Source organism: Pteronotus mesoamericanus, unplaced genomic scaffold (assembly GCF_021234165.1).
Source record: "Pteronotus mesoamericanus isolate MK-2021 breed Mesoamerican mustached bat unplaced genomic scaffold, CSHL_Meso_final contig_25, whole genome shotgun sequence".
NCBI classification, from domain to species: Eukaryota; Metazoa; Chordata; class Mammalia; order Chiroptera; family Mormoopidae; genus Pteronotus; species Pteronotus mesoamericanus.
Genome location: NW_026555105.1, coordinates 18,646,954 through 18,791,132, shown reverse-complemented (window position 1 = coordinate 18,791,132; position 144,179 = coordinate 18,646,954). Strand labels below are relative to the sequence as shown.

Here is a 144,179-nt window from a genome sequence, read left to right as displayed (position 1 = left end):
TATCATAAGGGCACTTTCTTAACAAACTGCTTGCATGGGAATCCTTGTTTTTAGATCTGTTTCTAAGACAGCCCAATATCCCCTAGCAAATTCCCTCATGCAGTCCCCTTGCAGTCAGACCCTCTCCTTATCCCAGATCCCTGGAAATCCCTGATATGTTCTTTTTTATACATACATAAATTTTATTTTTATTTTTGATTATAGAGAGAGGGGAAAGGAGGGAGAAGGAAAGGGAGAGAAACATCAATGTGAGAGTAAAACAGCATACACGCACTGACTGGGGACCGAACCCGTAACCCAGGCATGTCCCCTGACCAGGATACAAACCGGTGATCTTGCACTTTGCAGGACGATCCCCAACCAACGGAGCCACGCCAGTCAGAGCATAATTAGCATATTTTCATAAAAGGCAGAGAGTTGGGAATTCTGTATATGTTTTCCAGATCTTAAGAAATCTGATACCTTATCAGAGGGAGGGAAACATTGATGTGAGAGAGAAACATTGATTGATCGCCTCTCACACACAACCTGACTAGGGGCCAAACCAACAACCTAGGCCTGTGCCATGACTGGGAATTGAACCAGCAAGGTTTCACTTTGTGGGATGATGCCCAACAAGCCGAGCCACACCGGCATTCTTCATCACCATAGTTTTGCCTTTTTCAGGATGTCTTATAAATGGAATGACACAATAGGGAACTTTTTGCATCTGGCTTATTTTACTTAACACAGTGCATTTGAGATTCATCCAAATTGTTGCAGGTATCAATTGCTTGTTCCTTCTTAATGCTGAGTAGTACAGTAGCCCCCCATTATCTGCAGGGGATCATTCTAAGACCTCCCCCAGTGGAGGAGGTCTTAGAAACCGTGCCTGAAACCTTGCCTGAACCCATGATAGTACCAAACCCTATATATACTGTTTTTTCCTATACATACATACCTATGATAAAGTTTAATCGATATTAGGCACAGTAAGAAATTAATAACTAATAATAAAATAGAACAAATTATAATAAACTATAATAAAAGTTATGTGAGTATTGTCTCAATGAATTTTTACATATGTATATAAATATGTATATGTGTATAACCACTTACCATAATAGGACACAGGATATTTCCAACACTCCAGAAAGCTCCCTCTGCTCCTCCCCCTTAAAGGTAATCACTATTCTAATTTCATCGTAGAATAATTTTGCCTGCTTTTGAACATTGTATAAATGGAATGATATGGTGTACACTCTTGTCCAAATTCTTTTATTCATCACCGTCTGTGATGAGATTCATCCATGTTTTTGCATGTGAATGCATGCAACAGTAGTTTGTTCTTCATGGCTATGTAGTATTCCATTATTTAAATACACCACAGTTTATTTATCCATTCTTCTGATGATGGACATGATGGCTGTTCCTGATTGAAGCTAGTAAATGATGCTGCTATGAACATTTTAAAAAATCCTCACCCATGTTTCTTGATTTTAGAGAAAGGTTGCCTCCCACACGCACCCTGACTGGGGATTGAACCCACAACCTTTTGTTGTACAGGATAATGCTCCAACCAACTGAGGTACCTGGCCAGGCTGCTATGAACATTTCAATGTATGTCTTTTGGAAGATATGCACTCATTTCTCTTTGGTAGATGCCTGAGAGTAGAAATGCTTGATGATAAAGTATGCGTGTGTTTATGAGCTATTTATTCTTTTGTTTACATTATTTTTCTCTCATTAGACTCTAAGTTCCAAAAAGATAGGAAATGAGCCTGTTCTATTCACCACTATATCTCCAGCACATACACATTGCCTAGTACATAGTCAGCATTCAATAAATATTTGTTGAATAAATGAAAGAAAAAACTTAAGCTATTATCAACTCAAAGTGAGTTATGATGGGGCCAAGACTGTATCCAAATCCTTCTGACTTCCACCCTCTGCAAGCTGAGAGTCAGAAGCCCAGCTGACTTAGAAGGAGACAGAGCTGCAGGTGCTGGGCTGGTTTCAGCATCCCGTTAGTCTTTGAAGAAAACGCAGCTCCCTCTCCTTCTCTTGGCCTGCATTGTCATGGCTTGAAATATTCTTTTGATTAGAAGAACATTTCCCATTAAGTGTATGTCCCCAGATTCCACCCCCCAATATTTATGAGCTAATAACTCCAGGATCTGTCACAATCAGTGTTGCAAAAGCATATCTGTATGTAATGAAATAATTCGAAGAGAAACGTGGTAAGGAGACAGTTGGAATTTTCTCTTGCCTTACAAACCGTCCCTAAGGGATGAGTGTATATAAATCAGCACCTCCCTTAATTAAGTAAAACATTTTAAGGAAAAAAAACAAATTAATTACCACTTCATAGCACCACCCCAGCTGATTATCCAAACGGTTCACGTTCCATAAACCTCGCCTGAATTTAGAACTAATTATCGCTTTTTTGGCTTGTTTATTCTCCTGATACAGCAAAGATCTGTATTAAAAGTGGGTGGCGTGGGATGATTCTTCCTCTACTTTCAGGATGATGTAAGTTGTCATAAAAATCAAGAAATCTTTTTTTTTAAGCTGATAACACAGGGAATGTAAAATGTGGAGCATGCAGAAGGGGAAATAGAAATGATTGTGGGGTATTTTAGGGTGATAGGGAGAAGCATATTGGGTACAGAATGGGTGGGATTTTTGTTACCAGAAAGGGACCAGGCCTGGAACAGGTGTGCCCCAGGCTGGCTGGTAGTGTGTGGGTTCTTGACTTGATGCAGGAAAGACTTCACAAGACAAGCTTAGGTGATTTTGAGAGTATGTTTATTAAATCTGTGGACAATGGAAAATAGGAAGGGCTTAGGGTAGAAGAAGCAACAGGAGAGAGACCAGGTGGTGTTCCGCTTTGGCTCTCTAAAAATGTTATAAGGAAGAAATAAGCCATGGTGGGGCTGCTGTGAGCTTACTGAAAAGTCAGAGAAAAGGGGTCTTGGAGACAGGTTCAGGGGGTTAGCCTGGGATGAGCTACCGCTGCCTGTTGCTCCCATGGTTGCAAGTCTCGTGAGGACTCCTACAGTTTAGGAGAGAAAATTAAAGATGCATGCCTGAAAGGGAAGAAAGGTGTGGGCTCCAGAGAAAGCCAGTGCTGGGTCTTTGTCCTGAGGGTTCTTATCTGGTTTCTAAACAACGGGGAGTTTAAGGGAAGTCTTAGGGGAGGATTGCAATAGAATATTCATCAGCTTTATGCTGATGTGCCAAAATGAGATTTATTCCCCTGACTTCATCTGTCCTTGAGTGTGGTTGGCACAAATGGCACTTATTAGATTTCTATTATCTATTTTCCTGAGTAGGGTCATTTAGGCTATTTACACTCTGGTTGAGGAGGAGAAGTGTAAACCACTTACTCTTAAGTGTCCTAGGTTGAGGAAGACAGGATTTTGCCATTTACAAGATGGCTGTGAACTGCTTGGTTGTTTAACTATCTGTCTCAGTTTCCCTATTCCATTTGTCCTGGTTTACTAACCTGTCTCAGTCTTGGTCCTGATTAGTCCCTGACCTGCTGTGTAACCTTGTGCAGGAACTGGATGTCTCCGGTCTCTGTTTGGGCTGGTTAAACATCTTTCATTCAGCCCCCGCCCCGCCCCCTCCTGTGAGCCCTCACCCCCTGGCATCTGGTCCCAATAAGAGGTAAGAATCCTATTATCTCTGAGCTACTGTCCAATCTGACCTGATATCATTCCTAACTTTCCTTCCTGCTGGCTCTGGCTTCACCCTTGCCATGGGGACCTTGCCCATTTTATTTTTGATCCAGACAGGTTCCCGTGGCCAGGGCATCTACTAACTTATGTTTCACCTATTGCCAACCTGAAGCGATCCTGCCCATCCTGGCCTCTCGACTCTTGCTGCCTTCTGATTTGTCCAGTGGCCTGATGGAGCAGGCTGCCCAGGCTTGGCCATTGCTCTTTTGGGGCGCATGTGGGAGCAGGGGTCTTATTGGCATCAAGCACAACTGGCCCTGGGTAGCTGTGAGCCTTGTTTTAAGTCCAGAGCCATGTGCCAGTTCCTTGTGGGTAGACAGCTAATCTTCCTTTGCTTCGGCCACTTGCCTAGCATGAGTAGCTGTGTACACTGTAGGCACTTAATCAGTGCTGAGTATTCATCTAAATTTTAATGAAAGACATGGATAATCAAAAAGAAACAATAATCTCACTCTCCCGAACATTTTTATTAAGGCATGAGTTGTACACAGTGAAGTGCATGCAGTATAAGCAGACAACCCAGGGAATCTTTACATTGTGTTCACCCATGTCATCCCCACCGAGGTCAAGACACGGGATTTTTCCAGACCCCCAGGAGGTTCCCTCCTAGTGAATAACAATTATCCTGATTTCTATCACCATAGATTAATTTTGTCTGCTTTTGAATTTCATACAAATGCAGTTACCTGGTATCTAGTTTTCTGTGTCTGGCTTCTTTTGCTCATCTGCTGTGTCTAAGAGATTCATTCTCGGTGCATACAGAAGTTCTTGAATTCTTTTTCTGATTAAGATTTTTTTAAAGCGATTAGTGATTACTCATTATTGGTATCTACTTTGACAGTATGATGTTCTTTTAAAAATAACCAAATGCCAAGATATTTGTGGATCTAATACTGTCATGATAGTATGCACAGTCTGCCACCAATTTAAAAAAAAAAGAATAATTTAGCTCTTGAGAGTACTCAAGTGCATTCAGGTTCCAAATGAAGAAGAGGTGAGTTTGATTAGGAAGGTGTCTGACCACATTCTTCCCCTCTTGAGAACCTTCCAAAGCATCTTCCTGTTGCTTTAATTCCCATTTCCTGAGTTACTGGAGAGGCTGAGTATCTTTTTTTTAGATTCACTTGTCATCTGTGTTTCCTTACATCCTTCAGGGGCCCTCTCTGGACGACCAGGGGAATTGGGTGGGAATGACCCAGACATCTCTTTGGATTGTCCCCAAAAGGGCCACTCACCCTCAAACCCAAGGAAAATCAGTGCTCAGGGAAGGGGGGAGAGTTAGTATCTACTCTCTCTCAGGCCAGATTCAGGCATTGTCTGTCCTGATGGAACCCTCACTGTCAGCCCCCACCTTTAGCCTTAAGAGGATCTTAACAGTTGAGGCCAAGGGCCAAACTAGAGGCTCAGATTCAGCAGGTCCAGGGTGAGTCTGGGAATCTGATATTTTAAAGCTCCCTAGGTGATTCCAGGGAATGGTATAGAGCTGAACTGCTTAAATTTGAAACTTTTTAAAATATTGATTTTAGAGGGAGAGGTAGGGCAACACACACACACACACACACACACACACACACACACACACGGAGAGAAACATCAATTTGTTATTCCACTTATGGATGCACCCATTAGTTGATTATTGTATGTGCTCTGACCGGGGATCAAACCTGCAGCCTTGGCACAAGGGGACAACACTCTAACCAACTGAGCTACCAGGGCCAGACTGCCTGAATGTGAATTCCAGTTCTGGCCTCAGGCAAGGGACTTGCTTTGATTTCCTCATGTGTGCCATGGGAATAATAATAGTGTTGGGACAATAAAATGCATTCATGCACTAACGCCTGCAAAACACTTAGAAGAATGTCTGCAGAAAAAAAGTGGGCCACCGACACCACCACCGCCCTCATCATTTGCAGCAGCGCCAAACTGAGGACCAGGCAGGGGCACGGGCTTATTCAAGGTCACACAATGAGTCACAGATAGTGCAGGAACCAGAGGCCTGTGCTCTCTCTCCTCGGGCTGTGTTTCCTTTCCCACCATGTGGCCAGCTCACCATCTTGCCCAACGCCCCAGTCACACACTTGGGGGAGCAGGGTGGTGGCGGCTGTAGCCTGCAGCGTGGGAACTTCCTGAAGGCTTGCGGAAGTGGGAGCCTTCCTCTCACCACAGTTTTCCTCTGTCTCCCTCTTCACCCTCAAAGAGGACCAGCCGGGCTCTCTTTTCCTCCTCTTTTCGGAGGTTGGGGTGGCTGGAAAGACCTAAGTCGCCTTTGGATTTCTAAAGTCAGGACAAATATCTTGTCATTATCAAATCTTGCCAATTTCATTTCTAGAATATCTCTGGAATCCAAGCCCTCTGCCACACCTGGCCATCTTGCCTGGACACTGCACCCTCTCTGGTTTCCCTGCTGCCACTTTGTCCCCTCCACATCATCCTAGAACCACACTGCCACCCCCACAGCCTCAGCAATTGTTGTAAACACAGACCAAATGGGGTCATACCCTTGCTTAAAACTTTTCTAGGTATGAATGGATGAAGAAAATGTATAGATATAGATATAGATACAGATGTGTATATATATATAAAATATATATATATTATACACACACACACGTATATATAAAATGGAATATCATTCAGCCTTAAAAAGAAGAAAGGAGGAAATCCTGTCACATGCTACAGTATGGATGGAGCTTGAGGACATTATGCAAGTGAAATAAGCCAGTCTTCAATGGACAAATCCTGTATGATTGTGAGGCAGCATAGGGATGGGGGACTGAGACCCCAGGGAGACCAGATGGCCAGAAGGAACACTGGAACACCAAAATGTCACCACCTCTGCACTCCTTATTCACAGACACAGGTAGCTGATTTTAGCTCCCTTCTAACTGCCTGCCTCATCTACCGATCTGCATTTTCAGTTGGTCACCTACCAGACCCAATAAGCAGAGACAGGGATTGAATCTTTGTGGGCACTTTATTCAGATGGTTGAGGATTGACATGTTTGTACACTAACAGACCATCTTAAATTCCATTTTAAACTGACCTTTTTCATAAGGAGAATAAAACTGTAGGTAAGGGGTTTGGAATTCAGGGAAAAAATTAATCAGATAAAACGCTGCAACATTCTTTCATCTGTGCCCTGGGCGTGGGTGTCTTACAGGGAGGACAATGGCTCAGATACCGTCTTGATGGCTTGCAGTTCTCCCGAGCATAAGGGTGGAACTGCTTCTGGTCTCCTGGGGTCAAGGTGGGCCATACTTTCAGTTCCTGAAACAATAGCTTTTTACATACACTGATTACTAAGCTTATTAGCTATTACCTGAAACTAAAATTTTTCCAAAAATCGAGTCCTCCATCAAAAGGTTAACTGCTCTGTGACCTTCCTGGGGTGGCAGGAGGAGTAGTCCACCGTCTTGTCCCTATAACGCCAGACACAGAAGCTGGAAAAGAAAGTCACCCGACCCTGAAATGGAAAATACCGCGAATCTGCCTTTTTCAAAAAGCCCGCCCACTTTGTCCCCCGTTTACAAGAGAAGCAAAGCAGAGCCAGACCTGTGCCAGTTCAGAGGACCTTCCTTTTTTTCTCTGCTGCCTCCCTTGTGCTGGAGCATAAGCTTAATAAAATCTGTCTGGAAATTTCTCTGGGGTTTCCTCTCGATTTCTATCTTGAGGAACCCAGGAACCCCAACACTGATGATAATTCCACTTACATGATGTATCTAGAGTAGTCAAACTCAGAAACACTGGAATGGGGGTTGCCCTGGCCAGGGGTTGTGGGGAGGAAAAAATGGGGAGTAGTTATTCAATGGGTATAGAGTTTCAGTTTTGCAAGACGAAAAAGTTTTAGATGTCTTTTGCACAACAATGTAAATATAGTTAACACTACTGAACTAAACACTTAAAATGGTTACCATTATAAATGTTATATTACGTATATTTTTGCCACAATTAAAAAAAAAAACCTTTCAAGGCTCCCCATAGCCTTTAGGGTGAAACTGGACCCCTTCGCTAGGCCTCCGAGGCCTCTGCATCTGCACCGCCTGAGCCCTTCTGCATAGCCACCTCCCATTGGTCCCCTCCAGCTACAGACTCTCCAGCTCTACCGAGCTCTTCATTTTCCCCAAACAGCTCACACTCACTCACCAACTGGCTTTCCCCTGGCTATTTTCTCTGCCTGGAGCGTCTTCCCTGAAGCTCGTCAGCCTTTTGAAATTCTAATCATTCTTCAAGAATCAGCTTAAACGTGTCCTGTCTCTGAGAGCTTCTCTTAACCCATCTCCTCTAGGAAGAATTAGTACCCAGAGTGTGTGCCCCTGACAGTTTTTTCATCCCTATTATCCCCACCTTAATTACCAGTTAATGAGGGCTTACTATATGCTGAACGCTGTGCTAAGCAAGACATATGCATTAGTATGTTGTTTACTCTTCATGATAACCCTGTATCATCCCTATTTTACAGATGAGGAAACTGAGGCTCAGAAAGGGCCTTATTAATAGAAAGTCCAAGATCACTCAGCTAGGAAGTTGTGGCACTGAGATTTAAACCTTTCTAATTCCAGAGAAAAGCTTTTAACTGCTCAACTCTGTACCCCATACAAAGTATTGCGTTGTCCACATAGTGCTTATTTTTCTGCCTCCACAATTAGGGGAGGGTTGTGCCTTTGTCATCTCGCCTCCTGTGTATCAAGTCTGACCCAGGGCCTGGCACAGAGGGGGTGCCCATTTCTTGGGAATTTTATTGCACACTCTTGGGTAAGTCAGTATCAGTGCCAGCTACCCTAATTCCACCACTTCCCACTCCCCCCCAGGAATTGTCAGATTGGCGATTGCAAAAGAAAGATCTCCCGTCAATCAATAAATAATAATGTTGGAGAATTTAAAATAAGAATCTGGGTTATTAAAGTTACAAATCTTTGGTCTTTATACCTTTAATAAAACATGCATCTATTAATAATGGATACAGATTCTGGCCTGATTATGCTGAAATGGAGAAAAAAATGACCAGCTGAAAGATGCTAATATTTTTTCTCCTTACCTAGTTTGCCTGCCAACTGCTTCCCTGAAAAATTGCCTATCATTGAAAAATGTTTAAAATTTTTAACATCATGAAAGGCAAATTGAAGGTGGGCTGTTCAGTCTTGTAGGCCCTCTGGGAGAGATTTTTCCTTCTGGAGACATCTCTCTTCTGGGTGGACCCACCTCTGTTGGCTCCTTTCCTAGTCCTGTAGCTGCACCTTCTCAAGCTCAATTTATTTTATCAAACTCTTTCCTGGGCTCCTCCCCTCCTCCCCTCCCCTCCCCTTCCCTTCTCTTCTCTTCTCTTCTCACCTAACTCATTTACCTTGAGTGACTTCACCACCTCCCATGACTATTAGCCATCGTTGTCTGAAGGGAAGTCACTCACTAGTAGAGGAGGTTGGAAAGGTAATGAGGGGACAGACCATATGGGGCCTTGTAGGCCATGTAAGTACTTTTATTCCAAGCATAATGGGACCACTGGAGGAGCAGAGGAAGGCACAATATGATTTATGGCTTGAAAGACATATCTTTGGAAGCTTTATGATTAAAGTAAACTGGAAGATGAAACAGACAGAAGCAGGAAAACTATTTAGGAGAATATTGTCATAATCCAAGCAAGATATGATGGTAGGTTGAAACAGTAAAAGTAGTGAGAGAGTGACAAGTCGTGGGGTGCCGGATGTATTTTAAAGGTAGAGGTAAACATAAATAAATAAATAAAGTAAAGGTGGAGGCAGCAGGATTTGCTGTTAGATTGGAGGTGGGTGTGGAAAAAAAAGAGAAAGAAGTTAAGGCTGTCTCCAAGGCTCGGGCCCTGAGCAATTAAAAGGTGGGAGTTTTCATTTTCTGAGGTGAGGAAGGTTATGCATAGAGTAAAGTTGGGGATAAGGAATTTAGTCTTACATGTGTTTATTTTGAGATGACTATTGGATATAATGTTATGAATTAAACTTTTCCCTCTTAAAAAAATCTGTATGTTGAAGTCCTAATCGCTAATGTGGACAGTACTGGAGTTAGAATCTTTAAGCAGATAATTAGGATTAAATAAAGTCAAAATGATAGGGCCCTAGTCCAATAGACTGGTGTCCTTACAAGAAGAGACACTCAGAGATCTCTCCATCTCCATATACAAAGGAAAGGGCATGTGAGGATATAGTGAGACAGTGATTGTTTACAAGTCAAATCTCGCTGGAAACCAACCCTGTTGGCACCTTGATTTTGGACTTCAAGCCTCCAGAACTGAAAAAAAATAAATGCCTGTTGTTTAAGCCACTCAGTCCATGACATCTCATTATGGTAGCCTGAGCTGACTAACACAGATGTCTAAGAAGAAATGTCAAATTGGCAGTTGGACATATGGGTCCAAATTTCAGGAGAAAGGTCCAGGCTAGAGCTATTAATTCAGGTATCATCATCATCAGAGAAGCGGTATTTAAAGCCCCGAGGCTGGGTGAGGTTGCCGGTGGAGGTAGCGTGACAGACATGAGAACATGACAAACGACCAGCCCCTATGACCTTCCTGTGTCGAGAGGTTAGGGAGATGAGGAGGAATCAACAAAGAAGACTGAGAAGTGGCCAATGAGATGGGACGAAGACCAAGGGAGCAAAAGGTCCTGGAAGCCAGATGACAAAGGGTTTTAAGGAGACAGTGGTCCTCTATGTCCAGTGCTGCTGCTGATGGGATAAATAAGGTGAGAACTGAGGACTGACCATTGGATTTAACAACATGACAGTCACTGGTAACCTTGACCGAAGCATTTCATTTCATCCTGGGTCCCCTGGTAGTGAAAGAAAAAGGAAACCAAATGGATTCCATAACTATCATTCTCCACTAAGAAATCTACCAATTAATTAACTTACCACAACTTTTTCAGGAATTTATCATGTGAGTTTTTACAAGGGGGCACTGGGTATTGTTGCGTTGGCCAAAACGGCCATTACATTTTTTCCTTACCATGGCTCTAGTATTGCTTAGCTGTCTTTAACTTCATTTGAAACAATTTTGTTAGATTGTGACAACTGTCATATCAGCGTGTATTTAAAAAAATATCAAAATTGGTGAATTTTTGTGCAGTCATATTAATATTGAAGATGGAAGAAAGTACGCAACATTTTCAGCATATTATGCTTCATTATTTCAAGAAAGGTAAAAACACAACTGAAATGCAAAAAAGACTTGTGCAGTACATGGAAAAGATGCTATGACTGATTGAATGTGTCAAAAGTGGTTGTGAAGTTTCTTGGTACTATTGATATTTTGGCCAGATAATTCTTTGCTGGGGGGCTGTCCTATGCATTGGAAGACGTTTAGCAGCACCCCTGGCCTCTGCCCACTGGAAGCCAATAGCGGGAGACAGCCGACATACTCAAAATATCCAAATCAATAACGTTATTGGTGAAAGTGAAAATGTGTCTTTTATTTTATGGAAAAACATAACAGACTTTTTTGCCAACCCAATATAATGAGTATTGTAAACAACAGTTGGAGGTTTTTTCCCCTCTCCCTTCTGACAATTTGACACAGATACAAGTGGCTGCCCTGTGTATCCGTCCTAGTCCAGCCTAGTCCAGCTGTGGAGGGTCCTGGAGGCAAAAGTATATGGAGAAACTTCACATGTCAACCTATTACAGGGGGCCGTAGTGGTGAACTCTGCCTTGGGAGCTGAGAAAGAGGAGATACCATTGAGATGGGCTCCAAGAAGATAAACAGGAATTTTCAAAGGGAAAAAGAAGGCAAAGGACATTTTATGCACAGGAAACAGCAGATTCTAGCATGTACTTTCACTGAAAATTTCTTTTTTCTCATTGTCTTTTTATGACTTTGTTTTTCTCCTTTTTTCTCTCTCACAACACTGTTTTCACAAACATGCCATATAACTATTAGAACGCTTGTTTCCAACGGACAGAGAGCTCACCTGAGAATAGCTTAAATAAAAGGGATTTTTTGGTTCATGTAATTGAGAAGTCCAACGGTAAATTTAAGAAGTGGCTAAACACAGGGACTCAAACAATGGTACTATAGATAACCTATCCTCTCTCCATCACCTGGTTTAGCGTTGCTCCACTCTGGATTAACGTCACACTCCACATGGCGCCAAGATGGCCACCAACAAGCCCGAGTTCAAATCATCCCAGTGGAATGAAACAGAGACAGCTGTCTCTCCATTGTGTCTCATTAGCTCTGATTGAGTCCGGTGACCATCCCTGAACAAATCACTGTGGTCAGGGAATTGAGATGCTCTGATTGCTACAGCTGAGACACAAGCCCAACCCTGGCACCAAGGGTGGAATCAACTCTGTCTGAAGCACAGGGACTGAGAACGAGAAGGCAGAGTTTCCCCAAAGGAGATCAAAGGCAACCTTCTTGTTGGCAAAGAAGACTGAATGGACCTCTGGCCACAAAAGCTTTGTATGTCCACTTCCACGGAGTGGGATGCTGATGGTCTCTCTGCAATATTAGAATCCTATTTATTGTGAGAACGCTCAGGCCTTGATGATCACATAGCCCTCAGAGCAGTGGAGGCTGCAGGACTGGGCTCTGAGGCACAAGAAACGGAGACGCAGAGAAACGTGGCAGATCCCAGGCTTAGAGGTCATCCAGCCTTCTTATTGGGAAGATAAGGGTATGAGACCAGAGAGGGTGAGGAACTGGTCTGAGGCCACGGCAAGTTCAAGCAGAGCTTGAACCCAATTCTTGTGAAGGCCAGAACCAGGCTCTGACTGTGTGTCTGGCAGCTGTTCCATTCAATACTCCCTGACAGCTCCTTGTTTCCTTGTATATTTTTACAAGGTTGTTAATAACCAGCCATAAAGCTTGGCAAACATTTTGATAGGCTTTAAAAGCTCATGAAAACAACATTACATTTTAAAGCATGGTTTCCTAATTAATCTAATTAACTGTCAGCCTCATTTCCTGCTGGTTCTCTGACAAGGCGAGCTGCGCTTCTCAGCTTCTGATTCAGCCTCAGTGGACAGGGTTTGGGGCTTTCGTGGTCACAATTTCCAAGCTAGGAAACTAGCCAACATGTGGCCTGAGCTGTGAGTTGCTGAAGCAGTATTTACATGCTCAGCATTGTGCTGACTTATTTCTCTGGATGCGGTATCTCTATGACAAAGACACAGTGGTTTGGAGATGCCCCAGGTTAAAGCAAACACTGGATAACTGGCCACCTTGCTTAGGACCATCCAAGAAGGCCAAGGTACAGACAGATTTTGGGTTCCTTTCCCAGTGATGCTCCCTTTCCAGAGACCTGTCCTCGTCCACAATCTTGGCCGTGTGGCCCTGCTCCCCTCTCCCCAACAGCTGATTTGACTGAGATGGACACCTGACTTAAAGATGGTTTAGTCACTTCTGACCTGTGGCCTGGTTCGAAAAGATGAATTGAGCTAACCAGACGCAACTCTGGGGATGGAGAAATGGAACCAGGGAAGGGTGAACTAGTTTGCTAGGACTACCATAACAAAGTATCACAAAATGGGTGGCTTAAACAACAGGACTTGCTTTCTCACATTTCTGGAGGCTAGACATCCAAGATCAAGGTTCTGACAGGGTTGGTTTCTCCTAGTATCCCTCTCCTTGGCTTGCATACGGCTGCCTTCTCTCTGTGTCCTCATATGTTCTTTTCTCTGTGTGTGAGCAACCCAGAAATTTGTGTGCTCAAATTTCCTTTTCTTGTAAGGCCACTAGTCAGATTGGATTAGAGCCCATACTAACGATCTCATTTTAACTTCCTCACCTCTTTGTAGACCCTTTCTCCAATACGGTCACTTTCTGGGGTACTGGGGGTTAGGACTTCAAAGTTAGAATTTTGGGAGGACATAATTCAGCTCATAGCAAAGAGCAAGCACTAGTGATGAAAATTGACATAGCACTTGGGCTGGGGCGAGGCAGCAGTAGTGGCCGGTGCATCACCCATAACTGCAAGGCCTCCTGCTCTGAACACCTGGGACTTGCCATCTCCTGCCTGAGGGCTTCTATCTGGCTGCCTTCTGTTGAGGGCACTTAACCTGTATACAGGGAAAGCCAAAGTGCCAGAGGGTTAATTCCCAGGGAGCAGTCTTCCACTAATGAGTGATGGCAGTCGGAGATAAATAAGCCTGCTCCCTGTGGCTGGGGTGACTGCCCCTTGGCTGGGGTGACTCTGACCCATGTTTTGCATCTTCTCCAGAGCCCCCCGGCAGCATGGAGCTCCCACTGCACAGTGGTAACTGGATGATAATGCATCTTTCCTTTCCCTGTTTCATTTCCCTGCTTCCCAATCAGCATTTTCTGGGGGTGCCTCCCAAATAAACTGCATGCACTTGAATCTTTATCTTAAAGTCTGCTTCTGGGGGAACCCAAAGAAATTTAGGTGGCATGTGCACATGATGTGTCAACAGGGGCAGAAGAAGCTAGCCAGAGGGAAGCAGAGAGAAAAAGATTGGACTCCAAGAGGAAGAAAGGGCTTTTGTGTTCCTGCATTTTTCCCCTTGGCTCTCCAGGTAGTAATAATGTGAGATGTGAGGTGTTTTGGAACATAAAATAATTTAGCCACTTCCCTGGCTGGGTGCTGTAGCTTCTCTTGGACTTTTCTAGAAACTTCCCCTTGAAATATGCAATTATAAGGCGAGTTGGTACATCTTCTTGCTCTGGGAGAAAGGTGTGCCACAAAGGACATTCTGTGGCTTCATAAATAAGCCCCTCAAAGTAAACCCTTGGTTTGCAGAGTTGAAGCTAGGGAGGAGTTGGGCAAATTTGCAAATAGGACAAGAGCTACCTTGGAGGTCAGGAATCTATGTCCTGTTCCCTCTTTGAGATAAAACAGGATCACACCTCTTCTGGTTGATTAGGATGGGTCTAACCAAGGCCCCTGAAAGAAAGGACACAAAGACCCACAGGGAAAAATGACTATCGTTGAAGATGAAGTCTGTACTCGTACCCAGTGTTTAACACCAGCTATTGCATCTTATAGGTTTTGTTCAGCAGCTTGTGCAACTGATGCTAGAAAGGTTGATGTGGATTCCTTGAATAAAGGAATCTAGTCTCGTTAATTAAAACTTCCCATATTTTTTTCTCTTCTACCCATGAACTTGATAGGACATGTTATTTTGCCATCACCAGCAGAGCTAAATGTTAAGCTGAAATAAGGCCTGGGAGTCTAAAGTATTTCAGAAAAATGAGAGTATGATTACTACTACATTTCTAAAATCCAAACAGCCAGCTAATTAACATTTTCTATAGAAATTTCTTAGGCTTTCTAGCCTTCAAACAGCATTTGATGGGCATGGGTACATATCTTATGCCCAGCAGGGAGGAGGGGGAGGAACAGAACCAACAGGGGGAGGGTCGGGGAGAAGGAGTGGGGAAGTTGGCTTCTGGGATTGAGGCGTTCTCATTACAGGGTGCCACAGTCACAGATGAGGTATGTCCCAAGTGATGGGAAAAATCTCAAAAGCATGGTCCATCCCTTGGGGCAGGGGTAGCATACCTACAATGATAATGATGGTGAACAGGATAATAGTCACATCTCCTGTTTTCAGATGAGAAAAATTCACCCTCTCAGCAGGGCTGAGGGTCAGGTCTGAGCAGCAAAATCAGACCTTAAAAATGTGATTCAGTGGTCACAGGGTAAGATAATAGTGAACAAGTTGAGAAACAAAGTCCTATTTGGGTCAGGATGAGCTGTTGGGGACCAAGGCTGTGAACGCTTTGAAGGTGTCCAAAGCCAGCTTTGAGGTGAGACTGGCTCTCAGTAAGGGCTAGTTCTGGTGGCCTGAGGACCCACAGAACTGAATAAGATTGTCCTTCCAGTGGCTTCCATCCTCCATCATCTAGCATTCCCTGATCCCCACCCTGCTTGACACTTCCCTGATGGATTTAAATTGCTACTCTCAAAACTGCAAAACTAAGCCTGGTTCTCCATCTCTTCTGTCCTCTTACCTCCAAGAATTTAATGAGCTGGTCTAGGTTAAAATGTTTTATTCAAGCTCAATCCCAGTGGTACCACCGAGGAAGTAAATCCTCAACTAATAGAAGTTGAGGGTAATGTAAAAGAGCAATTAATCTCTGTTGCAGAGAGTAAGAAAAATTAACAAACCGCTGCTCAAATATTTATTAGCAGGAAGGACTAGAAAAATATACTTATTCTGTGACTAGGGGCATTTGAAACTAAAGGAATTGTCTGGTCCTAAATGGGAGAATGGGGCTCCGAAGTCATTCCAGGGAGTGAGAGGAGCAGAGCCATCCCTGACAGGCGGGGAGCAGGGACGCTGGTGGTCTCCTAGGCAGGTTAGAATAGGGGGCAAGGTCTCCAGATGCTTCTCCCTTTTCCCCACTGAAATCAGATCATGGATGTTTATCCTGATATGACTGTCACTGGCTCACCTCTGTGAGACATTTGGGGGGCCTATGGCCCCTCCCCCAGCCAGGGGCTCAGTCCCGAACCTCAGCATTGGCATTCCTTCCATTTCCTTGCCTCTGTGTTCCCTTCATCCACCACCTCGTTTTGAAAGCCTTGGCAGTTCTTGACTATTTTGGACCTCTCCCTACAAGTGCTGGAACTCTGCAATAAGCATCACCAACTACCTGTCTCGTCCCTTCAGTCTCCCACCTAAGAGCTAGATAAAGGTAACTGTGAAGCCTGGCACCTGGAAGAAAAGAGCCCAGACTTTCTTTCCTATGGGAGATTGCCTCCAAAAATGATCACCAGCAATGCCTCTCAACCCTGGATATGCATGCTGCTCTTCCTGTCAAGAGGTGGTGCCATTTCTCTGCCCTGGAATCTGGCCTGGCCTTGTAACTTGGCTTTGACCTGCTGCTGTGCCAATTCCAGGCCTTGTCCTTAAGAGACCTGGAAGTTTCTGCTTGTTTGAAGCCCTGAACCAGTGAGAATGAAGTCCAACTAACTTGCTGAAGAGTGAGGCTCAACCAGCCACCCCAACTGAATGTTCCAGCCCCAGGTGAGCCCTCGGCTGAATGTTTAAGTGACCCCTGCAAATACCTCATGGAAAACCTACCCAGCCCTGGCTGGTGTGGCTCAGTGGATTGAGTGCCTGCCTGCGAACTGAAAGGTCGCCAGTTTGATTCCCAGTCAGGCACATGCCTGGCTTGCAGGCCATGTCCCCAGTTGGGGCCACGTGAGAGGCAACCGATCGATGTCTCTCTTGCACATCTATGTTTCTCTCCCTCTCTTCCTCCCTCCCTTCCCCTCTCTCTAAAAATAAATAAATAAAATCTAAAAAAAAAAAAGAAAAGAAAAACTGCCCAGTGATCATTTTTTTGGAATTGTAAGAAATAGTCATTGTTAAATAATTGCCCCTAAGAATTAGAACAGCTTGTGATATAGCAATAGGTAATTGAGATGCCAACCCTTCTAGGCCTGGAGTCTGGCATCCCCCTGCCACTTTGGGTGTTGCAAACTATACTTTGCCAACTTCAGGACCCCTGGTTGATACATGTCTCGGACCTCCTAATGCTGGCCACCTGCCAGAGCTACTCTGTTGCCTATCAAACTTCAAGCCCAAGTGCATTAGTTATCAACAAACAGTGATGTGTACCTACTAATTGAACTAAGTTCTGTTTGGCCACTAAGGAGTCAGAGACATACTTTCATCCTGCAAAGAGTTCACAGGCCAAAGGAGAGACAGGCAGGAAGATAAATGCTAAAATTCAGTGTGCGGAACACTGAAATAGCAGTAGGACATAGTACCATAAGTACCATGAAAGATGGAAGGGAGCGGTTATGCCCAGGTAGACTTTATGGGGAGGTGTTTTTGAGTGATCAGTGGAGAGTTCTGTAGGCAGTTCATTTCCAAGTCATCATAATTCTGTGCTGTCCCCTGTGACACTTTCTCAATGCTGCCGCCTTCCCCAGCAACCCTGGGCCTCCCACGCCTCACCTGCAGGCTCTGCCCCCACCAGGACTGGGCTCTAGGATGGATTGGGAGGAACCAGAGACCTGGCAAGAGACAGGAGTTCAGTGACGAGGCAGGTGGAATGATTAAGGTGATAGAATCGTGGCAGAAGGGGGCAGAGACTGCCTAGGATGGAGAGCCTAGGATCCAGAGCGGGTAGGCAACCAGCTCAAAGTCTATTGACTCCCAATCCAGTGCTCATTCTACTGCAGAGCGAATGAAGTGTAATTCTGAAGATGAAAAATACACAGCACTATGTGGAGGTAGGTAGAAGCATGTTCTTGGCTGCTTTGTGATGTTAAGAAGTTGGAAAGAATTTAAATGTCTACCAATAGGAAACATTGTACATAACTTATCTTTACAATGGAGTATTATAGAGGAGTTAAAAGGAATGAACTCAGCTTTATATAACAACATGGATAAGTCTTGAAAACATGTTGTATTTAAAAAGTTTCATATTGATATAAGTAAAAAAACACACTTATTCACTAAAACTACATAAAACAATATTACATATTTTCTATGGTCTCTATAAAGTATGTAAGTGTATTTTTAAAATACACTTACCAAATACCTGCCAAACTGAATATTAGAAAAGATGATGTAGACCAGAAGGTGGGCAAAGACTTGTGCTTTATTTTTAATGTCCTATTTTTTAAAAAGCAGTGGCTTGATTAGGACCGATGTAAGTAAATACTAATTAAAAATAGAAAATAATGAATTAAAGATTTGATTCATGGGTACTGTTACTCTGCCAAAATAATTAGCTCAAACCTCTACTCTCTAAGCCCTCATGGGAGCTGAGGTTTTGCTAGTGGGTGCCCCTTTCTTTAGTGTCAGTCTCTGCGTGGTGGGAGAGTCCCTGAAGAAAGGAGGGGTGATGTATGGGACCCCCACTGTCCAGCATGCCCTGTGAGAGCACATTGCTGATCTTGTGTCATTGAATCATCACAGCTATCCTGCAGGGTGGGTATGAGGCCTCCTATGTACAGATGAGGCATGAGAAACTCAGAAAAAGTCAAATAAGCAGCTCAGGTTCCCACAGCAATCAAGTGGAAGTGTTTGAACTCAATTTTGTCTTATTCCAAAAGCCACATTCTCTCCTTTGTACCTAGGAGCAAGATGAAGACAGGTATGGAGTCACAGGTGCCCAGACTCCCACCTGCAGAGATACCCATGTAATTGGTGAGGGGTGGGGCCTGCTTTTTTTTTTTTTAAGAGGTGATTCTGTGCTCTGCTGGACTTGAGGACACTGTGCAAGCTTATTTATTCTCTCATTCCCAGCTCATTCCCCTGGACCAGCCATCAAAGGGTGACCCTTTAACTGTGCCCTGAGTTATTAGAGTGCTGACCTTTTGGACAATGACTGTGGGAAGTAAATGTTTATTAAACTCTGGAATGCCTTTTTTAAAAAAGGTGGTTCACAAAGCCAGTGTCAACATTTGATTTTCTCATCGTCTTTTTTTAAATCCTCACCTAAGAACATTTTTTTCATTCCTTTTAGAAAGGGAGGAAGGGAGGAAAGGAGGAAAAGGGAAAAACATCGAAGCAAGAGAGAAGCATTGATTGGCTGCCTCTGAAATGCACCCGGACTGGGGATCACATGCACCTGGACCAGGGACTGAACCCGCAACCTAGGTAGGTGCCCTGACCAGGAATTGAACTCATATTTCAGTTATGGGATGACCTTCCAACCAACTAAGCCACACCATGCAGAGCTCTCATTGTCTTTCATTAGAAATGTGAGACATGTTCTTCAGGGGAAAAAAGTGTTCCCACCTTGCTTCCTCTTTCAGCTGGACAAAAGTGCCAGTATTATCTGGCTAATAATGATCTCTGACTCCTCAGGGAAGACCTCGGGAGTCTCATTTTTTGAATAGTTTTCTCCTTCTTATAACCAGTGGAGTCTTTGCCAAGGCATGAGGTATGAAAGGAACCAGAGTGGAAGATGGCTAGAAAGAGAATTCTTTATTTATTTATTATTTTATTTTTTCATCACCATTTATCCCTTCTATACCCTTTTCCACCTCCATCCCCTCCCATTGCAGTCATCACAGTTTTCCATGTCCCCGAGTTTTCTTTTTTTTCATTTGCTCATTCCCCACCCCCAGGCCTCCCCCACACCAGAGCTGTCAAGAGTTGTCTTCACTGACAACCCCAGTCCTGGGTTGGGCTCCTCATGAAGCAGTTCTTTGGGCTTCTCACCATTTCCACACTCCCCACTCTTCACCCAAGAGCTCTGTCTAGAAACTAATGAGGTATAAACAAATGCCTGGGATTCACGGAATAAACCTCGATGTTTTCTGTTATTTAATATTTATCGGAATGGAATGAAATAGTGGATGCAGTGAGGTGTTAACAGGTCCCTGGATGAATGGGGCTGCTCTCCATGTCAGGCATTTTGAAATCTATTGGAAAGGAGCGGGGCAATGCCATGCAGCCAGAGGGTAATTGCTGTGGCAGCACCTCAATCTGCAAGGCACTGTGGCCTCATGAATTTCTAATTTGTCCTTGCCCAGTGCCTGGCACTTAGCAGATGCTCAGTAAATGTGTCAAGCTGAACTGTGAATCTGGCTTCCACACATAACTATCTCCTACTTAATACTTCCTGGAGACCCAGGTACGTGGTGTCCCCAGGCTCATGCTTCAGGGGTCCCACAGAGTAAGTGCCTTCCTCAAAGGAAGTCCCCTTCTGGTGTCTGGAACAGATGGGGCTGGCGGTGATATTCAAGCCTGGTGCCCTAAGCCCAGAACTGGTCCTGTGTTGATTCCTAGTTGCCAGAAACACCTACCTTAAAATTTTCCAAGAGCTCCTCTGGGGGCTAGGAATGGCTAGGGCTGGCAGTGTCATCTGGGTGTGGCCCCCTGAGCCTAGGGGATAATTTGGGTTTAGGGTATCAGTAAAGTTCCAGTGCCACTTACAGAAAGAACTACAAAGTCTGATCAGTCCACTATAGCCACTGCTTCTCACTGCCACGTGCGGTTTCCATTGAAGGCTGGTTCTGTGCGGTCCCATGGATGCTGGTCCTTTGCTGATGATGTCCTTGCTTCGTGATGTGAATATCTCCCATTCCTTTGACCTTGGGCAAGGAATGTCACCTCCTTGACCCTGGGTTTTTACATCTGTTCTTGGGGACAGTGCCAGCCAGAGAGTAGCAATGAAAGGTCAGTGAGATATGGTACACTCCAACGTTTTAGCTGAGCCTGCCAACCCTTTGAGATTGGCCCAGGATGGGTTCAAATCTTCCACTTGTCCTTCTATGCAAGTTAACGCTTGTTAAGGGCTTAGAACTGTACCTTTGGAAGTGCTAGAGAAAGTCCTATGGATTTTATGCACCCATTTGTATACCTCTGACTCCACACTTCCAGTATGTCTATTTGGGAGGTGATGGGGTTCAGTGGTTAAGGGTGTTGACTAGGGCACAGACTTCCTGGGTTTGAATTCAGCTGTGTGATTTTGGGCAATTTCATTTCTGTGGGCCTCAGTCTTCTCATCTGTAAAACAGACATGATAATAATACCTACCTCTTAAGGTTATTATAAAGGTGGAGTCAGTCACTGTATTTAAAGCACCCAGAACAGAAAGGGTTAGCTATTGTGATTCTGCCCTATATAGATCCAGACGTGAAATCTTATCCCTTCCTTAATTACCACACATGAGTTTCCAATCAAAATTTTTGTGAATATAGCACAGCTTACTATAAACATTTGGGCGCAGTGGTTAGAGGAGGGGTTCACTGCTTCTTACACAAATGGCTGCAGGTTTACCTTTAGACACAGCCCTTTCTTAGCCTCAGCCATACCTCCCATGACAGCTCCTCACCATGTCTCCCCATATGGTCTTCATCTTCTCACCTTCTCTCTGGCTCCTTGCTTCTCCCTGCCCGTTCACTCCATGTCTTCTCCTTAGCCTCCCACCTTGGCTCGCCCCCATCACCCCTCTCCAGGTTCTTCTCTCTCTAGTGTGTAGAATGTCTGCTCTCCCCAGCACTTACTCCCTGCACAAGCACATCCAAAAACCCCCTTCAAGGTGCTCAGTCAGCCTTTCAGTTAATCGGCCCCTTCCTTGGAAGGCAATTTGAGTCATAAAAATTGCTAAATCTTATGGTAGGCATGTAAAAACTATGTCAGGTACAATAGAAATTACGTATGTTCAATTTTTAGGTAAATGCGTATTATTTTAGATTTACCCTATTACTCCCCTCGTTTCCTTTCTCACTAGACCTGGGCTCTCACTGCACCAGGGAAAATGAGTCACCACTGAATGGGAAGAGAAACCAAAGAAGTTAATTTCCAAAGATCCAAGTCCTGGTGATTAAAAGACAATTTATGCAGAATTTTCCATGGCAATTTTGACAATAAGTAATTTTCCCCTTACAGTGTTGAAGTTAGGACATAACCCCCATGTATGATGGATACCTACAGCCAAATACGTGTTTATGGCCTTTCCTTAGAAGAAAGAGAATCAGGCTTTTAGTAGGCAAGAGAATGAGAGTGAACATGAAATCTTTACACATTTATTGAAAGAGAGAACTGATTTTGGTAATGTGGTCTACCAGGTTCATGCAGACCGTTGTTACAGCTACATGCATAGAGACGTGCTGGATAAAAGTCTTAAAACACATCTTTAAAATACGTAGCTGAGTTTAAAAGGAGAAAAGGGAAATCCTTAAGTACCTGAAAATCAGAGTGATCTTAAAGCAAGAAGAGTAAACCCTCAGCTGATGTTGTAGCAGCCCCCAGGGTACATCCCTGGACTTAAGGGACAAGAGACAGAGGTTCTAATATCCAGGCAGGTCAGGAGATGTGGCCTTGGGGTCCTGTGAAACAGTGATCTGGAACTAAGACCCATTCAAATCAAAGCTGGAACCTGGAAGGGCTGTCTTCCCTGTGAAAAGGAGATCGAAAGACTTCCAGCCCAGAGCCAGACTAAACAGACCTGAGGACAAGGCAAGTGACTAGGACAGGAATCCAGACACATCGGGCAGGGCACAACCCCATTTGTCGGTGCATGAGCTTAGATTAGGGAAAAATTGATGCTGTGTCTCAGAGTATGAGATTGAATCATAATAACCAGAATAGCCATTTATTGTGCACCTACTATGTCCCACACCCTGAGCTAATAAGCACTTTACATTTAATTCTCTCAACAATCTGATTGAGGTATGTACTACTGATGTTGCCACCCAGGGCTGAGCTGGCAGATTTGGACAATATCAGAGTGAGAGATAGTTGCCTACTGGCTCCACCCTGGGGAAAGCTTTTGTGGGATAGTTGAGAGGGGCATTCTGGCTATAATTTCTCAACTCAGTGGTTTTTAAATTGTGCCTAGTGGAAGTTCAGGGGCTGAATTAGGTAGCAAGGGGAAGGTTCACTCTGTGAGGCTTTGCCTCTCTCACCCATCTTCCTTCAACTATAGCAGCTCCACTGATACCTCTTTTGCATATCATGCTTCTCCCTCATGAAACCCGTTTTGCTGAAAGCCTTCTGTAGCAAAATATAATAAAAAAATAAACTGCAATAAAGGGAAAAATAAATAAAACGAGAGTGCAAAAAGTGACAATTAAGAGTCTTGCTATCACACAGCTGTCCCTTCCCCTCACAACGTCCCATGATGCTAATTACGTTGTTAGCCCTTGTCTTGTCGCAGCTGGACCGTACATAGCTTGCAGGGCACTTGCTCTCCATGGTTTCTCCGGCATCTGGCCCAGAGGAGATCCTCCACAAATGTGGAAGAAGGAATCATACCAGGATTTCTACTCCCCTGGCCAACCCAGGGTGCTGCCTGGTAGATACTTGGAAGAGGGCCTCTGTCTGCAAGGTGTGGGCTGCTTGTGACCCCTGAGTGCTCCTCCCATAGCAAAAAAGAGTAAGTGTCCGTTTCCTGTTCATTTTATTTACCTAAAAGGGAAAACAGCCTCTGCCTCTGAAAAACTCTTAATTGCAGCTTTATAAAGAGGCTCCACATGCAGAAAAGGGGGGAAATTAATTGGTCTTCCAGGGAGCAGCTGAATGATGGCTGGTAATTGAATTTCACAATGGATGCCTCCCTCTGGGTGGCCTGCCTGTGACCTGGAATGGATATTTGAAGTTTCCTTGTATAAATGCTTTGGGCTCCTCAAGGTTTACATTTTTGGGTGTGCATTACTCATTTACACTTTCATCTTGGACCAGATGAAGGGAAATTTACGTCATCTTACAAATTCTAAAATGATAGAAGGGAAAGCAAAAGGGATGGGGGAGCCGGTCTTCATCGTGAGATGCATTTGGCAAATCCTTTGCAAAGGTTAGAAGAGCCAGTTCTGAGAATAAATTATTACTCAAATGCCGGCTGCCTCAGAGTGAAGCTGCAGACCCAGCTGGTAGGTACCAGAGCTTAGGGGCTTTGTTCCAAAATAAATGATGAAGGTGAGATCAGGGGAGGCAAGGAACACACAGGTCATGATAACTTGGGTTTGTATATATATCAGTGGTGCCCCACTGATGATTTCGCTAGCACAGTGACCTGGTGAGGTCTTAATTTGTGTGTTTTCGTTCTCAACAAAGCAGTTACCAGCCAATCACCTTGTCCTTTGGAAGGGCATGCAAAGTAACCCCCAACCACTGCCACCACCAGGGAAGGTAGGAGACCTTTCAGGTTTCTAAAGTCTAGCTCAGCAATAGAAATAAAGAATATATTTATAGAAATATATATAATAAGTAGAAATATAATATGTAATTAAAAATTTAGCTTCATAACAATACAGATAACAGTAATTTCATAATATACAGGGTCCAACACAAATAATGCCCCTTTTTTATTACAAAATCATAAGCATGTGATTCTGTAACATAACAGTGTCACACTCAAGCACACCATATGACATTTTAGGTGAACTGTTCAAATAGTGCCGTGCATCTTGTGCGAGACATTCATGTACCTTACCAACCACACGCAAGCAGGTATTACTTCTGCCAGACCCTGTATTTTTATTTAACCCCATATATCAAAAATACCATTTCAATATGTTATCAGTATAAACATTATTAATGGGAAGTGACTGCAAATGGGTACAGGGTTTCTTCTGGGCATGATGAAAATGTTTTGGAATTAGATAGTAGTGATAGTTGCACAATTTCCTAAATATACTAAAGCCCATTAAATCATACACCTTAAAATGGTAAATTTTATGCTATGTGGATTATAGCTCAATAAATAAATACAGCATTGAAAGAAATTCATAAGACTTAGAACAGAGCAAAATTGTAATTATAAAATAACTGTAAAAAATGTAAAAATAATGATATAAATAAAAATTAGGGGCAAAAAGAGAAGAGGTAAGAGTGCTAATGTCATCATTTTTCAAAGTGGGGAGGCAGACAAAACTGAAACATATAATCTAAAAAGAAACACAGTGACCACAACTTTAATGTTTTTGTAATCTTGTCTTTATAAATTTAGAGAACTATTTTAAGAAATTATCTCTTGAAGTAAAGAAACTTCACTTGACTTTCAACAATTCTTTTAGTTTCTCTTTCTTCTAGTAAATTATAATAAAGATAATATTTGTAAATTAAAAATTGAACCTACAATATAATCTCATTTAATAAAATATTTCTATCGCATTCATTTTATATCGGCATAGAAAGATGTTTCACATAATGCTCATCTCTTGCAATTTCTAGATCACAGAATTTGGTGTGATTATTTTTCTACTTTCACTTTAAGCCTTTCTGCTTTATTTGAATTCTTTAAATAGGGCTCTATCATTTTCCCAAAACAGTAAAGTTAATTTTCTAAATGACTGGAAGAAAATACGCTAAGATAGCCTATGGCAAAATATGAATTATTGCTATTTTTCTTTACATTTTTTTATATCTTTAAAACCCCACCAGAGAAAACAGACCCAACCTGTAAACTGGAACGAAATTGTGGTTTTTATAAGGGAAAGATGTCTAACTAACTTTGGGACAAAGCCTTCTGGGCATCTGTACTCCAGAGGAAATGGCTGTTTGGGCACAAGAGCTGTGACTTGGTACCTGGTGTCAAAGTGGCCCCACACCAGTGGAGGAACATCTTCCAAGGACCACAATGGTCTATACTGGGAGATGGGAGGAGGGAGATGTGGCTGCAACCTGGAGGAACAGCACTCAAGAAAAACGGGGCCATAATGTGATAGTGCCTTCTCTTGGAAGAGGGGGAGCAACAGCAACAGTAGGATCCTAGACTAATGCCAATATTGTAGGGTGGTGGCTCTGCCATTTTGGATTTAATTTAGTTTGCAGGCTGGCACTCAATCCATTGAGCCACACCAGCCAGGGCATTTTTGGATTTAATTTAAAGGAATATGTACCAGAGAATCTACAGCAGTTCCTCTCTGGAGTTGAGGAACCACTTACAGCTGTTTCAAATAGAGCCTTACAGGTTGCTAGTCCACTGTCACATCCATTATTTGACCTTTCAAAAACAGTTCTGTAGGGAAGGCAATGATTACAATCCATACTTTATGGGTGAGAAAACTTGAGGTTCAGCAGCATTCAATGATTTCAAGATTACACAGCTAGTATGTTGGATAATAGCTGACTGTCTATGAAACTATGGTGTTCAGGACAGAAATCAACAGGAGGCATGGCTCCATTTAGAGTTTTTAGAAAGAAAATTTAGCCAGAGGGACAGTAGGTAAGAATGAATTAGGCGCCCAAGAGTGTGTGGGTCCAGAGCACAGCTCCAGGGAGGTCAGTGAGCCCCCAGGAGCTCTCTTATTGTGAGTCTTCTCTTCACTCTTTAACTCATCACTGCATCCGTGGTGTGTTCTCGTTTGTTTTTTTTTTTTAGGTTTGTCTGTTTCATCAACAAATGCCTGCAATTCAGTCATTTCCGGAAACTTTCCTTTAAAAGTGTGTGAGATTATACACAGAGTTAGGGGAAACCATCCATATCTAGCCTGATCATAGACACTGGAAAATTAACAAAGTGAGAAGTTTTTTCACTGCTCATTTAATTTATGAGACCAGCTTGCCATTGGTGTCAATGTCCGTAACAATTATACATGTAATCCAGATGTACCCTTGAGTCTCTCACCATGGGTGATCTCAGTAAGATTGACTTGGATTCCAGGTCCATGGTCTATGGGTCCACAGAGCTCTCTCCAAGTGCCTAGAGACCCCAGGGGGCTCACATGCTCAGTAAAATTTGCCTCTGGGGGTCTGGTTCTGGCATGAATCTCTGTGACCCAGATGTGAAACTCAGCCATACACACAGACAAATAACCACTCATCACAAAAAGCATTCATGGGTATAATTAGATTTTTTCTCAGTTGGTAAAAATTTTAAATACAGAAAAGAACAGAACATAATCTAACTAACACCCATGCCCTCCAACTGTCAGAATTTAATCTTATAATTTTATAGTATTTGCTTCTGACTTTTTTCATCTAATAGGATTAAAAGTGAAATCTACGTACACCCCCTTCCCAAAGGAATCCATCATCGGGAATTTGGCGGTTGTCCTTCCAAATCTTGTGTTTATACTTTCACTGTATATATTGTATCCATAAATGCTTCTAACACTGTCTGTGTCATTTTAAAATGCTCAAAAATTATATCATACTTTATTTTCCATAACTTGCTTTTTTATGCAATGTGGTTTTGGGATCTTTGAATGTATACACACACACACACACACACACACACACACACACACACACACACATACATACAGGGATGGGCAAAGTATGTTTACAGTTGCGAGTACACAAAACACAGAGTTAATTCTTGCAATATTATCTATTAATTATTGTATTATTTTCTTCTTGTTTTGAGGACTAAATAAGATAATATATGTAAAGCCATCACCATGCTACTTAGCATATGGTAACCATCGATAATTGCTATTGTTATCTTCATCAGCAGCATTATTTTAAAAATTAATTAATTTTAGAGAAGGGGAAGGGAGGAAGAGACATAGGGAGAGAAACATCGTTGTGAGAGAGAAACATCGATCAGTTGCTTCTCACATGTGTTCTGACCAGGGACTAAACCCGCTACCTAGGCATGTACTCTGACCAGGAATCAAACCTGAGGCCTTTCACTTTGCAGGATGACACCCAACCAACTGAGCCACACTGGTTAGGGCAGCAGTATTATTTTCATCATCATGATTCAAGAGCCTAATGGAGAATAATTAGAGCAGACATCTTAAACTCAGGTGCCTACAGGAGCCAGGCAAGCAACAGGAATAAGTGGAAGTAGAGCCATGTGTAAGAAAGTACTTGAGCAGGGTGGAGGCTATGGAATATGGAAGAGTGTGTGCCTGTCTAGAGAGTATAGTCACATCTCAGCTGCAGTCCTTTATTGTCAAGCCTGATCACGTCAGACTTTCCACTATTTCAAGAGAAGACAGAAGTCCAGATTTTTATAGGAAGTCTGATGTTTTCTAATAATATCAATAATCTAAAAAAAAATTACTATACAGGCCAAATACCTCTCAGGGCCACAATAGGCTACAGTTGCCACTTCGTGTGTTCTGAACGCAAATCTCTGGGTCCAGCTGAAATTCTCAGGGAGAGAATCTAGCTGGGGTGCTTTATTCCACCGAATCAATCAGCTATGGCTAAGGTGCACTGCTCACCCAGCAGGGAATGTTGTGAAAACTCTCTAAGCAGCAGGTGTGGGCAAGAATGTGGTGATAGGCATAATTTAGAAAAGAGAGGCAAGGACTGAGGAGGTTCAACAAGAGTGGCTTCTCTGTGGATGCCAGGGGCACAGAAAGCAAAAGTATCAGGACTGCAGTAAGCCCCAATAACTACAAACTAAGATGGGTACTCATATTTCTTATACTTGTGTAACAGTATGTCTGGAGGTAGGCAGAACAAGGCTGGTATCAGAGCTCAGATATATCCACATGATTCCAGAATCCTTCCATCTTTTCACATCTCCATCTTAGCATGTTAGCTTTTGTTTACATGTTTGTCACCTCATGGTTGCAAGATGGCTGCAGCTGTGATCATCACGACTATCTTCCAGGAAAGGGGAAAAGTAATTGAGGAAGTAAGAGATGGTTCCAGAAATCCCCAACATATTTCTTCTTCCGTCTCATTGGCTAGAGTTTTTTCATGCACCCATACCTAGCCATAAGGAAATTGAGAAGGTATTTCTAGCTTGGTATTTACATTGCAGCCCCAAGCAATACCAGGATTTTCTTCATTGGAAACAAGAATAAACTGAAGGTAGGCAATAGGCAGCCTCTACCACCTCCTCTGAAAAGGTTCTATGTGTCATGGTGTCCCCAGTGCTTACCCTGGTTAAGCACTGGGGACACCAGGCTGAAAGCTACAGATTGCATAGCAGAAAGATACAGAAGTGGCTGTGAAACCCAGTGCAGCTGCCTTGGTTCCAAAGTGAGAAAATCAGCTCTGGCTCTTTACAGCTCTTCTAGGCCTTCCATCCTTCCTGATTCCTCCCGGCCTTCCTGCCATCTGTGCGGTCCCACCATGGCCCAGGCATATGGAAAGAATGCCCGGGAAGTGGGAAGAATGTGTGATTAACATGAATAACAGTTTCAGGAGGCACCCATGAGTTGTTCCAGAAAGAAATATGTAACCGGCACATCTGGTTTATAATGTATATTAATCCCTGACATGTAATTTGAGTAATATATGTAAAGCAAAAAGTCCAACTGCTGATTTAGGAGCCTTATTATTACCCTGTCAGCAGAATTCATGTTCTGTTTGCACAGCGCTCGGGGCCCAGCATCTCATCCAGGGCAGCAGGAAAGAGAAGGCTTTCTGACTGATGCCAGCTGACAGGGGAGGCCCTCCCTGCTGTGGATGGGGCATCGGTCAAGTGCTTCGAGCCCCTAGTAGGGTTGGCAGGAACTCATCTTGCCAAAGAAGACTGTGGAACTAGACCAAGTTCTAGTTTGATCTAGGGGCAGATCCACCCCCACCCCTCAAAGAAGTCTAGAACACTGTGGGCTTTGGGTTTCAAAGTCTGTTCGGGCACTTTCTCGCCATGTGACTTTGCGCAAGTTGCTTCAGGTCTCTCAGCCTCAATTTCCCCATCTATAAATAGGAACCGTAATAGCATCTACCTGATAGACCTGTTGTGTGGGTTAAACAAAAATAAAAAAGCAATAATAACAAACAACTAACTACTGAGCATTTAGTATGGGCCAGTAGTATTCCAAGTGTTTTACATATTTCATTGAATCCCCAGAGCAACCTCTTGAGGTAGATACTTATTATGAGCCCCAATTTACAGTTAAAGAAATTGAGGTACAGAGAAGTGAAGTAACTGAGATGCTTCAACAGACGGCTATATTTTATGGGAAGCATTCAGTAAAGGGTAATTCTCCAGGTGATCCATGTCCAGTGGAACTTTCTGTGATGATGGAGATTTTTTGTGATTCTGTGCTGTCCAGTACAGTAGCCAACCAGCCACAGATGGCTCTTGAGCATTTGAAATGTGGCTAGTTTAAGGATTTACATTTTAATTTAACCTAATTTATAGTCACTTGTGTCTTATGACTACTGTATTGGACATCCACTCTCACCCTTCCTGGAGGGGTTTAGTCCCTTTCTGTTTGTTGGGCTAGACCTTAGGGAGATCAGTGGCCTCTCCGGTAGGGCTCCAGTAATAGGGTCGTATGAGCTGAACAGGGAGGGTGACGGTTCATCCCTTTGTGTGGCCAGTTAGAACACATTCTAGCATTCAAGAACACTGTTCCTTTAACATGAGTGGGGCCTTGCCCTGCCTGGTGTGGCTCAGTGGATTGAGTGTGGGACTGTGAACTGAAAGGTCATTGGTTCTCTTCTCAATCAGGGCACATGCCTGGGTTGCGGGCCATGTCCCCAGTTGGGGGCATGCGAGAGACAAGCAATCTATGTATCTCTCACACATACATATTTCTCTCCTTCTAAAAATAAATAAAAAAAGTTACCAAAACACCCCACAAACATGAGTGGGGCCTTAAGATCCCAAGCTTTTGGCAGTGGGTTCCAGGATCCTAGACACTGTCTCAGTCAATGAAGATTATATGACAGACATGGTCCTTACCATCCTGGAACTGGCAATCTAGTAGGGGAGAAAGATATTAAACAAGTGGCCACTCAATTAATTAAAGTCACACCTGAGTATATGCCAATGTCACAAGTAATAAAATGGCAGTTAGAGAAAGTGCTTTGGAAGCCCTCAACAGAGAGCTATTAATTGTGAATAGGCCTTTAGGAGATGGCTTGGTCAGAAAAGCATCCAGAAAGGGAAACTTACTACTGTGGGCAAATGGAACCTAATCTCACCGAGGAACTCTATGAGGCAATTAAGAATACCCCTCAGAGTTATCCCATTTGAGGGGTGAGGACATTGGGGTCATCGTCAACTCTCCACTGGTCACTGGTTGAAGGATATTTCTGTGGGCATTACAGTGCCAGTATTTTGCCTTGTCCAGTCCATGAGCCAAGTGTGCTCCTGTGGCAAAGTCTTTTGAGTCACAGTTGCAGTTATCAGCCTTGGAGCATGGGACGAGTGCTGAGGAGTATCAACCTTAAACAAATAGACAGCCAGATATATTTCTAGCAAAATGGGTTTATTCGGGAATAACAAAGAACCACATTCTGGGCATGGGGTCTAATGGTGGAACTCAGCAAGACTCAGCGAAACAAAGGAAGAAAATGCTCTTTTATGGACCCTGGAGGAGCTGTTTAATAAGAGTCCATTGGAGGAAATTGAAGTTCAAAGTATAATGACTTTTCATTGGCTGAGTAATGGCAGTTGCCCATCGGCTAAGCTGTTACTGGGTGAGGAGGAATCTTTTCCTCTCTGCTGAGGTAGTAAAGTAGCACTTCCTGTCATAGATGCAAGGTATGTCTCTTCCTTTTGGAGTCAGTAGTGTATGTTGAGTGACACATGCATGAGAGTTCTTTCTTCTAGCCGCCCTACCCCATTTTAAATGATGTTTCTGTTATTTAATTTCATAGGAGATATGGTGGGGCTCTGGCCATTGGCTACAGATGGCTTTTCCTCAGGGGTGTCCAACCCATGGCCTGCGGGGTGCACATGGCCCAGGATGGCTATGAATGTGGCCCAACACAAAATTGTAAGTTTACCTAAAACCTTTTTTTTTTGCCCATCAGTTTTTGTTAGTGTTTGTATATTTAATGTGTGGCCTAAGACTCTTCTTCTTCCATGGTGGTCCAGAGACACCAAAAGGTTGGATGCCCCTGGATGGTATCTTAGGGTTTCCGCATATTATCATTGACTCCGTGGGGAGGGGAGAATGGTCCATATTTAAGTACACCTGCTGCCCCCAGCCTTGGTAGGTAGCAGAGGACAGCATTAGGATTTACATGTTGACTGGCTGACACCTGGAAATCATCTTGAGTAGAGGAAGGGGTGGGGGTGGCACAGAAAGATGAACCTTTTACTTAAAAGATGTTACAGGCATACCAATGAGATACTGTGGATTTGGTTCCAGATCACTTCAATAAAGCGAAGACTGCAATAAAGTGAGTCACATGAATTTTTTTTGTTTCTAGTACATATAAAAGTTATGTTTACACTATACTGTAGTCTATCAAGTATGCAACTGCATTATGTCTAAAAAAAGTACATACCTTAATTTACAAATACTCTATTGCTAAAAAACTCTAGACATCATCTGAGCCTTCAGTGAGTTGTAGTTTTTTTTTTTACTGGTAGAGGATCTTGCCTCATTGTTGATGAAAACACAATTATCTGTGAAGTGCAATAAAGTGAGGTATGCCTGTACTTATCTAAGTGAGACCATTTTAAACTGGAAGAGACTTAGTTACTGTTAATTAGTTATGTATTTTTCTCAATAATAGATAGGGAAGGCACAAGAAAAAGAATTGTAAATTATACCAAATAAAGAACCTATACTTTTTTTGTGCCTATGAGTTGTGGAGGATAGATAGTTTTCAATTCTATCACAGATATAATCTCCATGAAGACAGAGCCTTTACCTGTTTTGATCATTGCTATATTGTAGCTCATAGCGCTATGCTGGGCACAGAAAGAGATGCTGAATAAATATTTGTTAAATGAAGGTATGCTCTGTATTTTCCTACGAGTGATCATTTCCCTTCCCAGACCCAAACCATTTCATTTCAATTAGTTTATTGCAGCTTCACCCAAAGCTGATTGAATAACAGGAGTGCCGTTATTTTCTCTCAAACAGTTAAGTGTTTTAGTAGAGAGTCAGGGTGTGAGGGGCTGCTCTCTGTGCCCCTCACAAGCCCTGCTGGACTCCTAGAGAATGGTGAGGCTGTCAGAACACTGGCCGGTAACTAAAGGGCTACAAGTATCCCTTCAATTTAATGCCCTCTTAATTAGTATAATGGCTGGGTTTTCCCTCACTGCCACTTGACTCATAGCTGTCTCCAAGGCTCATTAAGATCAGGGATGAACAGCGCTCCTCTGACCTCTTATGTCCCCATAATGGAATAGAGCTGGATCCTAGGCCCAGCAATGCCCCTTTCTAGTTGGACAACCTTGGGCGAGTTGTGTTCTTTCTCTGAGCCTCAGATTCTTCATCTGGATGGTGCAGTGGCCTTGAGAATGGCTCTAGGTTTTTTTCTCCGCATGGTACAAACATAAGTGACTCTTCAACACTGCAGGACTCATACCTCTTTACCCACAAGGATACCCTTAATGACGTGGGTCAATGATGTGGGTCTAGAGTCAGCCAAACCTGTGTCCGAATCCTGGATTCAAATTCATCACTTCTTCCTGGCTGTGTGGCTTTAGACACGTCACTTAACAACCATAAGCTGCACTCTTTAAAAAAAAAAAAAATATACACATACGTCCCCAGATACCAGGCATTGTTCTAAGACTGCAGAGTTTGAATCCTGGATCTGCTGCTTGCTAACTGTATGACCTTGGGCAAATCACTTAACCACTCTGATGTTCAGTTTCCTCATCTGTTAAGTGGCAGTAATAATAGCATTTTTTCCAGGGTTGCTATAAAGAGTAAGTGACTAATAAATGTGAAACATTTAGAACTGTTTCAGGAACATGGCAAGTGCCAATAAATATTGGCTGTTCTTATGGGTACTGATCTCATTGAAACTTTACAGCCCACTCTGGGAAGAAGCCTGGCTTTCCCCATTTCTAAACTGACAGCATAGGGTAGTTAAGACTATGTCAAGTGACATAGGCAAAATAACAAAAGCCAGTATTTGTTGAGTACTACAATGAACCAGATATTATGCTTCATGAATCAGAAATCTGGTTGGCAGCAAGCAGCAAAAATTAAAAGTAACAGTGGCACAAATATATGGGGCTTTATCTCACATAAAAAGTCTGAAGGAATCTAGGCTCTTTCTGTCTTTCTGCTGTACCATTCTTATTAAGTCAATATTTGTTCTCAAGATTACAAGATGGCTGCTGTGCCTCTGTGCATCACATCTCTGTTCCAGGCAGAACGCAGGGGTAAGTGCAAAGGCTGACAAATTCCAGTTGAGCCTATGTCTTTAAAAAACTTTTTGGTTAAGTAACTAAACAACTTCCACTTGCATATCATTGGCCAGAACTCTGTGATCTGCTAGGGAGCCTAGGAAATCAAGCCAACTTTCATGGCAAGGGAGACTGTAAACAATTTTGGGGGTAGCCAAAATGCATAGACAAGTAAGTGGCAAGACTTAGAAATACCACGAAGGAAATGAACAAGAGGCCAAACTAGAGAACATCTTTAGGTGGGGTGTTTGGGGAAAGCCTCTTCCAGGAGGATATTTAGGCAGAGAGACCTGAGGCATAAGAAGGAAAAGAGGTGGGGGAAGAACGTTCCTGGATTTGGTGTCACGGTCTCTCTCTCTTTTTCTTTTCCTTTTGAAGACAGACATGGAGGTCATCAAACAACACAAGTGGAACTGTAACTGCTGTTATGGCAGGGCCAAGGTTCAGTGCAAGCTCTGCCCAGCTCTTGGGAATCCCGGCTCTTAGGCACCAGATTCTGGGGGAAGTGATGTGAAAAATACTATCACGGTATCACGTGTAGAAAACGCATGGAGAATTTGGACAATCCCCAGCCTTTGGGGAAGTCTACAGCTGAGGACTGAAACGCAACGGTCCTCGAGTGCTCTTGGAAGACCTCTGTCTGTGCCGTGGAGACTGCAACACTGATTTAGGTGAGGGTTTCCTACAGGAGCAATACTCAAGAGGGAGGAGGGCCCCACGCAGAACAAACTATAAAACATTTCCTGCACCCCAGAAAGGTAAATGTACTTGACTTAACCTTTTTCTTTTCTTAAGTGGGGATGGCACCTACCCCCAAACCCACCCTCAAGGCGGCCTCTCGGCCGAGTGCCCAGACTAGGTAGCGAGGAGCGATCCTCCCCCAGACTATGCATTTGGTTCCTTGAAAGTGAAAAAAACCTGCTGCTCCTTCCTACTAGGTCTCTTCCGCATCCCTCGGGCACCGCCCCCCGCGGATTTGTTTGGGCCCCATCTCTAAGGCCCCACCCACCCCAGCACCACCCCGGCAATCCTCCTTTGGGTTACACCTCCTTCCGGCTCCCCACCCCCGGCCCCAGAGAGGCTACCTTTGGGGCCCCTACTCCCTTCCGGGCTTCCCCTCCATCCCAACCTCGCCGGAGCTTTCCTCCACCTTTGACTCCTCCTCTGGGCACGGCCTCTGCTTAGCCCCACCCACAGCCCCCTCCTTTCACACCCCGACCTGGCCCCACCGCTGTCTTCCATACTTGCCTCGTGGTCCTCTCTTCTTCGGCATCTTCACCCTTTCAGTCCCCGCCCACCTCCGGTTCCATAACGGTGCAAGCGAGTCTCTCTTCCCGCCCTGAGCTCCGCCTCCGCAGGCTCCCACTTCATCCCTCTCCCCGTTGGGCCCCGCCCCGGCCCCTCCTTCCTCCTCTCCCCGCCGAAGCTCTGGACCTTTCCGAAACCAAGCTGAGGGGTTGGTGAGAGAACATGCGCCTGGGAAGCCGGGCTGTGTCAGGGCGGAGCTGCGGACTCCTGGAGTTTGTGTCACCTTGTCCTTCCCTGGAGACAGAGTCGGGGAAGAGGGAGAGCCCGGGGCCAGGGCCGGAGGAGCGGGTGGGGCCAAGTTGAGGGAAGCCGCTCCGGGCTCCCCCACCCCCGCGCGCCTCAGTGGTACCGGCCGAGGGAAGGACTCGCAGCTGCGGGGCTCGCGCCGCTGTCAGTGCGGCTGGGCGCGCGAGCAGCGCGGGCGCTGGGCGGGCTGATCTAAGAAAAGCCGAAGGGGCGGTAGCGACGGCGGGGGCGACTTCCCTCCCTCCCCCCCGGCGTGTGCTCACCTCCCTTCGCCGCGGCCGGGTCCGCCCTCTTCCTCCCTGCCGCCCCCGAGTGCGGCGGCACCGCCTTCTTCTGCGCCGCGCGGCTTCTTCTAGACCTCTTGGCGCGGGTGAGTGGGAGCCGCGGGTGTCTCCTTAGGGCTGTGTGTGTGGGGTGTTCCTTGTTCCTTTTCGGTCACCCACTTCTTAGTGCGGGCTGCTGCCTATTTTTAGAAACTCTTTCTTCGGCCATTCTGGGAGTCCCGCGAGCCAGAGTAACTCCCGGCGCCCTCCCCCCGAACCTACCCCAACCCGGGCCCGTCGCCCAGGGTCGCCGGCCGGGCCCAGCCGAGCTCGCTCCTGGCCGCCTTGGTGTCTCCTGTCTGCTTTCTCCCTACGGGCCGGGCCTCCGTCCGGAGTTGGCGGGGTGGGCCCGCGCCCGCTCGGAAGTTGGAGTCTTTTGTGCTCGCGCCCCGCCCCGCGAGGGGAGGAGTGGGGATTGGAGGCCGCGCGGGGGAGGCCTCGGGCGGGCCCGGCCCTGGCTCTGGTCCTGGCTACAGGCTTCTGTCGGCTTTCCCTCCCGGGCTGGGTCTGCGGGCTCCCGGAGGCGTGCAAAACTGGTCTTGCTTCGCTCCTCACGGGCCTGAGCGCCTCCTTGGCCCCCACTTATGCTGGGCTCGTTGCACACCTTGGGCTTGGAGAGGATCAACAACAGGCCCTCGACCTGGGGCCGTGTTCCGCACCTGATTGAGCCCCCTTTGCAGCCAAGTCTCAGTTTGCCCCTCCGTGAAATGGAGGAAAGAAAGTCGCTTCGAAGGATATTTGTAGATTCAGGGAGGGAAACTAATGTGTGGGAGAAGTGTTTAATACCAACAGGTAAAATTTAATGGACTTGACTGAGGAACTTCGTAAGTCTTATTTAATACCCACGGCGGCCTTCTGGGGTTATCAACGTTTACAGAAGCAGAAATCAAGGCGCAGGGAGGTTAAATAGTTTGCTTCAAATCAGTAGCCACAAAATGTAAAGCCATGGTGATAGTAGTACCTGTTGTTTATTAGTGTGAGTTTCTATAATCTCATTGTGTAGAGGAGATTTGACTTAACCCTTGGGTCCCCCGTTAAAGACATAACTCCGTTCTCCTTGACTCCAGCGTTAATGTCCACTATACTGTGGATGAAATCCCATTGGGGGCTTCTCGAGGTCCAAGGGAAAGGAGGTTACTAGGAATTTTTTTGCTAGTGTTGCCCATTAGAAGTTAATGGGTACAGGAGACTCCAGATCTCAAACACACTGAAGTTCGCTGGGTTTTCGCCTCAAAGAAAGAAGTCTTTATAAACAGTGAGGTCCATCCTTTATGTTGTTTGTGGAATGTTCCTCCACCGGAAACCTTGCAGGGTTTCTGCAGTGTTTAGATGTATAGCTCCTAGTTGGGGGGAGGGGGGACGCGGTGGTGGGAGGATGTAGAAGTGGCTTAAGTCAATTGCTTCAGCTCCCTCCCTGCAAATAGGGTTTTATTTCTACTATTTTCAGATGAGGCCCAGAGGGGTAAAAGTGAACTAAAATTAACTCTGGCAGGTGTTCTAATTTTTCAATGTGTTTGATCCCCCGTGTGGGGAGTATCTAAAATTCAAGCAGGGGAGTTTTCTAGGCCAGGTCTTGAGGAGTCTCCTGATATTTGCATTAGTTCTTTTGAGTTTGGAGGTCTGCTGTACTCACCATTTTACAAGATTCTGGATTTAGGAGTTGTGGTATGTAGAAGTTGGAAGGGGTCTTACAGATCATCCGGTACCATTTTTTAAATCTGCCCTCCTCCACTTACCTTTAAAAAAGATTTTATTTATTTTTAGAAAGAGGGGAAGGGAGGGAAAAAGAGAAACGTGTGTGCCAGAGATAACATCGATAGATTACCTGTTGCACGCCCCCATCTGGGGACCTAGCCCAAACCCCAGGCGTGTGCCCTGACTGGGAATCGAACCAGTCCCTTTGATTTGCAAGTGGGTATTCAGTCCCCTGAGCCACACTAGTATGGGCTCCCTTACCTTTTAACTGAACTTTGGAAAGGGGAAGTAAGTTTAGATCCACAGATTGCCTTAATAACTGAATCAGAACTAGAATTCCCAGTCTTCTTCTCAGTCCAGTAATATTTTTATTTCTACCATACCTTGCCACCTTTTGAAAGGGCACTAAATTACTTATGCAGGCCTTAAGACCAGGAATCCTGAGTAAATCGAAATCACAAGGACATTGCTTAGTTCCCACTGCTGTCCACGTTTCAGGTTTAGCATTAGGAGGAGGCCGGGTTTTTGTGCACAGATATGCTAGTTCTCAGAAGTCAGCAACTTAATTGTACAGTACTTTATAGTCTTTTGTAACCATTATCTGATTTCATCTCTAAACTAGTCCTGTGAGGGAGGGAGTTTTTACACTGTCGTTGAGAAATTGAGATCCACCAAGTTAATAAGTGGCAAGTACAGAACACCTCTTCTGGGCAGAGTATTTGGTGTAAAATAATGAACTAAGCCTCTCATTACGGCTGTCTGAGCCTCAATTTCCTCATCAGTGAATTCTCACAGGATTTTGTAGAGTCTATGAAAAATGGCTGTGAAAGTGCATTGTAGTTTTGAGTAGTGGGAATAGTAGCTAATATTTACTAAGTACTTGCCATGTGCCAGTCATTGGAGTAAGGACTTTATTTGGAGCATCTCATTAAATCCTTAGAGGAACTGTGTGAATTAGGTACTATTATCCCTGTTCGCAGAAGAAGAAACAGGCTTAGAGAGGTTACATGACTTTCTCACTGTCATGTAGTTGGTAAGTGCAGACACTAAGACTTTAAAGTTGGTGTGCTATATTTTGTGAAAATATACATAAGACAAAATTTACTATTTTAACCATTTTAAAATGTACTGTTCTGTGGCATTAGGTACATTCTCATTGTAGTGCAACCATCACCACCATACACCTAGAATCTTTTTTTTTAAATCATGTTTATTCTATTACAGTTGTGTCAGTGTTTCCCCTTTGCCTTCCTCCACCCAGAGAATTTTTTGTCTTCCTCAACTGAACTGGTATCCATTAAACACTAACTCCCTATACCCCTCGCCCCGCAGCCCCTGGCAACCACCATTCTGTTTTCTGTCTTTATGAATTTAATTGCTTTAGGTACCTCATGTAAGTAGAATCGTACCATATTTGTCCTTTTGTGATTGGCAGAGCTGGTGCTCTTAGTGCTTCCCTTAACCTCAGGGTGCAGTGTAAATGTAAAATGATTATTAGTCCGAACCTGCAGTAGGGTGTGGCATGCAGCTCTAGAGCAAGAACCCAGGCCTAGTGGTACATCTGGTTAAGCTTTCTCCATCTTTTCTCCCCACTCTGGATTGAAATTCCTTATTATTGAACCCTTTTTTGAGTTCTTTACTCACCCTTTCTGTATTTTCCAAAGACGCTTCCTACCCTTGAAATAGAACCGAGGATTTTCTGCCCGTGCTTTGTTTGCACCTTCCTTTCTGACTATCCAAGTTTTGGGGACATGGGGCTGCAGTGATCATGAATAGCGTGCTATGACAGCAGCTTGGATCAGAACTACTCAGAGGACGATTAAGTGGATTACCTTTATGAAATGCTCCCTTTTTGTGCTCTCCTTTCTTTCCATAAAGGCACACAAGAGGGATTAGCTTTTGGGTTCCTAGAGAGTGTTTATGGATCCTCATTGTTCGCAGCTGGTTAAGATGGGGTTAAATGCTGTATTTAGCTTCTCAAAATTCCCTCTGTCCATGTCTGTGTATTCGGGGTGGGATGTGGTCAAGGGTATGCTTGTGAAGGTTAGTTGGGATTTTGCCCTGATACCACCAGGGATGGGTGGGAGATACTCTAGAGATGGTTAATAGGGCAGCAAACAGATCTGAGCTTGTTGCGCTTTCCTTAAAAAATCTGATGGCTTGACATTTCCTACGTATTAAAGTCCAAACCACTGAGTATGGTAATGAGGTCAAGAGTGTGCTGAATTGTTTGTTGGATAGAATAGTGCAGTTGAGGGGTTATAAAGTCGTGTAGACCAGCCAGCCACCTGGCCAACATTTGAATTGGTTACCTATTGGGATTCTCTTTCATTAGGCATTGTATTATTGGAAAGTTTTCCATTTACTGAACAATTACTAAGCATGTCACACATGATACTAAGCTTTGGGTATTTGGGTGTATACAGCCTGGTGGGGAAGACAGGCAAGGAAACAGACAGTGTGTGAAGTGACAAAACAGCATGAAAGCGTGGAGGAATGGTAACTAAGTCAGCCTTGGAGGGTCAGGGAAACCTTTCCCAGAGAAGTTGGCTCAGGAAAAGAAGAGATTGGGATTCAACGAGGAGACATAAGAATATTCTAGGCACAAGGAATAGCAAATCTAGAGATGGTGGTGGTAATAGGTGAGACTTTTAGCCCTTTTACTGTATCTACCAGGTACTATTCTAAGCATTCAACATGTGTTTAACTTATTTCTCCCCATACCTTCAGAGATATCTATTATTACTATTCCCATTCTGTAGGTGAAGAAACAGACCTTGGGGTTAAATAAGTTTCTCAAGATTCCTTGGTGAAACATAAAGCATGAAGTGGGTGAATGTGGCAAGAGAGGAGACTGGCAAGATAGGCAGAGTAGAGGCCAAGTCATGAAAGGGCCTTGATGCCTGGGTTGAGGAGTTTGGATTTCAAGGTGGAGGGACTGATCCTCTGCATTTTAGAAAGAGAACTCCAGCTACTTATTTGGGGAGTGTATTTGAGGGCTAGAGCACCATAGGCAAAGAGACCAGTTAGGAGGCTGGTGCAGTAATGGCAGGCAAGAGGTGATGGTGTTTCAGATGGAGTGGGGGGAGGGAGGGAAGGAGGGAGGGTGAGTGTGTATAGGGAGCGGGAGGTATAGGAAGAAAATGGAATTGAGCAGGGAGAATCAAAGATTGTTGGTATGGAGAGTAAGGAAGAAATCAAGGATGACGTCTGGATTTCTACTTGATGCAGTCATATAGACGGGGATGCCATTTATGGAGGTGAGGACGCAGGAGAAGGAGCATGTAAGAAAGGCGGGAGGTTTCTCATACAGGGCCTTCTGATCCTAGTTCTTTGTGGGGAGGATGGGGGAAGCAGGAGTGAAGGAAGAGTATAGCATGGCAGATCTGGCAACTACCCCTAGGTAAACTATGTCTGGATAAACTGGATGATGTAAACACTAGTTCTGGAAGAGAGAAAATATTACATTCTAGACATCCAGGCCCTGCACAGCTCTGAAGACTGCTGATGTTAAGCCAAGGAAACCTTACATTTTCTCCAGACAGTTTCCTTCGGCACTGCTCTCCATATACTAGCACGTTCCCCTCTCAGTGAACTCTGCTTGCTCTCTGCTAGGCACTGGAAAAACAACAATGAACAAAACATAGCTTGAGGAGCTCACATCCAGAAGGGCAGCAGACCTCAGTAGCTTAGATACGGTGGTGGTGGGAGAGAGTGAGGTGGGCAGGTCCGGGTGGGCGGAATGAGAAGGGACCAGGAGGGATTGTTATTAGGGCAGGAGTCAGGAGATCAGCTCTGTGCTCCAGTCTTTTTGTCAGATGGCAAAGGTCCAGGCTTATTCATCTGAATAATGATAGAAAATAATGATGCCATGACTCCAAGTGTCCCTTCTAGCAATAACATTTGATGATTCTAGGTGATAATTTAGACAAAATATCTCTGGGAGTGGTATCTTTCCCTCTCTCTTACTCTCCCCTTCTCTCCTCTATTTCTCTCCCTTATTTTTTTTTTCTGAGGCAGTGGTGGAGGGGTAGGGTTAGCGATTGGAGGATTTTCACATGAGTGTCTATAAAAACCTAGTTTTATTCCATTTTAGATTCATGTATAAAATGTACGGCTGGAGGGGAAACGATGACAGCAGTCATGTTATCCTGCTGTCCTACAGCCGCCCCTGGGTATTTTAAGGAAGGCTTCCGATTTGTGATGGGATGTAAGAGGGGCAGTGAGATAAATTGTGAGCCTACTCATGATCCTGAGGTCGTTTGGTCTGGTCCATGCTACTAATTCAGTGTGTGGGCTTGACAAAGCCCCTTTTCTTCTTTGGCTTGTTTCCTTATAAAATGACCTGGGAGGTGTCTGAAATTCTGTAACAGCCTGCGGTGGGGGGTGGGGGACTGGGGACAGAAGAGGATTGGAGATTTCTCTCTAGTCACTTTAACTCCTCACTTAAGTGAAGAACTAGAATCATGCAGCTTCCAAGTGTCATCGTTAGTTATCTTTTTTGACTGTTTCTGTTGCCCTTCGTTTTGCCTCTGAGTTTTAGTGCCTTTCTGTCACTTCGTAATGGCCTTCATGTGAAGAAATGGCTGTACCTCCTGGGAGGAGGGGAGGAGGAGAGGAAGGATGGGATATTATCCCTAGGTTCTAGCCTATCTCCCCAAAGAGCTATTTAGACTGCCCACTGCCTTATGTTCTCTATGCTGGGGTAGGGGTTGTAGTTGAATACTCAGGTTTTCTGAGGCTCAGGCACACCTATTTGGAGTGCTTCACTGACTAAGGTGCAAATCTGGCCTTCCTCCCAACATGCCCAGTGCAGTTCCACTGGGGGAAATAGCATTAAGTGGGCTTTTGATGCTTGCCAAACTCACATTAATTGTAATTACCTAATACTCTCTGGGGTCTCAGTCTTCCTGTCTGTAAAACAAAGGGGTTGGGCTAGATAAGCTTGAATGATATTTTTACCTCTTAACAGTCTAAATTTCTGGTTTTGTGCAAGTGGCCTAAGAGTTCATCTTTGGAAAGAGAAAAGGCTTTGCTAGAGCATTGAAAATCTCTCAGAGGGTTAAATTCTGGGTTCACAGATACCTTTTAGTATATTAACACATGGATATTGCTTTTGAGAATGGGTAGGTTGCTGAAAAATTGCTTGTAAAATGAATTTATCAAATTATCTGCTGAATTCATTGTAAACTTGGAGCTGCTGTCCCATGGGACAAAATTGGAATCCAAGACTGTAAAAAAATTACATTTACATATGTAACAAACTATTTAAAATCATAGGATATTGCCCTGGCTGGTGTGGCTCAGTGGACTGAGTGCTGGCCTGCTAACCAAAAGGTTGCTGCTTCGATTCCCAGCCAGGGCACATGCCTGGGTTGCGGACCAGGTCCCCAGTTGTGGTCATGTGAGAGGGAATGTTTTGAGGCAATGGATCGATGTATCTCTTACACATTAATGTTCCCCTCTCGCACTCTTTCCCTCCAGTTCTCTCGAAAAGTAAATAAATAAAATTTAAAAAAATCTTATGATAAAGGGATAATTTAAAAAAAAAGTACAAGATTTCCAAACAGTACTAGAACTGGAAAAATGCTAGACCAGAAATTTGCATTTCCTTAGAGTTTTAGCTTTATGAGGTAGATACCTCTACTGAGGTTACCTAACCCTTGAGGTGCCATCTGTAGAGACTGAATACTAGTTCCCTTTGTCATGGTAAGAACTGTTGCTTTATTACAAGTAAGTATCTCTTTTAAAAGGCCAGGTTTAGAAACTTAATGTCATTGGCTAGGTTTTCTTCATTCCAGAGGCTTTTATCAGGTATTTAGCTGTCTCCTGTTTATTTGATTTAGTAAGGATTTCACTAAGCCTAGGTAAAGGTACTGTTTGCATGGTGTCTGTTGATCTGTTTGTCTAGTTTCCTTTGTAATTCTTTGTGCTAGTGAGAAAGCAAGCTCAGCAGTAGATTTAAAAGAATAATTTTCATAACTCATTTTTTCTCTAGGTCTGGGTTTTCTTTCTGGAAGGTATGATTATGCTGCACTGAGAAGTCATATGTTGTTCCCTGCTTATATAGACCATGTTAAAGCTTTGGGACTTTGTTCTTGCAGATAGCTATAAGCTGGCACTGAGGAACGGTGCTGTCAATATAATAATGATAGCTGTGCCTGAATCAGTTGAACACAGACTATCTTTTGTTCAGACCTTAAGTACTCACCCTAAATTGATTTTCACATCAATTAAAATCAATTCTAGCTGAAATTAGGGTTTTAGGTAGAGTTACCATGCTAAGTAGGTTGCCTAGCTGTTGTAACATGATTATGCTTGGAAATCAAACTGCTTTCCATTCCCAAGCTCAACTATTCATACCAGGCATTTGGAGTACCTACTGTGTGTTCTCTTTATGGAGAATATAAAAAGTAAGCAAGATGTGATTCCTGCCCAGAAACTGTTTTCAGGCTTTTTTTTTTTTTTTTAAAGATTTTATGTATGTATGTATGTATGTATGTATGTATTTTTATAGAGGGGGAAAGGGAAGGAGAAAGGAAGAGAAATATCGTCGTGTGGTTGCCTCTCATGCGCTCCCCACTGCGGACCTGACCTGCAACCCAGGCATTTGTGCTGACTGGGAATTGAACTGGTGACTCTTTGGTTCACAGACTGGCACTCAGTCCACTGAGCCATGCCAGCTGGGGCTCTAGTTCCTTTAAGTATAAAGTTAGATTGTTTATTTGAACTTTTTTGAGATAGGCCTGTAATGCTATGCATTTCCTTCTTAGGATTGCTTTCCCAGTGTTCCACAGATTTTGGATTGTTATGTTCTCATTTTCATTTGTTTCAAGGCGTCTTCTGAATGCTTCCTTGATCTCATTGTTGACCTCATTGTTTAATAACATGTTACTTAGCTTCCATGTCTTTGTGTGTTTTACAGTGTTCTTCTTGTGATTGATTTCTGGTTTTATAGCACTGTGTTCAGAGATGATGCTTGATATGATTTCAGTCTTCTTAAAAATATTGAGACTTACTTTGTGTCCTAACATGTGCTCTATCCTAGAAAACGTTCCATGTGCACTTGAAAAGTATGTATATTCTGCTGCTTTGGGGTGAACTACTGTGAAGATATCAATTAACTCCATTTGATCTAGCATGTCATTTAATGCCACTGTCTTTGTTGTTGATTTTCTGCCTGTAAGATCTATCCATTGAAGTCAGTGGAGTGTTAAAATCCCTGACTATGACTGTATTTCTGTTGATTTCTCCTTTTATGTCTATCAAGGTATGCTTTACACATTTAGGTGCTCATATGTTGGGTGTGTAAATGTTTACTAGAGTTATAGCCTCTTGTTGGATGGTTCCATTTATCATTATGTAGTGTCCTCCTTTGTCTCTTACTATAGCCTTCGTTTTATAGTCTATGTTGTTGGCTATAACTGCTGCCTTTTTTTCTTTTCTATTTGCATGAAATATCTTTTTCCAACCCTTTACTTTTAGTCTGTATGTATCTTTTGATCTGAGATGGGTTTCCTGGAGGCAACATGTATATGGGTCTTTTCTTATCCATTCAGCTACCCTATGTCTTTTGGTCAGAACATTTAAGCCATTTACTTTTAAGGTGATTATTGATAGATGCCTATGTAGTGCCATTTTATTGTTAGACTGTTTTCTTCCCCCCCACCCCCCCGCCATTCCTTTGTTCTTAAAACAAGCCCTTTAACATTTGTTGCAGTACTGGTTTGGTGTTAATAAAACTCCTTTAGCTTTTTCTTGTCTGGGAAGCTCCGTATTTCTCCTTCAATTTTAAATGATAGCTATGCTGGGTAAAGTAGCCTTGGTTGTAGGTCCTTGATTTTCATCACCTTAAATATTTAATGCCACTCCCTTATGGTCTGAAATGTTTCTGTTGAGTAGTCAGATGTCAGTCTAATTCGTGCTCCCCTGTAGGTGACTACCTGCTTTTCTCTTGCACCTTTTCTCCTTGTCTTCAAGCTGTGTCATTTTAATTATGATGTGTCTTTGGTGTAGGCTTCTTTGGGTCCAGCTTGTTTTGACTGTCTGAGCTTCCTGGACTTGAGTGACTTTTCCCTCACAAGATTAGGGAAGTTTTCAGTCATTATTTCTTCAGATAGGTTCTTGATCCGTTGCTCTCTGTCTTCGCCTTCTGGTACTCCCATGATGCGGATGTTGTTATGCTTCATGTTATCCAAAATGTTTCTTAAGCTCCCCTCTTTTTTAAAATTCTTTTTTCTTTTTGCTTCTCTGAGTGTTTTTTTCTGTCTGGTTTTCAAAAACACTGATTCTATCCTCTGCTTCATCTAGTCTCCTGTATTCCTCCCAGTGTATTATTTATCTCAGATATTGGATTCTTTATTTTTGACTGGTCCTTTTTTATGGTTTCTGTGTCTTTTTTCATGCTGTTGAGTATCCTTATAATCATTATTCTAAACTATCTCTCTGATAAATTGCGTGCCTCCAGTTCATCTAGTCCTCCTGGAGAATTCTCATACTTTTAGTTGGGGTCTGCCTGTTTCTTTGTCTTCCCATTTTGGCTACTTTGTATTTTCCACCTTAGATGTTCAAGTAATCAGCCGCTAAAACCAATCAGTTGTTAATATCATCAATCTGTGATCTGCAGCTGGGCTTAAGCACCACAGGGCAGGGCTATTGCTTTCCCTTAGGCTGATGTACATGTAGGGGAGTGCTTTGCCTGAGAAAGATGGCTTCTGCAGTGTGGGAAATGACTCGGCATAGGGATCCTGGTAGCTGTTCCTTCAGGTCTCCCCCCAGAGACACCAGCCTCCGACTCTCCTCACATGTCTCTAGTCCACTCTTCCTCCCTCTTCCAGAGCCCAGGGTAAGTGGCTGCAATTTGTACGTTGGCCTTTAAGAGGCTCCTGAATATCCAACTGTCTTTCCATGGCAGACAGAAACCCTGCTGCTTTTCATAGCTGGATGTTATCTGGGTGCCTTTCCTGCTCTGGTGCTGTAGGCTGGGCAGCACAGCTTGTGGTTTAGACTCCACACTTATCAGGGGGAACTCCCCCAACTGCTGCAGTATCCCTCCAGGACTTAAGCTGCCTCCTGTGGGAGCCCAGCTAGCCCTCTTGCGCTTCCTCAGCACTGCCTACCGGTCATATTGTGGTGAAGTGGTTTCTTCTGTCTGTGCTTGGTTATAAAGTATCTCTCCAGCTAGTGTTCAGTTGGTTATTCTGGATGATTTCTCTACAATTGAGTTGTAATTTCAGATTGGTCCTGGGATGAGGTTAGTGTAGCTTCCACTTGATCTTCCATCATCATGGATCATGTCCCAGATGATGTAATTTATTTGTGAAGAATTGATGAGACATTTGTCAGAGGCGTTAGGTAAATTTCTGAGTTTTCCATTGAGGGAAGGATCTCTGGGTTGCAGTGATGGTGAAGAGTGTTTCTGAACCAGCCTCTAGGACTGTAAGAAAGAATGATGGCAGCGTTGGAGCAAGAGGCCGTAGGCAAACTGTTTAGGAAGAATAGTGAGTAGGTGTTCTACAACCTCATGCTCAAGTCATAGGGTAGGTGTATGTTCAGCTTTAATAGTTATTCCCAAATAGTTTTCAAAGGCATACCAGGTCATGCTGTCATCAGTTGCATATAAGAGAATTCCTGTTGCTCCATTTCCTTGTCAACATTTAGCATTGTCTTTTTCATTTTAAGCTATCTGGTTCGTGTGTAGTTATAGAAGTGATTTTAAGAATCGTAACATGAATTCTCAGGTAGCAGTGCCATAAAAGGGTAAAGTGATTGGAAAGTTCAGAGGTAGGAGAGATTGCATCATTTGTTGGGATGTGGTGGCCAGGGAATAGTTATGGAGGAATATTTGAGCTGGGCCTTGTAGGATAAGCATAGTGTCTATATATTAGCCAGGACCATCCCAATTTCTAATATTCTGCCCAGACTTGTGCTTATAAGTTACGAAACAACAGCCCTGGCTGGTTTGGCTCAATGGACTGAGTGCTGCTGGCCTGCAAGCCAAAGAATCGCTGGTTCGATTCCCAGTTAGGGCATATGGCTGGGTTGTGGGTCAGGTCCCCAGTGAGGGGCGCGTGAGAGGCAACCACACATTGATGTGTCTCTCCTTCTCTTTCTTCTTCCCTTCCCCTCTCTCTCTCTAAAAATAAATTAAAATCTTTGAAAGAAAAAAAGGAAACAACAATATTTCTTTGAACTGTATCTTCCAGATTACCAGAAGCAACACCCTGGTATCTTTTCTCAGTTGCTTTGCTTCTCTCTTTCCTCTCCTTTTTTCCAGAAAGTCATATTCACAGAGATTTAGACAGCAGAGATGGTGAGGGTACATTCTGTGCAATGGGAATAACTTGAGCAGAGACATAGTTGAGTGACTAGATGTCATATCCCTGCTTATGAGCAGAGGGGGAAGATGTGACCCATTCTTTGTGGGTGGTGATACGTTCTCATAGCCTCCTGGAGCAGGTGGAAAAGGTCATACTGTTCCCAAGCCAGTTTGTATTTAAACTGGATGGAATTTGAGAATGAGTTTGCCTATAATTACATCATTTCAAGGAAGAAATTAATCCAGCAAACAGTCATACTTGAAGTGTGTTGAAAGAGTTTGTCTTCTCTTAAAATGGAAGGGGAGGGAGGGGAATGTCAAAACCTAAAGAGCTTCGTCTATCAGAGCTCATCTATTACTTGTATATTTGCTCAAGGGAAAATTGCCATTTCTTTGTCAGCTTTTATCCTGCCGGGTGGACTCTAGCTGGGTGTTTATTTTCTGTAGTTTTACCAAATCACTTTGAAGGCTGGCATGAATATTGATCATGTCTTAGAGCCTTGCTTCTTTGTTCTGTCAGCAAATATTAGAAAATGTACCTTAAATTACCTGGTTGGGGGAAATAAGGTGGCCCTGCCTGCTCCCAGAGAACAGCACTTTCATGTTAAACATTAGGCAGCTCCTGATCTAGTGTCAGGTCCTGAGGTTTTTGCCAGGAGAGACTGGGGGTGTTAGAGCTGCCATTCACCAGAGGGCATCTAGGCCTTCACTGAGGACACTAGTTGAAGTACTTAATTAAAAACCTGACCTGGGTTCTAGTCCTAACTCTGCCTTCCATAGTAATAATAGCTACTGTGAATTTGGTGCCTACTGTGTTAAGATACCCACCATATTTAGTACCTTGTGTTCATACTAATAGAGCTCATATGTACCGAAGGTTACTTTGTATTAAGCCCTCTTTGTGGTGTATGTCTATAGAAATCTTGATAATATGTCAATTTATATATAAATATCATTATAATATTTATATGTAACATTCTGTTACATATAAATATGTATTTTATATTATATTAATATATTTCTATATTACATATAAATTTGTAAATTTTTAATATAAATTTTATCTATAAATTATAAAATTCAAGTTTATTTCTTTTATAAGTATATATATATAAAACTTTTATATATTATATTAACCTTTATATATAGTAAAAGATCATGTTTATTCTCACCCAGGAAATGGGTTCTAATGATCCTTACCATGTAGCTAGGAAACTGAGACATAAGGAGGTTAAGAGATACACCCATAGTCACACAGCTAGTAAATGGAGTTGCCAGGATTTGAACCTAACCAATTCTTCTTTATTTTTAATAGGGAAAATTTCAAAAATGTACAAAGTAGGCAGAGTAGGTTAACGAAGCATGATGTACCCATCATTCGGCTTTAACAGTTATAAGTTTACAGGCTTACTTCATTTATACCCCTATCTACTTCTCATTCTATGCTTTGAAGAAAATCTCAGCTATCATTTTATCCTTAAATGTTTTGCAATGTATTTGTAAAAGATGACTAAAAAAATGCAGCCACAATGCCATAATTACACCTTATAAAATTTAACAATTTCTTAATACCGTCAAAATTTAGATTGTGTTCAAATTTCCATTTGTCTCATAAATGTCACAGTTTTATATTTACAGTTTATTTGATTAGGATTCATATAAGGTTTATACGTTGTAATTGGTCATTAGGTCTTTAAAATCTCTTTGTTAGTTCATTTCTATTTTTTTCCTTTTGTTAATTGAAGAAACTGGCTGTTTTTCCTGTGGCATTTTTTTATGTTCTAAATTTTGGTCATTGCATCTCTGGCATATTTAATGTTTCTTTATTCCCTGTATTTCCTGAAAATTGGTGGTTGTATCTAGAGGACAATATCTTTTAATTTTCATGGCAACCCCACAGAAATAGGTATTATTTGCATTTTGCAGATAAGAAAACAGATTGAGAAAGATTGGGTGACTTGCCCAAGGACTCACAGCAACCTTGGATTTCAACACAGCTCTTGTCTTGTCATTCACCCATTCTGTGAGCTTGGGCAAAACCCATTTTAAGTTTTCCTGGGGCCTCAGGGTTTTTTTGACATACACACTGAGAGCTCTTATAGGAGTGGTATTCTGTGTGTCTATGACCATTTGAGTGCCTGCCATGTAATGGCATCGTACTAGATGCTGCGGGTGATACAATGGATAAGACTGTCTCCAAGGAGCATATGGTCAAGCCAGGGACTGTGGGATCATACCCTGTCTCAGACATGGAGCCTATATTGGCCATAATGAGACTATAGGAACGTTAATTTCCCCATATGAGCTTCCTTATTAGCTTCCCTGCATCCTCTCTTGACTTCTCTCATGTCATGGTACTTACTGCTGACAACCACCTTTTCCTAAAAACCATTTTTGTTGTGTTCTCCCTGCTTATGAATGTAGTGAGGGATTTGGTAAATAAGAAAGTTTTTCCTGCAACAAACCTTTTCTTGAATTGAGTTACTATTTCAAGAGCAGTAGTCTTTGGTTTGGCAAAGTTGTTACTGCTTTTATGGAACTGCTGAGGGAATCTGGAGAGAGAATGATGGAGTGAAGCCATCTTGATTCAGGGAAGAGTATAGGTTTAGCAGTGTACTGTTCACTCCCAAGGATATCTGACTGTAGTGGGGCAATTAAGCTCTTTTGTAAAGAAAATGAATTTTTAGTTGTGGAGTCTAGGGAGAAGAATTTTAATGGTATCCGTTGGGTGGGGTGGGGGAAAACCAGGTTGCTGAACCTTTATCTCCCTGGCTAGCCAAGCCATTAAAATGAATGTTGTATAAAGGAGTGAAGTCAAGCAGAGCAGCATTTTGAGTCTATAGTAATTTGGGTGACAAACAGGCGGCATTGGGGTCTAGGCCAACAGAGACCTATGTAGGTAGTAAAAGTCAAAAAGTCAAGAGAAGTAAGGTTTAGGCATTTGTATCCATAGACTGCTTTGCATATAAAAGATGCCTAATGTCTTTACATCTTTCTTTTAAAAGATATTTTGACAGTGGATCAAGCCAGAGAAAAGGGCTGTGGTTTCTAAAGCTCAGGATCCACGTGATATAGGACCCTGGATAGCTCCTTGGAAAAGCAGTTTCTCTGACAAAAGTTACAGTCCTTAGGGGAGTCCTAAATTCTTTCAGTCCAGATCTTTTCAGAGGATTTTACCCTCTAGATCAGAGTTGCAAACTGGCAGTCCTTTGGGTTGTGTTGACCTGCAGTGTTTTTATTTTGAGTTGGACCCCAGCCTGGGGAGATTGGGGCTGCCTTTCAGTGTAGATACTGTGTGTGAGATCAGAGGCCTTGGCACGGGGGCAATGAGGGTGACTGATTTCTCCTGAAGAGGGTGAAGGATTTTTGAGGAAGTAGCAGTGGCTGGAGGCCGATGCTGACCATGAGCAATTTTCCTATTCACAGGAGTGGGAATAGCCCCAGTTATTCTACAGAAGGCTTTACTCCCTGAGCCCTCTACCCAGGGACTTCTGTGTTGTGATTCCTTGTGCACTGGCCTGTCCATGTTTAAGAAGCTTGTAGCCTGGCTTTTGTTTTCAACCTCGAGGCACATGGCTCTGGTTTTTGGGGAAGACCTTTGGAGCACCAGCCTAATTTGGCAAAATGCTTGTTTACAAGTCATATTCTTCATTTCTCTCCTTTATTCCACAAACTACTTACTGTCTCCTTTAGGCAGAGCATATTTGTTGTCAAGTTTGTCGAAGTCGACACCATTTACTATTGCCTCTTGCCCAGTGCCAGTTGCTGTTTATCACCAGGCTAGTAATTTTTTTTTTTTTTTTTTAAACACTTGATCAGTTGTACTCATTTTTGCAACTTGCTTGGTTGGAGTGGTTGGGGGGGTGGTTCCTTGATGGAACTCCCTCATATCAAAGGGACTTTACCCAGTTAAAGTGCTTTTAGTCTCCTAGGACTAGATGAATTATCTTCAATTTACTATGAACTTTTGATGCTCTGTGGGCTAGTAAGTCTACCTTGGCTTGTTTTAGGACTTCACAAGGATAGCAAACTAGTCAAGATTCAGTGAACCTTGTCCTTGTAAAATGGGCATTTTTTTTGTAGCCTCTAATACTCAGAAGTTTGCGGGGAGGTGAGTCTCATGCCTCATGAAAGAAACCATGACATATAATACAAATTAAAACTGTTAGGCATTTGTATACCTGGTCTTTTTAACCTCCTAGCTCAAATGAGCAACATCTCCTATGTGTTGAAAGTAGGTGACTTTCTGAGTAAGTGACTCTATTTGCTGCCAGTTCCCTTTGGCTTCTTGTAATTACTATAATATTGTCATATACTATGTGGAACACCATGGTAATTTCCATGACAACTGATCATGATTTTCCGGATAAAGGGAGGAAGCTAATAAGTGGTTAGGAACTCAAAAAAATGGCTAAGTTCTTACGATGCTAGTAGAATTTTGAGCTAGAAAGGACTTGTTTTTCTTTTTAATTATCACACAAGCATATGTTTTACTGATTTTAGAGAGAGAGCAAGGGAGAGAGATAACAAGAGAGAAAGAGAAACATCGATTGGTTTCCTCCCATAGCATCCCAGCTGGAGATCAGACCTGCAACCCAGGTTTGTGCACTAAACAGAAATCAAACTTGTGACCTTTTGGTGTATGAGGTGACGTTCCAGCCAGCTAAGCCACCTGGTCAGAGCTGGAAAGGACTTTTTAGGAGCAACAGCCTAATTAAACCTTTTCCTTTTGTAGGCAAGAAAACAGAAGTCCAGAGAGGTTAAACATCTTGCCTACAGGGTCACTATGTTGTGGAATACACTCAAGGTTCTCAGCTTAGTGTTTCTTTGTGCTTCCTATTCTATATACCTTCTTTTCACTATATCCTACTAGACCATAAGCTCCATGTAGGCAGGAACTGTGTTTTTCCTGTTAATTAATATTTTTCCATTGCTTACCATAGGACTTAAGTGTTTTTTGAGTGAATGGGTAAACTGCTAGAGTTTTTAAAGCTAGGATACATGGCTGCATATCAGATGATACAAGAAATCCCAAGATAATATATCTTTCTAAAGTGTCAGTGTACTCAGGTTTTTTGGAGTTGGATTGGTTCAAGTATTATAACTAGTCATTTAAAAGTTTATTCTTATTATTGTGTTATGGTATGTATGGTAAGTTAGTATGAAATTTTTAGACAAGAAAATGAGAAAGCATTAAATAAATTACAAGATTATAGTAGGTTCTTTGATCTTTTTACCCCAAGGGGTCTAATGTTGCCAGATCACTGTTATTTTTAAGAGAAGCTAGAAATCTAATTTAAAAAAAAATGAGATCTGATTTGAGATGTTGGCAGTTAACTTAGAAATTTGTAAATAAACTTGTGTGGGTCAGACAAAACATATCTTTGGGCCTGAGCATCTGCTTGTGGCCTGGGCAGGAACTAGACTTTTTGAACAGGGCCATATGGATGGTGGTGTCAGGGATGGCTGCCATTCTGGATCTGGCTCCTTGTTGGCTTCAGACTGGCCATAGCTCGCAGTGGAAAGAATGAAGTTAAGACTTGATAGGTTAGAAAAATTCCCATATTAAACATCACTGTTTGTAGGAAGCAGCTTCTGAACTCACAGGTGTTCTCAGCCTTTAGAGAGCTTCTCATTTGTTCCCCTCGTTTTGCAAATGAACTAAGGTCTGGAGAAGGAAGTAGGGCTTTCCTCTAGGACCCTAAGCAACAGGCACAGGTCATGGGCAGGCCCCACTTTAAATTCCATACCTTTGGTACTCCTGCCTTATGCATTCCTAGGGTGTGGGGCAAGGGGCTTCCCTGGCATAATACGGGATGGTTGGTAGAACTCAGTGAACTTCACTCCTTGATACAGTCCTATCATCCTGAGCAAAGGGAGAGTTGAGGTGGCAGTTAGTAACATGCTCAGCTTCATCTTGGTAGAGAGGGTCTATTTCTGTCACTAGCATCATAATGACCTTATTTTTTTCTACCAGAAAGATAGAGAGGACAACTCAGCAAAAGGAGTTTCAGTGCCAAGCTGGATCTGTCCTACCTGGTGCCTTCCTTGCTTCTCTTCCTCTTCTGTTTCCTCTCCATCCCCTTCCTCCTTGAGCCCTGCTCTCCTCCCTTCTGCATCACACCCCTCCCACGCACATTATCCTTTGTTTTTCTCTCATCGTTGCCCTTCTCAGTGTGAAATTCTTGTAATGCCACCACAGTAGCCACAGCCTGGAATTGGACCTGTTTTCCAGGGTTTTGGAGGAGACTTGCTTCAAAGTCGGGCAACTAAATAAGAGAGATTAGATGTCTTTAAACTGCCCCTTCGTCTTCTCCACCTTCACCCCAGGTTGGAAAGGATAAATCTCAGCTTTAGACTTGGCTACCAAGCTCGTGCAGTCTGATGCTGCCTTATTTTGCTGCCTCCTGTCAGCAGCCTGGTGCTTAACACTCGTAGTTTTCCCTGTGCTCCTGCTCAGTAGAATGACTTTGTTTTGACCTTTCCCTCTGAGTAGAAAGCTCTATCAACTCCCTGCCCTCTTTCCCTGACAAATTCCTAGTCATCTTTTCATAGAGTTCAAATGCCACCTCCTCCAAAAAGCTTTCCTGGATTGTTCCATAAGCAGAATTAATTTTGATCTTTTTTGCATTTTGCTTCTACCTTTACTTATAGTTGTACTTTAGTGCTCTATCACATCCCAAACTGCTCTCATTCATGGTATAGAGCTGCAATTTTTAACTGGTGTCTGCAAGAATTTTTAAAGCATGTAATACCTGATTGTTTAGTCAGGCGCACTGATCTCTTCTCCCTTAGGTTGTCAAATAAAAAATGACAACAGCCAACACAACAATAGCCGTCTGGTGTGTATGAATGAAAATTATACCTTTTTTTTTTTTTGTCAGATTCGCAAAAAATTTTTTGTGTGTTGCAGAATTTTAGTAATTAGTCTATGTGTTCCATGAGATGAAAAAAGTTGAAAATTGTTGGTATGGAGACCGTATGGGCCAGGGGACAGTGTGCCACTTATTCCTGTTTTCCTTGTTTCTCTGTAATAGGCCTGGCAATATTGCAGAATGAATGACAAGACATGTTTGTGTACCAATACCAATGGTATAAAGTTGAATGTTAAATGCTACTGGTGAAATATGACAAAGTGCTCTGGAAATTTACTGGAGTTCTTGAGAAATACCTTCAAACTGGGAGAAATCTTAGAAGTTTCTAGAAGCTGGTAGCATTTGAATATGCCCTTGAAGGTTTAGAAGTTCAGTTTGGCAAAGATGGTGGGATGAACATTCCAGATGGAGGAAATAGTTTCAGTAAAAGCAATGAGGAAGTACGGAGGTCAGTCCCCACCTACTAATTCATCCATTCCCTCAGCCAGATTTCTGCTAGAATGTATGCTAAATTTCTAGGCCAGACTAAAAGGAACTCTCTTTCTTCTGTATTTTCTACACCCTAAAGGAAATCCTCTTTCTCCTGTATTTTCTTTTCTGTTTTCTTTCTGTTCTTTTCTTTCCTTCTCCTTATCTCTTGTGACCCAATTGCCTTTTATTTTGGTTTCTTTTCAACTCTTCCCTTTTTTTCATCTCCCCATTTCTCCAGTTCTTTTTAAAGAAAATTCTTTTGCTTACCTTTATCTAACTACTTTCTTCTTTCTTGCCCTCTTCCCCAGGCCTTTGGGTTGAGCTGTGAATCAGCTATACAATATTTAACTCCAGGTAATAGCTCACCTGGTGAAACTGAGAAGTATTCGTGGCATAATTGTTTCTCATCTGTCTCTTGTGTTTTATTGACATTGACTTTAAAAAATTTTCCACGATCTTGGGGATGTCGTTGTCATTGTTGTTGTTTAGTAGTTGTCAAAATGTCAGTTTTAATGAGAAATTTCTGCAGACAGGGCTTTCTTTAAGTGGTATGAGCCTTCAGGCACAGCCAGAGCTTGGATGAGTCATAAGTTCTTATGGACCTGTTTTCTTATGCATACAAGCGTCTATACTGCACTGACGCACATTCCCTCCTATCCCTACAGGTTGGTATGCTTTGCAGTACATACACAATTGAGGTCAATACGGTGCACACATTTCTTCTCTTCCATACACATCCACACTATCTCCCTTATACCTTTAAATCATCTACTCTCTCCTCCTGCCATCTCTCCACACATTCATCTTCCTATAGCCCAGTCCCATTGTTTTCTACTGGGATGCCCAGAATTGTGTGTGCCACGAAAGTATCTGTGAGCCTGTCTTAGAGATACCACACTGTCTACTCCCTTACATATACACACAAGTCCTCCCCTACCCAACACACCCCGGGTCCCACACACTGAATACCACACCATTTCCCACTATTCTTTACCTCCCCCCTGAAGTATTTCTGGTCTTCATAAGAGACATTTTAGTTTTAGACTAGTTTTGAAAGGAAATGTCTTTGCTGATAGCTTAGCTAGCAGACCATTAGGAAGTCTGAACCATTTAAGATGGATCTTTTGATTAAGACTGCTAGAATAACCCTGTTATGTTTGGGGGAGGGATGGGCAGGGTCAGACAATAGTGGGTTGCTTCTAAATGGCACTTTTATTACCCAGGGTGGATTTGAACCTAGATTCAAACTTGATCCTGTATTTTAAGGTTCATTTCTATTAGAAGATGATCATATATATATTTAGCAAAAGAGCCAGAGCTACTGTATAATGTTCTAAATCGTTCTCTGGGTTGGGGCCTAGAAAACTGTTTTTAAGAAGTTTCCTGAGTCCTGTGTTGTGAAGCCAGATTGGAAACTTAATTGAGAGGAAAGAACTAGAAGATCTGTAGTATCTTCCTGTACCACCTTGGACAAGTTTTCTTTTCAGGACCTCAGCTTTTTCAGCTGTATTATAACAAAGCTCATGCTCATAAAGGACACTTTCAGCTCTAAAATTTCAGGCTGCTTTATGATGAGATCCGTCTGGGATCCTGTTCTATCACAAAAGTGTTCCTTCTTTGGGTCTACCCCGAATAGGGCTTTTCAGTCTTTGGCCAGAGGCCAGCAGAGGCAGCCTAGGCCCTGACCTTCTGTCAGAAGCACTGACATAGCTCCTAATTAGAAATGGATCGATACGGGCCGCATCCAGGCCTGGGGAGCCTGGGAGGAGGCCTGAGGAGTGCCCCTAGCTAGAGAGAATCTGATTACCATGAAATGGATCTGGTTACACTTGTCAACACAACAGTTCTTCTGGTATAGCCCTCTTCTCTCGGGACCAGAAGGCAGGGCCGCTCTGAGCAAATGAGGAAATGGGTAACTTGGACCCACCCCCCTTGATATGTTTTCCTTACCTTTATAAACTCCTGTACAATATGATGTTAGGTACATAGAACAGACTCCCTCCTCAGATGGAAAAATCTCTTACTGAATACCTACTGAAGTGTTTAATACTGGGTTAAGCTGCTTTGTGTGTTTATTTATCCTAACAACCTACTGGGACAGGTTGGAAAAGGAAACTGAAACTCAGAGAAGTGACTTGGCTGCCTCGTTCTGTTATATTACCCTACATTTCTAAGCATTTGCAACAGTGATTCCAAGCTGATGGACTGCTTTCAACCAGGGCCATCCCTTATTCTTCTATAGACTGGAGTTCAGGCCCTCTCCCTGGAGCCCTTCAAAGATTGGAAGAGATTCTTTAAAACCAGTGGTGAGGAGGATAGGGGGAGATGCTATGCTTGCTTTTGCTTTCTCATCTCCTTTCCAAGGTCCCTAAGGAATGAGCAGGCTCTAATGGGAGAGATCAATCATCATTTGGGATCAATGGGAAGGCTCCCTCCTGCATGCAGTGCAGAATCAGGTTTCTGAACTGGCCCTGTGCAAGGAGGGGGAAGGGACTCATGACTGGATATTTCTAGGCATTGTAGAACCTGCGTGCTCAACATGCTCAGCGACCAGTGTGGTCGAACCAAATTCTCCCTGTGGTTTTGTCATTCAACAAATATTTGCTGAATATCTCTTATGTCAGAACATGCTAGTGGTAAGGATCCCCAGATAAAGACCCAATCCCTGCCCTGAGTGACCTCACCATCTAGCATCAGAGTCAAACAAGAAAACAAACCACAGTATTCTGTGTGTTCCTTAATAGAGACATGTACGAGGGACTCCAGGATTACAAAGGCATGAAGGTGGGCTTTCCTGAAGGAGATAACTTTGATTTGTGCTTTGAAGGAAGAGTAAGAGTTGAGGCAGGCAGGGCAAGGAGGGCACTCCAGACCAGGGAACTAGCATAAAGATGTGTCCAGGAGCCTGGGTGGACATTAGAGCAGTCTCTAACATGTAACAAATCAGATTGGCAGCCCTCAGCCCTTGCCCCTTGCCAGACTTATGGCTGTAACAGTAACCATTGAATGGCAGTAACACAGGAGCAGCAGGTGAGGAGAAAGAGGTGAATTTATTGGCAGATGCCCCCTGAAACTTAGTCTCAGGGAGGAAACTAAGGGAGGAAAGCTGATGAGAAGCAGGTCTCTGCCCTTTGAGCCGTGCCTGCAAAAGTGCTGGATGGGGGTTCTCGGCAGTGGTTTGAAAGCTCATCTAACCCAGGCACAAGACTTTGCTTCTCCGATGGCAAAATCCTCTGTTCCCCTCAGTCTACCCCTCCTTTTTGTGTTCTTTTAAAAAAAGAAATGAATGGAATCTGTTCAAAATACCCCTGAAATGAAATTACATTTTTAACTCTAATTACCCTAATTAAAACTTGACAGTCGTAATCCTGGAATGGCAGATATGCTAAGTACCCCATGCCTGTGACAAGCTCACCCACCCAGATGGAATGTTTTCTGTTCTTGGCTTAGGAGAAAAATTCTTTGTGTGTGTTTTTTTGGTGGTGGTGTTTTTTTGTTTTGTTTTTTTCCTTTTCCCCCATCAGCATTTTAGTCTTTGGTCTCACAGCTTCCCCGAGCTAACATAGCCATACTTGTTGGCTTCAGGCTTGCGCAGGACCCCTGACCTCAATAGAAGTTCCTTTGTATTCAGAGGTGATGATCCTGATGATTCCTACCACATACCTTTGAGTTCTCTCTTCATTTGAGGTCAGACTACATTGCATACCTTGAGCCTTTCCTTGGGTGAAATCCCCTGTCTTTGGGGACCAAGTATCTGCTCTTATTAGAAGGCTGTCGCTGATCTAGGGCTAAATCTGGATCTGGGTTCAGTTTATGGCTGATATTAAGGATTCAATTTTGAGGTCAGGGACATGGAGCTCTGAAAATAGGATCTTCTCTTTGCACGTCTCAGCACAGGCTAGAGTCACCTAGTGAAATGTCTGGTTTTGGGCCTTATCTTAACTGTTTACCTGACCAGACCAAAGGAACATGATGATGAGGGAGAGAGGGTAGCCCTTGAAGCAGACAAATCTCCGTTGATGCTGTGAGTAATGTCATGGTTCTGTTAGAACCAAACATCTCCATGCTCTAGTAATCTCTGCACAGTTTAGAAGCCTGATCCGTCAGCAGACACTGGGTGCTATGTTAGGTACTGCAAGAGATGCAGAATTGAGTAAGGTACAGTCCTTGAGACTGGGAAGCTTAGAATTGTGGGTGAGTGGGGAGGCAGTGGTGAGTGAATGACAGCCATATATGTGTGACTGATTATGTAAGAACAAGCAAAGACTTCTCACAGGTGTTGGCATTTTAAGTTTGTCACTGAATAGGCAGTATTGGCAGAGGAAGGGAAAAGGGCATTACAGATGCTAGGGAACAGCATGAGGAAAGGTAGCAAGTTGCTAGGTGACAGTTCACTGTGATTGGAGTACAGTGTGCAGGGAAGGATATGATAGAAGATGAAGGTAGAGTTTAAACTTTATCCTGTAGGTAGGGGGATCTATTGACGGTGTGTGTATGATTGACTGAGAAACAGGGTGATTGGAGATTAAATTAGAACAGGTGTCAGGAAACTGTGGGCTATGTCAGCTCAATCCAGTCCACTGCCTCTTTTCATAAAGTTGTACTGGAATACAGCCACACTCATTTCTTCATCCATGACTGCTTTCATACTACAGTGGTAGAGTTGACGCTTTGACGCTTGTATAAGTACAGAGACTTATACATGCACACAAAAGCCTAGAATACCTACTCTTTGGCCCTTTATAGAAACAGTTCACTGATCTCTGATTTAGAAGCAAGTTATGAAAAGTTCTATAAGAGAAGCTAAATACCAAGACTAGGCCTGAAATGGATTGGAAGTGTCAAATGAGACTTTTCAGAAGAAGAGACAGCATGATTTAGCAGAGAACACCTACCTCTCAAAACTTTGTAAAGGTCAAATATGCTGAAAGTCACCATTGTCACAAAAGGACACCAGATACAGGTAAGTCCTGAGTTGCCCTTATTAGCTGTGTGACCTTGAGCAAATCATTAACTTCCCAGAAGTTTGGGTGAATGCAGTGAATAGAACAACAACAGTAACAAAAAGAATGAGTCAGATTCTTCCTCATGGCACAGAACTCTTAGTCTGCTACTCCTCTATACTTCATCTCCAGTATCAAAGTCTGTAGGCTGTCCTGACCAGTGTGGCTCAGTTAGTTGGGTGTCAGCCTGCAAAACAAGGGGTCACCGGTATGGTTCCCAGTCAGGGCACATGCCTGGGTTGTGGGTTTGGTCCCTGGTTGGGGCATGTATGGGAGCCAGCTGATCAGTGTTCCTCTCTCACGTTGATGTTTCTTTCCTTCTTTTTCTTCCTCCCTTCTCCTCCAAGGGGGGAGATACATATATACATATGAAAACCAAACAACAACTGAGGGCCAAGAAAGCCTGTAACATAGCTTGAGTTGATTGGGGGTGGGTGTGCAGAGGATTTTCAACACCCAGAGCAGTTGGTATTGTGGAGAGGGGCTCATGAATGATATTTTGAGAACACCCTGTACCCTTCGTTCCTAATTGCTGGTACTTGTTCTGGCTAGATTGAATTTATTTCTAGCCCTCAACCTCCAGAGCACATTAGGCCCCTGCAAAACCAAAGGCTGGATCACCTCTCCCAGCCAGAAACTGTAAATACCCCTTGGCCTCTCTTACGTGCGTTTCCCTGCCAACTACACCGTATCTCCTCCAATGCCTCACTCCCTTTTTCCCTAGAACATTGTGTATTTATCCTATGGAAGAGGAAAAAAAATTGGATGAGAAAACCCAGTGGTGGGTTCCAAACTCATTTCTCCTTTTAGCTTACTGTGTGACCTCAGCCAATTTGTTTCAAGTTTCTGGCACTTCTGTAGGCTCCAGTACAAGTGACTTTAGCCGCTTCTTGGGATTTGGGATTTTCTCTCTAAGACCGACCTTCAGAGCACAGCCTTTTTCTGCCTTTATTCCTTTTCCCCATGTTTCCCCCTTTTTTGCTTGAAATTCACTACCTTCATAGTCACATCTTTAGCTGTTTTTACTGGCGGGTTTTCAGGAACTGGCACTAAGTCTAACTATTGGAGTGAAACAGGTCCTGGGGGTCAGGTTCAGCTGACCCTAGAGGTGTTCAGCAAGGCACGAGATCTTTAGGGTGAGCAGTCTACTTCAGTACAGGCAAACATTTGGCCCTGGGCATCCATGATACAGGAGAGGGAAAAGGTCCAGGCACTGATTCAGGTAATTTACATGCCCTTTTTTTAAATCTCATAACTTTGAAAGAAATGGTATTATTCTGTTTTACAGATGTGAGAACTCAGTGGCTGACTCATGGAGAACACAGGGAAACAACTAAATATTCCCGTGTTCCCAAGTAGCAGGAGAGTGGTAGAGGAGACAGACAAGTAAACAGTGGTCTAAGCTCTAAGAGGATACTTGAGAGCATTTAAGGAACAATTCCTAAGGATACCCAGAGCCAGGGCTCAAACATGTCTGTGTTTGCATGATATTTCTAGTATATCATGCTGCCTTCCCTACAAAAGAGTAGGGAGAGTTGACCCATTCAGCTGCAAGTCCAGGTTGGCAGGCAAGTCTTCGGGAGTGTGGCCACTGGTGGGGAGGCCTGGCCTTGGGATTCAGAGCTGGACGTTAGTCCTAGGAGGACCTGAGGTGTTAGGTGACTAAGACAGGGGCTTTCATATGACCCTGGGCCCATTCATAGAAAGAGCATGTGATTTTGTGCCCTGTAGAAGTAAAGCCTGGTGGTCGGCACTGGCAACATCCTCTAATACCACAAGGAGCCCCAGAGTGAACTCTAAGGTACAGAACAGGCAGGAAGGGCTGATATCCAGGGCCTGTGGGTAGGGGATGGGAGTTTGGGCTAAGAGTTTTCAATATTTCCTGCCTAGAGTCAGAATTAGTCTGCAGACTGGATTCGAGTTGCTAAATTCCACCTGAAATGATAGAGTTAGGACAGACGGTGAGAAGGAAGAGATTTTAGAGACTAACAGGAACCAGTCTTCAGGTTAAAAAAAATAAGCCTTGTTAGAGTCTACAAATTATTCTAGCTTAAAAACTTGAACTCAGAATAGCCTTTGCAAATGCTGGCTCCTTTCCCCAGAGACCCTGCCTTCCTTTTTCTCTGACCATGTCTAGGCAGGCCAGCCATAGCTTGTTCTGGGCCATCGCATCCTTTAGTCCTGCTGTTTCACCTTGGGTCCTCTTCTGGGAAGCCCCTGACAGTGTGAGATTCAGTTCTTTCATCTGTGAAATAACAGGGATTGGATTAGCAAACTGAGGTGCTAGTGTTCTATACTCAGAAGCTCCTTTATCCACCAGATCTGAAGGTCATCCTTAAAAAAATAAATAAATAAAATATTTATTTATTTACGGGGACGGGGGAGGGAGACAGACAGGGAAACATCAATGTGTGGTTGCCTCTTAAGTGCCCGCTACTGGGGGCCTGGCCCGCAACCCAGGCCTGTGCCCTGACTGGGACTTAAACTGGTGGCCCTTTGATTTGTAGGCTGGCACTCAGTCCACTGAGCCACACCAGCCAGGGCTGAAGTTCATTCTTAAGGTAACTCTAGTCCCTACCCTTAGTTTCTAACAGTCTTAACATAAGTGAGCTGAATCCTTACTAAAATTCACAAATTTTTTTTCCTGCCTGCCTATCTACTTGCGATTTTAATTTTGGGGTAAAATTGTCATTCTCTCTCAAATCCTGGTCTTCCAAATGGAACTGAGGTTCTTGGGATGACTCCACATCTGTTGAACATTGTCAATGCTTTTTAAGAACCTATTCAAAAACTGATATGTGAACTTGAAACTTGGAGTTCCAGACTCTACACTGAGGACACCTCCAAAGTCATTCTCTGCTTTGGAAGTCTGGATGATACGGAAAGTGACCTGACTGGGAGGAAGCAGACTGATTCTGGCCCTGCCATTTACTTCTTTTTATGACTCTGGACAGATCCTTTCCTCACTATGGCCTTACCACCTCTTCTGAGAGGTGATGGGGCTCTGGTCACATCAGGGACAGAAAGCTATCTTCTTACACAGTTCAGTTGCAGAGAAATATCTGGTCCAAGCTTTGGTGTGTTGGTTACAGATTATAAAGCCTTAGATTCTCCCTTCCAGCTCAGGAGGGGGAAGGGGAACCATCCAACTGTCTCATTAGCATGGAGAAAAGAAAACAGTAATTACTTGTGCCTCCCTTCATAATTCCTGTGGGTTGGTTCTTCTAGGGAAGGAGGTGGGGGAACTGGAGACAGTTTCAGCTGAGAAATGAGAAAGGCTGTTAGCTGTGCAGAAAATGCAGAGGCAAGAACGATTGTCTTGCAGTCTCTTATATTCTGGACGTTCCTCCAGGCAGCCTAGAGACTGCCTGGATTGAGTTTCATCTATTTATGGCATGCATAATGTTCTCATACATGGGTGTGGATTAGGCTCAAGAGCCCTAATGTCTTGTCATTAAAAAACCAGCTGCCCTCCAGGGCCTTTTGTGATATGCTGTGTATCCTGAGACTTATCTTTGTTGGGGGGTAGAGGAGGGTTTTTATTGAGCCATTTTGTGACCAGGCAGCATCTTTATTATGTTGTGAGGTCATCTTCTTAATCCCCACGGCAACACAACCAGTTAGTTTATTATGCCAGGGCACAGGCAATCACACAAGAGAACCAGTCACAAGAGTCAAGGTCAAATATCCTTTTGAGTGGGAGTGTGGTAGAACTGCAAGACCATGGGATTTGATCAAGGCTGGGGAAAAGCAAGCTTTAGGAACGTTGAGATTGGTGGCAGCTGGTACAGAACTAACAAACAGATTGGCAGGTGTGGCTTCTGGAACAAGGGCTTTTTGCTCTCTGGCCAGTCTTCTGCTGGATGTGGGCAGTTGTACAGTCTCAAGTGCTGATTGTAGTGGAAGTGGGTCTGAGGCCACCTGCAGGTACGCTCACCCTGCCTGATTGAGCCTGGGGCTATTATGCTATGATTATCTCCTGTGGCTGCTCACTCCTGCCTTAGTTGCCACCTGAGAGGCCTAGAGAACCCAGCTTCCACCTTCCTTCCCCTCTCCTGAGGAAGCTATCACTTCAGCAATACCTCTTTCCATCAGTCATCCTGCAGGCCCTGGAGATTGAACAGCAAGGGTTCTATAGAGACAAGCTTTTTTTTTTTTTTTAAATGTGCTTTACAAATGTAGGATATGATTTCTTCTGTCACAATCTCTTCTTATCCCCCTGAAGCACTCCCATTCTCTTGTCCCAGGCCTTTTGTTTGGTTTCCTACCCTACCAAAAGCCTTTGATGTCCAGGCTCCAGTTCTTCCCAACATTTTTTCTTCACTTCCTGGCTTCTTTCCTGTAGTCACCAGCTGTGGATTCCTGGTTTCCATATACTCCTGTAGAACCTGTTCCCTGTTATTTTTTTGATGGAATGCTCCAAAATAGTAGCCCGGCCCAAGGGAAGGAGTGCTTTTTTCCAGACTGACTTGCAGTCATCTGGGACATAGTAAAGTGCTTCCCAGAAATAGAGACAATATACATACCCAAGGACAGAGTTCATGCTGATTCTTGCAAAGGTATTCATGGCATCATATTCCCTCCCAGTGTAAGGTGTTTTGATCAAGTATTTGGGTTCATCCCAGGCATCTCTCATGGCTTCTTGCCTGTTTGTTATATAGTCTTAGAACATTTCGTCCTTTGAGGCATGGTATTCAGTTTCGAAAAAGCCCGACTCTTCTCTTACAGTAACAATGAGCTGAGAATCCCTTGGGGAGGGCCTGGTAAGTTAAATCCTGCAACCCTGGAACCTGGTGGTACACTTGCATTCCACCGCTGCCCATCTTTTCCCCAGGCATGCAAAGCCAGCAGTTGCCTCATTGAGTGCAAAGTGGGAGAATTTGCTCTAGTTCCTAAACCTTTCCTGTTGGTTCCTGCTTTGATATGTGTGGGTTCCTTATTTTTGAGCATGAGAAAGTGCAGTGTCTATAGTACAAAGAACACAGTCTTTGGAGTCAGACCTGGGTTCCAGTAAGTTCTGTGTCCTACTGTAGTTTTAGACAATTTACTTTACTTCTGAGACCCAGTTCCTGCCTGCAAGATGGGGATAATTCTGACCTCAAAAGGTTATTGAGAATAAATGAGAATAAGGCTTTGGTCATAGGGTATGATAAATAATAGGTAAGGCAAATGTACATTTCTTTCCTTTTTCCTAGGCCTTTTTATTGCTTCTTATTCATCCTATTGTAGTACTTAAATGGAATAACAGTTCCTCTCACTGAGTCACTTATGTCAGGCCCTGAGCTAAGGGCTTTCTTGTGCTATCTCATTTATTTTTTCCCAATAGCACATTTGTGAAGCCGGGACCATTTTAAACAAATAAAGGAAACTGTGGCGTAGAAGGTTAGCACCTTGCCTAAGGTCACAAAGCTAGTAGAGACAGGGCTGGGATTCAAACCCAGATGCCTGATTCTAGAACCTGAACTCTTCACTAATAAATTGGTCATTAATACTTTTCTGTTACTTTCTCTGAGCAATTTTCTTTGTACTTGGACCTGCTGGGATTTGTGTGCATGTAGTTCTTGAGCTTTTTTAGTCACAGTCAGTACCTGAGTGTCTTGATGGAGGTACAGACAGTGACATTGTGTTTGCCACAGCTTTTCTTAATTCTTCCACTCAGAACAGATTCCTTCAACTGAAAGGCGGTATAGCCACTGCCTTTTAAAAAAGAGACCATTCTCTCATTTCTTTTTTACTATTCACAGCAAACCAAAAAGATTTCAGCAAACCAAAAAGATTTCAGCAGTTATACTGTTCTTGTCAATCTTGTTTGCTCCATCAGCAGATTCTTCAAAAGATTATGTACTATCACCTTCATTTTGCAGATACAGAAACTAAGGCCCAGGAAGGTGAAATGACTTGGTCAGGGTTACACGGTGAATTAGAGGTAAAGCTGGAACTAGCCTTTAGGTTTTCTGACTCTTAGCCCGGGGCGCTCTCTACTAATTCAATAAGAAGGAGAGGTATGTGTATATAGTATGCAGATCAAACCTAAAGAGGGTTGAACTGTATTAGGACTTAGGATATAGAGAGTTCTGAAAAGGGACCTTGCCTTGTCTGTTTACATCTTCACTGTAGCTCATATACGTACATTTGAGGAATTCAGGAGAAGGGAGAAACACTCTCCCCTTAGGGTTCAGTAAAGCTTTAATGACAGGGAGCTGTGGGGAAGGGTCCAGAGGAGATCAGTATCTCCTAATCCATAGGAAGTTTGGACTCCCAGGCAAGGCTTACTAGCCCGGAGTAACCCTTGTAGAAGGAGCACGTTGTATGACCTATGCAGGCTTCAGCCTAAGGCAGGCGAGGGTTAGGCTGGGGCCGGACTGGTGAGAACTGAAAATTGGAGACCTGAAGATTGGAGTCCTGAAAAACTTCACTTTATTTCTGCTGGTGTATTGAGTCTGGGATTTAGACAAGTAAGTTCCCTTCATTTAAAATTTATAAAGAAGAATTCCTACTCCTGCTTTTTAAAAGACAAACAAAAATCCTTGATTCTGGAACCAGAAGGAAAAAGAAATCTTTCCCAAACTCTAGGCTTCAGATACTTCAGTCTTGCCCAGGCATCCTCTTCCTTTTTGTGTCCTTCTTTACCTTCTCAGCTTTTCCCCCTTTCCTCTTCCTCTCTTTTCTCTGTTAACCACCCAACTTCTTCTTCTTCTTTTTTTTTTTTTTTTAAGATTTTAATTTATTTTTAGAGAGAGAAAAGGAGACTAAAAGAGGGAGAGAAGCATCAATTGTTTGCCTCTCACACTTGGGGGACCTGGCTTGCAACCCAGGCATGTGCCCTGACTGGGAATTAAACCAGTAACCTTTCAGTTTGCAGGCGAGCGCTCAATCCACTGAGCCACACCCATCGGGCCTAACTTCCCTTTTTATCGTTTTCTCTCCTTGCCTCTCCCCTAACTCCTGAAAAGAAGAATGCAAAAAGGGCACCTTTAGCCAACAAATTAGTAGACACTGATATTCCAGGTACTTGGGCTGAGAGTCAGAACACAGAACTTGAGATTTTGTACTTCACTTTTAGACCTCAGAACAAAGGTTAGTGGGGCAGGTGTTAATTCATTCACTTATTCACTCATATGTTCTTCTAAATACTTAGTGTTTCAAACCTTCTAGATATTTGGAGTGTTCCAGTTAATAAGACCCTAAGCCTGCCAGAAGATCACAGTCTTAATGGGGAAGATATTGCAGCAGTAAGCTTCCTTTCTTCCCTCCCCACCAATTCAAATCGTTGGATTTTGAGGTAAAAAGGACTTCAGAGTTTATATGGTCCTCCTTTCATGTTGCTACATAATGAAGTAAGTAAAGAGCAATCACATAGGCTTTTGGGTAAAGTGTAGCAGACCTAGGTTCAAATCCTTGTTCTGCTACTTATTAGGTGTTTGACCTTGAATGGCATACTTAGCTTTGCCCATCTTCAGTTACCTTTGCTATAAAATGGACCTGCCATAACCTGCTTCACAGATTATTGTGAGGGTTAACAGCATAATACCTAGCTCAGTCTCTGGTGCATAGTAGCCTGAACCTTTCTGTCACCCTGCATCACAAGGCCTGGCTTAAGTCCTCCTCTGTGAAGCTTTTGAGGCCACCTCCAGTTAGACATTTCTTCCTCCACATTTACAAGTCGTAGCACTCTGAGCTGCTAGATCTGCCTAATATTGTAATGGTCCTTTGCAGGGTTGACACAGTCTCACCCTAAATTGCAAGGAGCCCAAGAATAAGGATGGTTCTCATTCATCCCTGCAACGTCTATAACCCAAAACCCAGAGCTGGGACCCTGGCCAATTAAGCCCAGGAAATATTTTTGATTGATTAGATAGAAGGCCTCTGTATATACTCAGTGTTTTGCAGGTGACAGAAAGAGCTGTTCAAGATCTGGCTAGAAGTCTTCTATCTTAACTCTTCCCCTTTCCTTTCCTATTATCACATTGATTCTCACAAAATCTATCTATTATAGGTGGGATGGGAATTATATCCCCATTTTGTAGTTGAGGAATCTGAGTCTTAGATTAGAACCCAGGTCCCTTCTTAGGAGATAGCTCCAGTATAAGATAAGAGTAACAGGAATGAGCTCTGACCAGTGTGGCTCAGTTGGTTGGGCATCATCCTGCAGAGCAAAAGGTCGCCAGTTCGATTCCTGGTCAGGGCACATGCTTAGGTTGCAAGTTTAGTCCCTGGTCAGGACACTTAGGAGAGGCAACCAATCAGTGTTTCTCACATCGATGTTTCTCTTCCTCTCTTTCTCCCACCCTTCCCCTCTCTCTTTAAAAGAAAAAAGAAAAGTAACGAGAATGAGAACAGAAATCCTAACTGACTAGGTCTCCATTCCCTGGAAGCAGTATGAATCTTTTTTTGGTAATTCTTACCTGAGGACATGTTTATTGATTTTAGAGAGAGGGGAAGGAAAGAAACATCAATTGGTTGCCTCTCACACACACCCTGACTAGGGACCAATTCTGCAACCTAGGTATGTGCCCTGACCAGGAATCAAACTGGAGACCTTTTGGTTTTTGGGGCGATGCTGCAACCAAGTGAGCCTCACTGGCCAGGGCAGCAGTATGAATCTTTATAAGCAAGAAGGAACAGGGAGACTAGTTCTGAGCCCATAGCTAACCGTGAGGCCAGAGCCAGATGTAGTCACAGCCAGAGATGTTTCAAGAACGTGACAGAAAGAGCAGTGAGAAAAAGGGTTTAAGATAACTTCATTGATTTGCTAGGCTTTGAAGATTAAGGATTTGAACATTTACAAAGTACAGAAAAATGCCTGAAGACAGGCATTCCAGGTGAGACAATAGCATGGACAGAAGAATGAGAGCTGGAAAGTCCATGAGATGATGACTACCTCATGGCATACCTAGGGAGCGAGGCTGAGGCGATTGGGAGCCGGGACGTTCTTTTTCATCAGGGGAGTGGCGCTGGGAACATTAATCTGGCAGTGTGGGCCTAGAGGGTTGGAGCAGGAGGGGTGGAGGGAGACTAGTGGAAGATAAACCAGGGAAGAGGCTACTATAATAGTCTTTGTAATGTCAGTAAATTTTAAAAAATATTCCAGCCGTGCAGGCAAGAGATAATGAGATCCTGAATCAAGAGGAAGTTGACACAGTAGGGAATAATGAAGAACACTGGATGTAGAGCTTGTAGAGCAAAAACAATACAAAACGAAAACTCCAAACACAAGGACTTTGCAGTTTTGGCAATGGGGAATGAGCAAAGGAGGAGTTGGCAAGCATGAGCATTTGGAGTCTAGATACTTGGGAGAAGAGTTACATCATTTGCTGAACCATGGAGGCTGGAAATAGGAGATGGGTTCAATTTCTTGACCTGTTGAGTTGGAGGTGCTGATAGTCCATGCCCTTTACCACCTGTCTAAGGCCTCTGCCTTTGTTCTTTGATCCAGACCTAGAGACATTCTTCAGTTCTGAGTGTTTGCTGCTTTGTTTCAGTCCTGCAGCCCTCTTCCTGTGTCTTAGAACAACTCTTTCCCTCACTGAAATAAGATAGTGCATGTAAGGTGCTTAGACTGACTGGTATCTTGTCTAATTTCAAAGTGGGCATTAAATGTTAGTGGCTATGAAATGGCTGTTGTGGTTATCATCATAGCTTTGTGATTACAGTAGCTAGAAAATTAGAGAATCCTCTGGAATCACCCAGCGGAAGGACTCAGTCATTCAAATAGTATTCAGTAAAAAGTCTGGACTGCAGGTAAATGGAGATCTCAGGCTTGGGTGTACATTGGGGCTTTGAGCCATGTCAGCTGGAACTGGGGAACCTGTTTCCTGACTTTTTTTGTCTGTTTTTGAGAATTGGTATAGTGTGTGGTTAGAAGGGCAAGCCCTGGAGGTTGTACTCCCTGGGTTCATGTCCCAACTCTTCCATTTATTGGCTTTGTGACTTGGGCACATCTATTTAACTTCCCTGTGCCTCAGTTTCCCCATTAGTAAAATGGGGCATTTAATAACACACCAACATTACAAAATTGTTGTGAAGACTAAATGAGTTAATACAAACAAAAGGTTTACAACAGTGCCTGGCATATGCTCCTGTTCTCTTTACCCCAAAGTCACGTCAGAGTCAGGTAATATATAGGGGTTTTTCTGTTCTTTAAAATCCTCACCCAGGATGATCAGAGAAACCCAAAACCAACCTTAGAGTACTCAAAAGTTTGTCCCAGTTGGATTCCAGATTATCTAAGCCTGGAGGAACCTAGCCCGGGAGTGAGATAGACTAAGAGTCGTCCTGAAGAGCAGCTCTGCCACTGACATACTCTGATATTGGACAAGTCACCTAACCTCTGAGCCTCAGTTTTCTCATATTAAAATGAGAAAGAGTAATTCCTCCACGTGTATTTATTATCTCACTCTTCGTATCACTACATTCTAGCTATATTGATCTTTCTCTTTCAGCATAGTCTGTTATTGCCTCTTGCCTCAGGGCCTTTGCATGTGTAATTCCAGCTTTCTAAAACACTCTTGCCTTAGATCTTTGCAGATCTTACCCCTACACTTCATTCAGGTCTCTGTCTATTCGTCACCTGTTGGAGAAGCCTGCCCTTACCATTTTATCTAAAATAGACCTCATTCTCAATCCTTTACATTTTTTCTTCCTTTGTTTTATTTTATAGTACTTAGCATGACCTGAAATTACATATTTAATGATTAACCTGTCTTTTGCTAGGATGCAGTACATGTGAGGGCAGGGACTTTCAATGCCTGCTCTTACCTAAGATCTAAGCAGGACCCTGACTGACTTTCCTCTCTGTTATAGGTGATACCTATTCGCAGAGGTGCTGGTGACTGACCCTGTAACCCTAAAGAGGAAATTGCTGACTGAGCTCAACCTTGGTGAGTGAGGCAAACTCGAGTCAAGCTTGGTCCAAGGTAGAGAGTAACTGATTTGAGCTTCTTTTTATCCTTATTACAGATAATTTACAGGTGATTACTCTTCTGTTCCATGTCTAAGAAGTTGTCGTAGGCAGCCTCCTGTGTTGGGAGAAAAACTGAACTTGCTTTACTGGAGCTGTCACAAGATGGGTCAGGGTCACTTTTAATGAATAAGACAGAGCAGGCTCAACCCCTGCTGGCTTCTGCTAGCTGCTTTGTGCTGGGTGGGGAGGGGGCGACTTCGGAACCTGGCGGCTTCCACCAGCTCTCTTAACATGACCTCATAGCCCTTAGAGACTTCCCTGATTTCAGTCTTGACTGTACCCTACCAAGCCCATAGGTCTGCTTTAGAAAATTCTGTAGTTTTACCAGTCCTGAAAAATATGATCATGAACAGTGGTGAGCGTAGAGTGCTAGAGTGGACCTGTGTGAAGGTTGGGGGGGAAGTCAGGGGAACTTACAGATGGTGAGACGGGAAGGGAATCAGCACATTAGGAACCGATTGTATCCTGACTTGTGTAGCTCGGTTGGTTGGGTATCATCCCACGAAGCAAAAGGTTCCTGGTTTGATTCCCAGTCAGGGCACATTTCTGGGTTGTGGGTTTGATCCCTGGATGGGAAGTGTGCAAGAGGCAGTTGATCTATGTTTCTATCTCACATCAATGTTTCTCTTTCCCTCTCTTTCTCTAAAAATAATAAAATCTTAAAAAAGAACCAATGGTATTATGGATCTTATTTACTCTAGACAAAACCCCATTTTGTAGATGAGGGAATTGAGGCTCAGGGAGCTAGAGTAATTTGCCTAGGGCTCATACCTTAGCAGAGTCAATGTTAGAACCTAGGCCAGTCTAACTGTAAATACCATTGTTCTCCTGGAGTTGGCAGGCGATCTGATTTTTCTCATACGGTTCAAGAAGACAGACCTCAGGGATTCAGAAAAGAGGTTCAGTTATTTGAGGGGCCCCGCAGGGCAGGTAGGAGTTGTAGGGGTTCCTTCTGAGCAATGGCATTTTTAGTAAGGGGCCAAGAGGCTAAAAGATAGGAAGAACCCTTCATGTAGGCAGAGGCCCAAGCTAAATGCAGAAGAAAACACCTGTAACACATTGGGTCTTGTAAACACTTGGGCCAGCACAGATAGGAATCTGGAGAGCTGTGTTAGAGTTGAGAATCTTTTTTTTTTTTTTATTAAATTATTTATTTATTTATTTTTAGAGGGGAAGGGAGGGAGAAGGAGGGAGAAAAACTATGTATGGTTGCTTAATGCACCCCCTACTGGGGACCTGGCGTGCAACCCAGGCATGTGCTGGGATTGGGAATTGAGCTGACAGCACTTTGGTTTACAGGCCAGCGCTCAGTCCACTGAGCCACACCAGCCAAGGAAAGAATCTGGGTTTTAATCTTCTCTCTCTGCATCTGCCCTTGAACAATCTTCATTTTCCTATTTGTAAAATTGGACTGTTTCCCCACACCCCCACGTCTATCATGTGTACACCTTCCATGCAGGATATTGTAGAGAATCAAATGAAAGTACAGGTTGGAAAGCTTTGTGAATTTTAAAGCAGCATGACTGAAAGGAGAGAAAGTGAGAAGAAAGCATTATAAGTATCCCTGACATCTCAGCCCCTGACCTATTTGCCATTCCATCCCCCAATCGTAAAAGGGAGGGTTTTCCTTTGGAAATCTGCACTGTGAATCTTGTCCCGTGCCCTTCTACTCTCCTTACGCAGGGCCTTCCCAAAGCTCAATCTTTTCACAAGGAAAGGGATTCTAGGGCGCAGGGACAAAGCCAGGCAGCATTGGCAGCCATGATTTGCACCGAGTTGGCTGCAGAGTGCAGGTTTAAATGCACTCACACAGTCTGGCTCCAAGGCCACTGCTGACACAGATATTAAAGCATTTTTCAAGAGCTCATCCTCAGCATGCGTTTGCACTCAATGACTAATTCTGAGGTGTTGCCGTGTTCCCTGCTGTCATATGAGAAGAGGAAGGCTATTCCTATTTTGGCCGTAAGTTCCCTGCCCACCCCCTCCCCCACCCTCAACTACTAGTGAAAATGGCACTTCTGCCTGTAGCCTTATGTCTTATCAGAGGCCATGTTTTCCCACGATCTCTCCGTCACCCTTGGCCACTCCTTTCACTCTTTGTAACAGTGGCAATTCTGTTTCCCTCTGTCTGCCTGAGGGTGCACAGAGGGGTCTGTCCTCTTTCTGGTGCTCTTGGTTGGCCAGCCTTTCTTCCTACTTTGAATCTCCAGACTCTTGCTTGCCATCTCTTTTTGTTTGGTTAATCTAAAGTTTTATAGCTTCTGGCTTTTCCGTGTCCTGTGTGCCAAGTTTGTATCTTACTATTCCTGTAATAGCTACCCTGTAACGAAGTTCTACCAGTGATTATTTTAAAATATGAATGATTCCATGTGAAAGTATATAAAATACTGATATCCATATAACAGCTTATTTATCTAACATCCTCAATTTTTTAGACTCCAACTAAAAAACAAGGAAGCAGGTCATTTTAATTCTTAAACCCTTGTACAGCACTAATTTAATTTTACTGTTACATGTTATTGTAACAAGTTTAGCAATCTGGTTTCAAAACCCCCATAAAATTAAAAGCAGCATATAAAAAAGCAAGGAGGAGCTGCTGTATTAACAGCAGCCAGAGGTGAGAGCTGAGAACAGTAAGGGGGGAGTGAAAGAGGAAAGATGAGAAAGAGAAGTTAAAATAAGTATAGCGGCCATTTAATTTAGGGGCAGGGGCCATACAGATATGCCTGTGCCTCATTAAGGTGGGGTTAGGTACTCCGTTTTTTTTTGTTTTTTTTTAAGAGAGAGAAACATCATTGTGAGAGAGAAGCATCAAGTAGTTGCTTCCCATATATGCCTGGACCGGGGTTTGCACATGCGTGGACCAGGGACTGAACCCACAACCTAGGGTATGGGTCCACACCAGGAATCAAACATGCAACCCTTCAGTTATGGGATGATGCTCCAACCAGTTGAGCCACACTGGCCACGGCTGGGGTTAGGTAATTTTAAAGGTAGTTTTAGGTTCCTCTTGAAGGCCAGAGATATCAGAAAACATTAAGTATAGTGTCTACATTATGTGCTACTGAATGCTATACATAAATTGATTTTATTTTTGTAGCACCTTAGGAGTTAAGTGGTGCTCTCATTTATAAATTACTAAAACTTAGAGAGGGACCACACTAGGCAGTGATTGGAAGAGCTAAGTTTAGACTCCAGAAGATTTTGGTTCCAGAGAACCAAGTTTTCCTACTGCTCTATGTTGGCTTTCCCCCCCATGACTTAAAATCCTGGTCCTTTTCAGCCTCTTTGGCTAGTGGTCCTTTCCCTCGCCCACTTCCTTTTATTCATTCTCCTACATAAAAATTAAAAAAATTTTAAATTTATATTTAGAGAGGGGAGGGGAGGGAGAAAGAGATACACTGATGCGAGAGAGACCTTATTGGTTGCCTCTTGGTCATATGTGCCCTGTGTGTGCACCCTGACTCGGGACCAAACCCACAACCCATTAATGTGCTCTTACTGGAAATCAAACCAGCAGCCTTTAGTTTTGCAGAACGATGCCCACCCAACTGAGCCACACTGGTCAGGGCTAAAATTTTCTTTTTAAAGATATTCTGTGAGTATTTATTGAATGTTCACTATGTGTCAGGTACAACTTTAAGTGTTTGAAATGTAACAGTAAAGAAAATGGCTCTTTCTCTTGTAGTTTACATTCTAGTGAAGGAAAACAGATAAATGGATACTATGATGAAAGGGACTGTGTGTTGAAAGAAGCCCCCTGTTAGAAAATAAAATCTGTGCAGAAATATACAGTAACTCAAGTAGTGATCTATGTATACTGTTTATCTTGGGGAATAATATTCCAGGCATAGAGTTAAGCAAAGTTCAGAGACCCTGAAACAGGAGTGTGCTTATTGTGTTTGAGGAACAAAAGGGGGTCAGTGTGGCTAGAGATGAAAGGTAAGAGTGGAGTATGGAGAAATCACAAGGGTAGACAGGGATCCAGATCAGGTAGGGCTTCATTGTGAGTGAAATCGGAAGCCACTGGAGAGTTTTGTGTAGAAGAATGACATAATCTGATGTCCATTAAAAAATTAAAAACCCTACCTTGACCGATGTGGCTTAGTTGGTTGGGTATCGTCCCATAAAGTGGGAATTGTTTCTGGTTCGATTCCTGGTCAGGGCAAATACCTGGGTTGTGGGTTCAATCCCCAGTCGGGGGCATGTGTGAGAGGCGCAAGCAATTGAAGTTTCTCTCCCTTTTTCTATCTCTCCCCTTCCCTCTCTGTAAAAATAAATAAAATCTTTTTTCTTTTCTTTTTTTTTTAATCCTCTGCCTGATTGCACCAGTTAGGACCTCCAGTACAATGTTGAATAGAATTGAAGGCCAACACTTTGACCTTGTTTCCAATTTTAGAGAAAAATATTTAGTCTTTTCCCATTAAGTATGGTGTTAGCCTATAGCATTTTGTAGATGACGTTTATCAGGCTAAAGTTCCCTTCTATTCCTTGTTTATTGAGAGGTTTTTTATGAATGTATGTTGGATTTTGTTGATTGTGTGGTTTTTGTCCTTTATTCTACTAACAGGCAATACATTAGGTGAATTTTAGGTATTATACCAATCTTATATTCCTGGAATAAATCTATCTTGGTCATAGTGTATAATCCTTTTTATTTTTATATAGTGTTGGACTTGGTTTGCTAATATGTTGCTGCAGATTTGTATCTATATTCATAAGGGATATTGGTCAGTAGTTTTCTCTTAATTACTAATTCAATAATTTTTTTCACTTGTTTTAAGTGTACTTAGATTTTGTTTCATTTTGAGTTACTTTAAAAAATTTGTATCTTTCTAGGAATTTGTCCATTTCATCTCAGTTGTCTAATTACTTGGGTTAAAGTTGTTTGCAGTGTTTCCTTATAATGCTTTTAACCTCTGTAAGGTCAGTAATGATGTCCCCTTTTCTATTCCTGATTTTGGCAATTTATACCTTCTCTCTTTTTCTCTTGGTCAGTTTTGCTAAAAGTTTGTCAATTTTGTTGATCTCTTCAAAGAACCAACCTTTGGTTTCATTTTTCTAGTCCATTGATTTCTTTAATCTTATTTTCTGATTTCAACTTGCTTTGGGTTTAGTGTGCTTTTCTTTTTTCTAGTTTCTTAAGGGTTGATTTATTTTTTTTAAGACACTGTACAGGCAAAGTGAAACTCTTCTTTAGGTTTGACTGACCTGTGTGCGCTGGCAGTTTGCTCCTGATATAGTAGTCTCTGAAGAAGTATGTAGAGCCTCAGAGGGGGCCTAACTCAGCAACACTGAAGGAGACAAGTGGTTTCTAGTTAGTGCCGTTCCAGCAAGGTAGGGGCTAGGGCTTGACCCATAGTGCTGGGCAGCCTGGGTCCTGCCTGCCTGTCAGCATGGAGCGGGCCTCAGTTTTGGGTAAAAGATGGAGGCAGTGCAGCAGGATGTCAGGTGATACATGAAGAGCCAGAGCCTCCCAGGCTTCTGAGGAGATTTTGCCTGATAAAGAGCTGGAGGAGACAGCTGCCCACCTCACATACTTCAGAGGTTTTCAAGATGACTTTGGAGGCCTTGCAGAATACCTCTGTTGCTTGTTAATGACAGATTCAAAGCAGAGATTTGATTCCACTAAAGAAATAAGACTTAGTGGTTTTTGTGCTCACATTGGCAGCACATACACTAATATTGTATGCTGCGGTTTTCAGAGACTGGCTAATTGATTTAGTAATGAGCTGGGGAAAACCATGCAAGAGCATAGAAAATCTAGGCCTCTGCCTGGCCAGACGATTTGACTCAGAATCTCCGTTGGTGTATGTATACCTGACCTAATGTGAAAGTCCAAGATCAGGTTAATGTAAGAGCATTAAGAATTCACCAACTCAGCCTTGGGAACTAATGCTATTGTATACGTACAGCCTCAGAGTAGAAGAAATGAATTTTTAAAGCACATAATTTGTGAATTTTCCAGTTTTTTTAATTTAAATAGTGTCATACAGTAAAAGTAGTATCGGAAATAATTTTGTGAAACAAAGACCCCTCGGGTATATTAGAAAGAAAAACAAACAAGGCTTAAATGCAGATCTTACAGGTGACATTGAGGTGTCGAGAGCTCTGAGCCATGCCTCGGCTTACTGGGTACTTATTTGTGGCCTTTAGTTTCCTTATCTATAAATAAGGAACAGTTTCTACCCAGCCTGCTGTGTAAGGCACATTTCATATAAGTGCTATATAAAACTGTTAGGTACTGTACAAATGTAAGGGACCATTAATGTTATCAACTATCATGATAGGAACTTGTACAGAGTCCGAAGAGGTCTAGGAGTAGTAACAGTGAGTGCATCATCATCTCTCAAGGTGTGGGGATGAATGTTTGCCCAAAATGGATCTTCTAGCACTGTAAGGCAGGAGGTTCACTGTCTGCTAGTGTAATAATCTGACGGCTCCAAGAGAATTCTGTTGAGAAAAACCTGAGGGAGGCTGACAGAGGAGATCATATAAGAAGCAGCTGTCCTTTTTCTCTCCCCACCCAGGAATTTTGCCCACATTTTATTACTTTGGTTCTAGAAGCAGCTGGATTTCTGGATGGTTGCTGTCATAGAAAAACAATAAGGCCCAGCTCACTGGTGGGGAAGGAATAGTGTGCAAAGGGCTCTCACCTCCCTCCCCTGCCCCCCCGGCCCTGTGTCTTCCTCCTTCCCCAGTTTTCATGAACACTAAAAAGGATCTCTCTGGCCTACAGGAGCAGCAGGCTAGACAGAAGAGGGACTAATAGGTCCTGTACGTCAGATAAATCAGAGGGCAGTTCTGAGGATGTTGGCTGTGGCAGAGACGCAGGTTTCTGTGCTTAAAATTAAGGCCAAGAGATAAAAAAATCCAAGCTGGGAAACTGGGAAATAATAGATCAGGAAACCAAGACAAGGTCCATCAGCCCCTGTGGTGCTTAGAACCCTGAGAAGAATAGGATATGAGAAAGAGAACTTAAGATTTTATGAGCAGATACATTTTATGATTTTATGGGCAAATGCAGATATACAGAATACCATGGTAACACAAAAGCAGAAATTGAATTATCTGTCATTTTGTATTATCTGAGTCTTCTCTCTCCTCCCTTACCCTCATCCTCCTCTTCATTTCCCCAATTAGCACAATCAGTCAAGAGTTAATGTAATAAGTGCCTAGGTTAAGAGATAAAAGTTACCTATAGTATAACTGGTCTTTGGGAAGATTAATTAACTCTGTCTTTCCAACCATTGTATATAGTCTTAAAAACTTTAAGCCATATGATACTGGGGAAAGAGAGGAGGCTTTAAAACTGAAGGTTTGAATCCTTGCTCTGACATTTCCTGTGTGACCAATCTCTCTGAGCTATAGTTTTCTCATCTGCAAAATGGGAACAGTAATGCCTATGTGGTTATTGTGATGATAATAGGAAATGATGAAAAAATGCCTGGCCTGGATTGGTGTTTAATCACTGGTAACTGAAGTAAATTTTGATACCATGTGTTTGTTGTCAGATCGTAGTAGAAGGTGAGTATTACGACCCCGGCTCCTAACCTTGTTCTGCTAACTAAACCTTGGGACAGCATTTAATATCTCTGGGCCACAGCTTCGTCAGCTCTAAAAAGAGGGAATGAGGGAGAAAGTTGGTCTATAATTGCTGGTATCCCTTTCAGTTCTGTGCCTTCTAAGGCTCATAGGTCTATGGTTCAAAGGTATCAAAAAGGCAAAAGGACAAAAAATAGCCAGGAGGGGGACAAAGGAGAAGACTTAGCCTCAGTCCTGCTAAGGCTGCCGCCTCAGGGACAGTAACAAAGAGCCATTATCTACAAAGAGAAGGTGTTGGAAGTGTCTGGGAGTCTGCTGCAGGGATAGTGACTTGCCTGTCACCCAGCATTTGGACAAGAAATATCAAAGAGAAAATCAGAAGAGCCTAGAAGTTTGGAGACTGAGTAGATAGCAAATATGAGAGAGATCATGAGGCATAGTTGTGCTCCATTACCCACTTTCTGCGTGTTCCCAGTCAAGCTATTTCTCTTTCTCCAGCCTTCATATCTATAAAATGAATTAGTCAGGTGATGTATTCTCCAAGGGACTCTTCAGGGCTTTCTAAAATTTCATTGTCCACCCTCTTCTGGCTCTCAAGCTGTGTTTGTACCCCAGCTGTTGCCCTCGGTGTTGAGGATATCATATATATGAGAAGGCTTCTTAACCAGCCAGGCTTCATCTTGCCCGAGAGTATTTAGAATGCTCTTAAAACCACAATTTCAGACCACTGAGAATCATAAATTTTTAGGTTGAGAAATGCCTCGGCCCACCTGGTTCAATCCCCGTATTTGACACCGAGAGATAATGCAGTAGAATAGAAAGACTACAGGCTTTGATGGAAGACCTTGAATTTAAATTCCTGCCAGTACTCACTTAATCTCTCTGAGCTATAGTATCATCATCTAAAAATTAGGATAGTGATAATGGGGTAGGCACATAGGGAATTATTGTTTGGAGGAAGGGAATAAAAACCAGGCCAGAGAGGTGAAGACACCTGCTCAGGGTCAAGCTCACACCAGAACCTAGGTTTTTTGTGTCTAAGTTGAGGGTTCTCTTCTCCTCTAGAGCCAAGGTCAGTTGTACCCATATGAATGTACTAGAAAAGATTGGAACTGAAAGCATGTCAGCTTTCTTAACATCTCTGCCAACAGCCTTCTCAATGCCCCTGTGGCGTGTGTCAATAACACAGACCGTACTTGTTTTAGAAACAAGCGCTCCATAAGCATTCCTGTTTGATTTGCTTTGGCTGGAACAGGATCCAGATGCTCTTAGAATAGCACGACAGACTCTCCAAATCAGCCCATTCCCATTCCGAGCCGCTCGTAGCTCTGATCTGCTGCTGGCTGGGGTTTATCCCCAAGTTCTCCCTACCTGTCATTTGAGTCACATTCAGTAGTCTTTTGCTATTTGCCTTTTGCTCTTGATGGAAGTAACATTTATTGAATGCCTACCTACTATGTGTCAGGTATCATGATAGGTACTTTAAGTCAATTATGTCCCTTAATCTTTATAACTCGTTAAGTTTATTTAATGGCTCCAGAGGGAAAGCTGAGGCTCAGTGAAGTAAATGAATTTGCATGAGGTCATATATCTAGTATTTTTTTTAAAAGATTTATTATTTATTTATAGAGAGGGAGAGAAGCATCTATGTGTGAGAGAAACGTTGATTGGTTGCCTCTCGCACGCCCCCAAACAGGAACCCAGCCCCGTAACCCAGGCATGTACCCTGATGGTGAATCAAACCAGTGACAATTCACAGGCCAGGTCCCAATCCACTGAGCCACACCTGCCAGGGCCATATATCGAGTATTGAAAGAGCTGGGGTTTGAATTCAGATCCTTCTGACCCCATAGACCCCATGTACTTAGTACAGTAAGCTCTTGAGTACCAAGCTGCCTCCCTGGCCTCAGGTCTTCCAGGAGGATAGAGTGTTCAGGAATGCCAGGAAGGGACATTCAGTGGCTTTAGTATAGTGGGAATTTCTTTATGCCTTTGGTGCATTTTCTCACGAGTTTCTGTGCTGCCCTGACTTAAACCAACTTCTCCAGGACTCAGGTGTATGGCCTAGAAATCCAGACACTAAGGGAGAGGCCACTGAGTCCCCAATGAAAACTGTATTTGTCGTTTTCAAAGTTGAATAAGGGAAATAAGCCCCTACTTGTATGTTGAACTCTGAAGTACAAGGAAGGAAAGAGTGAGGAGCTATACATTTCAAGCTTGATGAGCATTCTTCAGGGACCTGGCAGGGGAGGAGACATAACACACATAAAAGATTTGGGAATAAGATTGTTCAAATAGGTCCTCAAATCTGTACCCACTTTTCAGTTTACAAAGTACTTGAAGAGATCTTACTGTGGGGAAACTGAAGGCACCTGCCTTTAGGTGGCAGAGCCAGCGGCTAAAAGTTCAAATCCTTAGTTTTGATAGGGCCATGGAGTCTAAGCCGTCCCTGAGAGAGTTCTATCCCTGGCATGGGCCTACCCAATCTTGAGTTGCAAAAGGGTCAGGCCCTTAGTCTCTGCGCTTTTCTGAGCCCTCCTCTGCCAACTTGTCCCCTTCCTTCTTCACCCTTTTCTACTCAACTGCTAGGGCCTTGTTAATGAGACCCTCTTCTAATACATTTTTAGATGTAGAGTGTGAGGAGATATTTTTGGCCCTGCATTTTTTCCAGGATCATTTTGCCTTATAATGATGGAATTTTAGTATGTAAGAATGGGAAGGGACTTAACTAATGCCATCAAGTTTACAGAGGATCCCTTTATTTAAACAATTCAGCATCTAAAACAGAGCTGCTTTGTTTGAAGTGGGGGGGGGCGGTGCGGGCAGGCCAGAGCCTACAAGTTCAGCCTTCCTCTTACCCTCACCAAAGATAGCCCCTGAGGCACCTGCCTTAAGTTTGCAGCGTTCCCAGGACCCTGACCAACTGACCTAGACCAACCTTCCCATTTTAAAATTGTGAAATTGAGACCCAGCAAAAGCAGTAAGTAGTATGCCTAAGGTTGCACAGTGAATTAGTGGTAGGTCTCCTTATTCAAAGTCTGGTGCTACACTGAGCTTTATGTCATTATGTCATTTCATAAGTGACTACCTGTTCACTTCACTAACATCCTGTGCCTGGATGTCAGGCTCCTCTTGCCTCCTGGTTCCTGTGAAGTAGGCAACCCTGTGGATGTGTGAACTGTGTCAGGGCATAATTCTTATACGTATGGTGAGCATGTTTCAAGTTTTTTTTTTTTTTTTTTTTTAACGCATTAATGTGGGGAGTAGCAGAAAGAAAATAGCTGAGAAACTAGATTTATGTTGTTAATGGGAAAAGGATTGTTGAAATTAGATTGCTAAATTAGATTCAAAATTAGGACATTGGTTGATGTCCTAATGAAAATGTAACCCTTGGCATTATCCTCTCTGCCTAAGAAAAGTTCACCTTCTCTGTTTTCTACACATTAACCTCTAACTTTGCAGGGTTTTTAACCACTTGGGCTTTTAACCACTTGTGAACAGTTAAGCCAGGCAAGCTTACATACTTGAAGTATCAGATGACTCTCAGATGCATATTAAAAGATGTTCTAATGTGACTTTTAAAAGTCACATCATTTTTTTGCCCTGTTTCCAAGTTTTGGATAATTTTCTTTAACATATCACTACTGAAAATGATCAGAACCTCTTACATTAACATGAGTTAGAGCTGGCCCAATCCAGGAAAGTACCCTTCTGCTCAGTTGTACAGACCCAACTTCTTCCTGAAGCTTCTGCAGGTAGCAGCCATCATCTTGAGCTCTTCTGCTGCTCTGCTTACTGGCCGGACGCTTGGCTTTTGTTAATCCTAGACTTGCTTCTTCCCTGGTTAAGGACACTTTTTTTCTTGCCTCTCACTCTCCTTAGGGGTCATCTTGGATGCAAGGAGGTTACAGAATAATATGTGAGGGATGTTTGTTTTGAGCACAGAGTTCTACTCAGAGTAGATAACTGCTTTTTCTTTTTTTAACTTAATTTTTATTTTTATTGGGGGGAGGAGGGAGGAAGAAAGAGAGGGAGAGAAACACTGATGTGAGAAACATCGATTGGCTGCCTTCCATACACGCCCCAACTGGGGACCAAACCTGTAACCCAGGAATGTGCCCTGAGCAGGAATCAAACTGGTGACCTTTCAGTTTGCAGGATGACACCCAGCCAGCTCAGCCACACTGGCCGGGCATAACTGCTTTTTCATTGTGTAGTTTTTATCTTTGAACATGTTTTGCTCATCTCTAGTGCTACCACCCAAGGCCAGATCTTAATCATCTCTCACTTGGACTATTTTAATTGTCAACTAATTCACCTCCCCACCTTGAGTCATTGTCCCTGAAGTATAACCTCTTTTCTTTCTCCATAGGTTTTAAGATACCGATCTTATTCCTATCACTTTCCTGCTCTTAAAACCTCTGGAATAAATCCAGTCTCTTTAGTATGGCATTCAAGGCTCTGCAAAGACTGTCTCCATTCCTTCCAGCCTCTTCTCCTGTCTCCTCTTCCTCAGGTTTTTGGTTCCATAGGAGTTCATACTAGTGGGTAGAAATATTAGGGGAACCAACTGTTGGACAGTATGAAGGAAGAACTAACTACCTGGTCAAATCTGCCAATGAAGGTTAGGAAGCATTTTTAGTTGATAAACATTCCAGTTGGATAAACATTTGTGCCAGGCCATGGCACATATAGGTCCTTAGGAATGAGGAGAATGCAAACACATGCTCAAGCCCTTTAATGCCACGGTTGACCAAGGAAGGCAGGCAGGTAAAGTAAGTAGACTACAGTGATGATCAGTATGATAGAAACATGGATTGCTTTGGGAACATGGAGTCTCAGGACACTACCTGAGAAATCAGGGAAGGATTCACTGAAGAGCTGGTAATTTGAGTTTGACTTGAAAGATGGAACATTGGCAATTGTGAAAGATGAGGTTATTGACAATTATGAAAGGTAATCTATAGCTTCCAAGCAAAGAGATCACTGAAGACAAAGGCACAGGAGTTTGCATGTGTGTTTTAGAGCAGGGTGAACAGTTCAGTGTAGCTATTAAGCAGTAGTAGTGTAGGATTTCAGAAATGGAGTTATGGTTAGGGTTAAAGTTATCAAAGTAAGTTACGGCTAAATCCTTAGGCCTGATATTCCAGGCTAAGGAAATGCTACTGTGTGTTTATTGTGTTTCACATATCATGTGATGATTCTTGAATTAAATGATAGGTATGTCTGCTTGTGCATGTGTGTAACCGTGTGTAAATGTTATATTTGGAGATCATTTTCGAAGATCCACTGAAGCAAATCACATTATCAAAAATTGGAGCCAAAAGGATGGGTTAGACCTATGCTCATCTGAACTTGAACTTCTGAGAGATTTAGCAGTTCCACAAGCCCCAAAATCATAGTATGCCAGAATTGGAAGCCACCTTAGGGACCAGTAGTTCATACATCTGTCCATTCAGTTATTCATTCAACAAATGCCTGATACTGCTTGTGGAGCTGTGTTACAGTAGTGAACAAAGCAGACTGCCTTCATAGGAATTGTTTTAGTTGGGGAGTCAGGAAATGATTAAATCAGTTAGTGTAACATTTCATGGGTATTATGAAGAAAGATAAGCAGGGTTAAAAAGTTGACAGGGACTGACCTTTCTGAGGAGGAATATCATTTCCAGCTGAGAAAAGAGCAAGTGAAAAGGCCCCAAGGTAAGCTTGTGTTTGTAAGGGCAAAAAAAACCTAGAAGGCAAGACAGTGTGCCTGGAGTAGTACCCAGGGAAAGAAGCAAGAGATAAGGTTGGAGAGGGGACAGCTGATGCCAGGACGTACAGGGCCACCGAGGTCCATTTGGCTAGTGAGAAAACAAGGCTGACGAGTAGCAAGAGCTACAAAGCATGCTACGAGATGGCTTAGTAGCAAGGCCAGGACTGGTACCATCCTGCTTCAGCCTCCCTTCCTTTTGCTTCCCTGATGTCTTCTGGCTTTTACCTAAGATTAACTGGAACCCAATTTAATTTCTTTGTTCTCTTCTTCCTGTCTCAGCTCCCTTTCCCTTCCCCTGTGCCCAAGACTTCTATCACACCATTGTTCTGTTTTTTGTTGTTTTTTTCAGGCTTCTTTGCTTAATCATAGCATTAATATACATGACCTGGTACGAGAGTGATTTTTGGAAGGTCAAAGCCACAGAGGCCCTCCAATGTCTTTTAGTTCAATCCCTGACATTAGAAACCCAGAGAGGACAAGTGACTTGCCCTAGGCCACTTACCTAATTAGTGGCAGAACTTGATTTTCTTTGCCTCCCAAATCTCTGGCTCTTCATTTTCTGGCTACCTTTCCCTTTAATGTCCAGCCAAAGGGAGTCAGTGTGTGATACATGTAACGGAGCTAGCATTCAGTGGCCCTCTGCTACCTGCCCTTACTTTAGCTTTTTATTTGGTTTTTGTCTTGTGAACTTACTGTTTTATTCTGACTAGTGCCTTTGAACTATGCTTTGCAAAGAGGGCATATTGCAGAATTCCTCACCAACCTCCAGTTTATATCTAGGCTTGTCTTTGAACTCCAACCCCAGTCTTATCTCTGGAGAATGTAGAAAGGATTTGAATCCCACTTTTGGCACATACTGGGACAAAATAATCTTGGACAAGTTATTTGACCTGAGAGCAAATTTTCTCATTTGAAAAATGGAATGTTAATACCTGCTTGATGTGTCATTGGAAAGATTATTTAAGCTATTATATGTGTACACTTCAAGCATTCTGTATAGAGACTTTTTCTTAAAGGCCCATCCTGATTGCCTTCTCCCTTTTCCCCAATCACCTAATAGCTAATACTTTGTGGGTGGGTTTCTATGTGTTAGGCACTGTGGCAGATGTTTTTTTAAAGTACTTATTGCCCTGATTGGTATGGCTGAGTTGATTGGGCACCACCTGGCTAAGCGAAAGATTGCTGTTTCAATTCTTGGTCAGGGCACATGTCTGGTTTGTAGGTTAGGTCCTCAGTCGGGGGCACCTATGAGAGGCAACCAATCAGTTTCTCTCCCTGTCTTCTCCTTTCTCCTCTCTCTAAAAAATAAATAAATAAAATCTGTTTTAAAAGTACCTATTACTATATGTGAATGTACAATTATCTCAAAATAAAAAAGTTATGTAGATAGACTCAAGGCTAGGATTCAGTATACACCTATGTTCCAGCTTTTGCTGTTTCAAGCTGTATAAACTTGGATAAGCCTCTTGACCTCACCATAGCTCTAAATTTCTATTCCAGCCCTTTGGAAACTTGACTTGCTTACCTGGGAAAATGTTTCTCTGTTGAATGACAGAGGAGCAGCAATTGGGCTCAACCTTTGTGACTTGGAAAGGACAGGATGGGAGGCAGAAAACTAGATGCCTGGGAGCCACTAGATCAAGAACTGGCAACTCATGACAAATCGAATAAGGCGAAAATTTCTGGGGTAGGGGCCTGGGGGTGTTGTGTCTGCATATATTATGTTCTGGGGAATAAGGGGGATTACAAATCCCATTGAATGGAAGCACCAGCAGTGCACTGCCACCGTTGCTTGTGCTTGGGCAGAAAAAGAAAAAGAGTGAGTTGGCGGCAAGTGTCCAACATAGCTGTGGCTACCCATAGGCTATCTCTGCTATTCAGAACCTCAGTTCCTGGCCCTGTATCAGCTCCTAGAAAGGCTGCTATGGTTTGATAGTAAGGGTGCAGTCTCTGGAATCGTACAGACGTGAATTCAAATCCCAGCTTGCCAATTATGAATTGTGTTCCTTAGGCTAATTCTTACTTCACTTCTCAGAGCCTCAGTTTCCCAGTCTACAAAATACTGCCGTTGATACTTACTTTGGAGTTGTGAGATTTCAAAATACCTTAGGTAAATAGGTGACGCAACTGATGCTTAGTCGGATGAACGGCATATTATCTCATTGAAGACCAGTGTCTTCAGGAGGTAGCAGTGAAGTCTGGGCTGCTCTGATTCTCTGATCACCCCACCCCCTCCAAATGCCTTGAATCCCACCCTGTTCCTTCCTCAATTTCAGGCCCCCAGAAATGTTGGGCAAGGAGCCCCCCACACCAGTGGGAAAGACTGACCAGGTGAAATATCTGAATAAGCAGGATTTTTACATACCAGACACACAGGACCAGAGCAGGTAGCTCAGGCAGCAGCTGATGAACAAAAGGCTTTTCTCTGTTCCCAATAAATTGGTCCTTGGGGATCTGGGCTTTGAAATTCTAATTGACACGGGGAGGAAAAGATTCATTAGGCTTTGGACTCATTAAAATGCTCTGCTGCTCACCTACGATTTCTTCTTGGCACTTCATCAGGAGGAATTAAGTAAACCAGTAGGCTGGGAGGCTGCTGACAGCCAAGTCTGATGTGCCTGGTGCTGCTCGTAGGGTGGGGATGTTGGGATTCCCATACTGTGGAGCACACAGCTGGCGTCAGGAGCTCCTCACCCCTATGATTTACCATGAGTCCAAGTCTCATACACTGGCAGTGCTGAAAGGACCTTTTGAGGTCATTCATAGGTGATAACTCATTCATAGATAGCCCAAATGGCTGGGGTTTGCCCAGGATCTCCAGGCACAGTAGTGGTATTACTACTACTGTGGTATAACTACTAGGCCTGACTGATTCTAAGTAGCATTAGAATCAGTCAGGCCTCCTGACTTTGATGCCAGGAATATTTTCCTCTGCATCACCTTTGGATTTCTAGATCTAGCATTTCATTCAGCCTTTAGTAGATACTTTTGACACATTCTGCATGCCAGGATTCTGTGATAAATAAAACAGATAGAAGGGGACCCCCAGTATTAGGAGAGATTAGAAAGGCCTGAGAGGTGAATAGGAATTACTAGGTCAGCAAAGAGGCTGATGAGCAGTAAGGGACCAGCACCTACAAAGACCCAGAGACTCTACAGGAATGGAAAATTGAGTCTTGGTGGAGTGGAGGAATTGTGGAAGAGATGAGAAGTTAAGTCAATCTGTGAGGTGTGATCCACGTTCTCTGGATATAAGAACCCTAGACCTGGGATTAGGATTCATCTGGGTTCTAGATGTGTTTCTGCTACCGATATGTTTGTCATCATTCAGATAACATTTATTTTATCTGTCAGTTTAATGAGGCAAACAAACTAATAAACAGCTACTATAATAAATCAAAGGAATCTCTGCTGAAGGAAGTCAAGAGTTAAGCTGTATGTTACTGTCAGTATCTTCTCTTGAGCTTTGATGATCCCACCTGTCAAATGGTGCTAACTATTGTCCTGTGTAGCTCATGAGCTGATGGGAAGAGAACTTTGTAATGACTGGTATTTGTGAGGCATTTTGTGGATTACAAAACACTTTTCCATCATCAGTTAATTGAATCTTATCTATAATTGTAAGACTTAGGAAATTTCCCAATTCACAGATGTGGAAACCGAGAATCATAAAGGTTGAGGCTTATTCATAGTTTTTACAGCTTTTGATTAATAAGTTAGGACTGTAAATCTAAATCCTGTGCTCTGTTTTTCAGTACAGTAGTTCAAACAAACTTTGAAAAGAAGACAGATGACAACCTTTCTTTTCCCCACTTGAGTGACAAATTTCTTTCTGCCCTCACTAGAAATGCAAAGAATATTTCCAGTGTGAGAAAAGGAGACCTAGCTGGCTGCAGGGAAAGGAAGGGAGCTTATTTTGTCTTCCCCAGACTGGGCTCTGAACTTTTAAGACCATGTGTCCCAGTGCTCCATCAGCTCCTGGCCATTGCATTTCATGCCATTTACAGAGTGCTGTCTCAACCATTATCTCATTGACTACACATAGCAGCTTGTGGGATAGACAGAACCTGCTTTACAGATAGGTAAACTGAGATCCACAGATGGTAAGTAATTTTCCCAGAGTGCCAGAATCCAGGGATCCTGACGCTAAACAGATGCTAAGTCATAGAATATAGGCTCCTTTGATTCAGTTTACTTTGGACAATTCTTGAATATACCCTGTGAGGCAGAGACTTTGCTGTATAAGAGAGGCTCTGGTGCAGTGCCTTCCTTAAGAGCAAGGACTCTTGTTATTTATTTCTCTGTCACCAGCCAGGGCCTGGTTCCAAAAATGTTTTGCCGTTGTTTTTGGTCTCAGTCTGCCAGAAGCTGAAGAGAGCAGATGGCCACAGCAATGTCGATCATGAGGGTGTGATTCCAGGCAGGGCTAAAGGATGAGTTGAAAGCCCTAGACTCATATATTACTGCCTAGTCCCCTGCCAAGGTATTTTTCATCCCAGAGCAAAGTGAAGCTGGCCCAACCTACTCCCATCTCCCATCACCTCCCTCTACTCCCCCCCGCCGCCCGCCCGCTTTCTCTCCCCGCCCCCCGCCCCCCGCCCCCCCCCATTCCCTTGCACGTTGGCATTGGTCTCTGGATAGTTTTTTTTTCCCTCCTGGATAGATTTTATACAAAGGACTCTGGGACTTGCTGTCCCAAGGCGTGTTCCAAGATGAGGTTCAGAAATCTACCCCACAGCCAGTCTGGCCTCTCATCTGTCTGAGGCCTCCCACTTGGCTCCTGCCCACTCTTCTGCTTTTACTCTGGACTCCCAAAGCAGATTGGTTGTTTAATGTGACTGACAGCCTAAAGAGTAATCAGTATTGATACTGAGAAACTCATATGTTTCCTGTTTATCCAAAATCCTAACTGGAAAATTTTAAGCAGCACTATATGAGAGGGGAGTTGGGGGAGAGCGACTGGGATAAAGACAGTTAACTTCCATGATGGGAAGCCTGCAAGAACCTCAAGTACCTTATAAACTAAGAAAGGAAATATCAACATTTATTCACAGGGTTTCAAATGCCCCTCATATTCACATCTTTATACATTACAGAGCTCTTCCATACCTTTTATTGCCTTTGAATCTTAGAGCAACAATGTGAGGGAAGCAGTGTGAGAATTACTCTTCACACTTGGCATTTGAGACCAGGGAAGGTTTATTATGGTGGCAGAGCCCCAAGCAGAACCAAGATTTGGAAAATAAGTAGTCCTGAGTTTGAAATCTGGTGCTCACCATTTTTTAGCTGCATAACCTTGGGCAAGTTACTTAGCCTAAGCCTCAGTTTTCTTCTGTATAATAGGAGGATAACAATATTCTTATGGCTGTCTAAGGACTGATACAATGTAGGGAAAATGCTGGCACAGTATAGAGAAACAACTATTAGGAGCTTAGTAACTGTAGGTTTTCCCCTTAGTGTTAGAAGTGTCATATATCCTGAGTTTTTGAAAATTACTATTCTCACTACAGTAAAACGAACTACATGTAATAAATTCCTGTTGGCCAGAGTATCATTTAAGTGCTTCACTGGGTTAAGAGAACTCGATCAGTGGGAAGCAGGGGTGCTCCAGGCACTAGCTAAGTACTTCTGATACAAATCACAGTGGGTTTGAGTTGATAGGGACCCTAGAGATCTGTTCCAGTGTGTCTTCATCAGAAGAGATGTTAATAATCTGGGAAAAGTCAGATTGAATAATGCAGAGTACATTCCTTTATTACTGACTTCTTAGAGCCTTTAGTGTTCATGTGATTCTGGGAGGGAAAAGGGAGTATACCAAGTTCCTGTCTTTATTTGACCTTGAAGCCTCTTTTCTGAGGAACACTTGATGAATGTCTTGAGGAGCATTTGTCTTCTGTAGAAGAGTTCATGCAACACTGATCTGGTCCAGTTTCTCCATTTTCTTTTTTTATTTTTATTTTAAAATCATGTTTATTCTATTACAGTTGTCTCAGTTTTCCCCCCTTTGCCCTCCTCCACCCATCCGGCCCTGCCCCCCTCACCCACAGTCGATTCCCACTCTGTTGTCCATGTCATGGGTCATTCATACATGTTCTTTGTTTAGTCCCTTCTTCTTTCCACCATTGTCCTTCCCCATCGCCTCCGGTCTCTTTCAACTTGCTCCATGTTTCCTTGCCTGTGGATTATTTTGTTCGTTAGTTTATTTAGTTGAATAGTTTCCACTTATAGGTGAGATCATATGGTATTTGTCTTTAATCGACTGGTTTATTTCACTTAGCTTAATATTCTCCAGTTCCATCCAAAAATACGGAACACTTCACAAATTTGCATGTCATCCTTGCACAGGAACCATGCTAATCTTCTGTATTGTTCCAATTTTAGTATATGATGTACTACCGAAGCAAGCATCAGTTTCTCCATTTTCTGTAAGCAATTTTATTATAGAGGCAGTGCACAGTAGAACCAAGCCTGAAGTTCAGGGTGCATCACTCTCTCTTGGGCCACAGCATTATTTGCACTCCACCATTCTTCCATTTCGAGCCAGCACATTGTAAAATTACAGAGCATTCTGCAAACCACTAATCAGAGCATTGTTAAGAGAGTCAAGCTTTCTGTTTTGATATGTTTATCCCAGAAAACAGGAAAATGAGGAAAAAACAGACTTAATGGCCACCAAATGTTTCCAAACAATTGAAGGACCAGGGGTTGGGTAATTAGCTCAGTGTCTGGAAAGGTGCCACTAACCCACGCAATTTTAAGTCTGTTCGCATTTAAGTCGTTTAAGAAGTTTCAGTTGCATCCACAGGCTCATATAAGAGACCTACAGTGCAGTTCCCTGTCATGAACACTCTGACACCAGTAACTATGGGAACGATCCTGAAAGGGTCTGAGGGGAATGTGTCAACTTCTGCTCCTCCATCACCATCTTCCATCATTGAATTCAGTGGGTAAAAATATGCTACAGGATTTCTATTTAGACCCTGGCAGAGGGAGTTGTCTTTGGCATTTGGTGAAGGCCAGCCTTGAATTTTACTAAGTCTTCTGGGTCAGATCTAGTAAAAATATTACCTTTACATTTGCAAAGTTTTATAGTGGAATTTGTTTTTCAAGAATACAGAAGTATTTTTATTTTCTCATTTAATGAAACAAAACAAATGCTGACAACGTATTCATGTATAACTTTTTCTCACGTTTACAACTGAACAGATTGGAACTGCTTTAATTGCTATGCGGAGCATACTGTATTAGTATTTAAAAAGTTTATTCCAACCCATTTCTTCTTTTATAATCTAAAACATCTTTATTATGTTGTTTGATGAGAGATCCATAAGAAGACTGGGCCCAAGGTCAATCCAGCTTTCAGCTAGTCAGGTTTGCCATATAGCAGCTCCCGAACAAAACACATCTGATACTTAAAACAGTCCTGTGACATAGAGTTTATCTTCCATGAGTCATAAGAGGACACTAAGCCTCAGAGTAGGTGTGACATATCGAGTGTCTGACAGCAAATTAGCGATACGTTCATCGTTGTATTACAGGTGCCTAGTGTAAGCCTGACATAGTAGATCTTCAAGAAAATATTTATCAGTTGAATAATTAGTACATTCTCAGGAATGAACATCAGGTCTTCTAACTCTTTATCCAGTGTTCTTTCCATTAAGCTAGCCTGGTGGGGCCCAGTGGTTGGGCTTATCTCAGGGTCACCAGATAATTCAGAGAGGGAACGCTGGGTCTCCCTTGCTTTTTGATTACTGACAAGGCTGGTGGTTTCTAGCCTTTGTTGCTCTCTGCTTGGTAAGGACGTCGTACATCTTCCCCACCACAGAAAGCCCAGGTTCAGCAGTTTCTGGACTGCAGATTCAACCTCTTTGAGCCTCTCTGCTCCCTATAGTCTGTTCAACAAAGTCACCAGTGTTTGTTCCCCAGCCCAGCTTCTCACTCTGTCCCTCATTTGTTTTCCCTCTCATTACTATCTTGCCTGTCCTTCAGTCCTGCTAATGGGTAAGGAACTTGGGCTCACCTCATAAATACTAGTTATACAGTTCACTTTTAAGGAGTTGGCATGTCAGGAACACCAAGAAACGATTTACAGAAACAGTCCCACCTGGGATTCTTTTCTCTGTTAGCTGAAATTCACTGAGCATCTACTGGTTGCTAGGGCAGTGTTGGTGGGTGGGATTGCAGAAATTAATAAAAGAACCTCTGCCTTCAAGGAGTTCAGAGTCTAACACAGAGAGACACATGTGTGAATTTGAATGTTTAGCAAATAAATGCTTCAGCAGAGGTCTGTAAAGGATATCGGGGTCCATAGGGGCGGGAATGACTGGATCAGATGTTGCTGGAGAGTTTTTATCAAGGCAACATATCAGTGGACTTGTGCTTAAGAAACCTGCCCCCGCCCCCCCCCCGCCCCCTCCGCCCTCGCCTCCATCACTAAATCAGAAATTGGTTCTGGCTCTTCTTTATCGATGCAAGAAATCTCTGTCTTAAATTTACTCACTGGTAAGAGTGTTGTGATATTTGGAGCAATCTATTGAATGGGGCCAGTACATTTAGAAAATTCCTGGATGCTCAGCTTGTTGGTACATTACCCCATTGAATTCTCACAACAACCTTTTGGGAAAGGTACTATAATATTATTCCCATTTTGCAAATGAGAAAAACTAAAGCACATGTAGGTTAAGTCATTTAGCCAGGATCATACTGATACATGGCAGAGCTGGAATTTGAATCTGGGCAGTCTGACTCCAGAGTCAGTCTCCTAAAAGGGCCTCAGAAAGGGCCATTGTGACCTTAATACAGTTCTTAGCTCAAAGAGTTGTAAGAGTGAAAAGTAATATACTTACCATGTAGTCAATTAATAAATCATAATGTTCATTTATGTTATAAATCAGCCTTTTCTAAAGGCTGAGGTGTACTGGGCCCTTGCAAAGATGCCTCCTTTCATTCTCTCCTGGCTTTGTTATCTCTACAGGCTGCTGCTTTGTTTCTTAAACAGAATGGATGGGGCAGGGGACAGGGGCAGTGGGACATGGTGTTCAGCAGATACTCCCTGAGCTCCTACCCTGGGCCAGGACCTATTTTGAAAAGCGGGGTTTAATGCCAAGATGAAATAGATTGTGATCCCTGCCACCCAGGAATGCACGGTCAGCCTGGGAAGGGAGATGACACAGAAACAAATCATTTTAATACAGTCCCCTCAGATGGATCTCAAGCAGCACATCAAACTCCACTGCCCACAGCTCATACCACAAGTAGATGGGCAAGAATGACTTGCTTTTATATTAATTGTTGAAGTAATCATCCTATTAATATCCTTGTCAGCATTAAAGCAGCTGTTACTACTGTAGAAAGTAGTAATACCTTAGAGAAGGTCAGCAGCTACTCAGAGGAGATTTTTAATACCTGTTTCATTTTTATGGAGGGAGGTGGTGGTGTTCCTAAACTGCCGGTAGGGCTAGCAGGACCTTGGCTTGAGGAACACATTATGGGGAAGGATTTATATGAAACATAGGTTTTGGTTTTCCTGAGATCTCTACCACTAGACTGTGAACTCCTCTGGGGTAGGATTGTACTTTGTTCATTTCTATACTTTGTACAGTCATTTTGGCATTAATAGGTACTAAGATTATGTTTGGATGAGTGAATAAAGTTTTCAGCGTATTATTCTTCTAAATAACTTCTTTGTGGCATTCAAAACTCTGTAGATTCAAAAAAATTTAGTAAACACAGGATACCATAATTTTCACATATACATGAAAACACAACGAGGATTTGCTTTCCCCCTGCTAATTAACATCCCTACCCCCACCCAATACGATAATACATGATTCTGGTGAGGTTGCCATGAAAGTGGCATTCATTGGTGATAGCAGTGTAAACTGGTACAGCACTTTTGAAAAGCAATTACGCAGTGTAGCTCAAGAACCATAAAAATGTTTATACATTTGGACACAATAGTTTCACTTCAGGGAATCCGTCCTAAGGAAATAATCCAATATTTAGAATAAACTTTCCCTCAGATGCTATTATTTGTGATAGTGAGACATTGGAAGCAGCCTAAATGACCACCTAAACTTACGACCAGTGTCTAAGCAGATCCCTGAAAGGAAGGGTTCACCTGAGCCCTACAGTGCCCTATCCCCATGCGTGCCACATACAGACTAGTCCAAGAAAGGTGGGGTCAAATTAATACTTTGGAGTCTGATGCCCAGCTGTTCAGGAACAACCCAGCTCATACTGACTTGCTCATTGTGTGACCTTGGGCAACTGACTTTACCTCTCGGTACCCGGGTTTACTCACCTGCGAAGTGTTTGACTTACATTACAATCCCTCAGAGGATTGTTGTGTATGGATTTGGTTGTCTTAACTCATGAATAACTCATGAAGGGATTTGAAAGCCACATTAAAGGAACTGGTCTTCATTCTTGATGGCAGGAAGCTGCTAGTGGGTCTTAAACAGGAGACGAAAGGGACACAGTTACTCAGTCACTCAAGAGGCAGATGCTTAGTAATGTTTGAGTTAATGTTACCAGAGGGACAAAGGCAGAGTGGCTGTAACTCTGGTGTTATTCTTGGTTCCTTTTGGGCCAAACATAAGCTACTGTTGGATGATGCTTAGAGCTGAGCCCCAAGTTATGTTTAGACTCAAATTCTGGAGAGAGGTCAGCTTCTTCCCTTCTCTTGTTGAATGTGGGAAATTAAATATATATCATACTCATATATATGCCAGTGTGTATGCTGTCTGCAGGAATGAGCCTTTGTAGGGGTGTGAGGGGTGTCATTTGGTGCTTTCAAGGAGAAGGATTGTTGTAATGAGGAAAATACAGATTTCACATGAATGGATTTTAATCAACTGCCCTTACACCTGAGGGGAACAGTGCTTGGCTGCAGTGCCGAGCTGTATGCTTTCCACCCCCTGCTTCCAGCCGACTGGCTCCTTGCCCCGGTGCCTCTGTCTAGGAAGGTCTGCAGCAGCTATCCATCCTGGGGAATATTGCTGTTGGCATTTATGTAGCACATCCAGGTAACAGTGCACTTCCATCTGTTATCTCCTTTGACCCTCACAACAACCTGCACTGCAAGTGGGCAGGGCAGGGATTTTTATCCCCGTTTTACAGACGGGGAACCTGGAACCTCAGAGAAATGAAATGCCTAAGTTCACACAGCTAGTAGATCTGGGGCCCAGGGCTCCACAGGTAAGCAGGAATCCAAAGCTAATAATACCCTAGCACTACTTTTACTTCTGGTGAGGCCTGTCATGGGAGGGATTAGGCCTCGCTCTCTGTTCCTCAGACAGTCCCTTGCTCTCTGTAATATAGGCTGGAAGATGGGGACACGTGCACTACCTTGGCACAGCCTTCTGCAGCCTTATTCAGAATAGAGTAGCCACAGAATGGAGGTTCCATCAGACACAGAACAGTGAGCAAACGGAGGTTTCTTACAATATCAATTCCTTAGGGACCGGCTGTCCAGAAGGGGAACCTAGCATGCCTTCTGTGTCCTCAAGGCACAGAGTCCATTCTTGGAACCTTCCCTTATGGGCTTCTTCCTGCCCCCTTCTCAAGTTGTATTCTCTGGGGACTGCTTTACTCTGGATACTCATTTATTTATTTATTCAACATTTAATGAATGCCTACTCTTGTGATTCATTTTTATGTTCAAGGCACATTTCCAAATACTAGGATTTTGGTGACACACTTGAAGAGATTTTATTGACTCCACAGTGGTAATGTTCTTACCTTGACCACAGTTCACCTCTAGGCTAGTGTTACACAGAATTCACTACCTTCCCTTTCGTACTGACAAGGAAAAGTTCTTGCAGGTTCAAGCAATAATAGGAGACAGTATTTTCATACTTTATAATACACCAGACACTGTCCTAAACATATTTTTAAATATATATTTTATTGATTATCCTATTATAGTTGTCTCATTTTTTTCTCCCCTTTATTCCTCTCCACCTCGCACCACTCCATCCACCAGCATTCCCCCCACTTTAGTTCATGTCCATGGGTTATACATATAAGTTCTTTGGCTTCTCTATTTCCTATATTATTCTTAACCTCCCCCTGCCTATTTTGTATCTACTATTTATGCTGCTTTTTCCCTGTACCTTTCCCTCATTCTTCCCCCATTCTTCCCCTCCCCTGTGTTTCATTGTTCATAGTTTTTGATCTTCTTTTTCTTAAAGTCCCTTTAACATTTCATATAATAAGGGCTTGGCGATGATGAACTCCTTTAATGTGACCTTATCCGGGAAGCACTTTATCTGCCCTTCCATTCTAAATGATAGCTTTTCTGGATAGAGTAATCTTGGATGTAGGTCCTTGCTATTCATGACTTTGAAAACTTCCTTCCAGCCCCCTCTTGCCTGCATGGTTTCTTTTGAGAAATCAGCTGATCGTCTTATGGGTACTCCTTTGTAAGTAACTATCTCCTTTTCTCTTGCTGCTTTTAAGATTCTTTCCTTATCTTTAATCTCGGGTAAATTATGATGTGCCTTGGTGTGTGCTTCCTTGGGCCCAACTTCTTTGGGACTCTCTGAGCTTCCTGGATCTCCTGGACATCTGTTTCCTTGGCCAGATTGGGGAAGTTCTCCTTCATTATTTTTTCAGATAAGTTTTCAATTTCTTGCTCTTCCTCTTCTCCTGGCACCCTTATGATTCGGATGTTGGAATGTTTAAAGTTGCCCCAGAGATTCCTAAGCCTCTCCTAATTTTTTTGAATTCTTGTTTCTTCACTCTCTTCTGGTTGAATGTTTATCTCTTCCTTCTGCTCCCAATCATTGATTTGGGTTTCCGTTTACTGTTGGTTCCCTGTATATTTGTCTTTATTTAACTTTGCATAGCCTTCACTTTTTCCTCCATTTTGCAACGATACTCAACCAATTCAGTGAGCTTCCAGATTACCAGAGTTTTGAACTGTGCATCTGAAAGGTTGGCTTTCTGTTCATCACTTAGTTCTATTTTTGGAGCTTTGATCTGTTCTTTCATTTCGGCCACATTTCTTTGTCCTTGCACGCCTCTTATGTTGGAAGGAGCAGAGCCTCACAGAGGTATTTGCCAGGGTGGGGCAAGCCAGGTCCCTGAGTTGTGACGTTGTGTGTGAGGGAGAAGGCTGAGAGGGAACGGCTCTCAGCGGGCTTTCAGTCACTTCCCCAACTACCCACAAGCAAATTGGGCCCTTCTAGTGCTGATTCTCAGGTGGGTGGGTTTGTGTACATTCTAGGATCCTGTGGACTCTCCTATGAGGCTGGGAGTTTCCAGAGTTTTTGAGGCTTTCTTTTCTTGCACTAGAACCCTGGATTGTGCAGTGTGTCTCACTCAGTTGTTCCTGTGGTTTATCTGCACACAAATGTGGGATCGCCTGGCCTGCGACCCCCCACCTTGCCCTCCCGGTCCTCTGGCTGGTGCTCTAGCCTCTGTCTTGCCGCATGTCCTCTCCGCCCTGGCTGCCATTCTCTGTCTCTGCCCCAGCCCCCACCCCCACCCCTCCTACCGGTCTGGATGAGTGTTTCTTCTTTAGCTCCTTGGTTGTTGGACTTTCAAGCAGTTGGATTTTCTGGCAATTCTGGTTATTTTTTGTTTTTGAATTCGTCGTTGTCCTTTTGGTCATGCAAGGAGGCCAAGTGTATCTACCTATGCCTCCATTTTGGCCCTGTTTTAAACATTTACATGAATTAAATTATTTTATTTTTCAGGAAACCTATAGGTATGTACCACTATCCCCATTTTACAGGAGACATAACTGAAGCATAAAGAACCTAAAATGTTTCCCAAAGGTCATGTCACACGCTTAGTTCAGTGGCAGAATGTAGGCATTTTGGCCTCAGAGATTACTCTCTTGACCTTATTACATGGCTTCTCACATGGGGGTAAACCTTTGGTCTTTAGCTCTTGCCTGATGGCAGGTCCCTATTCGCAGCAGTAGGTTTTACCTCTCTCTACGTCATGTCATGACACTATCAGCTCTGCATTGTGCTGAAAGATAAGCACCACATAAGCTCAGTTAGAACACAAAGAAGGTTTGTGTATGGACATATTTGGCCATTCATCTCAGTGATTCAAGGTACACTACTGTGTCTTGGCACATTGGCTAAAGCTCCTCATCTGCCTCAGCCAGTCACACTGTTCTGTGAACAGTGACATTCAGGAATGAATCTGATACCCATCTTGTTCTCAAGAAACTCTCTGGAAGGAGCAAGAAGACTGCTTTGTAAACAGCCATGATACAAGACTGAAAATGAGAAATAACCAAAAAGAAAAGGTCTAAGATGCCTGCCCTTCCTGGCTGGTATTTTCACATCCTCTGATGTGAAGAGAAAGGGTCCAAGAGTACCAACCTCTGTGGGAATATACCTTCCTCTCATCCCCAGGCTTCAGGAAGGTTGTTCAATCCCTATAAAGCCTAGATCATCCTTCCTTGAAGGATATAGCATGACCTCGAGCAGATAACCAAGATAAATCACCTTCTGAAGTATTTGCTGGCAAATTCTTGAACTCATCCTTGGCCTGTTTAGCAACTCTTCTCTCTTTCTGGAGAGAAGTGGAAAGGAAAAAGATTAAGTTTTTATAAAAATACCAAAGTCTAAAAGAAGTCAGGCTAAAGGACTTGAAAGAAGTTTAAATATCTCTCTTCCTTTTTTGCTTTGGTTTTTATAGAGGTTGATAGGATGGGCGAGTGGCTTAGAGCAATGCTGCTCAAAGTGTAGCCCATCGAATGATGCAGGTTCATAAACTGGCTGGTTTGTGATGAGTATATAAATTGAAAGTGCTTAGAAACTTTTATAGGAATTTGACGTGTTTACTGTATTTTACAGTTGTGTTTTTCCATACTGGGTTGGAGGTTTAAAAAACAAAACAAACAAAAAACTAGTCCTTCACTGTTAATGGTAAATAGTTTTGAGAAGTACTGGCTTGTTTAGTGTGAAAAAGAGCATCAGTCTTGCCTGTGAAATGAGGTTACTAATACTTCAAATTACTTGATGATAAATAATATTTTGGGACACTTAATATGAGCCTGCCTCTGTGTATTCATTGTACATATATTATCTTACTTAATCCTCACCACAATTCTGAAATAAGTTTTGTTATCATCCCCATTTTTCTGACCTTGGACAGGTTAGGGGACTTGCCAGAAGTTAAACCTGTAAGTGTGTAGATGGGATTTGGATGGGAGCTGGCACTCTTAACTGTTATGCCATGTTCTGTGTAAAGAGCCTGACACACAGGAAGGCTCCCTGTCATTCCACTTTCTCTCCTAGAGGCCTGGAGACCTGCTGTCTTATTCCCTCACTGGCCCTAACTTATTTTGAGACCATGGGCAAGTCTTTGTACCATAATTATCTCATCTTCCCTCCGTGTCAGGGACTATGTTTTATTCATCTTAGGTTCCCTAGCATTTGGCTGGACAGGGCTTGACATAATGGGTATTGAGTATTGATGTAATTGATTACGATCTCTAAGGGTTCTTTCAGTCTTTACTTTCTCTGAACATCCTAGGTGCTTGATCCTCTTCCCTTCCACCTGAGCATTTTATTTTCACCTACTCCACCTGGCAGCATGATTTTATTTCCTCATGTCTGTTTGTCTTAGGCAGTTTTGACCCTGGGTACTTTGAGACAGCCCACATGGTGCCCATGGTTTTACTCATTCGTGAAATGTGTCTAGACTAAACCCTCCAGGGATAATACAAGTCAGGGGTGGAAGGAGCTGGCTTACAAAGTCAGAAACATGCTCTTATTCCATTCTTACCCAATGGGGCCTGAGCCTAGGGCAGCTCTGCTGGCAGCCCTGCCAGGCCTGAGTAATGGCTGCAGCCTGGAGCAGGGTTTTCCGTGAGCTCCATCAGGGTCTCCAGTAATTGGAACATGGCACCTTCCGACTCGTAATGGATGGTAGAATGAGAGGGGCATTTGTCACTGCCTGACTTCCCTGCGGGAAAGAGGCTCATAAGTCACAGCTGACAAACCCTTTGATGACTTTTAAACTTCATTTACAGAAAAGAATAGCTATAATCAACCAACAGCAAGCAGTGACTAATCTTGCCACATTATCACAGTGAGGGGCCAGCCCTTAAGGCGTGGGAAGGGGGGGGCCATCTCCCAGGCTCACGGCCAATAGTTATTGGCTCTTGGAGTTGAGTATGCCCTCAGCAAGGCCCCATGAGTTTATAACCAAAGGATCAGAAAGTGTTAGAAGCTGACCTCCTAGAAGGTACAGGGTATGCTTAGCATGAAGCCACTCTGGGCCAAGGTTTTAAGGGCACCAGCTGTGGTCTCATATAGACTGGTCCCAGTTCTGTCATTTCCTGACTTGTGTAGGACTAAGTTCCAACCCTTAGTTTCCTCACATATTAAAAGGGCATAGTACATACCATCACCTAACTCAAAGCAGAAGACTTAGAGAAGACTTAGTGCAGTTCCTGGCACATAAGTAATAGTTGGTATCACGATTGTAGAGTAAATGGGGGCAGGCTGGCTTCCTCACCCAGTTATCTGGGTAACTAAGGGAAGCAGTTTCTCATAATCTTGAAGGGGTCTGATAAAGTGGTGTTCTCATACATAGCCTTGAGTCTGGGTCTCATAGCCTTGAGACTGGGTCCAATAAACGGTTCCCATAACATGAAATGGGCTTGTATGCGCAGAATCATGCTGTTACCTAACAATTTGGCCTGTAGTGGCTTTGTTCCTTCTAATACTTAAGAAGGCTGGGGCTTCTCAATGTGTGCACAGATACAGACACGAGCTTGGGACCTGCATGGCTCCCCTACCCTTGAATAAAGGCATGGCAAGCATCCCCACTGCTCCATGCATTTTCTTCCATTTACATGAGTCTCGAGTGGATTTGCCCGCCCTAAACAGGCTGCACACAATTGGCCCACTCGTCTGGTTTCTCACGGAGTGGGAACGGAAGAGACCCCGGGGTCTCCTGAGGGCAGCCTCGAGGGGTGGCCTGCTACCAGGAAGCGGCACCTGGTGGCGAGCCTCCTGGCATCATGGGCCCCACCCAGGGAATGACCCGATGTCAGCAGACGTCAGCAGTGCTGGGGTTTCTCACACAGGTTTGAATCCTGCTGATTACACCAGTTGTATTGCAGCCTGTCTAAGCCGGGCAAATCCACTTGAAACTCAGGTAGACGGAATAAAATGCGTGGAGCTGTGGGGATGCTTGCCATGCCTTTATTCAAGGGTGGGCGAGCCATGCAGGTCCCAAGCCCGTGTCTATGTCTGTGCACACACTGAAGAAGCCCCTGCCTTCTTAAGTATTAGAAGGAACAAAACCACTACAGGACAAATTGTTAGGTAACATAGCATGATTCTGCCACTGCAAGCCCACTTCATGTTATGGATCAGAAAGTGTTAGAAGCTGACCTCCTAGAAGGTACAGGGTGTGCTTAGCATGAAGCCACTCTGGGCCAAGGTTAAGGACACCAGCTGTGGTCTCATACAGACTGGTCCCAGCTCAACTGTTTATCGCACTGGTCTCAAGGCTTTGAGAACACTACTTTATCAGAGTCCGTCAAGGTTGTGAGAAACTACTTCCCTTAGTTATCCGGAAAGCTGGGTGAGGAAGCCAGACTGCCTCCATTTACCCTACAACGATCATACATTAAACCCTGGAAGGACCCTTTGTGGGTCACATGTTCCAGAACCCGAAGTCAAGTTGCAAATCAGTAGCAAAGCTAGGACCAGTCTTCTATTGGAGGGGGAGGGATTAGTGGGAGCAATTTTGTGAAGTGGGAAGATCACAGGCTTGGGAACTAGACAAACTTGGGGTTCTTTTATCCTAATCATGCCACTTACTGTGACTGGGCAAATCATTATGGTGCTCTCTGAGCCTCAGTTTCTTCGTCTGTAGAAGAAAGATGATATTACTTATTTCTTAGGAGGTTGTGATCAGGATTATGTGAGTACGTCTATAAAGTTTCCAATGCAGTGCCTGGCATAAAGTTGCCATATATTAAATTGTGGGTGCCCTTTTTCTCTCCCTCAAGACAAGAATTAGTATGCAGCTATCAAGGGAAGAAGAGACAGCACTAAAGAAATGCTCATATTTCAGTAAACCAAGAGGAAGGGCAGAATAGAAGTAGCAAAGAGGAGAAAGGGGCATATCTTGTACATTGTTCCTGCAGTTACCCCTGCCAGCAGTCGCCTTTTCCCATGTCACCACCCAGTGGGAATTCATCTTAAACATGCTCTCTTTTTGTAAAGCCTTCTATGATGCTTCTACCCCGTGCTGTGATATCCCAGGCTGTTTTGCATTGGGCTGCTTCTGGGCAGTGAACTCCCACCCAGGTCGCATGTCCTTTGTGGCTGGGGTGAGTATCACCTGCTGGACTCGGTAATCCTTGAGATCAGGTACTAGACCAATCACTGGATGAATGAATGAACAGTTTACTTGTTCATTAACACCTGGTCTTGGCACTGTAAGTATTTGGAGGTCACTAATTACAATTGAATGGATAGGTGGGTGTTTGGAGCACTTCTTTGGCAAAGAAAAAAAAGAAAAAGAGGTTGACCATTGTCCTGGGTGGTGTGGCTCAGTGGATTGAGTGCCAGCCTGCGAACCAAAGGGTCAGTGGTTCGATTCCCAGTCTAGGGCACATGCCTGGGTGGCTGGCCAGGTCCCCAGTGCAGGGGAGGGGGCGTGAGAGGCAACCACACATTAATGTTTCTCTCCCTCTTTCTCCCTCCCTTCCCTTCTCTAAAAATAAATAAATAAACTCTTTAAAAAAAGAGAGAGAGATTGACCATCATTGTGGGTCCCTAACTCTAACTCAGTATTGGGGATTGTAGGTCCAAAATTGCACCTATCCACTCTTTGTTACCTTTCCCCCCATAGCTATAAGGGCCACTTGTTATAGATGCTAAGCCTCAGCTTAAGGCCACAGTCAGGAGTAGAGTTAGGGTGCAAGGTACAGGGAAGGTAGGGTAGGTATACGCAGACCACACTGTGGGGAGAGATGACTGAGGCCCCACCTCTGCCTTCTGTTACTGCTGTGGGGTCTCCCCTCTGGTCATACTGGGTATTGATACCAGTGTTACGTAGTATAGGACTAGAGACCTCATGGTATAGCCGAGGATTAAGCCTGTGGCTCAGCAAGGCCTGGGACTCCTCCCAGCTAGTTTTCTTTCCCAGACATGCCTGATTTGACAGGTATGGGGAGGAGGGCACCTTTATGAAGTTTCTAGATTTCACTCCAAATTCTAGGACAAGGGAGAACATGAATAAACCCCTTTATCCTGGCTGCCTTATTTTCAGGTGAAATGTGGAATGTTGTGAGATGACATGGGTAAAAAATATTAGGGCTGGTATGTGGGGGATCTTTGTTTTCAAAGGGCATAGGGCATTTTAGTTTCTTAGCTAAATACCTACTGGTCCCAGCCATTATATTGGGCACTTTACACACTTAATCTCTAATCCTTACCCTAATCCTGGGAGGTTGATATAATTTCCATTTTGTAGTTGAGGCATCTGAGACACCCAATGAGGTTAAAGGACATGTCCAAGGTTATATCTCATAAGCAGTGGGGCTGGGATTGGAACTTAGTCCTGTCTGATTCCAGAGCCTGTGCTGTTTCTTCCATTTCTGGTGCATTTTTTTCTTTGTTATTAAGAAAGTCAAGAGGAGAGGGCTTCCTTGAAAAGGAAGTGGAGGACAAGGCCAATTAGCACTGTTTGCAGCATGTCCACAGTGCCAGCACAGAGGAGAATATGCAGGAAATGTTTGTTGGATGAATGAAGGGGAAAAGAATTGGATAATAATAGAAATAGGTATAAAATCCACTGTTCTTTTATGGTTTGTTACAGATGAAACATAACACTTTCACATTGATTAGCCTAATTGATTTTTATATCAGATCTGAAAGATTATCAGGAAAATTATTTCTGTCTTCAGAATAGGGATAATAAAGCTCAGAGAAATTATATGACATCATAGGTCACATGACTAATAACAGTAGACTAGCCAGGACCATGCTTCCTAGGCCTGTAGCCTGTACTTCTTACGCTCTTACTCATCCCAGGATCCCTGTGTTCAGAATGCTCAAGCTGGGGTTTCTCATGGGAATGGGAACGCTCAGGATCTAAAGAGCGCTCCTTGGAAAATTAGTCCTGTCTGGCCAGTAATGATTATTTTGGCAATGCTAATGAGCTGGGGCCTGGAGAGTTTAATGAGATTAATAGATGTTCTGTCATCTCCAGCCTCCTGGTAACCGGGAGCCTCTGGACCAAGGAGGTGCTGGGCACTGATCAATTTAATTGCTTGGCTTTCTTCAAAAATAGCCTTCTCATCTCTGATAACTGTTTTCTTTAAAACTGTCCAAATGTCCCCAGGGTTATTTAAGGGCAGAGGTCTGGCCAAAGGCTGATGATGACCCTCATCCCTATGCTGGAAAATAAGGCCAGAGGTGTCCAGCAGGACTGGCCCAGACAGAGGCTCTAAATAGCACTGCATATGGTAGTGGTGAAACATTAGAACTAAGAGTAGTGACTCCTCTTTTGAAATGAGCATTTCAAGAAAAAGATCCAGTGTTGGGGAGGATTTACAGAGCTGGCAGGGAAGGTTTTCTGAGACAGTGGCTTGTAGAGTGTTGAACAAGAAGCTTGGATTCAAGACCCCTAGTTACTTTTTCTACTACATGAATGGCCTTAAAAAAGTTACTTATCTTTGCTGATCCTCAGCTTTTTAGTCTATAAAATGGGATCAACCATGTCAGGATCAAGGATGTAAACTGGCTTTGTTCACTAAAATCCTGTGCAACTGTGAGGAATTGTAGTAGAAAAGGTAAAGGGGCGAGGACCAAGGAGAGGGTGTGACTGGCTCAGGGTGACACAGTCTCACCATGGGAATAAGTATGAAAAGCATCTCTGTGCATAGGTGTTTGGAGTTAGACTGGGTCCCAGTTCTGACTTTGTTCTGTTAATCAGTTTTTTTACCTCTCCAAGCCTCTGTGTCCCTATTTAAAATACCTCTTCATAGGGCCGTTAAGATTAAATAATGTGAGCTATGTAAAGCCTCTGACTCATTGTTGGCATTCAGTAATTAGAAGCTATTCTTACTGGGATGGCCCTCTGGGGGTCTCATTTACCTAAAGTTCAGGGGTTGAGTTACCTTTTAAGATTTTTCTACCTTTACAAAGCCTTGTCACTTAACCCCATGTTTAGGCTTAGCTCTTGTCTTCCAAAACATAGCTTCCGTCTAAAATGTTTCAACTAGGAAAAATGATTTGTTTTTGCCAAATCTCGTCTATTCCTATTAGCCTGGAGGAGCTAGCCCATTCCTTTGAGCTGTACATTGCATTTCAAAGTCTGTGTCCCTGGTGGGTGTTAATTAGCTTAGGGACCCAGCTTTTCTGCAGCAAGTGTTTTTCCAGCAGGTAAAGGTGTTGATACTTACTTGGGAGCCAGTCCCTGGTTCTCTCAAACGTAGCTTATATAGGCTGCCCCCTCCCACCTCTTCATTGTCCTGAGGCTTGTCACCAGCCCTAAAGGAAAAATGGGACATAAGGACCGTACACAAGGACCCATCCGGTTCTTGGCCCTGCTACTCACTGGCTAAGTCCATTCCTTTTTGTTCCTCAGAGTGGGGGCATATAAGCTCCACACTCACTAATGTCCCTGCTACTCTGACATTGCAAGAGTGTCTGGGAACAAGTCTTGTTCTCTCTCCCCCTCCCATCTTACCTCCTCCTTTTACCACCACCACCACCACCACCACCACCTAGAACAGTCCCTCTACCCATCTCTCTTTAGCACATTGCTAAACATGGGACCTCTGGGGGCTGCAGACACCTTGCTCTCAATTACACAGTTAATCTGTGAGGCAGAGCTTAGCCCAGGGGGGAAGGAGCTTATCAAGTCAAGCAGCTTCTGCTGAATAGGATGTCAATATTTTCCAGGACTCCCACTCTAAAGCTAGGGGGAAGCCTGGAAGAGCCAAAAAAAGAATTATGTGAGAAAGATTTGAGTTGGCGATGGTTGACCTGTGGAGGAAGGTATTTGGTCAGAGACAAGAATAAGTGCCTGGGACCTCAGCTCTCAGTGGTCTCTCCCCAACTTAATGCAGCACCTCAGCTAGCCCTTGTCACCTCACCTCCTAGGACATTATCCTCACTTCTTCCTCTCTAACACTTCTGAGCACTTAACTCTGCCCTAGGCTTTGTCAGACCTGTCTCTAACATTTGTAAGGCAGAACAAGAGTACCAATGGAGACCCACATACCGTATGTCTAAATATTTTAAAGTTGTAAGTGAAGTTAATAAATTATTGTGTTCATAACAACCTGGACGACCATGTCTGAATTTAGAGTCCTTGACTCTGGGAATTCTGTACCTGAACCTAGAAATTCTGCAAGTTATTCTGGGCATGCTTCCTGTTCATTTTCCACCCTCAACTCCATTTCTCCCTATGAGGAGCTTCATGGACATATATGTAGACACTTGAGCTTTTCCATTACCCCACAGATACCTATCCCCTTGAATTTAGGGAGTACACACAACAGCACACAGGCTGCTTCCAAGGAATATGCAGGCCTTGAAAGCAGATTGGAGGCTATTTACATGGGAGAGTATAGTGGGTGGGTGCCCAGAGCATGCTTCAGGTGGATGTTTCCCCTTGGCTCTGCAGATTCCTCCCCCAGAGTGGCCACATACATACACTTTCCAAGTCTTTTCTCAATACGTCAGAAAACTAACCTTCATGTGACATGACTTCTGCCTGTCTCTCCTTGGTATCATTCAGAATGTGCTTTAGTCTCACCTTGACCCTTATCTAGAATGGGCCCATAAATGGCAGGGTTAGAGCTTTAAAATTTGCAGAGTTGTTCAAACCACAGATGGGGAGAGAAAAGATGGGGTATGGCCAGGGCCAAAGCCAAAGGGCTTTGCTCATCAGCCAAGCACTGAGTGCTGACCTCGCTGTCGTATGAAGCACAGGTGCTCAGCAAACGGTTCTTGTTTAGTGGTATAAGAGGCTTTTGGGAGAGGTCTGAGGGAACCCAGCAGCTGTCATGTCCCTAGCACATCAGTGGCAGAGCCAGCAGTCATCAACAGATCTCTCAGTCATAATCCCCCTCTCTTCCTTTTATTTTGGTCCATACCTAAGGCCTGGTTGATTCCCTCAGCCAAAGCAGGTAGTATCTCCCTGGGCCAAAACTTCATGGTTTTGCCCTGGACCAAAAAGGAGAGAAGTATCTGATTACCATGGAGGAGCCCCTCGAACTTTTTGTATACCTGCTGATGGACAAGGAATTAACTTTTTAGTGCCTTGTCATCCAGGTAGGAGAGGGATGTCAGAGGACTGTGAGGAATGGAGAACCTGAGGGAATCCACAAATATTGAGCATTTCCTGCTGCATATGGACTACTTAATGAATGTTGATGACTGGATGCAAAGGGAAACAATGACCAAAAGAGTCTTGTCCCCCAGGCTGATTCCAAAGCTGGCACCAGCCTTTTCATCAATAGCAGTGCCCTCTAAGGCTTCCTTTACCTTGGATGGCATACTTGACCTCATTATATCTGTGGAACCTACTGTAAGCCCACCCTGGGGGCGGGTTCATCTGAATGTTTTGTCCAGCCTGTGGTTCCCTTGTGAACAGTGCCATCTGCTGGTCAGAATATGCCAGCGTCCAGACTGGGAGAATTGGGGAGAGAAAGGTCTCTTACCCTAATGGGACAAAAGTTACAGATTTCCCAGCTTCTACTTAGCTCTTCTCTATTTCACTAAAAAGAAGCCCCCTCTGCCCAAAAATATTAGGTAAATAGGCAGGAGTTTACAGTTAGCTTATACTAGATTGGGGGTCTTTAGCACCTTCTTAAATAACTCTAGGGTGGTTGCTCTAAAGGAAGTTGCACCAACCCATGCCAAAGAGCAGAAGACTGTGCCAGGAAGTATAAATGCCAGTGCTTATTAACATTAGACCTTTCCTACTGAAACGGAGCCTGCTTTTCCCCTTTCACTTTGAGGCTGTGGCAGATGTAACCTTATCCTTTGGCATAAAAGACTACTGGAGTCTAGAGAGCAAAGAGTAGATACAGTATCATCTCTAGCAAAGAACAAAATTTTAATAAATATAGAAGAGTTAACTCTAAAAAATCAATTTAAGAAATAATTCTCAGATAAATATGTTGACTTACTCTGTAGTATTTAAATTGGCTTTAGTGGCCCTGGCTAGGTAGCTCAGTGAGAACATCATCCCAGTACACCAAGGTTGCATGTTTGATCCCTGGTCAGGGCACATACAAGAATCAACCAATAAATGTATAAATAAGTGGAACAACAAAATGATGTTTTTCTTTCTCTCTCAAAATAAAAAAATCAATAAAAAGTATACATAAAAATTGGCTTCCGCTCTGGGAAGGACAGTGATAAAGTTGAAAGAAATGGGATTTAGGGACTAACTGACCAGGGTTTGAATGCCTGGCAAGTTAATAAACTTACTGAAGTCTGTTTCTGGTAAAATATGAATGATAGTATGGATAATACTCATAAGTTCTTGGGATAGGCATATTCTAAAAGGGAGTTGCACCAACTGATGCCAGTGAGCAGAGGACCAAGCCCACATTGAGTTGAGTGAGACTCATTTTCAAAATGGCAGGTACCAATAAAGAGAGCCATAGCTAGGCCCATGTCTGGATCATACTGAGCAATTTTCGTATATAGTACTGTTCTGTAGCTTTTTGGCCATAGTTCTACATTGAAGGAACAGAAGAAAAACTGTGGGAGGTCTTCAGATTCAGATCTTGTATGGGGTGGTAACATTTGAAATGAGCATGAAAGATGGAGTGCATTTAAAAGACTTGGAATCAAGCAGACCACGGTTCAAATCCCAGCCTTGCCATTCACTAGCATTGAGACCTCTGAATGTGCATTCTTTCCCTTGTAGAATATGCAGGTTCTGTTTGTCAGTACCAAATGAGGAAACATAATGCAGAGTACCTGGCATGAGCTCTGCAGCCAGAAAGATGAATAAAAGTGGGGGGCTGGATGCTGTGGGTTGGTGAGGGGGAGGGGTGTAGGAACGCACAAAAAAATCCACTTAGCTAAGATGTGAGCCATGAGTAGCCCTTGAGTCCAGCCCGTGGACCCAGCCTCACAGTGGCTTTCTCTCTTCAGGTAGCCACCATGTCCTTGAAGATCCAGACAAGCAACGTAACCAACAAGAATGACCCCAAGTCCATCAACTCTCGAGTCTTCATTGGAAACCTCAACACAGCTGTGGTGAAGAAGTCAGATGTGGAGACCATCTTCTCCAAGTATGGCCGTGTGGCCGGCTGTTCTGTCCACAAGGGCTATGCCTTTGTTCAGTATGCCAATGAGCGCCATGCCCGGGCAGCTGTGCTGGGAGAGAATGGGCGGGTGCTGGCCGGGCAGACCCTGGGTAAGCTCCTGGTAGTCTCCTGAGCAGGTGCTGGCCTTCACTATCCAGCTCCCCTCTTAGTTCCTGTTATGTTCCTCTGCCCTTACCTACTACCCTCCCCCACTTAAAGATGTTATAACTTAAATAGTTATAAGTTAAGTAGTTACAAATCAGTGCCTTGGGGGGAGAATTTACAGGCTTCTGGTAAACACTTTTGTCCTGCCCCTGCTTTCACAGTGACTGTTTTCTTTTCACCATGTATTGCCCCTATATTCTCCTCCACTCCCACCCCACCCCCAGCAATAACCACACTATTGTCTGTGTCTGTGAATTTTCTCCTTTTTTCCCTTTTTACTCAATCCCTCCATCCCCCAAGCACCGCCCCCCCAACCCCCAGCTGTCAGTCTGCTCTCTCTCTATGAGTCTGTCTCTGTTTTGCTTGTTAGTTCATTTTGTTTATTAGATTCCCCATATGAGTGAAATCATACGGTATTCGTCTTTCTCTGATGCACAGTGACTCTTAATGACAGGCTTATGGTTCCAGTTAAAATGCAGATTCCCCAGAGAAAGGGAACAGAGTGGACTAGCACAGCCTATTACATTAAACTACAGATGGCTTAGGTTAGAACCCTTTCAGAAAGCCAGGAGGAGGTTGCCAGGAGCACAAGGTGAAACAAGCAGATGCCCTTGGCCTTGGTTGTGCACATGTAATGTGGCCATGATGGTAGTCTGCCTTGGAGTGTATACAGCTTTGTATATGTGTATATACCTCTGTGTATATGTGTATGTTTGAGAAGGAGTATTTGCATATGTATTCCTGAGTATATGGTATGTGGATGTAATTGAATATGTGGACATGCACCTCAGAGTGTGTGTGTGTGTGTGTGTGTGTGTGTGTGTGTATAGTATATGTCAGAATATATATGAGTGTGTAAGTAGATATGCATATATTCACTTACCAAATATATGTTGAGATCCCATCATGTGCCAAGTAAGCACTGCTCTTGATATGAATATGTTTGGTAGAACGTTTGTATGAATGTGCATTGACTCATTTGCATAGGACAGTTATATATATGATGTTGGAACCAAGTCTGAGTGTACATGTTATCTGCATGTGTGACCTTATTACCTGCATATGTGAGCATATTTATGAGGATGTGCAGTCTGTGTTTGTGTTTACATGAGTGTACTTGAGAACACTTGTATGTGTGATGCACATAGAGTACGTGTGACTGATATGTTTGTGAGCTTGCATGCATGTGTCTGAATGTATATGATCATGTAAACAGGCATATCCATGTGATGTGTGATTATGAGTATAATGTGTAAGGACCTCTGTTGGCTGTATTAGTAAAGTTCATGTGTATATCATATATGCACACAAATTTCTGCACACTTGCATGAAATTTGTCCTGCCAGCATCTGACTCTGCCTCTTCCCTTCACACAGACATCAACATGGCTGGTGAGCCCAAGCCCAACAGACCCAAGGGGTTAAAGAGAGCAGCGTCTGCCATTTACAGGTGGGGCATTCTGTCTCTTCTGTCTCTGTCTGGGTGGGATTGGTCCCTCTTTCCACAGGGGGAGTAAACACTGGTGGTGACGTGCTGAGCCTAGAATTTGGGGAGGCGTTTGGACATGAGGGCCTGTGGAGAGTGGGCTGAGTGGCTGTCCCTAAGACCCAGCCCTCTCCCCTTTGTTTCCCCAGTGGCTACAGCTTTGACTATGATTACTACCGGGACGACTTCTACGACAGGTGAGCAGGGGAGGGGCGTGCCCAGGCATGAAACAGCCAAGCTGGAAGGGTGCTGAGAGATTGCTGGTGCAGCCCATTCAGCCATCAAAGTGGAACCTAAGCCCAGAGGCGTAGACAGGCATTTGCCCAAGGCTGCTCCACAAGTTGGTGGCAGAGCTGGGACTGGAGTCAAATTCTGCAGGTGCCCAGGCTAGAGTTTCCCCACCCTATGCTGCCTCCCATTCTGTGACTGCCCTTGCTCCTCTTAAATCTGGGGTGGGGCTCAATGGAACTGGACAGCAGGTTAGAATACAAAATGGTACAGGGCCCAGTGCAGGGAGTTTGAGCCCTTGTGCCTCTGCTGTTCCTTCTCCTTGCCATTCTGAGTTACCCAGACAGCTGGAAGGAACCTCAGAGCTCAGTCTGAGCTGCAGCAGCCCCTTAGAGGTCTGAGTTAGTCCCCAATAGGCTGCGGCTCACCCTCTACACCCAAGCCTACCTAGACCCCAGCCTAGAGGCTGAGGCCTCCATTTCGTGGCCCTCTCCACATTCTTGAGTGGAAATCATGATGGGGGCCGGCCCCAACTTCTCCCCACTTCTCCCCCTCCCTCCCTCTTGGCCTGCCCCAGGCTGTCCAAGAATAGAACCTCTCTGAGCCTCGGTTTTCTCACCTGTGAATGGTTTCAGGAGACAGTGTGGCGTAGTTGAAAGTGCCCTAGCCTGGGAGTCAGAATACTTGGGTGCTAATCTCAGCTCTGCCACTGAATGGATTGTGTGACTTTGGGTAAATTCCCTCCCAGTCTGTGAAATGGGCTTGCACCAAATGATCCCTCAGGGCTCCTCCAGCTCTGGGATTCTGTGTGGTTCAGTGATTCTGACCAAGGCCAGAGCCGCCCCCTCCCCTTGGGGGAAGAAATGCAGTGTCTGGAACTGGGTGCATTCCCAGAGATTCTCTGTCTCCAGCCATCACCAACCCAGGGTAGAGGCTCCCTGAACAAAGGAATGCCAAAGCATGGGGCATTGAATTGCCCATTGATAACGGATTTCCGGGTTGTCATCAGGGAAGAGATCCCATAGTATACCCCTGAGGCTGCTGTTGAAAGGTGGTAGTAGCAGCTGGGGTGGGAAAGCCTGACGCAGCCTACTGAGCTTCTGCGTGATCAGCAGGAAAAGGAGCCCTCCTGGAGAGGGCTGGGTGATGGCGTTGGGGCGGGGGCAGCACATAGTCTGGGAGCAGAGGGGTCTGATTGAGTTGCCCAACCTTGATACTTTGCTGGGCCTCCTGCCCTCTATCTCTGAAGTGGAGTAAGAAGGGTAGAGTGACTGAGGGGCCCTGAAAGAGGAAAGGGGTCTTATGCTTCTGAGGTCATAGGCCCCTGAGTTTCAGGGTCTTGGTCATTCACCAATCACACCTTCTAATGTTGTCTTTAACCACATTCTCTCGTACTCTACCCTCACAGCAGCCTGGATGGGGTGAGGTGGGTGGGGAATAAAGAACTTGGGGTAGCCATCCTCATTAAGCAGATGGGAAAACTGAGGCTCAGGCAGGCTTGAGGATTGGCCCTCCACTTCTCAGCTAGGGGTTTGTGCTGCTTTAGTGAGATTTGCAAACTCTGACCAGGAGTTGAGGTCTCAGTTGATTGAACAGAAGCAAGGTGAGGAGTAGAGCAGTCCTGGGTGTCAGGGTGATCTAGGGAAGACTCCTTTCTGGGCCTGGTCTCAGTTTACTCCTCTGTTGAATCAGGCACCTGTTACCTCACCTGCCCCTACCAGCCTGGTAGGAAAGGTGGTTGTAGTGAGGATCTCAGCCGCTCTAAGAGTCCCCAAAGCCCTTTCTCTTAACCTCATCTGCCTGCCATCCCCCTCCTCCCTTCCCAGGCTTGTTGGGAACAAGCAGAGGTGTGTAACGGAGGCCAGCCCTTCACCAGCTGTGTATATACACGTGTTAGCCTAAAGTCACAGTGACCCCTGGTGGCCACAGGCCATGCTGCAGCCTCTGGCCCATTTGCCCTCACAGGCTCTTCGACTATCGGGGCCGCCTGTCACCAGTGCCTGTACCCAGGGCTGTCCCGGTGAAACGACCCCGGGTCACAGTCCCTTTGGTCCGGCGTGTCAAAACCACCATCCCTGTCAAGCTCTTTGCCCGCTCCGCAGCCATCACCACCAGCTCAGCCAAGATCAAGTGTGAGTAACTTATTCCTAAGTAATTTTTTGTCATTAGCAAAATAATAGAATTACATTTGTTTTATGTTGGAAAATAAAGGAACATATCTCCCACAGTACTGCAGCTCTAACACAACCGAATATTTTCAGGTATTTCTAAGACAAAAAGGCTGTGTTTGAGGGGGAGGGGCTTGGGTTAGGCACAAAGTCCAGTGCTATGACATGGAGCACAGTGAGGAGATGCTGCCATCTTTCCTCTAGTAAGGACAAGACAAATCTACACAGGCCCACTGCTCTACATTCATTCTGCACATGCCATAGCCAGTCAGCCAGGAAATCTGACTAAAACACCCGCATTTATACATCTTGAAAGGCAGACACCACTGAGTCAGAAGCAGAGATCCATGCTTGTTCAGGTGCACACAGAGGTGCACACCGCACACCTGCATTCTTATCCCTCCCCAGTTCCTTATAGAATGGAGAGGTCAGGTGTGGGGGAGAGCCCAGGTTCAGAAGGGTGGTCTGGTCACTGTTGGAATAGCCTTCAGAAAATCTCAAGGGAAGCCACAGACAGCTATGGCCTTTTCCCTGGCCAAAAGAACATCTGTGGGCAAGGACAGTTCCTGCCAGTGGCCTACCTTCCTAGCTGACAGGATGGGGCTAGGGTCTTGTGTTAGTATCAAGCTCCCAGCCCCTCCGTGACAGTCTGTATTCCCTCCACTCCCAGTAAAGAGCAGTGAGCTGCAGACCATCAAGACAGAGCTGACGCAGATCAAGTCCAACATCGACGCCCTGCTGGGCCGCTTGGAACAGATTGCTGAGGAGCAGAAGGCCAACCCAGGTCAGCTTCTAAGGGTTCTGCCTTGGTTCAATTGACCAGAGGACCGGGGGCAAAGTGTGAGGGAGGACAGTGATGGGGCAGAGAGGAGCTGTGGCCTCTAATTCCTCCTGGGCCTACTGTGTTGAGGCCTTGCTTCTGTTGAGGTGTTGCCCCAGGCAGCTGCCCCAGGCTGAGTTTTATTCCCCTCTTCACCACCCTTCTCCCTCAAGATGGCAAGAAGAAGGGCGACAGTGGCAGTGGTGGTGGCGGAGGCAGCGGCGGCGGCAGCGGCAGCGGCAGCGGCAGTGGCGGCAGCAGCCGGCCACCGCCCCCCCAAGAGGACACAGTTTCTGAGGCAGGCACGCCCCAGGGAGAAGCACAGGCTCGAGATGACGGCGATGAGGAGGGGCTGCTGACACACAGCGAGGAAGAGCTGGTGAGGGCATGGCTGGAGGGGCTGGGACCCGGCTGTGCACTCCTGGTCGCAACAGGGGAGGGAGGGCCTCTGAGCTGGTCCCTTTTTCCTAGAGACTTTAGTCCTGTGAGGAAGGTGAGGAATGAGTAGAGAGTAGTTGCCTATTTCAGTGGCCAGTCAGAATTCCCACTGAGGGCTGGGGCAGACCTTTCTTGAGTCTAGGGCCAGTCAAGACTCAGTTTTCCACATGGATTGGGGAGGGGAAGAGTCGGGCTCAGGAAGCATACATGGTCTACAGAGCAGGGAGCAGGACTGGGATTTCCTGGGGAAGCCACAGAGAAGTAGGTATCTATTGTACCTGAGGATTTTCTAAAAGCCACTTTTGCCTTAGCATGAAACAGCCTATCTTATGAGGGAGCAAGGGAACTCCCCCTCCCCCATCTGTTACTGGAATTCTTCACAGTGAGGGTGGAAAGTCATTTGGCAAGGATCTTATATGAAGTGGGAAGGTTGGCCAGATTCTGAGTCTATAAGGTATCTGTTGTGTGCTTACTCCTTGTTTACCTAAGAAGCACTCACTGAGCACCAGGCCCTATAGTTCGCACTCTCTGACTTCATTCAACCTTAACAACAAGAGCAAAGTATTACTCTTCCCACATTTTACCCCATGGGGAAACTGAGGCTTGGAGGAGTCATAGCTTGCTCAGCGCCTTATAGCTAATAAGGGGCAAGCCTAGATTGGAGACCAGACTTATTCACTAGGTCTAGAACATTCTTCTTTTCATCACTGCTGGGTTCTGGTATGAGTTGTTGGCTACAACACTTACGAGGTCCTCCTCATGCCCAGCTCATTTCTCCTTCTTGGAACCTAATCTGACACTTCTGCTTACTCTTTTGGGCACAGTAGTCTTCATAAAGGCTGTAATAAAGGCTTAGATGTCCCAAAGATGGGGGAGATCACTAGTCTACTAGGCTTTTAGCCTGCTCCAATCTGAGAAGGCCTTTCTGTGCAGAAACATGCCCCCTGCCATGCATAGAACTTACTTGACTGGTTCCTTCTCTCTCCGGAGGGGCCCTCAGTCCACCCTGTTGGGATCCCAGACCAGCCTTGTTTAGACGGGGCCCATAGTCATTTCCCTTAGCTGTCTCTCCCTCTTTCTGAGTGTGGCCCATACATGTGCCCTGGGCCTCAGAGCAGGACTCAGTGCTTGCAATGAGTGATGTGTGGTCTCTTGTTGCCTCCTCCCTATCAGGAGCACAGCCAGGACACAGACGCGGAGGATGGGGCCTTGCAGTGAGCAGGTACGGCAGTCCTGGAGGGCAAGGGGTGAGGTGAAGTGGGGGGCATGCCATGAAGCAGAGTAGTAGGACAGGGTAGTGCTGTGTCCAGCGATGATAGCTCCTCTCTCCCCAGTATTTTCCCACACGTCTTTGTGTGGGAACTTGGCAGGCTGTGGGAGTAGGAGTCACGGATGGGCCAGCTGGGCCCACGCAGCAGGGGTTCCCTCGGCACACTGAGCCATGCTGCCTGTTCGCACCCTTGAGGAACTCTGAGATTCTTCTCTTCTGGAGGAAGACAAAGCATTACCATCCAGTGTGAGCAGGAACAGGGGCCGGAGAGCCAGGGAGACAAAGGAGGGGTGTGTTGGAAGAGGGGATAGGCAGCTGAGCCTGAGCAGAATTGAGGGACAAACATCTGAGGGGACACCCTTAACAGAGGCACAGAGCTCTGGCTGTCTTTAGCGTGTGGGGAATGGCCAGGAATCTCCTGTGGCTGCATTCCCAGCTCTGCGGAGTAAGGAGAGGGAGCTGCTTATCATTAGAGGGTGAGGTTGTGCCAGACTTAGGGACTGGGACTTGATCTGTTGGGAGGAAATGCCCTGTGTGCCAAGAGTTGCCCGACAGGTTGTGATTGTGTTACTATTACTGTATGTAGAAACTGAAGCACTGAAGGAGGGGCAAGAGATATCACATATCTTATAAGATCCCAAGGTGGTAATTGGTGGAGACTACATTTGAACCCAGTGGTATGTAGCCTCAAGGCCCACTTTCCGGCCAGTATTTAGCACCTAGCTCTGCCAACTCTCTGCCCCATTCCTTTGGGGGCCGTGTTCAGAGTTAGGCTTGGGTGAAGGAAGGCCTCAGACAGAGATGTCTTCTACATGATATGTTCATGCTGTGAGATGCTCCACCAGCAAGGGCTTCCCAGACAGTTAAGTTTAGGAAATTACATATATGCAGCTTTTTCTCTTGGAGCTTCATGGTTTGTTTTACCAGAGAGACTTAAGTTTTACCTTGTTAAGCCAATTTGCAGGTGAAGTGCAGGGACTCAGGTGAGGACATGGAGGTTGAAGGAGGGAGATAGACTTGCCCAAAGTTGCATGGCCAGAAAATTATCAGGCCAGAGCACAGGCATATCTGTCTGCAAGTAGCAAAGATCATTCTGCCCTTGCTCCTTTCCAATCCCTGTTATCGAAAGCACAGGGGCTTTTCTTCTCAGCCTTAGTCTCTCATTTGTCTCTTTCTCAGCCTGACAGGAGTGATGGCCACTGGCAGAAGAAGGGCGTGCACTCTACCAGGCCTCAAGCTGGGCACCCACCCCTGGATGCCGCCCCAGCTGGTCCCAAAGGAGAGTTGGCAGCAGGCACCTCATCCTCCATGCATCCCAGCCAGTGCCACATCCTCTGCAGGTGGAGTTACTGGCCTCCCCTCCCCACGTACCCTCCCTGTTGTCACTGCCCAGGCTAGAGGGCAGAGCACAGAGTTTTCCTACACTCTGCCTCCCCTCCCCAGGACACTCCCAGGCTTGGGGTTTTTCTATAGGTTTGGTGAGGGGTGGGGGGCACAGGAGGAAACCCTGACAATAAAGAAATTGGATCCCCACTTCCTCTGAGATGGGATGGTTTGTGTTTTCTCGTGAAGGTACCCTGGCCCTCCTGCCCAGCCAGAAAGCGGATCTGCTGTGCCCCCTTCTGGTTCCTCCTTTACTCTTAACCTGTCAGGGACCATTGAATAGGGTACCTAATACTGATCCATCTGGGCCTTAATTTCCACAGCTAAAATGGGGCTAAAAATGACCAGTAGGGTTGTTGGGGAGGGTTAGATGTGCCAATGCCCATGATAGCACCTTGGTGGCTGAAGTGCCAAGTGATTGGTCCAGGCCTCAGCTTCTCACTAAGTCTGGTCTTTCCCAGCTCTAACATGATCCGAGAATCCACTGTTTCTTCCCCTTCTCTGTGATTGTTTAAGACACTATGTTTTTTCACTTGGACTTTGTCCTCTCACCAGCCTCTCAGTCTCCTGCTTCTCCCTGCCCCATTTTTCACTGGCCACCACGGTGTTATTTCTGAATTGCGTCCCTTATCTGTGTAAAAACCCTTTCCTGAGTGACTTCTCACCATCAGGACAAAATGCCAGCCCCTGAATATAGGGTACATGATCCTTCTTGTCCTGGTCTCTCCGGTTCTTTTGTCACCACACACACAAACCTTACACCGCAGCCACACAGAACAAGTCCTTCACACTCATAGGCAATAAACAGAGCCCTGCTCCAGTTACCTCACACTGCAGGGTTTGACATTAGGATCCTTGTGGCCTGTCTACATGAATCTCTATTCTCTAATTGGCCAGGTTCCTTCGAACTCCGCACTTCTGTCCTAACTTCACCCCTCACCCCCTTTCCCTTTATTTTCCCAAAAATTGTCCAGTTCCTCCACATTCCAGGTTCCCAAGCGTTCCCAAGAAAAAAATATAACTGCATTTACATTTTTGAGCCTCGCAGACGTCAGTCAAAACCTAGCACCATGAGGGATAATAATCAAATGATTGTTTTAAGCCACTAAGTTTTGGAGTGGCCACAGCAGTTACATTTTTGAGCCAGTCAGTCATAGATTGCAGGTACCTTCCCTGGTCCAGCAGTCTGGATGATACAAGTGTGGACAGTTAGGCTGGCCTCACTGGTGTAGGGCTGTAGGTTGACAGGCACATACTCTTGCTCCCTCTTTTTCTGCCTGGAAAGTGTTCATGCATCATAAGCTGCTCTTCTAGTGTCCTCACCTCACCTCTAAGAAGTCTCCGAGATCCAGACCTGGGGTGAAAAATAGTCCCTTGGAAATGGGCTGAGCCCTGGCCTAGCTTAGTCAAAACAAAAGGCTTCAGTCTGAAGAGATGAAGGGGGTGTCCTGAGGAAGGTCCTAGGTCATTGGGGAATGTCCTTTCCCCCCGAAAAGCCCTCAGTGGAACATACATCTACCATCCTTGAACCCACAGTCTTTCTTTGCTACCTAGAAGGCCAAAGCTCAACTCCAGCAGATCTATTTGCATACATGGCAGATGTTCTTGTCCCCACCTGTACAAGGTGGGGCGCTGTGCCTTGGTCCCCTTGGGGCCGCTGTCTGGCCCCAGGCAGCCCTGAGTCATGCGTAGCTGTACAAGATGGGGAACCACTATTCTGTATTCGAGCTCAGTCAAAGTCTAAAGAAGGGATTTTGGATCCTGGTGAACCTCACACTGAGGGCTGGCACTGTGTTCTCTGTTTCCAGAGCCTAGTGTGTGCCCACTGCACTGTAATAATATTCCCAGACTCTGCAAGGCTCTACTCGGTAGTGCTTGACTGAGGCACTTCTCAGAGTGTGGGGGACAGGTAGAACAGCAAGAGCTATGGGCTTCATAGTGTGTCAGACATTGAGAGCCATGAGAAGAGCAGGAAGACCCCTTTCAGGGCAGGAAGCATCTGCTCTCCCCAGAGGACCTAATTGCCCTGGCACTAGACATCCTGGACAGAATGGTATCCCAGGGGATAGTGAACAGTTGTACTCCTGAGTGGGAGGTTCATAACCATAAAACCCTGCATATATATACCTGGCGCCAAGAAAATCATCTCCCGTTGCTCAACAGTTTTAATTTTTCTAACGTGAAAACCAAAAAGAAATGGTGAAGAAATGTGATACCAGGTGGTGCCCCGCAGGACTAACATCGCTAGACGTTTTTCAAGATCTGAATCCTCATTTGTGATTCTAGCAGCCATCTTGAAGGAATATCACAGCCAGTGGGTTTACTGGATTGTGATCCTCAGCAAGTGTTTTTCTTTGCCAGGTCTCTTTCCTCATCTGTGTGAGGGGTTGGCCTAGATCAGGAATAGTATGGGCCTTATGTCAGTTATTAACTCTTGTATAACAACCACTCTGAAATTGAGTACCTTTCATAAACATTTATCAGTTTGGGTTTGTGGCTTGGCAATTTGGGTTGTGCTTAGCTGTGTGGTTCTACTTACCTGGGCTTTCCTGTGGGTGCAGTGAGCTGGCAGATTGCCTGAGGTCTGGTTATTCCCAGATAACCTCACTCTTCAAGTGGTTGACTGGGCAATAGGGGCAACTGGGCCACAGTTTCCAGCATCTAGCAGGCAAGGGAGAGTAAGCCCCAGTACACAAGTGCTTTTCAAGCTCTTGCTTGTGTCATGTTTGTAAGATTCAGTTGGCCAAAGCAAATCACATGGCTAAGGCCAAATTCCTCTTAATTTGAAGAGCTTCAAAATATGGCCATAATTTGTTTTTAGTCTATCTCAGACCTCATTTTTACTTGCTGCTTCAAAACATTTATTAGTAACTGTTGGAGTGCTTTTTGAGGATTTAGAGCAGTTTTTAGATTATTAGGAAATACATGAGAGTTCGGTCATTTTTTTTTATTGGCAAGGAGTCGAAATATAGTTGTGTGTCCAGGTCATATTCTGTCCTATAAGGACACTATATACTATGCAGTGGGCCATTTGATGAGACTGCAGAAATACAAAATGTAGAGCACGGCCAAAGCTTCTGAGCCAGGTGTCCTGGGTTTGAATCCCAGTTGGGCCATTGATTAACTTGAGGTAAATCAAAATCCCTCCACCTATAGCCACGTTCTTCATAAAAAAGTGTCCCATTGTAATGGTAAACCACTACCTGAATATCTGCTATGTAAAGGCCATATTTTCTACACTTATTTAATCTCCATAACCACCCTTTACGTGGATGTAAAGCAAACTTACAAGTTGAAGAAGCTAAACTCAAACCTCCTTAGGAAGGAGGAAGTTGAGTTTCACAAATTGAAAAGTCCAGGGCTTGTGAGGGTGGAGGGGGAATCCCCAAAAGGGAAATATGAATTCTATTGCTGGAAAAAAGGAGGCTTGGACTGACAGAAACAACATGTCTTCTTCGTGTGGTTTCATTTTACAGATTTTATAAATGTGGAGGTTCTAAACATGGCCCCATTGACAAGTAATGTCTATATGCTCTTCCTTTCACTTGGACTTGATGACTGATCAGTAGGTTACAGTGATGGTAGTGCTATCCCAGACTCCCAGCAGTTTGCACTTATGTCTTGGGACCCAGCCACCATGCTATGAAAAAGCCCAGGTCACGTGGACAGGCCCTGTGTACACATGTTACAGCTGACAGCCAATATCAGCTGCCTCACAGACCCCAGTAAAAACCTAGGACCATGAGTGATAATAATCAAGTGATTGTTTTAAGCCACTAAGTTTTGGAGTGAGTTTATATCAGTAGAACACAAGACTCAAAGAGGTTATGTAGCTTGTTCTACTTTAGGGGAACTAGGCTATGAGTATAGACTTTGTGTTGGACTGAGTTCCTATCCAGACTGGAGGCAAGTCACTTAACACCTCTCTGAGCCTCACCTTTGTTTGAAAAACAAAACACATTCTTGTATAACAATACTTAATAAGTGACAGTACTTATTACCTAATTCAAATTCAGGTAATTTTTCTCTTAAAAAATAACTGACCATAACTTCCTCTTTTTCTCCCTTATATTTGTACTCACCTTGTTCCCAAATGTATTTCAGGCAGCTTACAAAGAGAAAGTCAATAGAATATTATAAAAATGAGGCAAAGGAAGATAATCACAAGAAAGGCTTTTGTCTGTGCTTGATGTCTAAGAGTTACTGCAGTCAAGAGCAGTGTGTTGGTCCAGTCACTAGGCCCATGGAGCAAGCCCAGCTGGCCCTCCTGCCTATATGAATGAATGGATACCTCTCTTCTCCAACCGGTGAGTGGGCTCCTGGTCCACGTGTACCCTTCCCTGCACCTCTGCCTCTGCACCTCCTGTGGGAGCCCAGGTGATCAAGGCGTCTTTTGGGCAAGTGCATGGGTTTGGCTTTTCCAGGTACACAGTACAGGGGCTGGCAGGGTTACCCATGCTCACTTTCTGACCTGGGCCCCATCTGTTCCTCACCCTCCACTCCCTTCTAACAATAAGCCCCCTCTTACCCTTCGAACCCCACCTTTGGCATCTCCTCCATACCTTACGCACCCCAATGTCCAGCTCCCTGAGTACACAGAGAACTGCCTAAGGCCAGAGGCTGTCTAATTCATCCTTGCCCATAAGGGTTTTCAAAAAGAATGTGACTTGGTCAACTAAAAAATTATGGAGCAAATGCAAAGAATCCAATCCAGCCCCTCAACCTTTGTGTTCTTAATTATACTCCACCCCTGTAGCATTAGGCTCTAGAGAAAGAGGGATATAACATATATGTATATGTTTGCATTTCCTGGGTGCTCTAAGTACTTTAACACAGACTGTATTATCATATTGAAACCTCACAACAATCCCACCAAGCTGGAGATACTCATCCCATGATACACATAAGGAAATTAAGACTCGGGTGGTATGCCATTTGAAGAGGTGGAGGCAGGATGCAAACCTGACAGACAGGTCTTGATGCACATGCTCTGTAATTTTTTTTTTTTTTTGTATATTCATAAGACTTTTAATGTCTTTTTCAAAGTAATGTGAACATATTACTTACAAATTTAAAAAAAATTTTTTTAATTTTATTTTTTTTTTCAAATACATTTGTCTGTCTACCCCCCACCACTTTCCCTTGCCCCCTCCCTCCTTCCCTCCCTCAGCTCTTCCCCTTTGGTTTTGTCCATGAGTCCTTGCTATATGTTCCTTGACTTTCCCCTTCCCTTCCTTTTCCCCACCCCCCCTCCCTCCTTCCCTCTTGTCTCTGTTGATTTCTTTTCCTTTCAGTGTTGGTCTTATTTTCCTTGCATCTTTGTATTGTTGGTTAGGTTCCACTTATAGGTGAGATCATATGGTATTTGTCTTTCGCCCCCTGGCTTATTTCGCTTAGTGTAACATGCTCCGTATTAAACAACTTTGAAATTGCTCTTTCAATTTTGAGACAAAAGTCTTCCTGGCTCTCTTCCTCTTGCTGACGCTTCCTCTTAAGCCAGTACCTTTAATATTGCTGTACAGCTACCTGGCTAACTAAACCCATGGCTTCAGGCTCGACTCATGCCTCCACAATTGCTACCTTAGTCCTTCCCTAGGAGTACCAGGGGATATATACAGATGCCTGGCTGTATATACAGATAGCTTCACTTGGATGTCTGTCACTGCCCACCCTGTCATCCAATGTCAGCATTTTCCAGTCCTCCCCAATTGTATGTTAGTTTTCCCATGGTATGTCTTGGCTCTAACGTGATTTTTTTATCCCACTGTCTTAGGCCCTTTTATCTCTCACTTGGATTTTTGCAGTAACCTCCTATTCCCTCTAACCCATGCTGTTGCCTCTACCTGGAATGCTGTGTCTTCACCCACATGCTAACCTTAATTATCAGCTCAGAAGTCGCCTTTGCAGACACCTTCCTGGCCTGAGTTAACACTGGCCCCTCCTATGTGCTATTTCTATTACACCTCTTACCAGATTATATTTACAATTGAAGTGCTCATTTGTCATTTTCACTAGACTATAAGCTCCTGAAAGGAGGCATTCAGGTAATACTTTTGAATATACTTGACAGTCACTGAGAGGCAGGCAGCATTTGCAGAGGCAGAGCATGCTTAGATTGCATCGTGGTTCCCCACTTAGCTATATGACCCCCTTGGGCAAGTTGTTTATCCTGCCTCCATTTCGTCATCTGTAAAATGGGGATAATAGTTTACCTACCTCAAAAGGTTGCTGTGCTGAATGAATGTATATGTATAAGCACCTAGAACATGTCCTAGCCCAAAGTAGGGTCTTTCGTTGTACTTACTATGTAAATGATTACTTAAGAATAGCCCATGTTCTGGGTCACAGGAGTCACCTATCATAGCGTACTGGTGTATGTTGGATTGAAAAAATGAAGCAGTCAGAATTTTGAGGCCAAGACTTGATACTGAAGCTTGCCCAGTACAGTGTGATTAGGTTTGGTCAACTTCTTATGTAACTCGGCTTTAATTTGGTTTCTGGCTTATTTAAAGTCATAAAAATCTGCAGCTGATAAAATATAATTTAAAAAATTTTCCATTAAAATGGTGATGTATTAGGGAAAGTATGAAAGGAGAGTAGCCATGGCAGCCACAGGGGATCCAGTAGGTGTTTGATCTTCTCTCAAGAACACCATCTATGTGACAAAGCTCCAAGTACTATGCCTTTTAAAATCTCTGGGAGAATTTGATTTTTCTGTGGTGAAGGATGGCAGGGTTTATTAAGAATATAAGACAACCATATAGATGAGAATACAGGATATAATCAGTGGGACTCAATCCAGAGTGTTGTTAATCTTCCCACTTGAAAAAAGAACACCAAGGCCCAACTTCTAAAAACATTACAAAATCTAAAATATGAAACCTTAGCATTGACCAGGCAAAAGATCTGGATAGGGCAGGCCAGGTTATAGCTGGGGCCTCACCCCACGGTAGCATTTTTTCTAGGCTGTCCAGCCCAGCATTTTTTCTGCACAACACTTATCCTGCAAGATGTTTGGGGGCTGCCCTGGCCAGGCAGCTCTGTGGGTTAGGGCATTGTCCCAATATGCCATGGTTGTGGGTTCAATCTCAGGTCAGGGCACATTCAAGAAGCAACAAATGAACCCATAAAAAAAAAACGGAACAAATCAGTATCTTTTTTTTCGCCATTCCTCTAAAATCAATGAATTAAAAAAAAAAATTTTAAAGATGTTTGGGGGCAGGGAGGACTCTAAGTCTACAATATTCTATGCTTTTAAAGAAACTCAAACACTGGAATACCTACAACATGCTAGGCTAGGCACTGCTTGTTCTTGGCATTGGGAACAAAACTCTGCTCCCAGTGTTGACATTCTAAGTAGGCAGAACAGTATTTTACAGTGGACAGGGACCTCTGAAGTGTGTGAGCCAGGTAGGTATCTTAGGACAAGCTTAAGCTTTTCTGTAAGTGGGGCTGGGTACAGAGTATTTTCCAAAGCCTAGAGATAATCATGTTTATGTGCTCATGAAAATGTACATCAGCATACTAAAACTTAGTCATGGAACTTATCTAATCTCAAACTTTACCATGGACCCCTTCCCCCCCCCCCCCTTTATATAATTAGGAATAGTCCTCAACTGTTTCCTAACACTTTGGAAATAGTGGCCTGGTTCTTCTCAAAACTAGACAGGATCAGAAACTCAAATGCCTTTACTTTGTTACTCTATAGAAGGTTCCCCCCAACTAAGTTGTGGTTGGTGTGAGGTAGTAGGCAGAAGAGAGACTGATGCTACTGTGAATGGGTAACAATCTATGGCAACCCACAATTTTGAATGGGTTTGATAGTCATCCAATTTAATTAAACAATAAGTCAACTGGACTATCTTAAAGGGTCAGGATCATAGAACTTGTTTTGAGAATGAAGTTAAAGATGGGCTGAATTGCCGACATAACTGCATCACCAAACTGCCAAGTCCCATGTCTTCCCCTAAAGGGTCCCCCTAAATCAAAACATACATACACACAAAAGCAACAGAGCATTAATTACACAAGAGGCACTGATTCTTGCTTTATTCACGCAGTAACATCCAACATTGGGAATTGTGTGGGCGTAGATACAAAAGGAAGATGGCATTATAAACAGCAGTTGAGTTCAGGGCAGTGGTGGCAGCTCAGCCAGTTTGAAGGAATGCTCTGCTCCCTCCACCACTTTATGGCCAAAGTGTTCTACAACACTTGGCTTGTACTTTAAAGTTAAGGGTCACAGTGATTAAAAACAACATGGTCAAGACATTTCAGGGCTTAGTAACTTGCTGCTCCTGAGACATTTAGGATTAGTCTTGCAACAAGAAAATAGGAGCAGCATTATGCCCTTATCCTTGGCAAGTGCGTGCAAGGCAGATCACAGCAGACACGTAAAATGATCTTTTTCCCCATGCTCAATGGAGAAATACCCTCTCAGCCAAATCCTCAGAAGGCAGAACTGGAGGCACCAGAAGCACCACACAGGAAACATCACCTCTTGGTTTTTCCATGGTGACATTCAAAAGATAACTTTAATACAGAAAATAGAAAAGCATATGTGGTGGGTCTTTCCAAACTCAGAACACAAGTTGGGGAAGAAAAAGAAAAACTTCCTCTACTACCATGGTTTAGACTCTCAGAAGAGTTCTCTGTACTGCACACACCACATCTCTTACTGACCGAGACATGCTTCAAGGCTGTTTCTAAGATTCTCTCAGTGGCCAATAAGGAGAAAATTCAGAGGAGGCAGGGTACCTAGCACCTTGTATTCCCTCACGGTGACAGCTGGAGGAATTAGCAGTGAGGTAGTAGCAACAGTCCTCACATAATGAAAAGAATTTCAAATCTATGTAAAATAGGCTGTCCTCGTAGTCTTATGCTCCAACCACCCTCTCATGGGAAGCTGTGTCTCCTTTATGTATCTCAAGAGAAGCTGAGAGGAAATGGCTGCCCAGATGAAGCCACTACCAGTGACCAGTTCTTAGGACAAGGATGTAGAAACCTCGCCAGAGCCCAGGCACAAACTGTTTTTTAATTCATTAAGCACAATTTTTATAGAAAAGAAAACTGAAGGACAAACCAAATTGAAAGGATCACTGTTATAATAACTTTAATTTATCTTGCATTTTACAGAAGTCTATTAACGATTTTAAAAAAGCACCGCCTTACCCCATCATGTTTTCTGACAGTTGTTAAAGTAGGCAATGAGTATGTCAACAGCTTGAGCATCGGCATCCTGCAAGGATTTCAGACCAACCAGCCACACGCCAAAGAGCCTGGCAGCTTTTCTATCTTGTTATTAATACAATGGTATTTCCACTCTGATGGTAAACCTGTCCAGCCAAATTTCCACAACACACTTTGTAAAATCAGTGGTGATTAGCAAATTAGTTAGCTTTGGCACGGAGCTGTGCTCGCTTGCCCGTGACAGCCTGGAAGCCGGTTTTGATGCTGGCAACAGAGCATCGAGAATGACAAGTTTCACACTGTAAGAAATAGAGTCGGGTGTCCTTTTGCAGGATTGTGTCAGGTGATCGGCACGTGTGACAGGTGACGTATTCCTCTGCAGGAAAAGCAACATAAAGAATTACCTGGTGGCCAATGATGCAGAGGTTTCTTCCCTCTGAAACACTTCTTCACTGAACTCCACAACCCCAGGCTGGCACCCAGACTGAGGAAACTTAGCTAAACTTATTGGTAAGTTTATAGCTAAGCTATTCTAGGGTATGAAAACACCAGCTGTCTGCTGTGACACTTCAGGTACTAAACTATGGGTTGAAAAAATAACTCCCAAGTGTCCAAGGAGGCAGGAATGCTTCCCAGGTCTGAATGCAGATTTCTCTAGCTTGGCTTTCAGCCTGGACCTTAGGAAATCCAAACCGTTTGCCCTACACCCCTAATCAGCCACCAAGAGCCACCTCCCTGCTCTCTACGCCATCACTATCATGTTCTCTCATCCTTTAAGGCCAGCCTTTCCAGCTCCATTACAAACCAATGGTTCTCCCCCAAAATAATACAGCCTGAAGAGAACATTTCAGAGTGATGTACTGAGATTAAATTATATACTTACTGATATATCTTCTCAAAACATTTTCTATTTGTTTTTGTTGGAATCTTCCTTTGATTACAAGTTGGTTATTACCATCTATAGAACCACTATGAAAGAAAACAAAAATATCTCCATTATTTAAAATATTCAATACCATAGGGTAAGTTCTAGAAGTAGTGCCATACTACCTGTTACTCAAAATTTATTTTTAATTAAGTAGTTGGTACCTGATGACCTATCCATATTTCTTAATCCAACTTTCATCACTTAAGTCTCTGGCAACAAATCAGATTTATTAACTGATTTTCAGTGTAAAACTGATTGATTCCTTAACATTGTGTGCTGGCCCATTTATCCAACAAGGGAAAACATACTTTCACTGAACGCTTACTATGTGCAAAGTAGGACCTGTCTTTAAAAACTCCAAGCACCAAATACAGGGTTGGGCAAGAGTAGGTTTACTTCACAGTTCTTTGGAAAATAGTAAAATTAATAAACAATACAAAAATTGTTTTTGTGTACTCACAACTGTAAACCTACTTTTACCCACCCTGTATTTTGGCTGTCGTACAGTTGATGAAAATGTCCTAAAATCGACTAATGATTAATCATGTGAACATGGAACTGTACATTTAAATGTGTGAAATGTGTCTATAAAAGTTTTAAAGCCCCAAGTACAGTTCAGGTCACAGGCCACACATATTGTCCATGGTGCTTAAACAGAAAATTTCTGAAAAGCTGCTGATGACAAGCACTTTGAAAGAGTAAAACTCTAGGCTAGACATTATTTGTTAAAAATTAGAAATCAAAGTGAAACAACAAAATTCAGCCAGGTACTGTTAAATTTCTGTTTGTTTCATATCTTAGTATAAAAATGACTTTTACAAGAACCACTCCTGTGATTCTCCTTAAACCATCAAGGGTTTATTATCCTCCATGGCCTGGAGACCTTAATTTCCAGGTTATGATGGTATTCCAGTGCTTGACGTAGGAAATTTTTTTCACTCACTGCCAAAAATTGGATTTTTTCAACAACCCTGTATTAAACCTACTGACCTTAAGGTCACTGGTCACAACTTATTTTAATTTATCCCACCTCTTCAAAAACTAAGTTATTCTCAGATGTAGGAAAAACACTGCTTTTACTCCTTAGTTTATGCAAATTAAAAATAAAAAATGATTATAAAACAAATTTATAATAATTCTACAACAGAGTCTACATATCTACCATGAGTTCAGGTAAATTACTCCTTAATCCCACAGCAAGTGTAGCCAAATCCAACAAACTGAGTTTCAAGAGTAGGAGAGAACAGAACACCTCAGTTATCTCTGTACTGCCAGCAAGGCACAGGATTAAGTCACTTACAAGCTCAAGCTCCCAAAACAGGCAGATCTGAATTAGCACATTGACTGTGGTGTTAACTAGGTTATGTGACCATCTACAATGTCATTGAACCGGTTTCCAAATCTTTAAGATAGGTAATACTAGTTTCTACCTAGAACATTAGAATTTAGAATATTAGTTCATGGAACTGTTACAAAGACAGAAATGGTACCCAAGGCACTCAGTATGTGCTAGTCATCTTATGCCCTGAATCTACTTATTTTTAAAGGGACAATTGGATTCTTAGCACTTAACGGTCAAACTCCATGGGATCCTGGCACCCCTGAATGGAGATGGACTGGCTCGATGCCTTAAACAGGTGAGCCTTAAGACAGGGAAGTGTAACTAATTATGGATCCCTGTTTCCATGTTTCTCCTGTACCACTCATCAATTTATAAGCTGTATTCCATCAGTAGCTTATTAACAATATAGAATATAATGACTAAGAAAATGACTTCATTTGAAATCTAGTATTTGCTCCATAAATATAAGCTGTATTCCATCAGTAGCTTATTAACAATATAGAATATAATGACTAAGGAAATGACTTCATTTGAAATCTAGTATTTGCTCCATAAAGACCCAAGAATCCAATTAATGACAGGAAACTCTAAACATGGCAGTGCCACGGTCCTCATTTTGGTGTCAGCAGGCCTGTTCAGATGAGCCACTATTAATTCAGTTCTGTTCCCAAGCAGCCATAAACTGATTTCCCTTTTTCAGAGGCTCAAGAGTTCCTCTGATAATCAGGTGAATGTTTTTTTTCCTGTGGATTACATATCCTTTTCAAATTAAGAACAGTTCTTATGAAATGCCCAGTCATACTATACACAACTACTGTATATATAAATGTGAATATAGTTTCTTACCTTGTACCCAATTCAGCCAATAAAAATGCAAGGAGATGTTTGGGCTGACGATGTAATCTAAAGAGAAAGTGGAATATATCAACTATTCTCTATAAAAATCTAATCAAACTTCTAAAAAAAACCAACCTGTTCATTGTTTTAATTAGTGATTACTCTGCTATTAGGTGCACTTTAGCACCCAAGTTCAAACTCTGAAATAAAGATACATGATACATTTTAAAACCCATAAAACAATGTTATATATTCCTTACAAATACTATACATACATATGAGTAAATGTCTAGAAACATGGACGGAAAGGTAAACACCAACTTTAGTGGACAACATTTTTTTCTGTGAAGGAAGGGGAAATAGTTACAAAGATGGCTTTAATTGTAACTGTAAAACCCTCTTGGTAAAGAAGTAAAAATATCTGAAGCAAATGTGTCAAAAGGTCAAATATATCAAACCTAGACAATAGGCTACTCTGGGTGTTTGTTATGCTAATCCCTATATATTTCCTGTTGGAAAATTGTTATTAAAAAAAAAAATGGAGCTATTTATAGAAGAGCATTCCACGGTAGCATTAACAGCAGAAAAACTGAAAACAGCTTAAATATCTACCAACTGGGGAGTGGTTAAATATAAATTATGGTACATCCTTTCCTGCTTTTAGAACATGACATTCCCCACGTACCAAAAAAAAAAAAAAACAAACCCAGAAAACAAAAAAACCCACACACATAAAATGAAAAAAATCAAATGCAGAGCAATACCATTCAATATTTTCACTTTTTAACTGTACTCACTTGACACTGAACCTGTTCCAATAGCCAGGTACTACTATTACAATTTTACAGACAGTTATTTTTGTCCCAAAATGTAATGAGTGAGGGTTGGCGAAAATACAATGAACCAGGTAAGCTCCTGCATTGCTAGTGGGAGTATAAATTGCTAGAAGCTTGTTGGATAACAATTTGCCGATGTGTGCCACAAAAATATCCATTCCTTTTGACTCAATAATTCCACTTTGGGACATTTTACCCTAAGGCTGTGTTCTGAGTCAATGGCAAGATACATGTATAAGGATGTTCTCTGAAGCTTTGCCTCTGCTGTGTAGCTACTAAAAACTTTTATGACAACTAATGACAAGTAACTTTCATGATCTATTAAGAGAAAAACAGGTTTAAATCCAGCATACAGTTTATTTTAAAATAAATGCATAAAACTAGCTAAACATAAAAATGTTAAACTGATTACCTATCTCCTTTTTAATTTTTTTTTTCTTTTATTGATTCTGGAGAGAGGGGACGGGAGGGAGAAAGAAAGGGAGAAAAAACATCCATGTAAGAAATAAACATCAGTTGCCTCGTGCACATGTCTGGAATGGGGACCAAACCTGCAACCCAGGCATGTGCCCTGAACCAGGAATTGAACCAGCAATCTTTTGGTTTGCAGGAAGACATCCAGTCAAGTCATACCAACCAGGGCTAATTACCTACCTCTTAAAGGCAGACTTACAGATGATTTTTCATTTTCTTTAGCATGTCTATATTTTCTGATTTTTCTATAATGAGCATATACTGTTGTCATCAGCAAAAAACCCCACAAAAAACAAAAACTAAAATCTTTGAAGGAATCGCTAAGCAATGAAAACAAATGATTATCTCTAGGTGATGGAATTTTTAGTGATTATTTTTTCTTTTTTTGTTTTATCAGTTTACCTGCAACAGCAGGTATCACTTATGAAACTGAAGAACAAACAGTAGGTAAGGTCAGTTGCCCAAAGGAACCTGCCAGAAAAGGTGTAGCTGAGGAGCTTGAGAAGAGCCAGGCCCAGACAGTGAGTGACTGGGGCGGGGTGATAAGAGGAATGAATGTGATGGAATGTGGTGGTAACTAAGAAAGCTGAAATCTCTTCCACTGTGTATCTCGGCAATGACCATCCAAGGAAAAAGCACACCAAATTTAGCCTCTTTCCTGGATCTCACTTGCTTGGCAGGCCCACCCCCAGCCTCCTGAGCTTTTCTACCTTCCTGAGCTCACTAGGCTCCTGTCTGAGGACTACATTTAGCCTCCTTGCTTCTCAATCCATCTGGTTAGGATCCACTCTCGCGCATCAACATGAGTTGACTTCCCTCACCTCTGGATGTCTGCTAAGACAAGCCCTGAGACCTGTTAGTAGAAAGAGTAGACAGACTTGGACTCTAACCTCCCTCAACCCAACTTTGACAGCTGTGCATTCTCTTTCTACCTGCCATAAAGTCCTCCGTAAGGATCTTTAATATAAACTACACTGAAAATCTGGTATTTGACGTGGAAATTCTCCATTAACGAACTTACAGTTTACAGATATCTGTAAAGTTGACGAAAGAAGTTTTCTTGGTTCCTACTCGGACGACCTGTGGAGGTTTCATGACAAATTTCCTTTTCTCTCCAGCAACCATATCTGGATTCTTTTCCCTCATGATGTTGAACACTCGATTCAGTAACTATAAAGATAAAGTGGTATTCATGTACATTCTTACTAATAGCAGAGTATACTTGAATTTTTGCTTTACCTTTAAGCAGAGCAAATTTTACTCTTTACTAAATATACACACATCACTTCATGTTCTGGTTGCTCTGAGAGCAGGACTCGATTCTCAGCCAGGATCTGGTCCATTATGAATGCTCAGTAATTCCTTGTTCAAAGAAAACGAACCAAACTGTACTAATTCTGCTGTTTCTATGGGAAAGTAAGATTCAGCAAAGCCCAAATAAGCGAACTCCAGGCTATTCTGGCCCCAAATTAGCTAACCTCCTTTGCCCATCTCTCCCCTCTCCCACTCCAAGGGGACACCACCTCCTTGTCGTCCTTAAAAGTTCATGGATTCAGATAGGAGTATTGAGTACTATAATGACTGCCACACTCTGAGAGCAGGCTGCCCCATATGAGGACATCAGACTATGTGACCTGAGTTTGCTTCACTATCAGTCTGTAGTTCTATGGCCCTTCCAATTCAGAGAATATTTATCTTGCTTTTCTTTTGAGTTCTAGTGAATAGCTTAGCTCGGTTGCATAAGAGAATTTGTCTTACCTCCTCATATGTGTAGTCTCTTTCTGAGCCTGCCCAGGCAGGGCCTGTCTGGTTACTGAATGAGATACCATCATCTTTTTTGCTATCTTCATCTTCTAAAGCTACAGATAACAAAAGACTAAGAATGAGGGGTAGAGGCAGATCTAGAGAAATGAAAGCATCAATGACCTGTCTCCCCCCCCTCCCCCGCCCCGCCCCGCAGAAGTGCATTCATAACAGCCTCAAGCACAAAGACATCAAGTTCCACAGACAATCTCTTATTCCTTAAAGACAGGGATCTTTCGACTTCCATAAACAACACTTCACAGAGACTTCTCTAATTAGGAATTTATGCTATCATAGGCACACCTGAACTGTTTCTTGATTTAACAAACAAAATAATGCTCCGCGATAATTAGAGAAAAAAACATCCAACAGTTTTGAAGCACTTAAGAAACATCAACATCAATAAAAAACCATCTGCTGACTACAGTAAAGTTCTTTAAAGACCTGATGGCACTTAGAAATTAATAAAACAGCACTTTTAACAAAAACATTTTTAAAATAATTTTAAACATTTAAAATTCAGTTATAGTAATTTTCCCAATCACCTAAATCTGCACAATTTAATATAATCACAATTGCCAAATTCTTGCTCCATGAAATCTTTAACTGTCATCAAATTAGACACTGTCTCCTTTTAGCTTCCATAATCAGGCGGAAATAAGTGGTAAGAAAAAATAAAGAAGGAGCCTACGTATCACAGAGACTAGGTAAGAAGGCTTGAATACCTAGACATGAGCTGTTGAGACCCCAATATTACCTTCATCTTTCTCTAGAATCTCATCCTCATCTGGGAACTTAACATTCTTCTTTTTTTTCTTTTTATTGCCAAGCATAATGTCAAGGTCATCCTCTGGTTCAGCAGGTTCTTGAACATCACTTTCAATCTTAAGATCCTAAGAAATTAAGATAAGAGTTTCAATGTTTTGACACTGGAACTTAAAACACCACCACCAACAGAAAAAAAAAAGGGGGGGGGCTGGCATCCTTTTGGAGGAAAAAAAATTTAATATATAAGAAATGTCTCTTTTCTTATGGCTCAGCGAGTCGCTCTAACTTACACTGGAAATTCAAAATAGTTTTGTGGGATCTTTTCCTTTCTTTTATTCACCAGTCTTGGGATTTTAAAATTATGGTCCATGTTTCCAAACCAGGCCACTATCAGAATCATCCTGGAAACTTAAAAGATTCTTAAATCTTTTGACTGACATCTTTAGCAGAAACGGTGGTCAGAAGTATCTTAAAGAAGTTCCTAGGTATTCTGATGCAATCAGTGGGAGGGTTTAAACTCTCCTCCAGACACCCGATACCTCGTGTTTTCCCACACCAATTCTTCAACTCTCTGACACTAACTAAGTGATCTATAATTCATTTCAATTTTGAAACTACCAGTAGTTAGTAACAGACTCCACAGGTTTAAGGGCTCAGTCCCACAATATTGTCCTCACTTCAGAAGCCAGTCACAAGTATTGGGTCCCCAGAATACCCACACATATTTCTGAATTGGCTACAGAATCAGAGGTTCCCACAAACCCGTTCCTGCAAAGGTTGATAATTTGCTAGAATGACTCAGAACTCAGGAAGTACTTAATTATTACCAGTTTGTTATAAAGGATGCAACACAAGAACAGCCAAATGGGAGAGATGAACAGGGAAGGAGAGCTGGTACAGAACTTCTACGCCCTTGTCCAGGTACGCCACTCTCAACACCCCAATTTGTTTGCAACCCTGAAGCTCTCTAAACCCCATCATTTTAGGAGTTTTTATGGGGGCCAAATCGTGCAGGAATGACTAATTAAATCATTGACCACTGGTGACTGAACTCAATCTCCAACCTCTTGCCCCAGGGGCTTAGGAGGTGAGGGTGGCTGGGTTTATATAAAAATTCCCATCATCTAATCATGGCTTAATCTTTCTGATGACCTATCCTGAAGCTGTTCAGGAGCTCCCAGCCACCAGTTATCTCAAAAGATACTTTCATCATTCCAAAGATTCCAAGGGTTTTAGGAGCTATGTGCCAGGAAACCAGAGACAAAGACCAAATATTTTTTATTATACCACAGTAAACCTTATAACCAGACTGCAAAGAGGTCTTTTGGCATCACTTCAATAGATGACACCATGAAAGGGTAAAGGCAGAACCCATGGAGAATTAGGATCATATGATGGATGGACGGAGACAAGGTAAAGGTTTATCCCAAGGTTAGTTGCTATAGTTACAGATGTAAATAGGGCATATAACAGCCCAGAAATGAGTCATAAACCCTCCAGAAGAGCAGAAAGGACCAGTTTCAGTATCCAGTATCCTAATCAATCCCTCCTTTCACCAACTTATCCAGCTCCCTATCAACCCTGAAATGTGCTATCAACACATCTATAAATATCTATTTGTGTGTGCCTACACAATGAACTAGTCTGCAATGACTACAGTAATTTTAGAAATCTTATCAGCAGAACAGTTTTAATAGCTGGGAGTAAATGAAGCTCAGCTTTGAGATTCCATATCCAGCTGTGTAGTCTCAGTGTCACAAACAGGCTATGTGTATTAGCTGGATAACATATAAACAAGAAATCAGTAACCTAGTCTCTAATATGACAGTCAGTAAGTGAGAAACTCAGATGTGCCCGATATAAATTAGCACACACCAGCCAGCTTTCTAGTCCTCTACAATTATTTCACCCCAGTAAGACCTACTTCCAAACTGAGGCTAAGTTCTGGTGAAAGAGAGCCAATAGCAGTATTTTTGAAGATTTTTCAAAAGCCCTCTTATGGTCTAAAAATTTGGATGGGAGAGTAACCCAAGATCTTAACAAATAACATCCATGTCTTGCCTGATATGGATATTTGTAACATCTTACGTTATGACTTCAGTAGCAGAGAAAAAAGTACCCAAGCACTTATCAAGAGTAGAACTTATATAAGTGATTCTTGAGGACAAAAGCTGCTAGAGGAATCAATCAAAACAACTTTGGGAACCAAGATTTTCTGTGGCACATCTCTATGTGACATTCTGTTACTCAGGATATTTACAACTTACTTTTTCAGAATAATTTGAGCATTTCTCTTTTCCTCAATTTCCCTGCAATCGTGGGAAGAGAAGACAATTCCCAAACATGGAGGGAATAATATAAATCCAGGTAAAATCATCTTGTTCTAAAGGACTTTAAATTATCCAAAAAACAAAAAAACCAAAAAAAACACCCCAGAAAAAAATCTTCTTCATTTCAGTACCTTAACAATTAGCACACAATGCCCGATAGCTCACTGTACTCACCAATACATATTTGCTGAATTAGCCAAGTCATCAAAATTGTGAGTTTCCAAAATTCAGTGAATTGCTATATACATTCCCTGTTATATATAGGATACACCTTAAGTTTCAGCAAATAAACTATTTACCAAAGAAAAATTTGGGTAGAGGACACAAAACAAGACCCTTAGTGCACGTGTATGTGTGTTCTAAACTCCTGTCTTTCTCTGTGTGTACATAAAATTACTATTATTCTGGGTTTTATAAACAGGCGAATGAGATCTGTTCAAGGTTCCCGGACAGGGTCTTTAAAATGGTAGTTCTAAGTAAGGGAAGAACAGACTTTCAGCTAATTCTTCCATTCATTCTATTTCACCTACCTACTCACCCATCTATCTATCTATTTGTTCAAAAGAATTAAGAAATACTTGTATTGGAAATTGATCTGATACTAAGACAACTACAAGATCAGAGAACTCCATAAAAATAGCCTGAGCCCTCTGAGTCTCCTACAGGCCGTGAGATCATCAGCCACCAACCACCACAGGTGGGTGTTCATTTGGCTGCTCAGAGGTACACACAAATTTGTGAATCTTCAACATGCCATGAAAGTTTAACAGAGGAAACCATGAGAATATTTGCTTCACAAGATTTCTCACTTATTGAAATCTCTCTCCCTTAGCCCATCTCAGTATAGTTAAAGACAAAGAGCAATTTGTAATTGTTTTACAGGCACACAATACAGTATGTAAAACCTAAATTTACATTTCATAATCCCTTTAAAATACCTTAGTCAGACATAATGACCTTAACAGTGGTGATTAAGTACTTAACAAAAGCAATGCTAATAAGAGATGAGACAAAGAGGGAGAAACATCAGCCATTTAGCAACCTTTCAAGAGGTCAAATTTTACCTTCAATAAGAAAGCAATACTACCTTTACACCTTCTTCAGCCTCATCAATATCAAATATCTTTTTTGTTTTTTTCTTCTTTTTCTTTTGATTAAAGAAGTTCAAGTCATCTAGATCGTCAGAAGCATCTAAAAAGACGGGCAATTGAAATGATCAATTATTAAACAGCAGAAAACAAGCATCCAATTATGTGTTAAGCATTTCATCTATTAATTAAAGCCAACAGAATAAAGAGATTAAGTATTAATTAGTATCCTGGGTTCCTCCTCAGCCACAAAGGTTATGGTTCTAAGAAACTTCTAGCTTTGCAGGAAAAATCTGGTTAGAGAACTACATTGAGAGTATTTATGAAATCTGACCTTATCATGCCTCATTGTTTCCAACACAAAGTCAGGGTTTTAACACAATCTCCAAGGCTCTCCAGCTTTAGCTCCAGTTCTGTTTACCATCTCATCTCCCCAACCTCAATCTCTGGTTTCAACCCAAATGAACTACTTCCGCTTTACTGTAGTGTACGTGGTCTCTCACCTCTAACTCTTCCCATGGAACCTCCCAGGTAGCTTTTACCTTCAATCTTGGTTAGAAGTTACTCCCACCAAGAAGCCTTCTCTCTAAGCCTATCTATCTCTCCTTTTTCTCAACTGGGTGCCCCACAGGTGCTTTGATCGTACATTCCGTCACCCTGACAGACGTATTTAACAGCTTGCTTATCTGTCTCCCTACTAAATACTAAGGGGCTAATGCCTTGCTCACCTAAATCCTAGTGCCTAACTCTAAATGCTATTTAATCAATCAATCAATCAATCAAAGAAAGACCTTACAAAGTATTTCACTTTTTTTTTTACAGGCCTGAAAATAAAGGTAGGGTTCATTTCCCCCTTTTAAATATGTTTTATAGTCTTGGGATTCACAATGGAAACAAGAGAATGAATTCTCTTAGGCATTATATCAGAAAATTATACATTGTATATAACATTATATATGGCATATATTATATATTTGAAAAATTAGCTTAAATTTTCAAATATTTGAAACATTTTATACTCTGAGGTAAAGAATAACATAGTGGAAAATGAAAATTACAAACGATAGGCAACGTTTATCAGCAGAATCCTTCTCATCAATTAATAAGGAGGAGTAAACCTATTCTATCTCCTTTTTATGTTATTTAGATGTTATTTTCCAAAGATATATTACATTAGAAACAACACAGTGTTTCCTTTTTCCTTTAGTGACAAACTATATGCATTATTTCAGAAAATGGACCTCAGAGTGGGCTCAGCTCTACATTCGTCAACTTGTTCAATCAAGAGAGGTGCCTTCTGAGCCTCAATTTTCCCTTCTGTAAAATGAAGATTTTTAATCTAGGCGATCTCCAAATTTTCTTTTAACTGTGCTCTTTCTGACTCCTTTGGACAAACAGTGAAGCTATTTCAAGTGTTTCTGTGCGTGTGTCCTTGAATTTAAACATACTATTTACACGCTACGGAAACAATTATTTGGGTTCTCAGCTGCCGTCTCTGCTGCTACGGGCTATGGCATTGTTAGAGACCAATGTTGTCATCATATTAGTTGTGAAAGGGCTTCCTTTCTGGTAATTTTTCCTCCTCGTCCTGATGAGGCTACAACATGAATAAAATTTTATCTATCCTTAGTAATAATGGGTTCTGTTCAAAAAGTTTTCCATTTGTTCTGCCTTGTTGTACACTAGGAATATTTTAGGATCCTTCAGTTACAAAGTTTGTTCAAGAGGCTGTTTTAGAATTCATTTTTGTCTTATTACAAGAATGACTTACTTTCCAAGTTTGTTTTAAACATATGAGGGGGACTAAAAAAAACCCTGGAGTTTATTTATAAAAAATTGTGTATTTTATTCTTACATGTTTAAACTTCAGTCACCTTCAAACCACTCTCCATTTGATGAAATACATCTGTCAAGACGTTCTTCTCCACTGCTCAAAAAAGTTTTTGAACTCATGAATTTTGATGCCTTTTAGTGCTTCTACCATTTTTGTTTCACCTCTTCCAAATCAGCAAAACGTTTCCCTTTGAGGCCTTTTTCCATCCAGGGAAACAAACAAGCAAACAATCAATCAATCGCTCAGGCAAGATTGGGTGAATAGGCAGTGTGAGGCAGGTGTACTTTGGGGGCAAAAGCATTGAGTCTTCAAAAAAAATTCACTGAACCCAAATGCAGCCTCTCATAACAGTGCCAGCTGGTACACTGATACAAGTGAATTCCTACACAACTCACCTAGCGGCGAAGCCGTACTACAAGGAGCTCATCTTCCAGAAGATAATTCCAGTATTTTGGTGGGGGGGGGTCCTCCCATCATATACATGATCAGATCTTCAATGAATGTCAGTTCTCTCTATCCCCTGCATGGCATCTTATATTCAACAGACATCATGTTTACTGAATAATTTATTTCTAATAGTCAAATGGTATCTATGTTAAAGCACAAGAGTGGGTAACTAATGATGGTGCCTGAAATGAAACATTTTAAAAATAATTTTAATTTGTTCTATATGTTTTCAGACTCGCTAACACACAAAGCTGCCTATCTTGGTCCTATTTCTTTCTGCCTACACTCAAATACTACTACTATTAAAATATAAAAAGGAACCTGACAGGTTAGACTGGAAAATCAGCACTGAAATGACAAGGTTTTGTCACCTTGTGCCATCTGTGGATATAGTAGGAATTTCCCTGTGTCTATCAGAAATGTGGTAAGGTCCAGTGTACACAGACTGTGGATGGCCTCAACTTTCACTGGAACAGGCTCATCAAGCTGAGAGGTCAATGTATGCAAAAAATCCAAAACTCCTATGGAAGAGAACCAGGTCTTCCAGCAAAACAGTGACTCTCACATTTACCACTCACCTTTTTTTCTACTGTCCTCTTCATCAGCTTCTACATCTTTGTCCTCAGTTGGCTCTGGCTCCACTTCTTTTGTTTCTGAGGGCTGGGTTTCTTCCGTCTGGGCATCCCCTTCCTCGTCTAACATAAAAGGCTTCTTCTTCTTCTTTTTCTTCTTGCTCATAGTAGGATCAAAAATCATCTGTTTAAAGGACAATAAAAAAGGGACCAAGTGATTGTTTTTAATGATGCTCATATTCCAAATATGCTGTATCCTCAAAAGACATACTCTTTTAAGAGTATTTGATGTACTAAAGTACCAAAATGAGGATAAAAGTCCACCCAATCTTCCTTATACTTATTAAACAGAGTAGGGGTAGAGGGTGTTCCTTAAATATGTGTGCCTTTCAGTTTGTAAATTATCACATGATAGGAACTTCACTTTTAGTTTCATGAGCAAATGTGGTGACTTTATGATGAATTAATCGTGGAATTTAGGGAAGGGATGTTAGCCACAACTTATGGTACTCCTTTCACTTTGTGGATGAGAAAAACCAATGCCTAGGCAGGTTATACACATTTATTTAAGGCTGACAACTTGGTGAAGAGGACCAGGAGAGCTGACCTAATTTTTTTTTAAGTGTTCTTAAAATTTTATCCTGAAGTTCAAACAAAACTTTAAGGAAATACACCAGCAACCCTTCATATAGCAAATCTGTATCTGAGTAATAGAAACTTCTATACAACCTTTTACTCTACTTTGTTTCTGGAACATTAAGTTTTCTTGGGTTATTTTTATCTGATGTCCACTACAAAGTAAGTGAAAAACTAATTAATAACTTGTTGTAGACTATCTGTTTCTACTGGTGACTTGGGAAAAATACAGATAAAGTTATTTTAGACATAGTAGTTTAAATAACACATAAGGTAGATGCCAGTAGAGTAGAAAGAGTGAGGTCTTTGAAGTCAAACAGAACTGGATTCAAATCCCAAGTATTTTTGCTATAAGCCCCTTACCAATCTTTTGTCCAAATCCTATCATGCTTAAATTCAGCATTTCCCCCAATGAACGGCTATGACAGTGCAGTGAACTGTCTGGAGCCCAAATGACTGAATTCAAATCTGATTCTGGCTCTTGCCCTCTCCATGCCTCATCTGTAAAATGGAGATCAGTAGCAAAACCCTAACCAAACCTCATAAGATTACTGGATTAAATGAGTAAATAAATATAAAACAACTGACACAGTGCCTGGCACAAAAGTATTCAATGTTAGCAATTATCATAATTTATATAATCCTTTACAGTTCACAGTTCATAAAAAAACATAGTATATCTTGATTCCTATCCTGAAATTTCATCAACTCAGGGTGGTCTAATTTCCAAAACATAAAATGAAATTCTCAAAAAAGTTCCCCAAATTGATTTTAATTAACTTAATTTCTTTAGGTCCCAAGTATATTAAGGAAATTGGGCTACACTGAAATCAAACTACGGTCTGTAATAAAGTAGGGTAGTCCTCTTCCTTACTCAGTAGAGGATCTTCAAGACATTCTGGAAATTGATACAGTCTCATTTCAAAGTTATCCTCTTCTATTTTAATAAGGATCTAACTGTATAAATGAGTAATTCCGAAATGCAGTCTGGAGAACTTATTTTGACGAACTTAAAGAAGAGAACAGAAGAACCAGGAGGCAAAGTTCCCCACTGCTAACATACTAGGCCACAGGTCATCCAACATGGAGTGCTGCTGTCTGTTCCAAGGAGGTAGGTAGAGTTTACCCACACTCTCAACATGTAGAGATTTGGCAAAAGAGCAGACAGCACTCAAGGCCCTGTAAGTATGGTTGTCTGGCAGGGCTTACAATTAATTTATTGCATTTTTCTCAAGTAGCAACTGCCCTAGAATATTAATTATCTTTTAACTATAACAGCAAAACAGATCAAAGATGGGAGGGATCCTGAGAGGATAGCTTCACAACTGCCTTCTTATCCTCTTAAAAACATTCATATTTAGGCCTGCAGGTTAACAGTTTGGTTGTAGCCTTATAAAGGGTTTGAAACAAGCAGGAATTATACAGTGAAATGATTAACATCTCTTGATTAATGTCTGTGGATACTTAAGACATACACTCCTCACCTCATTTTATTCACACCACTGATCATAGAGTTAAAAATAAGGAAACCAGGGAGCCCAAAGCTGTGCCCAAAGCAGACTTCTACCAAACCATAAGACCATGTTCAGTCTTGGCTAAAAAAATGGCTTTTTAAGACTTTGAAATGACAAAAATTATCACATTCCAAATATTTTGTTTATGAGACTAGCTTGAATTTGAAAAGCAAATAGTTGCTGACAGTGCACTATGGAAAAACCACAGACTCTCTTGAATTTTTTTTTTTTTAAGCCCACAACAAAACCTTCGAAAGTTTTCCATTTCTAACTTTCCACTCAGAGCTGGGTTGAAGAAGATGAGAAAAAGGAATACCAGCAAAAATTACCCTGATAACACCCTAAAGTGCTTTATCAAATTGGAAACCTACTCCCAAATGTCATACCTTACCCAAGATGTTAACTTTATAGGCACATCACACCAGGAAGGGAAGTGTGAGTTACAAAACAACCTAGAGGAGCAAAGTGAACAGAATACCAAGTATTGTCATCTCTGGGTGATAGGATTCTGGGAAATTTTTATTTCTCTTTGTATTCTTCTGGGTTTTGTAAACTTAGTACACGACGCTTTCCATTTTTAATCAAAAACTTCTTTTTTAACTTAAAGCTTCTTTTGTAAACCATCTCACTGTGTTGAGTGGAAGCCCAATGTTCTGACACCTAGGGAATATGCTCTACTATTGTAATAAGCAATAATCTTAGCTATCAACAACACTTAAAAAATTGGTCTGAAAAATAATGAATGCCTGCGGATTAGGGGATTTTTCTCTAGTAGGTAGCACCCATATTTCTAGAGTGTTGCTTTTTAAAGGTCTTGGTTCCACTAGGTTAAAAGAGGATGTCTTGGTGAGTCTTGGCTTAACTGACAAGTTTAAAAAGAAATGTGTACAGTTTAATTATTTCCATGTACAGATCTTCACTTGTGTGTGAAGTAGTCAGAAATTAAGGACTGGCCTAAGAATACTTATTCAGTCAACAGTACTGGAGGAACCAGAACCTTTACATACCTTCTGAGTGGAAGCCCAAGGCTGGTTCTAGTCCCACTAACTTGCTGTGTGATCTTGGACAAGTTAACCTCCATAGGTTATAAAACTTCCTGTCTATAAAACTCAGTTGGATCTAAAAGTGACAAGCTGCTTAATACTTTATTGGCTTCCAGAAGTTCTCAACTGGAATGCTGGTTCTGTCATATTCCACCTCCTTTAAAACCTGATCCCACTGCTAAAACTGAATCCTCCAACCCCACAAATCTCTGTTGATGGTTCTATGTACCTCCCACAGAAACTAGTTGATCTCTTATTTCCCCTCAACAGTTGTGAGCACTTTATAAGAGAAACCACACAAATAATAGCACCCCACAGTACTGTGCACTGTATTAGTGCTTTATTTAAGATTATGAAAAGCTTACAAAATGGGTAAAAACAAATGTGAAATACTGGTACTTTCAGAACCTTTGAAAAACAGTAGCACTGTCTACCATGACTTCCAAGCGAGACCCACTTTTTTCTTTAGACCCTCAGTGTCTCCTAAAGAGCATTCTAATCACCTAGATAGAGCAACTATTACCTAGATCTGGAATTCTACTCCTGACTCAGCCACTGACTATTTGATCATGGACATGATACAATACTGTAAGCCTGTTGCCTTATCCATAAAACGGGCCCAACAATAATACATATCTTACAGAGTTGTTGTGGAAATCCAATGATTGGAGTCTCCTCCAGAACAAATCCAAATTCCTTAATTTGGTCCTCAA

The 144,179-nt window shown here is 43.1% G+C and overlaps 2 protein-coding genes and 1 non-coding gene across 5 annotated transcripts in view; 1 reads left to right on the top strand and 2 right to left on the bottom strand.

Moving 5' to 3' along the window:
- The first annotated feature begins 35,777 nt into the window (after window positions 1-35,777).
- On the top strand, window positions 35,778-117,970 carry RALY (RALY heterogeneous nuclear ribonucleoprotein). Of its 3 annotated transcripts, XM_054573871.1 has the most exons (10): window positions 35,779-36,014; window positions 71,133-71,209; window positions 109,714-109,978; window positions 111,410-111,482; window positions 111,668-111,715; window positions 113,712-113,878; window positions 114,585-114,698; window positions 114,908-115,113; window positions 116,346-116,394; window positions 117,622-117,970. In XM_054573871.1, the coding sequence occupies exons 3-9, from the start codon at window positions 109,723-109,725 to the stop codon at window positions 116,388-116,390; spliced, it is 909 nt and encodes a 302-aa protein (XP_054429846.1). In that variant the 5' UTR covers window positions 35,779-36,014; window positions 71,133-71,209; window positions 109,714-109,722; the 3' UTR covers window positions 116,391-116,394; window positions 117,622-117,970. The 3 variants fall into 3 exon arrangements, with proteins under 3 accessions (XP_054429847.1, XP_054429846.1, XP_054429848.1); XM_054573872.1 differs by lacking the exon at window positions 71,133-71,209 and having other exon boundaries at window positions 35,778-36,014; XM_054573873.1 differs by lacking the exon at window positions 111,668-111,715.
- Window positions 90,893-91,001, bottom strand: LOC129071019 (U6 spliceosomal RNA). Its single transcript, XR_008529181.1, has one exon. It is a non-coding gene; the product is annotated as a U6 spliceosomal RNA (small nuclear RNA).
- Window positions 117,971-125,845: 7,875 nt separating the features above from the next.
- EIF2S2 (eukaryotic translation initiation factor 2 subunit beta) overlaps window positions 125,846-144,179 on the bottom strand; it is a 19,611-nt gene continuing 1,277 nt past the window's right edge. The window contains exons 2-9 of the mRNA XM_054573869.1: window positions 140,280-140,457; window positions 137,420-137,523; window positions 133,992-134,127; window positions 133,190-133,290; window positions 132,453-132,601; window positions 130,131-130,187; window positions 127,898-127,983; window positions 125,846-127,390 (exon numbers count right to left, since the gene is read on the bottom strand). Of these exons, the coding sequence (XP_054429844.1) occupies window positions 127,215-127,390; window positions 127,898-127,983; window positions 130,131-130,187; window positions 132,453-132,601; window positions 133,190-133,290; window positions 133,992-134,127; window positions 137,420-137,523; window positions 140,280-140,457 (987 nt within the window). The 3' untranslated portion in view covers window positions 125,846-127,214. The remainder of the gene's footprint in view (window positions 127,391-127,897; window positions 127,984-130,130; window positions 130,188-132,452; window positions 132,602-133,189; window positions 133,291-133,991; window positions 134,128-137,419; window positions 137,524-140,279; window positions 140,458-144,179) is intronic.

Bases quoted from the DNA above. Each gene is read 5' to 3' on its own strand.
- RALY (XM_054573872.1), top strand. From the start codon at position 109,723: ATGTCCTTGAAGATCCAGACAAGCAACGTAACCAACAAGAATGACCCC. The intron at 109,979-111,409 runs GTAAGCTCCTGG...CCCTTCACACAG, and splicing joins GCTGGCCGGGCAGACCCTGG to ACATCAACATGGCTGGTGAG. The intron at 114,699-114,907 runs GTCAGCTTCTAA...TTCTCCCTCAAG, and splicing joins GGAGCAGAAGGCCAACCCAG to ATGGCAAGAAGAAGGGCGAC.